The following is a 144,179-nucleotide window of genomic DNA, read 5'->3' on the forward strand; positions in this document are numbered from 1 at the left end:
TCCTGTTAAAGCAAAGTAAAAACAAAAACAAACAAAGAAACACCACAGGAGGCTGAGCCAGGAGAATCCCCTAAGTTCGCTGCTCTCCTGAGCCACAGAGTGAGTCCAAGGCCATCCTAGCTAATTTAGCAATGAGTGTGTCTCCAAATTAAAAGTTACAAAAGAACCTGGGATGCCCAACAACAGCCACACAGACACAGCTGGCTGAGTACTTCCTCAGAGCCGTGGGGAAGGGTCTGCAATGGGAACAGCCTGAAAGCTGGAGGAGGGGAAGGGTCTGCAGTGGGAACAGCCTGAAAGCTGGAGGAGGGGAAGGGTCTGCAGTGGGAACAGCCTGAAAGCTGGAGGAGGGGAAGGGTCTGCAGTGGGAACAGCCTGAAAGCTGGAGGAGGGGAAGGGTCTGCAGTGGGAACAGCCTGGCTTGGCTGTGGGGATGTGGGGCTGAGGTCACATCTCAGAATCTCAGGGCTGACAGGGCAGGCCCTCTGGTCCAGGCTGTTTGCCTTGCACTTTGCTCCTCAATGGGCCGTTTCTGTGGAATGCATCCTTCTAACCTTTGCCTGTGTTTACTTCTTTCGGAGGAAATGAGAATATCATTTCTGACAATTTTTAATTAGTGAGGAAACAGACCCCACTCTAGATAATGAAGAGTAACGACGGAGCCCCGTTGGCAGGGAGAGCTTCCAGCTTGTACAGGCCAGCTAAGGTGAGGGTTCACATCCAGGATCCCCTTTTATTGGAGGCAAACTTACTTTGTTAATGCTGCTTTCTAAGTGCATTCGGGTGCTTGCTGGCAACTGTAAGGTGAGCCCTGAACAGGAAATGCAGGCACATTTTTTTTCCTTCTCTCCCTGATGAGGTCACTTACCAGGACTGTCCTAGGTCCCCTGTCCAGCTAGGCCAGTATGTTCTTCTTTACATGCATGGTTCCGATGACTAAGCACTGACTCCTTGATCTCAAGATGGCAACCGTTTAGCAAAGAATGAGTAAGCCACAGACTCTGCCTCAGGTAAAGACAGACTGAGAGTGCTTTGAAGGCTCTTAGATAACTTCTTCATTTGCCTTCTTGCTCATAAAAGAACCTCTTCACACATAGCTCAGGGTGTGCAAGCAGGGACCCACGGTGGGGGAGGGGACCTCAAAGTGCTTTCTGCAGATAAACTGTGACCTACTTTGTCTTCATTTCATAAAGCAAACCCATCAGGAATTAAGTGGAAGCAAAGGTGACACTCTACCAGAAAAAAGCAGAGAAGAACTTACCAGCAGGCCAGCTGCACCATGTAACCCCCCTGCCAACACACACACACACACACACACACACACACACACACACATATCTCCATGAGGGCAGATATGCAACCACGTACAAGCACACATGCATGAGCATAAGCACATGTGTGTGCACCCACACACCCACACACACACACACACAAAAACACACACAAACACACACTTCACATTTGCTCTGTTTGTGTCTTATTACTTTCACCATCTCAACTGCTTGCATCTTATATATTTTTAAGCCTGAGTACATATATAACTTACTTTCTACAAATAGACCTAAATACAAAAAAAGACATTAAATCCCTAGTAAGTGCCAGTTGTGCTTGGTACATAGTGATGTGCAGATACAAAAAAAAAAAAAAAAAAAAAAAAGATGTTCTGTGTTAAAATTTTAAAAAGAGCCAGACAACAAATAAACAAAAACAAACAAGCAAAAAAATCAGACACAGCAGGCTGAGTATTTCCTCAGAGCCAGGGAGAAAAGGACTACAATGGGAGCAGCCTGGCTTTGCCTTCGGATATGGGGCTGAGGACATATCTCGGAATCTCAGAGCTGAGCCAGGACAGGCATAGCATTTGAAGATATCTAATGTCTTAAATATATCTAAGACAGAAGGGTTAGGGCTGCAGAGATCACTATCGGGTCATAAAGATCTTAAGAACCAGTCGGAAGGTGGCCATGTATTTGAAGCAGGTGCATTCAGGTCTTGAGTTAGAGGCCAGCCTAGTCTACAGAGTTACAAGACAGCCAGAGAAACCCCATCCTGATAAAAACCAAAACCAAAATCAAAACACAACAAAGCAGAAAAGATCTTAAGAACCACGGGATGCTCTGAGAAACCAGTTCACAGAGCTTTTATCAGTGGGCGCGCAGCAAGGGCATGGCATACAGAAACTGCTCAAGGGTTCTGAAAGTAGAAATCAGGCCACCACTATGTAAACGGTGGCATTCTAGTAGGAGAAACAGCTTGTGTGGGTTTCCAGAGAAAGGCTAGAAACAGACACTGGAACCACTCTGCCTGTAATCTTAGACACTCTGAGTCCCCCACTTGCTTTAACCTGAGCCCCTGCTTTCAGAAACGGGAACTGAGTAAGTAAAATGTATTTAATCACCAGCCTTACAGGGTGTAGCCTAGGACTGGACTTAAAGACCAAGGGTTTCACTTCATTTTTTTGTCCATTACAGTTGTGGTGGGTGGTTATGGTTCTGACTCCTGGCCTGAACTTCTAGAAGGAAGAACCAGGGGGCTTCTGGCAAACAATGGGAATAGTTCACAGTAGATGATTCAGAAATGAAACCTGAGAGGGCATATACGAAGGAGGTTTAGCAAGAGAGAGACAAAAAGAGAAAATCATAAAGCGGGGGAAAAGAGCTCAGAAACCATGAAAATCACAGAAAGGGAGCCATAGAAGTCGCTCAGGCCACAGTGGGCTCCAACCCTGCCAAAGAGACAGAGGGCGGAGCAGTTCATCCAGGAGCGGCTTGATTGTTACAAGGCAAGGAAGGGCTGAGCCTTTGGGGGAGTGTTTGGGCTGTGACACTTCCACTAGTGAACTCTGATCCAGTAAGAAGGCAAATGTCAGGCATCTGGGAACTCCATTTGCTCTCTGGGTGGTGACTTCCTGCTGACTACAATCCCTTCTCTCTGGGTGAAATGTGCATTTCTGCCTTTGTCGCATGGCTTGCCAAGAATCCGCATGGCTCTGTGCGATTCTCCAGCTACCTGATTCCTGCTGGGAATTCTGTTCTCTAAAGACACCAATACACTAGAAGTGCCATTGCATTCACATTTACAGTCAGTGGGTGATAAGATGCCTGTGACATATTTTGTTAATTGTATTATAAATCACATCACAGGCTAGAAAGATCCTCAAACCCTGGGGTTAGACGCGCTGAAATTCTTTCCCCTGCTCACGAGCTTGCAAACCTTAGCTGGCTGATTGATATCGACAACACTCCCCTTCCTCAGCTGTAGAACTGGAATGCCGCATTTGATGGCTACCATTTAAATTAGCCTCCTGAATGGTCAAGTTCGTTAGCAGGTTGCTAGCTCAACTCCAGTTCACATGGGGCAAGCGGCACGGTATAGTAGGCACATCGACCCAGAAGAAATATCACACCCTTGGGAAGCCTGCGCTGGGAAGAATTGGAAATTTTTCCTGACCCAAAATACCCATGCTTGAACAATCTCTGTGGTCTTAGACTTTCAGAGGACTGGGTTCTCTGCACTGGTGACTGCGGCGTGAGAGGACATTCTTCACATCTTGAGAACAACTTCAAGAAATTAATGAAATACACAACAAATTGTCAGGATGGGCATGAATCAGAATAAGAGTTATTTTCCCCCAAGGTTGGGGACGTTACTCAGAACTTGTCCATTTGCTGTGCCGTGTTCAAGACTAAGTCAGTCTTCACCTTGTAATAAGGAGAAACAATATTTGTCCCAGGAGATAGCACTATGTTAACCATAGCCTCGTCCTGAGTGATGGGAAAGATACAGACATAGATATCCTGACACCTCGGCAAGGTACATCATCTGTAATGACTGAGCTAGGACCCTGTACAGGCTGAGAAAATACTTCAGCATTTAGTTACATCTCCAGGCCCCAAATGGGGATGTTTGAAATGCTTTCAAAAATAGCAGTGTCTCTGGCTATCCCAGCAGATGTGTAAGCCCCTTAAGGTATGACTGGCCAGGCCCCACCCGTAGACGACCCTAACTGATATAGCAGTGGTTTCCATACCCTCAAGTCAGGTGGCCAAGCTGAAGCCACAAAATCCTACCAATTCCTGAGCTTGCTCCAAGATCGGGCCAAAAAATCCACCAATCCCAGGCCACCTTTATGACACCCCCTTCCTATGCTGTACACACCAAGAAGCCTAAGACCAGCAGTGTGTGAAGCAATGTGCGATGAACCAAGAAGAATGTGTTTGCCTTTCCAGAGGTTTCAGGCATTCTCCACAGACCTATCAAGAAACATAATCACTATCAAACGTCTTTGGTAATATCTATTAAAAACTGCTCTCATAGGCTGGGGTTCTCTATTCTCACATTTCAACATCTAAAATATTACCATTGCAAAGTTTTCTCAGTGCCAGTGTGACTCCACAGGTGGAAATCACATAACCACCACCTCATGTAGCAGCTCACACAGCCTGCATGGGCCTGGCACCTTCAAAACTGTCCTACAAAGTTCCCTTCGGGTTCTGTGTGGGAGATATACATGCATTGGGAACACACTTTCTCCTTAGACTTCCATCCCACTCTCCTGAGAGCTCATTGTTTACTATGAAGCAAACATTGACTCCACTCCCAAAATCCAATCTCTGAAGTACTTCTGATTCCAGAAATTTTATTTATTCATTTATTTTGCGTGTCTCACTATAAAGCTCTGGCTATTCTAAAACTATGTAGATCAGGCTGGCCTTGAATTTACCTAGAACAGCCTGCTTCTGCTTCCTGAGTGATGGCTGGGATCAGACACCTGCACCATCACACCCACACATTTTAGATAAGAGTTAGATAAGAGGTAGTCAATGTCTAACATATTGCTAACAGAAATCACCATGGAGTCACATCTAAGGCGAAATCAGCCCACCTCTTTATAACATCCGAATCAACCGTTCATTGTCAAATGTGTGCTAAGAGCTAGGCATCATTTGCTATAAGTTGATTAGGAATTTTGTTTGTCCCACCTTTTTTTCTGGAAAAAAAAATCATTTAAAGCATTTGGTTAAAAAAAAATACCATTTGCAAACTCATTTGTATATTGAAGTCAGTGTTTTTCAAATACTCATTGATATTTAACTATAATTTTGACACTTATACTGTTTTAAACTATTCTTTAGAATACATTTACATTGGACTGGGAGAGGGGGCCAGCAGTCCCACTGTATTGCCTTACTGTGTAGCATTTCTTTCGTTCTCAGAGGAAAGAGTAGCAGCCCAAGGAAACGTCCTCTGTGCAGGCCTGTTTCTTACCCTTTGCTACAACGGGAACATGTTTTTATAAAATGTGGGTTTTTTCCTCTCTTGGGTGAGTCAAGGGAAGCGCCAGCATCCTTTCCCAGCGCTGACAGACTGATCTATGAGCACAAGCTTGGTCGGATGCTGAAGCAATCTCCACACAGCCACCCCCACCCCCACCCCCACCCCCACCCCCACCCCCACCCCCACCCCCACCCCCCATGGCTGGTTTCCTTAGAGCGTGGAAGCTGAAGCTGCTGTCCCAGCTCCTGCTCTTTTCCCTACTTGCCTTGCCAAGCTATACAAATAGCATTCCTGCTTTCTCACAAATCATTCCCAGGGACACCGTCCTCGCGAGATGATACATGTCTTTCTTTCCTTCTTTTTTTTTCTTCCTGTGTCCTTTGACATACTTCTGAGAACAGGGACTATTTTAAGTCAAGTCAGTGAGACACCCCTCAGTTCCCATCTCCATTTTTTGTATTCAAGTTCACAGATTGTCTTCTTTTAAAAAGGTGTTTATAACAAAGTATAGTACGGCATTGGTGTTTGGTTGCGGCAAATATACCAGAAACATCAAACCATAGTGTGTAGACATTCTTTTTCAAATGTACATTATTTTGATTAGTGAATAGCTGCCTTGAGCTATGATTTTAAAATGGGAGATTAAAATTTTTTAATTAGAAGGCATATGAAGCTGTATGGGTGTATTAGTCAGGGTTTTCTAGAGTCACAATGTTTCTTGGGATCTCCTGGGATCAATGTCAACTCAGAACCAGTATCCAGCAGACCCCTGAAGTCTGATTATTTCCTTTTCCCCAGTGTACAGTTACCCTTGTAAAAGACCGTAGGTCCCTCTGGGGAAGAACTGGAGAAAGGGTAACAGCAAAACCTTTGGGTGTCTTATCAAGATCCTTTCTCAGCGGAACCTGGCCACCCCTTCATTCAAGGGGTTCCAGATCTGCAAACTGGCTCAAATCTGGAAATTGATTCACTGGCCGAGATTGCTGTTTACCACAATCTAATGTAGCCTTTCTTTCATTTGTTTGAGAATTTTTCTGCTTATACAGATCAAACAAATATGCAGTAGGCTTCCTATGTATTTCATTCCTAGAAACACCATGATTGATTAGCCAGTACCAAAGGTCCAAGCGAGTCATGCCATTATAAATTTCACCTCTCCTGTGCTGACCATTACTGGGCATGTTATTATAAACATTCTTTTGTCTATGCTGTCCATTATAATAACTTGGATCACCTTGTCTCCGGCGATTCAATGCTGCCACCTGGCCCTTGTTACCTAGGAATCCAACTAAACCTAGTGAATTTAATTCATCTAATTGAGCAGAAGCATCTCCAATGCTAAGATCTGGTGCCATATCCAGGGATCCACCCCATAATCAGCATCCAAACACTGACACCATTGCATACACAAGCAAGATTTTATCGAAAGGACCCAGATGTAGCTGTCTCTTGTGAGACTATGCCGGGGCCTAGCAAACACAGAAGTGGATGCTCACAGTCAGCTAATGGGTGGATCACAGGGCTCCCAATGGAGGAGCTAGAGAAAGTACCCAAGGAGCTAAAGGGATCTGCAACCCTATAGGTGGAACAATATTATGAACTAACCAGTACCCCGGAGCTCTTGACTCTAGCTGCATATGTATCAAAAGATGGCCTAGTCGGCCATCACTGGAAAGAGAGGCCCATTGGACACGCAAACTTTATATGCCCCAGTACAGGGGAACGCCAGGGCCAAAAAGGGGAAGTGGGTGGGTAGGGGAGTGGGGGTGGGTGGGTATGGGGGACTTTTGGTATAGCATTGGAAATGTAAATGAGCTAAATACCTAATAAAAAATGGAAAAAAAATAAAATAAATAACTGAAATTAAAAAAAAAAAAGATCTGGCACAAGGAAAAGGGAAAGAACAAAACCCTACAAATGTGCTGGTGCCCCTCTCACCAATTTGCGTCTTATAGAGCTGGTGAAGGGCATATCTTCTGGACCTTCCCATTGTGGACAATTATGCTTTACACAATATATCCACTCTAGCATTGCAATTTCCCTAAGTCTTAAAATCCCTTCATCAACACTAAGCCACGAAATATCAGGCATCTCCAAGTCATTTCCAGTAGGCCATCTTTTGATAAACACCTCAGCCAACCATTCAAACAAACTTTTGACACCTTTTTTAACTATGCGAGCTTCCGTATTAAACCTAGAATCTCCACTCAGAGGGCCCATGTCAATAAACTCAGCCTGCTCTAGTTTTATGTTCCTTCCACCCTTATCTCACACCCTTAAAGTCCATTCTCACACATATTCACCAGGTTTCTGCTTGAATGAATTAGCAAACTCATTAAGCTCCTTAGTAGTGTAGCGAATTTCCTCATGGACTACACTTTCTACCTCCCCTCGAGGAACCTATTTTGCTTTGAGTCTGGTTACAGGTCTAGAAGCAACTATTGGTGGGCCTTGAGAAACATCAGTAGTGAAAGTCATTGCTGGTTTATCAGACTCTGCAAAATTAATTTCCTCATGTGGGGAAGGCATTATTTCAAGGGGTGGGGCTGAGGGTACTACTTCCTCAGGTGGGGCAAACCCTTGAAAATCTGAAGATTCAAAATTCTCAGCTTCAGCCGGGCGTGGTAGCGCACACCTTTAATCCCAGCACTCAGGAGGCAGAGGCAGGCAGATTTCTGAGTTCGAGGCCAGCCTGGTCTACAAAGTGAGCTCCAGAACAGCCAGGGCTACACAGAGAAACCCTGTCTCGAAAAGCCAAAAAAAAAAAAAAAAAAAATTCTCAGCTTCAACATGGTCTTCCCACACATCCCCATCCCATGTTATAGGATTTTTGCCAATTAGTGCCCTTACTTTAACTGTCGACACACTCTGAGGCTGAGACTTGAATTTTCGCTGTAGTTCAGCCAACCTTACAATGAGGGTTTTAGTTTAATTTTCTGCAACTTGAGCTCTATTGCTGCAAGAGAGAAGATTCTCTTCAAGGACACATTTAGCAACTTTTAGATCATTTACTTGTGTCTGGAGCCTTTTGATTTTATCACACAACTCCTTCCTTTCATTCATCATTTTTTCCCCAGATACTAAGAGCAGCCAGCCAGTAAAATCATTTTCTGACTTTTTCCCCATCTTGTAGAAAGCTCTGTGCACTGAATCACCTAATTCATTAAGAAAATCAAGGGCATTAGCTTCTTTAAGTTTGAAATATAGTTTCAACCATGGGTCTTCAAAATTCTCTGAGCTCCCAGGAGGGAGAGAATCTGGAGAGGTTTCAATAGGAAAGTGCTGGTGGATCAACAAGCCAATTCCAGTATTTTAAAAGATTCATCCTTGTACTTCTGTTACTCTAGAACCACTCCTGGTACCAACTCCTGTATTAGTCAGGGTTCTCTAGAGTCACAGAACTGATGGACAGTCTCTAGATAGTAAAGGAATTTATTGATGATTTACAGTCGGCAGCCCAATTCCCAACAATTGTTCAGTCACAGCTGTGAATGGAAGTCCAAGGATCTAGCAGTTACTCAGTCTCACACAGTAAGCAGGCGAAGGAGCAAGAGCAAGAGCTAGACTCCCTTCTTCCAATGTCCTTATATTGTCTCCATCAGAAGGTGTAGCCCAGATTAAAGGTGTGTTCCACCACACCTTTAATCCCAGATGAAAGGTGTAGCCCAGATTAAAGGTGTGTTCCTTAAACTCGGAGAGTTAATCTTCTGGAACCCATAGCCACTATGGCTCAAGATCTCCATACCAAGATCCAGATCAGAAACTTCTATATCCAAGCCTCCAGATAAGGGTCACTGGTGAACCTTCCATTTCTGGATTGTACTTCATTCAAAATATAGTCAAGTTGACAACCAGGAATAGCCACTACAATGGGTAACATATAAACTCTACTTTATGTTACTTTTTTCAAAAAAAAAATGTCATTATTCCTCTTGGAATATAAAGTATATTGTTGCTAATAAATTTATTACTCTACGGGGCTGGTGAGATGGCTCAGAGGGTAAGAGCACCCGACTGCTCTTCTGAAGGTCCAGAGTTCAAATCCCAGCAACCACATGGTGGCTCACAACCATCTGTAACGAGATCTCACGCCCTCTTCTGGTGTTTCTGAAGACAGCTACAGTGTACTTAGATGTAATAAATAAATCTTTAAAAAAAAAAAAAAAACAAAAGAGTGTTGACTCTTAGAGTATTTAAAAAAAAAAAAATTTATTACTCTATTTTTCTCTGTTATACTCCTTCAATTACTTCAATTTTACAGTGACACTTAGAAAATAATTGGAAAAGACATAGGTTATATTGAGCTTATAAAATCAGCATATTAGCTCAATAATATATACATGTGTATATTATTTTAATATCTTTTGCTGTGTTTTCTATTGAGGCTTGCAGTGGGAGAGCTACCTCTCAAATAAATAGTCAGTTCAAATCCCCCCCCCCCGCCACCACCTGCCTCTACAGTTGAAAATACTGCCCAGAGTCCCTGAAGACAACTTTATGAGTCACAACAGTTAAAATTATTTAATTTTCTCAAAGATACATCATTATGTATTACCATTCATTCATTTTTAACAGCTATTTAGGAAGGCCTCTGTTCTTGCATGCGCTCAACTGGCCAGGAAGAATGACGCTGCAACAGGATCCTTCTGCACACATTTATTGGGAGAGCATTGATTGCATAGGCAAAAGAAGAACCCCGAACAAGGAAAATGATGCTGCTTATATACCCCTCCATGTAACCTGTCAGCTCCTGATTAGCTGCTCACTCATCACCCCACTACTACGCCCCGGGATGGGCAGTGACTTGGCACTAATTTACTCTTGCACCTGCGCACATTACTTGTTTACCAGTTAGGCACAGCGGAGGCTCATGATGGCAATTGCTCACGGCTCTCCACATCTCCCCCATTTTATTTTATTAAAACGCAAGCCACTCTTTAATGGATGAAGATAGAGGTCGAATCCCTAGTGTGCAGAAATAGGGGCCATGTACAGGATTAGCTCTTAGGCTCACAGGCTTTTACCCAGAGCAACCCTGACCTGCTCCTGTGCCGTTTTTTCCTAGGGGAGGGACACTTGGACACTCAACCCTCATGCAAATCGACTTGTCTTCTAGAAGTGCCCAAACCTCTGAGCGACTCCTATGTGGTGCTTAGCCCAACAATCCATAAGAGTCAATGACCTACTCACTCGTCCCTGTGCAATGAGTCTAGCCTCTAGGGGTGCAAGAGCTGAGTATGGCCTAAGGCGAGCTTTAATTGTTGAGTCTCTCTCATTTTCCACAGAACCGAGGAGCGCAAGAGCAGAGAACTCAGATGTCAATTAATTCTTAAGCATGGATAGCCAAATTTCAGGGGAGGCCCCTTGTTCAATGGCTGCAAGTGCTTGAGTGATAACGACCTTGTCACAGTTTTGTTTTGTTTTGGGTTCTGAGCTTGCAGACCAACCAGAGCATGGACACAAGCCCACAGCAGATGGCAGCAGCAAACAAAATTACCCCCACCCATTCCTTAAAGTAAGAAAAAGCAGAGGTAAAATTGCCAACAATGTGGATGTTATTCGAGTTCCATTAAGGCTTAAAATCTGGCGTTAGATGTAAAGAATTGAGGAAACACCCAAATTCGTCAACGGCATAGGTTTCAGGAACAAAGAGCTCTTCAGTTTTCACTAGCGGGAGCACCTCCAGCCACAGGAACATCCTCACAGCTCCACCTGCCCTGAATTGCTCTGGTCAGCCTCTCCAGGACCTGCAGCTGTTGTCGATGATCCTGAGGAAACACAAACAGACCCTCTCTCCCAAACCAATCGAGAGTGCTCCTCTCTCACCTGATTCAGTGCCTCATTGTCTCTCTGGAGTTCTACAACACTGTCAACACCGGTGGGCAATGATTTCCACACCCTTATGGCAATCTGATTCACCTGCTCAAATACCTGCACTGGATATCCTGTCTGTTGTTGTGCAAATCAACCTTGATCAAGCAGCATATCTCTATCCCATGCAAATTCAGCTTGATCAGTGAAAATAGGACATCCCAGCAAGGAGAATCTAATCTCTCTCCAAATCCTCGAACAGAAGGTCCGTCTATATGCGGCTGCCTGCCCCTTTAAGAGCTCCATTTGCAGGGCTTTTTCAGCTGTACCTGACTCCCAGCCACAGTGCTTTTATCACTTTCTACTGTGCAAATTGAGGCTGCTTTTCAAACAAGTTAAAGGATGGACAGCCAGCAGATAAAGTTTTAACCAATTATATTTTTCAACATAAAACACAAAACAATAATCATACACCAAAACCAGACAATAGACAGACAGGGAATAAAACTTAGGGTCTCAAAGGAACACAAATATCCAAAGCTAAAAATATCTCCATAGGAAGCAGAGCAGGACGTCTCCCGTTTTTATTCTGTCCCTAGGAGAGCTCTAAAATAACTTTTTTTTTTCTACGCGTGCCTTCTTTTTCATTTCTCTCTGTTTCTGATATGCTTCCCTGGTGCTCTTGCAAAAGTCATTGCCCTTCCTTAACAGCTAGCTCACATTTCTTGTCCTGGATAAAGTGTACTTGAGGTACTCACTTATCTACATGAGGTTCTTAGCCCCAAGGTCGATCCACAAGTTTATCTACACTTGCTTTATGATCTTATGTGTCTGCCGAGCTACCCCCAGCAGATACACTCATGTCCAGGGTGATGAAAAATTCAAGGCTAAGAAAGAAAGCAAGCAACACAACCCCAACGACAATTACCGGACCTACTGCATAAGAAAGCATACCTCTCAGAGACTCACATTAATTTCCTTTTACTTACGGGTACCCCTGTTCCCCAGCTGAAGAGTTCTGAATCCACGCCAGATCCTTCTCAACAGTCTGTTTTACGGGAACCTTTATCAACCACTCCTTCCCCGCGATGCAGTTCTGAATCCTCCCTGTAGCAGGGGGTCTTCACTCGTGCCTGAAGATGTTTCTTGTCCCGGGTTTCGGCACCATTTCTTGCATGCGCTCAACTGGCCAGGAAGAACGACGCTGCAACAGCATCCTTCTGCACACGTTTATTGGGAGAGCATTAATTGCATAGGCAAAAGAAGAACCCCGAACAAGGAAAATGATGCTGCTTATATACCCCTTCATGTGACGTGTCAGCTCCTGATTAGCTGCTCACTCATCACCCCATTACTACGCCCCGGGATGGGCAGTGACTTGGCACTAATTTACTCTTGCACCTGCGCACATTACTTGTTTACCAGTTAGGCACAGCGGAGGCTCGTGATGGCAATTGCTCATGGCTCTCCACACTCTGTCTTGTATAAAGCACCTATATCAGATGGGACTCTTCAGTCTTCTCACATCTGACAACTGTTTTTCATAAGTACTGATGCATTGAAGCAACAGAAACCAATGCTACTTGACAACATCAGAACCCAGTTCTCCCACCAAACCAAGCCTTGGATTCTCTAACAAACCTGAAAAGCAAGATTCAGATCTAAAATCCCATCTCATGAATATGAGAGAGGAATTTAAGAAGGACAAAATTAACTCACTTAAAGAAATACAGGAGAACACAGGTAAAAAAAGTGGAAGCCCTTGAAGAGGAAAAAAATAAATCTCTTGATGAAATACAGGAAATCAAACAAGTAAAGGAATTGAACAAAACCATCCAGGATCTAAAAATGGAAATAGAAACCTTAAAACACAAAGGGAGACAACCCTGGAGATAGAAAACCTAGGTAATGAGATCAGAAGTCAGCAGCAGAATACAAGAGATAGAAGAGAGAATCTCAGGTGCAGAAGATACCCTAAAAGACATTGACACAACAGTCAAAGAAAATAGAAAAAGCAAAAAGCTCCTAACTCAAAACATTCAAGAAATCCAGGGCACAATGAAAAGGTCGAGCCTGAGAATAATAGGTAGAGAAGAGAGGGAAGATTCCCAACTCAAAGGGCCAGCTAACATCTTCAACAAAATTATAGAGGAAAACTTCTCTAACCTAAAGATAGAGATGCCCATAATCATACAAGAAGCCTACAGAACACCAAACAGATGGGGCCAGAAAAGAAATTTCTCCTATCACAAAATAATTATAACACAAAATGCACAGAACAAAGAAAGAATACTGAAAGTGGTAAGGGAAAAAGGTCAAGTAACATATAAAGGGAGATCCTTCAGAATTACACCAGACTTCTCAGCAGAGTCTAAAAGCCAGACGATCTTGGGCAGATGTCATACAGACCCTAAGAAAACAAAAACGCCAGCCCAGGCAATACAAAAATACCTAGCAAAACTCTCAATTACCATAGAGGGAGAAAAAAAAAGATATTCCATGACAAAACCAAACTTAAACAATATCCTTCCACCAATCCAGACTGACAGAGAATGGAAGGAAAACTCCAACACAAGGAGGGAAACTACACACAAGAAAAAGCAAGAAACTAATCTTCCACAACAAACCCAAAAGAAAAGAACCACATAAGCATAATTGCACCTCTAACAACAAAAATAACACGAAGCAACAATCATTGATCCTTAATATCTCTCAACATCACTGGACTCAATTCCCCCAATAAAAAGACACAGAATAGCAGGCTGGGTACTTAAACAGAGCCCCACATTTTTCTGCATACAGGAAACACACCTCAATGACAAAGACAAACACTACTTCAAAGTAAAAGGCTGGAAAATTTTTTCCAGGCAATGGTGCCAAGAAACAAGCTGGAGTAGCAATTCTAGTATCCAATAAAATAGACTTTCAACCTAAAGTTATCAAAAAAGATGGAGAAGGACTCTACATAGTCCTCAAAGGAAAAATCGACAAAGATGAACTCTCAGTTCTGAATATCAATGCCCCAAAATCAAGGGCACCTACATATGTAAAAGAAACATTACTGAAGATCAAAGCACACATTGAATCACAAACAATAATAGTAGGAGACTTTAACACCCTACTCTCACCAATGGACAGATCATGGAAACAGAAACTACACGGAGACAAAGTGAAACTAATAGAAGTTATGAACCAAATGGACTTAAGAGATATCTACAGAATATTCCATCCTAAAACAAAATAATACAGCTCCTTCTCAGCACCTCATAGTATCTTCTCCAAAGTTGACTATATAATTGAACATAAAACAAGCCTCAACAAATACAAGAAGATTGAAATAATCTCATGCATCCTATCAGATCACCATGGATTAAGGCTGTTGTCTTCAACAACACTAAAAGCAACAGGAAGCCTACATACACATAATAGCTGATACCTCAATAATAACTTGGTCAGGGAATAAAGAAATAAAGAAATTAAAGACATTTTAAAATTTAATGATAACGAAGGTACAACATACCAAAACTTATGAGACACAATGAAAGCAGTACTAAGCTCTGAGTACTTCCATATAGAAATTGGAGAGAGCATACAATAGCAGCTTAGCAGCACATCTGAAAGCTCTAGAACAAAAGAAGCAAATACACCCAAGAGGAGTAGACAACAGGATATAATCAAACTCAGGGCTAAAATCAACCAAATAGAAACAAAAAGAACTATACAAATAATCAACCAAACCAGGAGCTGGTTCTTTGAGAAAATCAAAAAAAAAAAAAAAATAGATAAACCCTTAGCCACATGAACCAGAGGGCACAGAGACAGTATTCACATTGACAAGACCAGAAATGAAAAGAGAGACATAACAACAGAAACTGAAGAAATTTTAAAAATTATCAGATCCTACTACAAAAGCCTATACTCAACAAAAGTGGAAAGTCTAGATAAAATGGATGATTTTCTAGATAGATACCAGGTCCCAAAGTTAAATCAGGATAAGATAAACCATGTAAACAGTCCCATAACCCCTAAAGGAATTGAAGCAGTCATTAAAAGTTTCCCAACCAAGAAAAGCCCAGGACCAGATGTGTTTAGTGCAGAATTCTATCAGACCTTCAAAAAAGACCTAATACCAATACTTCTCAAAGTATTTCATAAAATAGAAAGAGAAGGACCATTACCTAATAAATTCTTGAAGCCATAGTTACACTAATGCCTAAACCACACAAAGACCCAACAAAGAAAGAGAACTTCAGACCAATTTCCCTCATGAATATGGATACAAAAATGCTCAAATTCTTGCAAACTGAATCCAAGAACACATCAGAATGATCATTCACCGTGATCAAGTGGGCTTCATTCCAGGGATGCAGGGATGGTTCAATATACAGAAATCCACTAACTTACTCCACTATATAAACAAACTCAATGAAAAAAACCACATAATCATTTCGTTAGATGCTGAAAAAGCCTTTGACAAAATACAACGCTCCTTCATGCTAAAAGTATTGGAGAGAATAGGAATTCAAGGACTATACCTAAATACAATAAAAACAATATATAGCAAGTCAGTAGCCAACATCAAACTAAAGGGAGAGAAACTTGAAGCCATCCCACTAAAATCAGGAACAAGAAAAGGCTACCCATTCTCCCCCTACTTAAAGTTCTAGCCAGAGTAATTAGGCAACAAAAGGGTTTCAAAGGGATACAAATTGGAAAGGAGGGAGTCAAGATATCACTACTTGCAAGTGGTATGATAGTATATATAAATGACCCAAAAAAAACCCCACAAGGGAACTCCTATAGCTGATAAACAACTTCAGCAAAGTGGCTGGATAAAAAATGAATCCAAACAAATTAGTAGCTTTCCTCTACTCAAAGGATAAATGGGCTGAGAAAGAAATTAGGGAAACAACACCCTTTACAATAGTCACAAATAATATGAAATATCTTGGTGTGATGTTAACCAAACAAGTGAAATATCTGTATGACAAGAACTTCAAGTCTCTGAAGAAAGAAGTCAAAGAAGACCTCAGAAGATGGAAAGATCTCCCATGCTCACAGATTGGCAGGATTACCATAGTAAAATTGGCCATCTTACCTAAAGCAATCTACAGATTCACTGCAATCCCCATCAAAATTGCAACTCAACTCTTCAAAGAGATAAAAAGAGCAATTCTCAAATTTATCTGGAATAACAAAAAACTCAAGATAGCAAAAACCATTCTCAACAATAAGAGAACTTCTGGAGAATCACCACCCCTGACCTCAGGCTGACTACAGAGCAATACTGATGAAAACCACATGGTATTGGTACAGAGACAGACAGGTAGATCAATGGAATAGAATTGAAGACCCAGAAATGAACCCACACACCTATGGTCACTTGATCTTTGACAAAGGAACCAAAACCATCCAGTGGGAAAAAGACAGCATTTTTAACAAATGGTGCTAGTTCAACTGGTGGTTGGCATGTAGAAGAATACAAATTGACCTATTCTTATCTTTTTGTACAAAGCTCAAGTCCAAGTGGATCAAGGACCTCCACTTAAAATCAGATACACTGAATCTAATAGAAGAGAAAGTGGGAAAGAACCTTGAACACATTGGCACAGGGGAAATTTTCCTGAACCGAATACCAATGGCTATGCTCTAAGATCAAGAATTGATCAATAAAATTGCAAAGCTTCTGTAAGGCGAAGGACACTGTCAATAGGACGAAATGGCAATCAAAGACTGGGAAAAGATCTTTACCAATCCTACATTCAATAGAGAGCTAATATACAAAATATACAAAGAAGTCAAGAAGTTAGAATCCAGAGAACCAAATAACCCTATTAAAAATGGGGTACTAAGCTAAACAGAGAATTCTCAACTGGAGAATCTCAAATGGCTGAGAAGCACTTAAAGAAATGTTCAACATCCTTAGTCATCAGGGAAATGCAAATCAAAACAACCCTGAGATTCTACCTCACACCAGTCAAAATGGCTAAGATCAAAAACAGATGACAACAGATGCTGGTGAGGATGTGGAGAAAGAGGAATTAGAGAAAGGACTGAAGGAGCTGAAGGGATTTGCAACCTCATAGGAAGAACAAAAATATCAACCAACCAGACCCCCCAAAGCTCCCAGGGACTAAACCACCAACCAAAGAGTACACAAAGGTACCAATGGGTCCAGCTGGATATGTAGCAGAGGACTGCCTTCAATGGGAGGGGAGTCCCTTGGTCCTGTGGAGGCTTGATGACCCAGAATAGCAGAATGCTATGCCCCTGAGGCAGGAGTGGTTGGGTGGGTATGAGAGCACACTCATAGAGGCAGAGGAGGGAGGAGGGGATAAGGGTCTTGTGGAAACTAGGAAGGGCAATAACATTTATTAGTGAAATGTAAATAAATAAAATAACCGATAAAAAGTAAAAATTAAAAAAGTACAGATGTGTTGGTTCACATTCAGTGAATTAATGCATATATACTATAAAGCAGAGCTCCTCGTGACATAGAATGGCTACCACTGTGACTTTTACTCTTGATGCTATTAGGGACAATAACAAAACTTGGTGCCCCTTCGTTGTGGAGGATAAAGTTTAAATAAACAAATCTACTATAGAGCAATACTCTCAGTACCCAAGGGTTACGGGACTGACACTCCTACTGGAGAGGGCAGGTGATCCTGCACAGGATGCCGCACCCTAGGGTAAGGTTGGGAGTTGAAGAGTGCAGTGGTCACTGAGAGGATGCTGCAGGCAGAGGCGTTTCCTCATGCTGCCCTCTGATCATCCGTGAGTCAGCACAGAAGGAGCGGCTTCAATGATAAGGTCTTCACATCCTAGGTTCCTGTCTGCAAGCACAACATGGCATCAGCAATAGTGTCAGGGATCGGTGCCTGCAAGTGGGATGGATCCCTAGGTGGGGCAGTCTCTGGATGGTCTTTCCTTCCGTTTCTGCTCCACTCTTTTCCCCTGCAATTTCTTTAGACAGAAGCAATTCTGGGTCAAAAATTCTGAAGATGGGTGGGTGGCCCCATCCCTATGGAAGAGTTAGGGGAAGGATTGAAGAAGTTGAAAGTGATTGCAACCCCATAGGAAGAACAACAGTATCAACCCCTCAGAGCTCCAAGTAACTAAGCCACCAATCAAAGAGCATACACGGGCTGGTCCATGGTCCCTGGCACATATGTACCTGTCTTGTCTGGCCTCAGTAGGAGAGGATGCACCTAATCCTATAGAGATTTGATGTCCCAAGGAAGAGGGGTGCTGTGCATGGGTGAGGTGGGTGGGGTGAGGGGGGTGAGGGGAGTGAGTGGGTGGGTATGTGAGAAGCACCCTCTCAGAGGCAGAGAAGAGGGGAGATGTGGTGAAGAACTCTTGGAGGGGGGACCAGGAAGGGAGTCAATATTTTCAATTTAATAATTTAATAATAAAAAAACAAAACTTTCACATCTTTTGCACAGTAATCTTGTGCTGGGGACAGCATACCATGACAGGGGCTGCCTGAAACAGGCCAGGATGGAGACATCTCAGAAGCCTGAGGCAGCTCCTTAAAAAAAAAAAAAAAAAAAAAAAAAAAAAAAGTTGCTCCCACTTCTCCTAACTTTAGCCCTGGACAATGGCTGTATATATTTCATTTGTACATGGCTGCTTTTCGTTGGCCTCGGTGTGCATAGTTATTCTATTCTATTTGACTTTCCTACTCCATTCTCCTTCTGCTCTGGTGAATTCTGTGAAACTAGATGTTCATTGATGTAATGATTCTTAAACAATTAAAAATTGAGGCATGGGGGACACCACAGTCCTTATGGTCCAGTGCATGCTGTGTGCTCTCATCTTGGAAACAATGTAATAACTGCACAATGGTAGTTCCAGATTAATGTTTAACTTGGAAAGAAAGTTTGAAGAAATCATGTTTAGAAATATTAGAAAATGAAACAGAGCCACATACTGCTAGAGTCATACAGGGTCCATTACTAGAAAGTGAAGGAATTTGCTGGAATTATGAAAAAGCATTAGTGTGAGAGACACAATCATGGAATAAGGAAACACAAACATGGGAGACTTTAATTTAGAAAAGAAAAAAATGACTGAAGTTATGAAATGAGTTTTGCACATTTGAAGTAGTTCCTGGTCTCCTTAGGATATGTATGGATAGGAAAGTACAGAAAGCATAAAATTATTTATTAGTAAAACTAAGTCAAAACACTGGGACTCTTAGCAGAGTCATTGTGTGCAATGTGCCGAAGCAGAAGCTACAGAGCTGCTGAGTTAAGGGTTGACTTGATTCTTTCTGGCCACTGCCTGGCAGCTTTGCCTATGTCATTCACCATTAGAGCTTCACAAGAAAATGCAAGTAGCTGGCCTCGGAGCTCTGAGCTCTGAAGTATAATAATTCAAAGGTTAAAGTTTAAATAATGATAAGTTTGCAATTATTGTTATTTTGGCCATAGGGCAGGGAATAGGGGAAGCCTGAAACTTTGGGGAACAATTGTAATTCTTGATTCTTTGTGGGATGTGGATATTCTTTTGAATTTGATTTGGCAATGAAGGAGGGAAGGAGGGAGGGAGAGTGGGAGGGAGGGAGGGAGAGAGGGAGGGAGACAGAGGGAGGGAGAGAGAGGAAGAGAGAGAGGGAGAGAGGAAGGGAGAAAGGGAGGGAGAGAGAGAGGGAGGAAGGGAGAGAGAGGGAGGGAGAGAGGGTAGAAGGGAGGGAAGGAGGGAGAGAGAGAGTAAATTAAGGCCTTGAGAAAATTGCCTGTCCACTTGTACCAGAGAAGCTGTCTGTGCGTGTTTATTATGTGCCTTCCAGATGTCCCTGATTCCAGCTGAGTGCCCAGATCCTGTGCTGAGCTGGACCCCAACAATCTTGGTTTGACATGGGAAAATTACAGTGCATTCTTGAAAACAGTGCATAGTTGAAAAGCAAAAACTCATGAAAATTAATCCCAGCAAAAATATAAACGTTGGCGCTAACACCAAAAGTCAGAACTAAACCGGGAGCAGAGAAGGCACAGGGTCATGAAAGGTCATGTTGTCACCGGGATGTCTGCCATTGTCACGGGGATGTCTGCTAGGAAAGCACAGAAGCTTGAAGGTGGGACATCAGGTGACTGCTGAACCCATAAATGGCCCATGTTTCTCTCCCTTTCCTCTCCTTTGGGCCACACAAAGCAGTGTGCTACTCTGGCCATCTGCCCGAGCAGCACCTCCTAGCTTGTTAGGAATGTCCACTCTTGGAGCTTAGCCAGCAATTAGAATCCCTTGGAGATGGACATAAAAACTCACTTTTTCAACCCTCCCTCACAATAGGAGATTTTGGGGCCCCCGTAAGAGACCACTAACTGGTTATTACTAAGAACTCATCTTTTAACTAGCTTTGGAACTTTTTAAGAATTGTCTTGGAGGCTCCATCCCTCTGCAGATGTTGACAGCCCACAGTTGGGCAAAGGCCTGACACAGCAAGGGCACCCTCAGGGGCTGGAGGCTTACTTAGATTTAGAAACCATTGCCTAAGATTGTCTTCCTGGTGAATTATGCTTCTGCTGCTTGAATAAATGAAATAATTAGTCCTCTGACCTTTCCTAGTGTAATTACACAGGGATGGTGAGGTTGTAATTTCATGCCATGAACCACAGAAAGATCTTGGAAAACAAAAAAGCTAAGATGAAAGATGGTCCCTCTCATATTTTGCTGCCAGTAACTGATGGCCTTGGGACAGAACAGTCAAGATGACCACAACACTTAATAACTTGGTGTCTAACAAGGTAGACATTATGCAGAGAACCTCCTGACACAAGACAAAGAATTACCTTTGATCTAATCAATTGCATCAGACTCTTTTTCTCCCTCCTCCCTCACTGGCCCCAGAAATTTAGGGAACTCCCTTTGCCCAGGTAATGTCTGCATTTCCAGTTTGAAAATAGGTCATCACTTCCTCCTGCTCACCTGCCAGGGTGCTAAAGGTTGATCAATCTGAAAAGAATCTCTTCTTTGTACAGAGATTGGTGGAGTTGGGGGATGAGAGGGCAGAAGAGAGGGCACCCCCTGACCAGCAGAGCCTCATCTTTGCAGGCAAGCAGCTGCAAGATGGCCGCACCCTCTCTGATTACAACATCCAGAAAGAGTCAACCCTGCACCTGGCCCTCCGTCTGAGGGGTGGCTATTAATTATTCAGTCTGCATTCCCAGTGGGCAGTGATGGCATTACTCTGCACTCTAGCCATTTGCCCCAATTTACGTTTAGAAATTACAAGTTTCAATAATAGCTGAACCTCTGTTAAAAATGTTAATAAAGGTTTTGTTGCATGGTTAAAAAAAGAAGAGGAAAAAAAGAAAAGAAGAAAAAGAAAGAAATATTCCCAATGAAGCCGAGTAAGCAGGTGCAGCTCTCATTCTCTGGCGCTCTTCACTCTATCAACAATATTTTCACAAATTAAACATGAACAAAGTCAGGGTGGGGAGTATAGCTCAACTGTAGAGTGCTTTCCCATTGAATGTGTAGGATTCTGGGTTTGATCCCCAACATATGTGCAGGTACACACACACACACACACATGCACACGCATACATGAAACCAGCAACAAAAGAGACTTGTCCACAGTATTAGGATCTAGTGAGTCTTGTAGCTCATGTGCAAGACACTGGTCCTTCGAGATACAGTGAGTGCAAGGTCATAGTTTACAGGGTTTGCTATGAAACGAAGCAAGGAAGTGGAAAACAAACCAGAATGGACGTCATTCCACTAGGTATCACCCTGTGAAGCAGCTCTGACCCCTCCTTCTTTGGCATAGCTGTGCCTTTCAGATCATTTTTCTATTAGATATATCAGGTGGAGGGAGCCCTAGAGCTGGATGGCCAGGCTGCCTAGGGCACTTGGTGAGTTTCAGGCCAGTGAGAGACCCTGCCTCAGTAAACATAGTGTACGGTGCCTGGGGAGCAATGACAATCACAAACCACACACACACACACACACACACACACACACACACACACACACAGGCAAGTTCCCTTGGTGTAAGATTGTGATAGGTAGTCCCTATTCTTAACTCATTTAGATCAGAATGTACTAAATGCCGCCTACTTATCAGCTTTAACTGGCACAGTTGTTTGAAATGTCTCTGCCTTCTGATTCGGAATTCATACTTCTAAAACGTGTGGCCCTCTGGCTTGGAACAGGAAAAAAAGAATATTAATCTCCTTAATGAGCAATTGCATAGAGACTGGAAGTCAAGGGTGTACACAGTGAAACCCCAGCATCTCTCTGGAAGTCCAGTGTGCTGTGTGCACTGCAAGAAACAAATGTAACAGGCAGAAGGAACCCCTTGCCTATCAAAGACCGCCCCTCCCCCATCCTGTCAGTGGTCTCCCATGATCTTAACTTCATCATTCTCCATAATTGTTCAAAAGACTGAATACTAAGAAAATTTACAAGCACGGAGCTGTTTCTATCCCATAACGAGGTTTCTTGACCACCTATTTGACATTGTTGGTGTGTTCCAGAAAGTGCTGTGTGAGAAAGGGAAGCAGGAAAGGGTGGGGACTGAGGAGAAGGAGCTAAGAAAGCCAGGGACGTGAAAATAAATATTCTACTAGCCGTGACCGAGCAAGTAACTAGCAAACAAGGCAAGGTTATATCCTGCAGCTTGTTTTTCTAAAGCGTTTGCTAGGACATAACATCTTAAAATATTAGAACCAAAGGTTTAGTAATAAGTGAATCAAATAGCGAATATATTGGCAGTCTCTAGGTCAATAAAGCATTATAATTGTAATGGGTCTTAGCAATTTTTGCCTTTATAGGTCCCCTCTACCATGATAATATTCATATTAAAAACTGCTTTTGATATAACTTAAAATGTTCATATTTTTCAGTTATGGACAAAATTTAACAGACTTTTTAGAAGCCTCAAAATTTTACATTTTCCTGGGAGAATATTATGGGAAAATACATATTCTGAGAGAGAATAGTAGAAACATACTTCACACAGGTTTCAAATGTACTATGAGCTGTACACACTGTTACTGTACCTGGTATAGACATTAGCCCTGCATCACTGACATGGGGACAGCCTCCAGTTCATGGACTAATGGTAGAGATGTCTGTCTGAGCCCTTGTCAGCTTCACCTGGTAACAGAACCGGAAGTCAAACCAGAGGTCAGAGTAAACCTCCTCTTCAACATTCCTTCTCTTACAGGGTAGACCTTCTAAGTACTGGAGAGTCTGGAATCCATTTACTAACTAAATAATGGCCAGATGTGGGAAGCTGTGTGTATAGCAATGCTGTGACTTCCCAGTGTTCTCTGGTTCAGCTAGCATCTGAGTTCTCATCGTATGTGACCAGCACTTTGCTCGCGCCTCAGAGGAACCTAATGAAACTGTCAGGGACTAAGATGAATGAATACACTGAGTGACTATGTAAGAATTGATGACGTTGGCGATCGCAATGGCCATTATGCAAGTATACGAATTTTCAGTCATCCCCCTGATCAATATACTTAACATTCCATATGAGTTTTTAATAATGTTATTTCTATTCTCAAAAGAAAATAATAATTATAAATGTTTTATAATTTCATGAAATTCTGTAAATTAGTTTTAAAATAACGAAATTAAACTCAGAATTAAATTAAAATAAAATGGAAACATGGCACAATGGTCAATGGTAACCTGGGGTTTTTAATCTCCTGCTGATGATACTGTAACAAATCGACAAGGCCTCTTCTAATGCTGCTGTTAGGCAAACGTAGTGCCAAGCTTATCATCTCTAATCATAAAATATTTATTTCAACACTATGCTTTGGCATATCTGTCTAAATGACAGATTCTTCTGAAAATTATGGGTCTTAAGACCCAATTGTTGCCCTAAGTCTCTCCTACTTCAGTAGTTCTAATGTTAGCAGGCATCCCAGAATTGGAAACATGAATTAAGTAATAGAAATGAAACATTGTGTTTCCATGTTATGAAAGCTCTAAACTATGCCCCAACTAGCAAAGATCATATTGAAAGAATTAATTAAATCGGGTCTGGTATTGTGCCTCAGTGTTTGCCTAACATGCATGAAGTCGTGGGCTCAATTCCCACCATTCTGTTCACCAGGCATGGTGACCACACCTGCAATCTTAACACTCCGGAGATAGAGAAGGAAAGACTGGGACTTCAAGTCATCCTTGATTACATAGTGAGTTTGAAACCAGCCTGGAGTGTGTGAGAACCGATGAGAAGAGAAAGGAAGGCGAGGGAGGAGGGAAGAAAGAAGGAAAAGGTGGGGAGAGCACATAACCATAGAGTCCTGAAAAGGGCCAAAGGCATGAGCGAACTGAAGCAAAGTCCCAGGAAAGATGCAGAAGAACGCTCATAAAAGTAGCGTAGAGGGGCAGGGAAAATAGCTCAGTTGGTAAAGAGATTGCCTTGGAAGTGTGAAGATGCAAGTTCAATGCCTCAGAACCCACATAAGCATGGGTATTGCTGGACAGTGGTGGCACACTCCTTTAATTCCAGCACATAGGAGGCAGAGGCAGGTGGATCTCTGAGTTCAAGGCCAGGTTGGTCTACAGAGCAGGTTCCAAGACAGCTAGGACTACACAAAGAAACCCTGTCCCAATCTCTTGCCCCCTTGGAAAAAAAAAAAGACCAAAGGAAAGAAAGGAAAAGAATGAATGAAAGACAGAAAGCACACACTAACGACAGTGGTAGAGCTACAGAGTTAGAAATATGAACGAGGGGTAGAGGAGGGAACGATTCACAGCTCACAGTTAGGTGGATCAGGTCATTTAAGGACGGGTGACTTTAACTTCATCACTTTGAGTCTGGAATATTCTCTCATTCACTCATCATGTTTCTGTGTTTCCATTAGAGGTGAGATGTAATAAGTCATAGCTGCTGTCTGGTGGAGATAGTATGTCCTAAGTACCAGGACACATTCTACGTGTGTTAATGTCTTAGTCTTCTCAAGAACACTATGACACCATAACTGTCATTGCATTTTTACTCAGGCATAAAAATGTTTGAGGATTTGATTCAGGTGACGCAGGCAGATAGCAACAGAGTTTCTGTGCTACCACAAGTGTCAGTGGCAAATATCCCTCTAGTTTGCAAGTGGACTGACTACCTGGTGTTTTGGACCTTCAGAGGCTACACGAAATACCCTGAGGCCAAGAAAGGTCATTGTCAATGACCCTTGACACTGTCTGAGCTGAGTCTGAGCTCCACACGTCCACGCTAAGTTGCAGCTCAATGCATTGCTCTCTTTGAGAGCCCCATCAACAGCCCTGCTGTCCTTTCTTTATGCTTGCTGTCATTCCTCCAATACGCCTCTGACACCATAAGACCACTCTGATTCATAAGGCAATGGATGTCTCTTAGTAGCATTTCATTTGTTCATAGCCCAAATTTTTTCTAAGTGCTTCCTGAATCTGGATCCATGTTATCTCCTAAATTTGAGTACTAGGTGAAAAAGAAAGAAAACAGCCGTTCTCAGCCTGTGGGTCACAACCCACATAGCAGGTATCCCGCATATTAGATATTTACATTATGGCTCATAATAGTGGCAAAATTAGTTTTTATTAGATTTATTTATTTATTTATTTATTTATTTATTTATTTATTGTATATGAGTACACACTGTAGTTGTACAGATAGCCGTGAGCCTTCATATGGTTGTTGGGAATTGAATTTAGGACCTCTGCTTGCTCAGGTCAACCCTGCTCACTCAGTCCCTGCTTGCTCCAGCCCAAAGATTTATTTATTACTATAAATAAGTACACTGTAGCTGTCTTCAGACGCACCAGAGGAGGGTGTCAGATTTCATTACGGGTGGTTGTGAGTCACCATGTGATTGCTGAGATTTGAACTCAGGACCTTCAAAAGAGCAGTCAGTGCTCTTACCCGCTGAGCCATGTCTCCGGCCCTGAAAAATTGTAGTTATGAAGCAGCAACAAAAACAATTTTGGGAGTCACCAAAATATGAGGAACTGTATTAAAGGGTCATTTAGGAATATATTAAACTGTACTAAAGGAATGTATAACTTTATTAAAGGGTCACAGCATTAGGAAGGTTGAGAACTTCCAAAATAGAATAAATTATTTATGACCTTGGAACAGGCAATGGTATCTAAGGAATCAGTTGAATATATTTTTTTCTTTAAAAAAAAAAAGATATTTATGGACATCTGGAATCTGCTACACACAGTGGCATAGGTGGGGTGTAGACACACAAAGGCTCGCCCACAGCCACACCACAATGCTCAGATAGGAGGACACTGTGAGACCTGCCTGTTGCCATACCATGAGGTGGGGACATCCAGAGGCCCACCAATCATGTGTCCTGCCCACAGCAGGAACCGCTACAATGCGGTGGGAGGAAAGAAGTGGAGCAGCCAGCGCACTGTGAAGAGAGGCAGAACTGGAGACACGAGGGTCGGGAGGAGTGGCCTGTTGTGAGTAGCCTGAACTGCCACCCGAGGTCATGGTGAAGTCCCAGTCCATGGCTGGACCCATGACCATTCAGCAGCAGAGGTCTGTGTCAATGTCTGTGGCTCATATTACCACTAAAGACCCTGTGGACATCCCTGGTCTGGGCTGCTATGTCCAAAGGCTGTGCAGAGCTGGCCCTGTCCCTTACTTGCTGTGACACTCTGGCGAACTGGCCCCTACCTCTCACTCAGGGCAGTGGGCCCTATACCTCGTCTGGGCAGCTCAATAGAGCTGGTCATGGTGTTGGGGTTGGGGTTAAGCAGGCTCCGAGGACATGAGGGAGGGAGAGCCTTCTGTGAGGTGGCACGGGCACAGGAGAGATGCCCCCCCCCAACAGCACCTGAGGCAGTTGGGAGAGCTGGCTTTGCCCTCACTGGGCAACACAGTAGAGCTAGTCTTAATGGCAAAGACTCTGGTAAGCCAGCCCCAAAGACATGAGAGCAAAAGAGATTGGCCAGCTGCAGCGTTGGGTGAGCTAGCCTGGGCAGTGTGGAGAGCTCACCCTGGTGATGCTGGTGTGGGAGAGCTGGCAGGCTGACCAACTCAGCTACCACACAAACCCGGATCCAGTACTGTGTGAGGCCACTCCAAAATCTCACCTCATCTAAGAACTGCTGGAGCACATGAAGGGGCGGGTCCTGCAGATCCAGAGCTGCAGGACCTCCATGACACAGGGCAACAGCAGGATATCTGAGAGGAGTCCCCTTGAGCATCCACAATTGATAGCGAAGCAGAAGACAGAGGACTTGAGCCAGACCAACAGCTCACTGCAATGCACATCTGCAAGCAAAGATGTATGAACACCTTGTCGGGCATCAATGGGAGGAGAGGACCTTGATTCCAGGAAGGCCTGATGGCCCAGAGTAGGGGAATGAGAGGGCAGAGAAGCAGGAGTGGGTGGATGGAGACATACCCTCATAGAAGCAGAGGGAGGGGGGATAGGGTAGGAGTGGGGGGGGGGGGGCAGAAATCAGGAAAGGGGATAACATTTGAAATGTAAATAAATAAAATATCCAATAAAAAATGACTAAGCATAAGAAAAAGATGTATGGATAAAAGGATTCTACGGGACACGGTGTGACACACTACAGTTTCTACAATGAGAAGTTTTCTATGCTTTTTTGTTTGTTTGTTTGTTTGTTTTTTAAAGTTCCTTTGGTGGGTGGAAGTTGCAAGGGCAGAGGGCAAATAGGAAAGAAAAGGGAGATGAGTGAGATTGGAGTGCATGATGTGAAAGTCACAAAGAATCAATAAAAAGTTAAAAGATATTTACTCGGTGAGCACAGAGTTGACAAATACTGTCTTAGTCTGTCATAGTCAATACACTTATTTTATATTTGTGTTAATTTCCTCTTGACTTGACAATTGTGTGGACTCAGGAGTTTGAAAATGCAGAGGCCTTTGCCGGCAGTTTTTTCCAAAGCAGAGCAGTACCATTCCTGGCAAATGTTTGAATTTAAGAAAAACCTAAAATCTGTACAGTTTTATAAGTGGGAGAGAAAATCCTCCCAGAATAACAGCTGCATTGATAGCCCCACCCCACCCTCCCCCCACCCTACTCCACCCCACCCCACCCTCCCCCCACCCTACTCCACCCCAACCCCACCCCACCCCATCCTGTTACAGCTGCCTACATCTCATCCCCCAGGACCGGCGGAGCCTGAGCTCAGCCAGGATTTGGAAACTACTGAGATTAACCTAGACCTTTACCCTGCAATGCCTTGCTTTGAAAGAGATACCAAGACAGAGAGCCTTCGGAGGAGCCAGAACAAACTGTCATTTGAGGACTCCCGATAGGATCCGTCAGGGAGGTGAAAGAACAAGGAAAGGCTTACGCTAAAAACATGAACCTTACATTGGGAGTAAACGTTTTGGAAAACACGTAATTATTATTTTACTCCATTCATTCCATAGAAAACCTATTTTTTTTTCTTCACTGACATGTTGTTGCCTTTATATACAAACCTCCTAAGTTTTTGGGGAATTTGTAAGAAACTGAAAAAACATATCAAACCTAAGAAATTGATGTTTAGAAAAGACTGGCATGACTGGACACCTATTAGAACAGATCAAAGACAAGGCTATTCCATCTGTTGGCAAGGAGGCGATAAAATTGACATTTCACACAGTGCTGGCAGGAGTGTCTGAGAGCACGTTCGTTAACTCAAGTGTGTGTTCATGACCTAGTCATTCCAGTTTCAAGTACTTACCCAAGGAAAATGAGATGCAGAATGCATCTAGCATAGCCAATAATCAAGGTTCAATTCTAGCATGGGGTGAAAGCAAGAACATGACAGATTCAAAAGTAAAAAGATGGGAAAGTTCTTTAAAGATTAAAGGATACAAGAGAAACGGTTCAGATATCAAGGCTGTGTTATGAATAATACAGGTGACCCTGACTACCGTACATAGCGCCACCTTGAGGAAATTCGTGGGAAATGCTACTTCATGGTTAAGGAAGCCTGAGAGAAATTCCTTGATCCACATATCCAGTATTTGTATAGCACTTCACCGGAGGCAAAGCCTTGTTCTGCCTCCTGAGAGCTCAGTGAACCCAAAACAAAACCAAACGACCTTCTTCTCCTCCTTGGAATTTATTGATGTTTTAAAATAACATAAGGTCATATGCAAATTAATTTGTAAACTATCTATAAACGTAGAGAAACATTAAAGAAATCTTTTCTGTGTCACAGATAGTAAAACCAAGCAGTCACATATTTATTTTTCCTTTCTAATGACTTTTATAAATTTGGATTATTCCAAGAATTTTTGCTGGCTGGTGTGGCACACTATCTGATACACCACCACTTTCAGGGGTTTCTAAGGACTTACAGCTGCAATCCCACCCTGGAAGGAGGGCACCTTCATATCAAATTGTCATAGACTGTGGCTTCCTGGGAAATGCTTACACCTGAATGAGCGGCTCTCTTTAGCCCAAAGCACTGCCCAGTCTTTACTTCCGTCTGTGCCAGGCTCTGTAGATTCTTTTACTGTGTCTTCAGACCCACAAACTTCTTTCTTAGGGGTCTAACCATTTTTAACCTATGTTGCAAGTGTTTCTTTCTAATATTCTATTGGCTTTAGCTCTAGATGGCTTGTCACCTTCCACTAATCTCATTATGCCTAGGTTCACTAAATCCTCCAGTGTTTGAGCATATTTATAACTTAAAGTCCGTGTCCGTTAATTCCATCATTGCTGTCATATCTGGATCTGTTTCAAAGTAAGATGGTTTTCCATTTATAGACTCTGTTTGCTGTTTCTTGTCTTGTGTAACAGTTTTGGATTGGTGATGGGTACAAGTGTAGTCTTATTGACTGCCTGCATGCTTATGGTCTTCATTTAAGAAGTGTTGCTCATTGTTCTTTTTCTTTATTCTTTTTAAAGTTATTTTATTGTAACCTTTTTAGTTATGTAGACTTTCATAAAAAGCATGCACTGTATTTAGATCATATTTAACTCTTCCAGCACAACTCACCTTACTTAAGCTGGCTCTGGCATAGCTTTTACTCTTAGCTCTACTGCCAGGACAAGTCACTTCTGGCTCTTCCTGAGTGCTCGCGCTGTCTGCTCTACCCAGCCTCAGCTTTATTCCCTGCCCTCTCTGAGGTCTGTTGAGGGTTCATTCCGCAGCAGTTTGGCCATTTGTTCCCTGGCTTCGCTGAAGTTGACACTGTGTTTATACACATGGAACCCTAGGCACTGACTGTGGCTTTCCCCTTTCTGTAGCCACACTCCTTCCCAGAACCCTTCCCACCTCTCCTGGGTGCCTTAAAATTCTATTCAAACTGCCATGGGTCTCAATACTACCATTAAGGCTGTGGCTAAGCAAAAAGCTGTGTCTACGGTGGGGCCCATTTCAAATGTTTTCCTCTCCTAAGACATCATAGTCTTGGATTTCCTACTACCTAATCTTCAAAAACATCTGCTTCAAATATTTTTGCCCGTGTTCTAGCTGTTTATGACACAAGGAAAACCCTGACCCTTGTGACCACAACGGCACTGAAAACAAGTCCCCAACCCCTAAAGCTCTTATCTTCACATCCTGCACATTACTGACTGGTACAGCCCCTGGAGCCCTCATCTGTGTGTGGGGCACGTCACTGGTACACGCTCATGTCAGGAATGCGAGGCTCTCTCTTTATGACATCCTCAGGATGCTATGTTTACTTGGTGCTAGGGGTCAAATCCAAGGCCTTGAACTGCTAGGCAAGTGTTGTTCCACTGAGCTGTTTCCAGCCTAAGTCTTGTTCATTACGATGTGTTTGAGAGCTAATACCAGATGGGCGTGAGGAGCATACCTTTTAACCTGCTAGGAAGAAACAGACAGCGCAAGACAATGTTGCAGCGGTAGGGGGCGCTACAAGGAGTTCTGGCTGGGCCGTTCTGAATTAACAGTGTTTGCAGTTCCGAACAGTTCAGAACCTCGTCGTTTTGAAACATCTTCAGTCTCTCCATAAAGGAGTCAACAAAGCAAGGACTCTCAAGCACAGGACAGTCTTTCACAGAGCTCCACCCTGGACAACTGGGTGCTCAGTGTTCAAGAACCACAAAATCTATTACTCTAAATCAAGAAAAGCAATACACGTCGATTCATAGTAATACAGGTTTCTGCAGGCAGAGAAGGCGTGATCATGACGTCTTACAATTAGATTATGATTGACAGTTTTATAAATATGCTAAGTATACCATCTCACTGTGTACTTTAACAAGTGAGCTTTATTGGGTATGAACTGTATCTTGGTAATGGCTTTTTTCTCTCTTTCTTTCTTTTCTTTCTTTCTTTCTTTCTTTCTTTCTTTTCTCTCTCTCTCTCTCTCTCTCTCTCTCTCTCTCTCTCTCTCTCTCTCTCTCCCTCCCTCCCTCCCTCTTTCTTTCCTTCTTTCTTTCTTTCTTTCTTTCTTTCTTTCTTTCTTTCTTTCTTTCTTCTTACCTGTATTTGAAGTAGTTGGTGTGATTTTTATTTCCTTACTTCACCACAACTTTACACAATAATTGTGTCTTCTTCCGTGTCTGCATCACTGTTAGAGCAATGGGATGCAAAAATATCTAATTCCTAGCAATGAGTGTGGCAGGTAAATTGTAGTCTGAAAAGACTGGGTGGAGAGCCATCAGAAAATCAGGACTATTGGACAAGAAGTGAGAGAAAGGTAATTTTCAAGGTGTTCTCTGGAGCCTGCATTGGCAATGGAGCAGCAGAATGGAGTTCTACTTGGTTTTTGTTGTTTGATTTGGTTTGGTTTTTTGTTTCGTTTGTTTGTTTGTTTGTTGGCATCTGACCTTATACACTGGATGAGAGGTCCATTGCTAGAAAGGTGATAACTGTTAGTAATTAAAATTAAGCGACAAGTTTTAGGGAAAGAAGCGCCATCCCCTGAGTGAGGAAGGCCCAGCTCTTTTGCCATAAATCTTGCAAGACCCCTGTTTGTACCTGACTTTAGACTGGCTTTAGACTATTATTTATATAACTGTATCATCAACGATTCTGGTCAAGGCCATGTGTACCAGCTTGTCAGGAGACTGAGACAGGAGAATAGATTGATCCAGAAATTCAGGGCCAGCAGGAACAACATACTGAGATTCCATCTCCAAATGCCCCCAAATCTAGCCAGCTGTGGTGATACACATCTGTAGTCCTCACATACAAGAAGCTTGGGAGATGAGAGTTCTGAGAGTCTGAGGCCTCATAGAAAGACCCTGTCAATAATAGTAATAATAATAATAATAATAATAATAATAATAATAATAATAATAATAATAAACCAATTCTGCTTAAAGTGGTCTGGAGCTGTGGTTCTATCTTTCTTTGCTTTTGTCCATAAGGATGTGAAATGGCTGATAGCGTTTGCTAAGAGAAGATCTCACAATACAAAAGGAAACCTGGCACCTCTCTCTGGGACACCTCAGTTCTCTACTCTGTTGATTAAAGAATTCTACTCTGAGATCCCCAGAGTCCTGCCCAGTGTTAAGAGTCATGCCACACTCTGTCAATGTAATCGCTTTCTAAATATATAATACCCGCAACACCCAACAGTCTTTAACAGACAAAGCCCTAAGCTGCTGTAACTGCTAATCTGACGCCTAGGAGCGCTCTCTCTCTCTCTCTCTCTCTCTCTCTCTCTCTCTCTCTCTCTCTCTCTCTATTTCGCTGCACCCAATTTCATGCCTCACGCCCTTCGATCGGGTGGTTTCTGTGAGGTGGACTGAACAACAGTTCCTGGAAACTGTCTCACGTGGGTGACTGATGAGTCAAAGTTCGCTATCTCTACTCTTGCATGTGCAGCTGAGGCAGGTTGTTTTCCTGATCCCTCCAGGACATGAGAGTTTAGGTTACGCTGGATTTCTCAGGCATTACAAGTCCAAGTTAATACTTTCAGGTTTTAAAATGTTTAGCTACAATTATTTATTCTATACATGTGGCTGTGTGTGCACCCACATACAACGCATATAACAAGCATGTGTGTGGAGGTCAGAGGGAGACTTTCAGGGATCCTAAGGCTTGGTAGCAAGTGTCTTTATCTGCTGAACTGCCTTGCCAGCACTCACAGTTTGAACTGTATGACTGCTATTACACACAAAGACACCAAAAGAACTCTAATAATTATGAGTTTTATTTTGGGGGAAGCATCTCGAATCACTACTGAAGAACATGAATGTTCAGGTTGCAAGCTTAGTTTGTAGCTGCCCTGGTACTGATCAGCTGAGGGTGTTTACAGTAAGTATTTAAGCTCTCTGACTTTTAGTCTATGTCTTTATACATGTCTCACCAAGATGAACCTACTCAGAAAAAATGTCTAATACAGTAACTATTGCTGAAGCACAGCTCAAAAACCAATCCGTGCTAAGGTGTGGATTGTGAATTAGGCCCAAATTCGCATGTGATTATGGTGGATCAGTCTCCAGGCTGCAGAGCTGATAGGAAGGGTGGGACTAGAATCCATCTGGAGGGCATAAGGTCACTGGGGGCTTGTTTTTCAAGGGATTTGAGCCCCTCGAATCCCCATTTCTCTCTTTGCTCCTTTGCCCCTGAGTGTAATAGCTTTGCTTAGTGCACACGCCCTTCCTCAATGTCCTACCTTGCCACAGGCCTAAAATAAAAAGAACCATTCAGTCATGGGCTGATGCCTCTGAGACTGTGAGCCAGACTAATTGATAAGTACAGTCTATCATCTGTCTTGACATTTATTGTTCATTTCAGGCTATTACCAGCCCAATTATTCAAGTAGGACATTACTTTCTCAAGGATCCACTAGATAGAAAATATTCAACATTAATAAAATTATTTACATAAATTTGTATCCATTGATTTGTTTCTTTATTTATTCTTGGTTTAATGAGATGAGGTATTGCTATGTAGCCTAGACTTATATTCTCAATAATTCTGCTTCCGGCGTGAAGGTATCACAGGTCTGCGTGACGTGACCGTATCTATCCTGTCTTTTCTATTAATATGTTGAGAGCATCTAACGTGCAGAATATGATCTAAAAGGAGAAATAAAACCATCTGGATTATAAAGAGCTGGTATAATTTCTTTAGATAATTCCATGTCACTTAAGTATTCTAAATAATGATTATTGACATAAGCGAGGTCCTACACATTGTATCAAGGCTGTGGTGTGGGAAGATGACTTCATTGAGTGTTGAAAAGAGAAGGCAGAATTGTACCTTTGCTTCTCTTCCCAGATAAAAGTCTCTGTCACTGATTTTAATGCAACCCTTGTCGCTAATTACAAAATTAATTCACTAAAGTGACATCAGAGCATTCTGTCCAGGTGTTATAAACACTTTTTTACACTTTTTTTGTGTGCAAACTTTAGCTTATGAATTTCCCAAGATTAGAGTGGACAATGAACTGATTGGGACCTTTGTAGTTCGTCTACAAAGTGAGGTGTCAGATCCACAAGGTGACGAACATAACCCCAGGCCTAATGTGAGGTCCGCTGTGGATAGAGCAGCAAGCACTCCATCATGGCTGATTTCCACAATGGGCCTGCACTTGCAAAGTTCTATGTAACAGAGTTGAACATTTAATTGGAGTGTCCCTTAGTTTTAAATGTGTCTCTCGTGTTCAACCCCAGCATAACACTTTGCCCTAAGCAGTCAAGATTACATTTAATTAGGATAGATTGACTATGCTTATTGAGCGGATGCAACTGAGCGTTGGTGCTCTCTGAGGATCTGATGTTAGCTATGCATTGTGCCGATGAGTCTATCCCCTCTCACAGGATCAATGCTAGACTCTATCACACAGCCATAACTCAATAAGCCAATAACATGGTGATATTGTGCAAGCATTCATAGATCTTACTTGGGAGTTTTATTCGAACAACATCATTAGTTTGGATGACAATTTGAGAGCATGGAGACCTTGAGATGGAGTTCTTAAACTCTCTGGTATGTTCGGGTACAGGTGACATTATTCACTGCACTTTCCTAGGGGATAAAAGATGGAAATATTTCAGTAAAGTTGAGCACTAACACCTAGAAAATATTAACTAAGTGCTGTCCACATATGACAATTCTGGCAAGTTTGGAAAGAGATCTTTATTAGATATACTGCATATATATATAAATGTGTGTGTGTGTGTATTATGCATATTGGGTCTATATATATATATGGAGTTTGCAATTATATATTCAGAGATATGAAAAGAGAAGGAAATACAGTTTGGAATCTGAAGCTTTTATTTAAATATTTTAAGGTTCTACATTGAAACATTTTTGCAACCTTACATACTGCCTGGTTTTTAAATAAGTACACTAACTTACACAAATGTAACATTGCATGGTTTTCAAAGAACAAACTCACATGGTGTCCAGTTCTCCCGGGAAGCCTTCTGAGAAGTACTGTCTGCCATTTAAGGAATTTGGAGTCATGGGGAGGTGAAATGACTTGCCCAAAGTTCTGATTTTCAGAGATAAAACCTTGGTGTCTGGCATTCTTCTCAGTGAACTAACTACCCATTAGTTGCTACCATTGAACCATGTTGGCCTATTGGCTAATGTCCTTATAAGAAGCTATAGACTCATTCTTAATCCTGCCATTTCAGGAAAAGAATTAGATATATTTCCAAAAAAAAAAAAAAAAAAAAAAAAAACTCAACCTTCCTTAGAGAAAGAAAACTGTTGTGTCTTGAGAGTGCAGAAATCCCTCTTTGCTTTCCTCAGTACAGAGTTTGCTTCTTGAATTACTTGGTCTATGTTACATCACATCAGAGGTCACCAGAGCTAGCTAGCTTGCTGGCTTGCTTTTTTTCTTTCTTTCTTTTTTTTTTTTTTTTCCTTTTTCTTTTCTTCCTTTTGGTGCTGGTAGAGTTTGGGATAAGAATCAGTGCCTGGCTTTCTCCCCTCTTTAGAAGTGGGAAGGGTGACCTGGAGAGCCTTCCTGAGGGCAAAAGGAAGGATGAAAAAGGCAGGGGGTGGGGAGAGGAGGGGTAGGGCCGTAATACCAACACTCCACACTTTCTAGCTTTCTCTGTGTAAGTAAGGAAGTGTATGAACCTGTCTCCTGGACTCTTAGGTGGGACAGTGCGCCTTACCTCACGGAATTAGCATGAGGTAACAACGTGGGATTGTGTAGAAACACATCCTTGCTTTTACTTGCTTGTACTTATTCGGACACTGAGAACCACCTCAACACTTCAGTTTCACGCCTCTCTAACTTAGAGCTTTCTTTTCTCCCGCACAATGACAGATCCAGAGGAGCACCGCCTTCTGTCAGTGTTGAAACCCTGATTGCACAACCCTGCGCTTGCTTCACGTGTGAGTGGGAGATCAGGGAACACGCTATTTTAAAAATTCTTTTTAGAGCTTCAACTTCTCAACCCATAGGAGTTTCAAATTCTTACAAAGATATGGTTATCTGTGAATGTTTCCCTTCAGCTCTTGTAAGAGAGGAGAAGCCAGGCTCAGTTTTTTTCTGGCTTTAGGGCAAGTAAGTGGGTGCTTTTCTGATAGACAGTTCAAGTGACAAGGACACACCAGAGCACTTACCACCACCATTTTCCCATCTACCAGTCTCCTGCAGATGGTGGCTTCCTTGCCATCCCAGTCCTGGACTTGAACCAAGGAGTCATTATCTAAGATCACTGTACTCTGTAAAACAGAACCAAGGTTAGGTCGGCGCATACAAACCCTGATGTCCTAGACGTGCTAAATTCAAGGCGGCTCTACAGACTTAAGATGGTATTTACAAGATTTTGTTGTTGTTGTTTCAAAACCTTCCTAGCAGTGCTTTTGTGGGATGATTCTTCTGGGGAGAGGAAGATTTATAAGAATAAAATGAACAACTTAAGAAGTTCAATTTTATCTTTTATAGTCTAGAGGAGGTCTTACTCTTATGCACAGCGAGTTAAGTGTCTGTTTCAACAACAGGAGACTTAGTTCAGGTCCCAGTGAGGCTGAAGGGAGGAAAGCTCCCCTCTCTTGCTCTTCCCAGACAGCATTCCCCAGTTGCTTTGTCTGTACTAATTGCTCTTGCTTCTTTAGTTTCTCTTGACAATTTTATCACAGATATCTAAGATGCCTTTATTAATTGTTTCAGTCAAAATTCCTTCGATTTATATGTACTGGCATTTCAAGTCCCATGTTTATTAAACCTCTGTCAAAGGGGTATAATAATTCCTTTTATCAGAATATTACCCTTAGCAGAGGTACAACTGAGGGCATCAACTCAAACAAACAAACAAACTAAAAGCAAAACCAAAGAATTATTGATAGACTATTATAGCAACCACTGGGTGCTGGGAAACAAATAGCAAGTTCCATTGTTGAGATGATCAGTCTACTATGGGTAAACTGGTAACACAAATAATAAAATACAGGGAAAGTATATATTATAAATAAATGCTGCATTTCAACTGGAGGTATGAGATACAAGGAAAACCTATGTGTATAACATACCAACTATGAATGCATGAATGCAGACTCTGGAGTCTCTTTCATTACCTTGTTCACCAAGGAGACCATGCTTGCAATGGTGCAGTTGCAAGAACAAGGCGTTCAAATCTCCTCTGGCCTGGGTCCTTGGAGATTAAAAGCCACAAACATCCCTCTCCTCTGTGTGTGCATGTTCCTTCTGTCTCTGTCTCTGTCTCTGTCTCTGTTTCTCTCTCTCTCTCTCTCTCTCTCTCTCTCTCTCTCTCTCTCACACCCTCCTCATCTTCACCCCCACACTTCATATGTATTCTGAGTTACAATTAATTCTCCATTGTCTTTAGCCATTAAGAAACCTAGGCTCATCTGTTTCAGGGTCATAACCTCATATCCGCTAATACCAATCGTGTTCATTGTAAAATTCCATGTGAGAAGCCCACAGAATGACAGGGAGCACCGTTGCTTCTGAGAGAGCTGAGTCCCAGCTTAGGTAGACTGCTCTCCAAACGTGGTCCACTGAGCATCACCACTGGATCCAGTGTCTTGTGTGCATTTTCAAGTGCCCACCAAAGAATTTTATTCTCCCAGGGGCACATGTACTGGCCAACTTAACAGGACCTAGAGCCACATGGGAGGAATCTTAAGGAGGAATTATCTTGATCAGGTAGGCCCGTTGGTATGTCTGAGGGGTTGCCCTGATGGTTAACTGATGTAGGAAGCCCCAGCCTCCCCATCCCCCCTTTATGGTACCATTGTCTATGCTGAGAAATACCTGGGTGGGTATCCCGAGCTTATCCCCGTCCCGCGGGAAATAAACACAGGACACACCAGATTCTTCCACGGTTAACTTTTACTTCTATATCATATTGAGGTAGACAAAGAAAGCTCAGAAAGTGTGTGGCTTAAATACTTTTGGTGACGTGTCTAAACTAGGACTGGTAGCAACACCCATGATCCTCATGCACCCTGGGGATAGGTTAAAGCCCCCAGGGGTTGGGCAAAAGCCTCGGAGACGGACTGGTGACTTTGGCTGGCTGTGCTCTCGCAGCTGCGCACAATGAGGTTTAGCACCATCTAGTGGCGGCACGTAGATTGCAGCCCTTTACAGGTGGGGGAGGCTGAACAGTCTGAGAAGAACCTACTATGGAAGGAAGCAGGTGAGGATGTGTTTGTTTCTCTCTGCTCCTGACTGTGGCTATGATGTGGCAGCTGCTTGACCTCCCTGAAATGATGGACCTCAACATGGAACTGTGCTCAAATAAACCCGTCTTCTCTAAGTTTCTTCTTGTCTGGGTGTTTATTTAGCTCATTGGCAGAAATAAAACTAGAGCAAGTAATAAAATACATCTCACACTTCTGAGGGATAAAATGCAAGAATCCAAATGGAACGTGATGCATATTTGCTTTCAAGATCTTCAAGCTTAGTGTTTAGTCAAAAGTTTCTCTAGGAGATTCTTGAAATGTAAGTTGGCTGTTGCATCCTAATACAGCATCTCTAATTAACATTCATAAGTAGGATCGCTGAAGGTGTGCTGTCGGCCTCACCTTGCTTTTGCGGCCACTTGGTGTGGTTTCCTCAAACTCCTCTCCCAGCTTGAAGGAAATCTCCTTGTTTTTAAAGATGCTTTTGGTTTTAATGGTGATCAGATCTCCGTCTGTGCTGATGGTCACAGTGGGCTTTGCCAGACAGCCCAGTTTCCTGCTGGCTCTTCCTACTCCTGGGAGGACAGTAATGGACAAATAGTCATATCTGTTGTTGATTTCAAGGACTTCTTCTATTTGCACAATTCTTTCCCAAGGAGAAGGATTCTTCAGTTAGGCAGGCTTCAGGTTATATGAAATTAAATATCTATTTTTCTTGTATTTACTTATTTGTGTATGGTATGTGTGTATGTATGTTTGTGTTGTATTTACTTATTTGTGTGGTATAGTGTGTGTGTGTGTGTGTGTATGTGTGTGTGTGTGTGTGTAGTGTGTGTGTATGTGAGTTTGGGTTATTTGTTCTCTATTACACTTTTTAATGTTATATATTTTATTATTTAAAGATTGCAAATAAAAACATTATATACAAAAACTTACCAGACACAAAGTTTTATACAACTCAGTACTACATATTTTATTGCAGCAAAATATTCATAAGACAAATTTACCATTAAATGTGCAATAACTGGCATTATATGCATTATAATGTTGTACAGTCAACTCTCTATAGATAGGGTCTTAAAGATATAATTAAATTGAATATATTGGCATTCACCTTTCCTTTCTTCTTATATTTGTGTCTTGAAGATTTTCATGTCAGTACATAAAGATATTTTTTTCTGCATGCACATCATCTTCTATGAGATGCATATACCAAAGTTCATTTTTTTCTATCCCCATTGAAGACTAATACATTTCTATTTTTGTTGCTACATATTATGGTTCAGTGAACTGCCTTGTGCATATAGTTTTTGTAGTCCATGTAGGAATGTTTCAATTCCATGGGTGGGAAACAATGTAGAGTCTAGCAAGTGACTTGGGGAAATATTGTAATGTGGTTTTTTTATAGTATAGAATAGAGTTTATTTGGGGCAAGGGAAGGGGAGTTAAGAGGGTAGTAGTGGCAGAGAGAGAGAGAGAGAGAGAGAGAGAGAGAGAGAGAGAGAGAGAGAGAGGAGAGGAGAGGAGAAGAGAAGAGAAGAGAAGAGAAGAGAAGAGAAGAGAAGAGAAGAGAAGAGAAGAGAAGAGAAGAGAAGAGACAAGAAGAGACGAGAAGAGAAGAGAAGAGAAGAGAAGAAGAGGCAGGCCATGAACATGTGGAGGGAGGGAGAGGGGAATAGGGGAAGAGTGAATAGCCCAAGAGGGCAAGAGAGAAACAAGAGAGCTGTAATGTGTTTCCCCTGGTTCCTGATGGTATATAAACATGGCATATCATGTTGGGTAACAACTTCCAAATTATTCATGTCCTAACTCCCAGACCCTGTGGATATTACCTCACCTGCTGAGGGGACTCAGAAGGTGTGCAGCACAGATATTTTAAGGAGATTATCCTGGATGGTAAAAAGAACCCTCTGTAGTCATGGTACGCCCATAAGAGAATGAAGGCATTGGAGAGATGGCTTAGAGGGGGAAAGAAAAGCCTTGTGACCTAAATTCAACACCAGAACACACACAATGTGGAAGGAAAATACCTCACAGATATGTCCTCTGACCCCGACACCATACCATGACACATATGCACACACACACACGTGCACACACACATCATGTTCACATACAATAATAAATAATAGTAAAAGTAATTTTTAAAGGAAAGAGATAGACTATAGAAGGAAAAAAGGCAAAGGGAACATGGCGGCAAGGGTAGTGCTAGGGACACATTCCAAGGAAAGCCAGCAGCCAGCAGAGGTGAGAAAGCAAAGGTCCCTAAACATTAGAGCCAGTGTCTATAAAAACAGTTACGATTTTAAAGTATGTCTTTATTATAAGTTATTTACTAAAGTAGTTTTCTGTTTAATAAATGGTGTATATGAATTTATCTTCTATGGGTCCATGGAGATTATACCAATCTCAATCTGGTTTATACAGAACTGTATTTTGGTGGTGAATCAACATTTTATCTCTATGTGAAATTAGAGGGACCAGATGACTCTTATTTCACACACACGTCATATGTCACCAAAGTATCATTCATGCTGGATATAATGTATGCATAAACACGGCTCCTGCTGGGCATAATACACATGTAAACATGGCTTACCCAATTCCTTCATGTAGTTTTCAAAATTGTCACAAGAAACAGACTTCCATGTTCCTTGAAGCTGGTCCACCATTGCATCTCAGAGAAAACCGCTTCATATGGGCGTGTGCACTGCTGTTCCCTGAAATGGGAACATGTTTTTAAAACAACTCTGAATACGGAAAACAGTAAAAAGACTAGGAGGAAAATTATCTTATTCCACAAGCCTCCTGTGCCCAGGTCTTCATCTCCCCAGAGGTGATTTGGAAAAAGCCACCAGGATGACTGACTGGTGGTTTTATAATCCTTTATATTCTTCTTGACACTTTAAACTAAAAGACAGAGAGTATGCATACATAGCACCTACATTTGAAATGTTTGTAGTCAGGAGCCAGGCAGTGGTAGCAAACATCTTTAGTCCCAGCACTTGGGAAGCTCGGACAGGAGGATCTCTGAGGGTAGTCCTGGTCAGAACCGCCATTATATGCTGCTGCGCAAAGGACTAACAAACGTGAGAGGAGGACTTTTCCAGTGTGTGGCCCAGCTCTCCTCAGCTGGCCTTGCTCCCACAGCTCCAGACACTGTCAGTAAGCTCCTTAGAGTGGCTTCTCTTCTTTTCAACCTTGACTGTAACACTCTACTATCTACAAGTACTTACACTGGCTCAAAATTTGTGACCAGAGTGGGACGGGAAACACAGCAACTAGAGAGCAGGACTCCAAACAGCATCCTTCTGTGCCACCATCCTCCGTGGACTTCTACCCCATCCCAATGGGTTCTAAGCAGTGCTTGTTGTCTAATGTTGGTGTACGGACATTAAGAAAGGTGGGTGTTACAAAATCCCTTAAGACAGGAAAGGAAGCACAGCTTCTATTATTCCCATTAAAATGTTCAGTTTCCAAAACCCTCATCAACTGTGAAGATAATTAACCAGGTCAACTATTTTTATAACAATTATTCAACAAACCTAAATGGAGCAACGAGTGTTATATGGCTAAGAAGACCAAGATACTTTATGTATACTACTGACTAAAGATCCCAGCTATCATGGTAAAGAGAAAATATTTTGGTTAGTTCTTCTTTCTGAAGCTAGGCAACCTGATATCATGGTTTATTTATGCTAATGTATAAATACTGTAAGTTTATGACCACTCCATACAGTAGCCATGAGTAAGAAATGACCTGGTGGTTCTCAAGTAGAAGGCATTAAAATTCCCATGAAGAACATGCCCGCGTTAGGTTCATATAGTCCCTCCACCATAAGGACATAGCCCCTGGTGTGATGAAATCTCCCTAATAAGACACCACAGGGGAATGACGTTGCTCTGTGGCTGGCAACTTAGGCTTTTGGAAGACTTAAGCATGACAGAGAGTTCAGGCTAACTTCTGTCTCTAGTCCTGACTCCTCTATTCATGAGGCAGCAGCTGAAGTTCAAGCAGGAGCTAACCCTCACAGGCAAGGTTGGTCAAGTGATGGATGCTTTCTGGTGTTCGTTAATAAGAGTCAAACATCTCTGCTCCATTCTGCACCAGCCATGCCTGTTTGCAAATCTCCAGTCCACCCTAGTAGATTCCCAAACAGCCTAAGTTGTTATTATTAGTCTACCTGCTACTGCATCCGTATTCCTGTCCCAAGCCACTGTTCCCTCCACATGAAGTAGGTGGCAGATACACCACTTTGTCCATGGAAACAATGTCCCTCCCTACTTCTTAAGTCCCTTTCCACTATGAAAGTGATAAACTAATGGCCTTTATAACTTACCGCAACACTGAGCAGCCTACACACAAAGCATGTTCACACACACACACCCTTTAGTTGGCTTATAACTGTCTCCATGTTTTCCTAGGTACCGTCTGAGGGCGGGAGCTTCTGGTATTGATAGGTGACAAAGGAGTCAGGGATACTTGTTTATAGGTTACCTTGTGACTTTTGAAGTTACTAAGCTTGGGCTCGGGTGCACAGTTAACTTATGGGGGACTGCTGCACAGGTAATTCTTATGTTGGACTATAGCTGAGCCTGTGGAGGTGAGAACTCTGTGTATCTAAAGAAACCCAGATCATAATGGATAGTTCCATCCCTGTTGTCTCCTCTACTTCAGAATTCCATTGCTACTAACTCCATAACAGGAATTTTTTTATTAAAATGCACATATGTCTGTTGCTAATGACCTTGCCTTAAAACATCAGAAGTCTATCTTGTCCCATACACATAGAGGATAATACTGTTTGTTTGTTTTTTTCTGTCACTATAACCCAGCATCAGAGGGATTGTTAATTGTGGCTCAAGTTGTTACTGTATCCCCAACTTTTGCAGATTGTCTTCATGAATGCTGCTCTACTCAAAGCAAGAAGACTTTCATCTGCAACACAGTCTGGGGAACATTACTTGATTATATTAATACCTTGAATTAAAGGTTTCTATAGATATGTTAGTAGTAGAGACAAAATACAGTAATTTGTATTTTGGAGAGATGATCTTAAGTGGTCTTGACTAAGCTGGACACCTCAGTCTACGAAAGGAGAAGAACCCTCAATAATGACCAATTTTGGGATTTATTTTTTTAACTCTCTGTGTGTGTCCATATGTGGTTAGGTGCACATGAGTGCAGGTGCCCTCTGCAGCAGAGTTGCTGGGTCTATCTGGAGGGTGAGCAATTGTGAGCATAGGTGCTAGGAACCAAACCCAGGTCCTTTAAAAGAGAAGTATATCTTTTGAACCCCTGAGTCATCTCTTCAGCCTCAGAATTATGTTTTGCTGTTTGTTTTTCTTTGATGAGGGTTTGCTTTTGTTTATGTTTGATACAAGGTCTCACTATATAACCCTGATGTCTGAAAATACCAACATAGACCAGACTGGCCTTGAATGCACAGAAATCCCACTGGAATTCAAGGATACGACACCATACCTAGCTCATCACCAGTGTTAACCCCCATACTCTGAATTGCGCGTGTCTCTCTGTGCTCATTCCTTCTGATGGATAAGGTGTGTGTGTGTGTGTGTGTGTGTGTGTGTGTGTGTGTGTGTGTGTGATATTGATATATATAGTGTGTGTATGATATATATTTTTTCCAGGGGTCTACATACTTCCATCTCACCTGGCTATATCACAACAGCAGAGGTTAACACAGCCCCGGAACGAAGGCACAGACACATACTGTCTGCTCCATTAAAATGTAGATTGTGATTATCTTTTCCAGTCTTTCTTGGTTGGGATACCGAATGACTAACCACTGTCTGCAACTCTGCAGTAAGGATGTGTTCATTTGTGCTAGAGAAATAAATGCCCATCAAGCACATCCAGCCATAGTTTTGGTGTAATCTGATTTTGCAGAAGCCTATGGTCACCCTCCAGTACGTATGTGGCTTATGTGGCAAGCTAGCACAGGGATTAAATAAGGTATGTGCTGTATACTGCTTTCTACGTTTTAGGCCAGTTACAGAGTAGCATGAATGTCTGTCACTTGTCTCCATCACCATTACTAAATGCAGTTTTATTTTTGGTTCTGCTAGGAATGAAGCAAGGGGTCTTAAATGCAATAGGCAGACATGCCACCATTGAGTCACACTCCAAATCCCCCAAACACAACATTATTTGATATAATATTATTGCCAGATCAGGAAGACGGGTGAGGTTGGGGAGATGCTGGAATACGGCCCCTGGTGAGGGAATTATATTCTTGGCTTTGGGCACTAAAGGGCTGCCGTAATGGGCCAAACTCAATGCAACCTTGGAAGAGCAACTGAAACTTAGTGGCTCTGTGGCCTCTTCCATTGGTGCATTTCTTATCACCTCATAAATGATGTCGCATCTGGACTCAGGGAACATACTTAACATACTTACATTTGATTTTACACACACACTCTCTCTCTCTCTCTCTCTCTCTCTCTCTCTCTGTCTCTCTCTCTCTCTCTCTTTCTATAGAAAGATACAGACACTATACAGATGTACATTAGAACTTAAAATTACGGCAAAGAAGATGATTAATTACCATGCAAGAGTTTCCAGCTTTTTGTCATTCTGAATTTCATCTAATCCTGGTGAAGTGCTGTAGAGCAGGGGAAAGCCCTGTGTGCACTTAGTGCTTGCAGAATGAAAGGCCCCCACTCTACTCTTCCTTTCACAGGGGGAGTTGAAGGAGACACGCAAAATTCTTATGGAAGAATTTAAAATTGTGCTAAAAGGACCCACGCTTTCATATGGATGCCTAACAACGAAGCATGAACCTGTAGAATAGGTATTTTTATTGCCCAATTTATATTGAATTATTGGTTTGTAACATTCATAATATCAAACAATATTATCATTATGAAACATTTTTATTTTTAACTTTTAAACTATATTTGAAACATGAATTCATCCAACAAAAAGTCATATTTGGATTCTTTCTTTTAAACATTTATGAGAGGGAATTAAGAGCAGAGCATCAGTTTATTATATCCCAGAGGATGTAAGGCTCCCAAACCATATACATTTTCAGATATAGTAAATAACATCAAACTGTAGAGGGGCAGAGAGGAGAAAGAATTAGAGAAAAATACCACTTTCTCCCTCTTGCTGGGAATAGATGTCTATTTACTAAGACAGGGATCCTATAACACCTGTAAGGTCTATCAGCAGTGAGTGGTATTTGGAAGATTATTATTTTACATCAAATTTCTACATTTTCATTGCCATTTCTATAAAAATGTATGTCTGTTCTTTAAATAACTGGGGGGGGGGGGTGTATAATTACTTCATTTCCTTCTTCCTTTTCCTCTTTCCAAACCTTTTCGCCTACATATCCTTCCTCTTTATTCATTCATCATTGTTACAAATGCAGGTGTGCGTGTTCCTAGATACATAAGCTCAACCCGCACAGTCTGTGTGATGCTGTGTGTAAGTGATCTCAAGGCTGGCCTGTTGGCATAGGATAACCACCTTGTGTGCTCCTCCCTAGGGAGGACTACTTCTCCTCCCTTCAGGATTCCTTGCATGTCTATGTTTTTGTGAAGGGTTAAGGTCTCATGAGCTTTCCCCATCCATGTCAGCAAGTTTCTTCATGTTGTGCTTGTTCACCCTGTTTAAACAGCCACGTCGGTGAGACTATATGGGTGTAACTTCTGACATTTTTCTTCTCTTCTCTTCTCTTCTCTTCTCTTCTCTTCTCTTCTCTTCTCTTCTCTTCTCTTTTCTCTCTCTTCCCTTCCCTTCCCTTCCCTTCCCTTCCCTTCTTTCCTTTCCTTTCCTTTTCTTTTCTTTTTTTCTTCTGACATTTCTTAGAGACATGGTCTCACAGAAAATCCTCTGGCCCTCCTTGTAGCTCTTACAGTCTTTCTTCCTACCCCTCCTCCACAATGATCCCTCAGCCTTAGGAGCAAGAGCCGTGTGGTTTATCAGTTGGAACTGGACTCCACTACTCTGCATTTTGGTTGGTTATGGGTTTCTACCATGATCTGCATCTGTTTGTTGCAAGGTGAAGTTTCCTTGATGAGGGGTGAGGACTACATTTAATCTGTGGTTATAGGAACAAATACTTAGAATGTAGTTGGGAATTGTGCTGGTTACATGGAAAGTGGTGACTGTAAGTTCTCCAAGAGTCATGACTTTACAACCCTGGGTGGTTGGCTAGGCTTCCAGTACTGGGCATGATTTTTCTCTGTCTGAGTAAATCTAACTGGAGAGTTGTTGGTTACTGCCAAAGTGTGCATGCCACTACTACACCTTAGGAGTACTACACCTTAGGACTGTCATGCTGTGCTGCTTGCTGCATGTGGTTTGTAGGCATCCTAACTAGGTAGGATTCTTGGTTACTTCCCTCAAGCTTGCATGGCACCCTCTGTTACCATGAGAGGTAGTCCTTGGGGAGGAGGCTTTCCATTTAGTTCCAGCTCAGGGGCCTACTTCTGATGCATATGGTATCTTCAGAAAACCTTCCACATTTGGAGGAAGCCAAGGGAAATAGCAACAACTTGTAATGCTTGGGGCAACTTTGTACAACCGTAGCAAACGACTCAAAGGGGGCTTCTCAAGCCTGGTACTGGGTTTTTGTTAAATGATCTATGGTTCTTGTGTTAGCCCAGATTAAGTAGGTATTTTTAAGAAGGTGTTGGCAAACTGAACTATGTGAAATCCACAAAGTAAAATAAGCCTGCGGATGCTGGTAAACAGTATTGGGCGGCTGTGGTTTCCTTCTGTCACAGGCTCTCAGCTAATTCAGGCTGATTCTGGAACTGGCTGCGCGGTGCTATGTATGAGCCTCTAGGAAATCACATGGTTCCGACAACGCTGGGAATGTGGAGGCTTCCTGCTGGGGTGAAGAAAGGACTAGTCAGCCCTCTGAGCCTGAGGCTTGTGATTCAGACCTGCTGGGTTCCCACACTTTGCTGGCCTGGTTCCTGGAGCAGAAGCTAGCTAAGCACTCTCCATAGGTTGTCACCAAGTGACTCTGCATTCAACTGTCCTCGGACAGCAGTGGCTCCAGGGTTCCCCAGCACGGCTTGCATTAATGAATATGCCGACTCTCTAAGCTGCCCTGTCTTCTTAATCACAATTTAGTGTTAGGCTTGGAAATGTACATTGTATTTCTAGAGTTTCTCCCAGATATGCCTCTAGTGTCTCTCTTGAGATGACTCAGGTCTAAGGTCCAGCAATTAAACAGCTGCTCTAGACTATGGATTATCAGGGTGTGAACATGTGTAATGGTTTTAAGGGTGTGGCCCTGGTGTTAATTGTTGCTTGACAATTAAGATCACCTGAGAGACCCATCTCTGGGCATACCTGTGGGGGGTTAACTTAATGTGGTCACTGGTGTGGGAATCTCTGTCCTACTTACCTGGGCAAGAGATCCTGGGCTGCATGAAATGAGAGGGGCAGCTGTGCCACTGCAAGCAGGCATCTGTAGCTCTCTGTGCCATTGTGCCTTGCTCTCACGATGGACTGAAATTAGAACTGTGAGCTAAATGGAACCTCTCTTTCTCAAGTGGTATCAAGTAAGATACTTTTGTCAGATATTTTATCCCACAGTAGGACAAATATTCAGGCACTGGTCTATAGGTCCACAACAGCGGCATCTACAAAGACAAAGACCCTACTATGGCCTGCTAAATCAGAAACTCTGGGGAAAGGGCCCCAAAACTGGTATTCTTAGTTCTCTGTGTAATGCTGATGCATGCTGAAGTTTGAGATCCCATTCCCCATACTTAGTCTCATTTACAAAGAGAAAACTAGTAGCTTTAGAAACTGAGCAGACATCCATCACCTTACCATCTGATCCATACCTGCTACCAATTGACCTGATACACAGAGGTGACATGAGAAGCACTTGGCCTCTGTGTCTTTCTACTGATTACCCAGAACCCAAACTGAGTCATAATGTAATAGCTGACGCATAAAGAAAATAGAGGGAATTTCCACATGAGCTTCTGAAAAGTGCCAACGTTGTAACAAAGAAAATCTGAGAAATTGTTACAAAATGGAGGAAACCAAAAAAGATGTTACCAAATGGGGTCTATATGTAGCTGGGAACTGTAAGTCTCAAACCTACCTCTCAAGTTGACTCTGTGGGGTTTTGGTGGGGTAAAGATGCGGAGTGATGTGAGATTTGGAAAGTGTTGGAGGTAAAGGGTGTTAGGAACTTGCGCCATTTTCTTTCTTGGATGAATGTTCAGAAGATAGCAATATTAACATTCCCCGAGGATGGAGGTTTGGGCCTCTTACTTTGAAAGGTCATCTATCAGACACTTGCTCAAGTGAAGGATCAGTGGCTTTTCCCTAGTTGAGCGCCTTCCAACTTCCTCAAAAACAGAGAAAACAAACACACATGCACCCACTCACATTATGACCAGAACCTCAGCAAAGTTAGTGTAAGGCTTAACTCCATGGTCTCTATACCATGACAAGGCGGAAGCTAGAGGTATATTTGGTTTTTTGGTTTCAATGCCTCTGTTCAAAGCAAGGTCCTGATTTGGGATCTAGGATAGGAAACTATGTGAATTGAAAAACAACAGCAGCAGCAGCAACGGAGGAGTTCGGAAAGCCTGTACTTGTGTAAGTGCTGTGTGGCCTCCTTCGTGTTGACAAATCCACACTCAAACATGAAATGTTAGCAAAATGAGCAACTGCAGGAAGGCTATATTGTTTTTGCAAGTTCTCTTGTAAATCTAAACTCATTTCAATATTTAAAAATTCGAAAAGCAACATGACAAAAATTAAAAATAAAATAGAAGTGTGATTGATAGACAGCAATCCTGGTGTCCCCCAGAAGCTGTTGGCACAGCAGGTGATCAGAACTAACCCCCACTTTTCTAAGAATGTGCTGCCCATATGAGTCACGTGTGATAGAAATTAAGTCTGCTCTTTACTATAAACCCGGAATTTAGCACAGTTCAGCCTGTCAGCACTTGAAACGAGCATCTGTTCTGGTTACTGAACATTGCAAACTCCCTCAGTTCACCAAACTTCCGTACCTCCCTCCGGCTCCCACCCTTGCACAGTATCTCCTCTGACGCAGCTCAAATTGTATCTTGTGTTTACAAAACATTTTCTTTTCTAAAATCCTAGAATTTGGGCATCACACATCTGAAATCCGAGCAAGGCAAAGGCAGAAGGACCCAGGGTTCAAGACCTTCCTAAATTACACTGTCAACCCTTATCAAAAATGGTAGAATGCTTGCCCAGAAAAAAAAGAGCCCAAGAGTGAATTCCCTACATCACATGTCATGATTTCTACTCCGTGACCACATAACTACAAGATGCAATCAAAGGGAAGGAAGGGGTTATTAGCTCACAACTTAAAGACAGATACAATCCATCACAGTGAGGAAGACATGGCTGCAGGAGCCTGAGACAGCAGTCAGGAGACAGCAGAGTAGACAAGAAGCAGGACCAAGCTGATAAACCAGAGCCCTGCCTCCAACAGCCCACTTCCTACCACAGGCTCCAGCCCCTAAGGGTTACACCGCCTGCAAACATCACCACCATTTACACCATACCACCATGCAAACCAGAACAACAGAAAATGACAGAATCTTGCCTTGCCTCTGATCTTTAAGATGATATCTGTGTTTGAGACCATGCTACTGCTCTGTGCCCCAGACTTTCCTGTAACTTTCCCTTTTTTCAAATCCTATCTTCAATGATGGTTCTTAAACACTTTAACTTTCCTTGTAGCCCACCACCCACTGGAGGTAGTGGAAAAGATGGTTGAAGTGGACCTGTTTAGAAAGGTTCCTTGGAGCAACTCCCACCTATGCTGTCTGGAAATCGGCAGTTCAGGTCACAGAATAGTAGTGGCAGCTCGATCCACTCACAAACACCTCACGAGTACACCAGCAGTCCAGTTCAGTAGAGTCAGGTTAGCAACAGTGGAGACAGGAACTAGCAGAGACGTCCCAGCCTCAGCCCTGGCTGGAGTCAGCAGGATGGACCTGGAGGAACACCAGAAGTTTTCAGCTGTGCCTCTCTCGGGGAAGCAAAGTGAAGATTCGAGACTCACAAGTGTTGCTCAGCTAGCTGTCCCAGATAGCCAAGCTCTGTCTTCGTCACTCCATGGAGTCCTGTTTATATCCTCCAAACAACAAGTGTCCTCTATGTGCGTTGCCTCAGCCAAAGTCCATGGGCTCTGGACAAATGGAGATCAACTACGCAATGTCAGGCAGAGCAATACATTCATGTTATTAGCAGAGAACCCTTCATCATGTGTCCTTTCACGGGTTTGCTTTAGCAGAACATCCTATCTCCTGTGTCTGCTTCAGTGAAATGTTCCTTCATGAGTCTGCCTTAGCCTTTCACCTGTGTCCACTTCAGGACAACAATCCTTCCTGCACAATACTCCTGTGCCCCAGCACAACTGACTCCAAGAACCCTTGCACTTACTTTTCACTCCACCTTATGCATAACTAGCTGTAATGTCTGGACTGAGAATGGCCCCAGACATTCACGGCTTGGATGCTTGACCCACAGCTGGTGGAACTGTGTGGAACACTTTAGCAATTGTGGCCTGCTTAGAAGAGGTTTTTCACTGGCAGGGGGCTTTGAGGTTTTGAAAGCCCACACCATTCTCAACTAGCTCCCTGCCTCTTGTCTGTGTATCACGATGTAAATGTCCAGCTTCTGCTCAAGAGCCATGCCTGCTTGCCTGCTGCCATGCTCCCTGTCGTGATGGTCAAGGACTCTAACACTCTGACACCCTTGCTTCAATCCTGGGGTCTTATCACAACAACAGAAAAGTAAATAAGACACCAGCCTACCTGTTAGATACTACTGCCTAGAAGTCTTTGACATGCAGAGTTGCTCAGGTTGCGGTGGATTCTACATCTGAGCCAGCAAGCTATGAATCACAAGTGTACCCTACTATTATGTAGCCAGTTTGTACTTTCAATTAATCTTCTCTTAATAAAACTCCAATCTTGTTGTTGATAAGCTGAGAAAGGATTTTTCTCACATTATGAACAGTGTATATAGAAAATTAACAGCTTTTATGACATTACTCAAAATATAGAAAACAAAAGTACAAAAAATTAATTAAGCAACAACAAAACACCAAGCTGTATGTGGTGAGAAGAGCCTTTAATCCTTGCATCTGAGAGGCTGGAGCAGGAGGATTCGGAGTTTAATACCAGCCTGGTTACATAAACCAAAGAAGGAAGGGAGGGAGGGAGAGAGGGAGGGAGGGAGGGAGGGAGGGAGGGAGGGAGGGAGGGAGGGGAGGGAGAAAGAAAGTAAAAAAGGAAGAGAGAAAAGAGAGAGCAGGAGGGAAGAAAAGAGAAGAGAAGAGAAGAGAAGAGAAGAGAAGAGAAGAGAAGAGAAGAGAAGAGAAGAGAAGAGAAGAGAAGAGAAGAGAAGAGAAGAGAAGAGAAGATGGGCTGACGGGATGCTTCAGCAATTCAGAGTACTTGGTGCTCTTCCAGAGGACCCAGGTTCAGTTCCCAGCACCCATGTGATGGCTCACACCTATCTGTACCTCCAGTTCCCGGGTATCTGACTTCCTCTTCTGACCTTCTCAGGCACCAGCACACATGAGATACACAGACATACTTGCAGGCATCACACTTACAACATACTATAAATAAATCTAAAATTTTTTAAAATTTAAAAAGGAAAATAAAAGGTGCCAAACTTGGGAAAGAGTAAGAACTCAACCCTGGCTGCTAAAGGATGACAGTGACCAGCACCGACTTTGTTACACACTCTAGGGAAAAACCCTTCAACTGGAGTCACAGGTTTATAGATACTTTAATATTGCCTCTCACTTAAGAAAATAAGTTAATAGTTTCACCATCTTACTGAGAGAAACTGTAAAGAGGAATCCAGCATTAGAAGAAGCTAGCATAGGAAAGAGAGCATTTCTGCCCAGCTTTGGGACTATCAATGAGTTTATGAGCTGGAAAATCTTCAGGCGTGGCATTGTATGAGCCATGCGTCCTTCCCATATCACCATCAACTAAGAGATCAGAAAGGAATGCTGATGTCAGGGGCGATTGTCTGGGATTCTCCTTCAGCAGGTCCAGGCAATACATGGTCAGAATAAACTGTCTCACACTCCATTCATGGTGACAAGTCACTAGGCAGAAAACCAGTCAGTCCTGGCTGCAGTTCAAATCAGATTGAAGGTGATCAAGTACTATTTTGAAATGAACTTAGGATGTTGCAAGTGGTTGATCAAGAACTGTCTTTAGAGGATACCTAAATCCAAACATTAACAATCAAATATTCACAACAGAAAAGGAGCTAGTTCATTCATCTTTGGCTTTTATGTGAGCTGATAGCTGTTAAATCCAGGGCCTCACGCCTTTCAAAGAACTCTTCTACCACTTAACCTTATGTCCAGCCCTCATTGTTTATTTATGACCATGCAAAATACTCTGATCATAACCACATATATGTAATGATTGTGGAGAAACTACACTAAATTGTTGGTGGAAATTGTGTTAGAAAAGTGGTTTGGGGTAAGTTTGCCTTTCCTTTTTTCTCTTTCTTCCTTCTTTCCTTTCTTTCTTTCTTTCTTTCTTTCTTTCTTTCTTTCTTTCTTCCTTCCTTCCTTCCTTCCTTTCTTTCTTTCTTTCTTTCTTTCTTTCTTTCTTTCTTTCTTTCTTTCTTTCTTTCTTTCTTTCTTTCTCCCTTTCTACTTTTTAATCATTTCACTGTGTCTGAAAGTGTATTGGATTATAAAAATTAATTCTATCTTTGAAAGAAATTATATTCAATAAGGTTCAGGAAGAACTGATAGAAAGTGAGAGCTTGTAAAAGAGGCTGTTTTAAAGTGCTCTTCCAAGAAAACAAACATGAAAACAAAACCAAAACAATTTAAAGTTGAGTTTATGGTAGAGTGCTTATCAGGCATGCATAAGGCCTTGGATTCAACCCTTAGCACCAGAGAGTGGGGAAGGATTGTAAAATAAAAGGAAATAGAAGTACAGTTTGAATAGACAGATGGACAGTTAACTAATATATATAGTAGAAGCAAACCGTGGTGACATGTTTGCCATCCCAGGAAGGCAGAGCAAAGGGATCATGAGTACAAGGCCAACCTGAGTTACATAGTACGATTCTGCTCCCAAAACAAGAAGTATCTGGTAGAAAGCTAGAAAAATAAATCTGGAGCATAGGAAACAAAAAAGATTTTAAAAAGGAAAAGTAAGATCTAGTGGTCTAAAGTAAATGACAGTAGTCTATGGGTACAGTGTGAAGCAGGAAGAGTGTGCTGGTCCCAAAGCCATGTACATATGGGCAACACTATTTGGACTCGTGTGTGTGTGTGTGTGTGTGTGTGTGTGTGTGTGTGTGCACACGCATGTGTGTAGGCATAGCATGTATATGTGCATATGTGTGAGTGTATTACTGTGATATACATCATTGAAGAAGGAAACATGAATCTGAGAAGTGGCAGGGGAAGAGGATCATGGGAGGATTGAAAGGGGGTAAAAAGGGTTGAAAATACTATAATACAGTCTATTATGTATGTAACTCTTAAAAATTGTTCACAAATAAAAAGAGACAAAGAAAGAAACACCATTGTAAAAAAAAAAAAAAAAGAAAAAAGAAAAAAAGAAGAAGCAGGCACTAACTCTGGGAAACCTGTCAGCACACAGAGAGGCAGAAGAACTTAGAAAGCAGGCTGAGATGCAAACTCAGTTAGCTTCTTGGGCCTGCTGTGACAAGTCTACCCAGCATGGTGGCTTCTTACATCAGATAGCTTTCACAGTTTGGGACTCTAGAAATTCCAAATGTGTGTAATCAGGGACGTTTTTGAGGCTTTAAGGGAGAATCTTCTGTGGTAGTCTCAATAAGAGTGGCCCCCATAAGGCTCTTCTGTTTGAATGGTGAGTCATTGGGGAGTGGTACTACTGTGGAGGGATTAGAACTCGTTGCCTTGTTAGAGGAAGTCACTGGGGTTGGACTTTGAGGTTTCAAAAGCTCAAGCCAGGCCCAGTGTGACTTTCTCTTCCTGCTGCCTTCAGATTCAGATGTAGAACTCACAGCCCCATGTCTGCCTGCACACTGTTATGATTTCCATCATGATGACTGCCACATACTCTGGTCGAGTCAGCTTGACAGGCTGTGAAGCCTAAAAGCCACTCACGAGGCAGAGAGTTTCAAGGAAGCTCACCTCCTGGAGTTTAGCCATATACTCATACTCTATTCCCACGTTAGTCTGATGTATGGATCTATGAGCTCTCTTTTAATATTTTATTATAAATGCCCTTTGAGATTAAATTCTGTTATAGTTAGTTTCCCCAGTGTTCCAAGATCCCAGAAGCCTCCGAGCTTAGAATCCTGTGAGAAGGCAGTAAGGAAGTTAACCTATTCAGTAACTAATTAAGCTTTACAATAGACAGAGCCAGTGGCTCAACTGGTCTGCAAAAAGAGCCAGGGAATCTCACTGAGATAGAAATCTTCAGTACAGGCTACATTGCATATTAGAAGCAAGTTAGTTGGTAAATTCTTCTGACAAATAGAGATTCTTCAGTTACTTAATAGTTACACTCATATAAGAATTTAGCAAGGCCTAGGAATTGAGGATGGGGGTTGTGATATTGCATTATTCATGAGGCCTGCCAAGAGCAGAACCCCCTGGTGCTAGCCTTCACAAGGTTCAAAGGTATAGCACTAGAGTGTAAAATCCTTGCCTGTCACTAAGCTGACCCTAGGCAGGACTGCTTTATCTTTACTGTAAACATTTACCTGGTTCCTGTAAATCCTTTTGAAGTCATTTCTTTGTTTTGTACCTGGTAACTTCAATGTACCTTGCCTGCTGTGACTTCTGACCCTTGAATTTTCTGTACTATAAAAAGTTTGATGCTCCACCTAACAAATGCATTCAGATTCTACACAACCTCTCCTGTGTGCATCTGTCTGTCATCTCATCCAATGCTTTGCCCACCTGTGACTAGAGACCCGTTCCACGCAGACATAGGGACCCAGAGGGTCTGCGGCAGATGACAACGTACTAAACCTCTGAACTGCAAGCCAGCCCCAATTACACACTTTCCTTTGTAAGAGTTGCCATGGTCATGGTGTGTGTTCATAGGAATAGAACACTTAGTAACATTCCTTCCTTTTTCAGATTTTAGTTTGCCTTGATGGGTGACTATTTCCCTCCCAGATCTGCCCACATTCACATGAACTTCTCTTGGTGTGTGTTTTATTATAAGAAACTTTGTTAGGAAGGTGGCAACATGGCTCAATGGCTAAAAGAACCTGCAGTTAAGCCTGATAGGCTGAGTCCTTACCACATATCCACACAACAGGAGAGGACTGACTTTCACAAATGTCCTCTGACAATCACAGACACACACACACACACACACACAATTTCAACAAACTGTTTTGAAAGAACACATGTAATTGGATTTGGGGCCCATCTGGAAAATCCAAGTGTATATCACATTGAGATTCTTACCTCTATCTGCAAAGAACCTTTTTTCCAAATACCAGTACATGTGCATGTTTCAGAGTGAGATATGGACACATATTCAATGTGGGGTGTGTCCATTCAACTCATCCTGGGGACAAGGTGGTCAGGAACTGGTGAGGACTGTTAGGAGCAGACAGGGCCTCATTGTCTGCATCAGGCATGAGAAGAGCATTCTGAAGGCTAACTAGAGAAAGAAGGGCTATTGGACTCTGGGTGATGCGCCTTTATCTGGGTACTCTTGATTCAATCTTCTCCAATATAAGTAGAGAGATGGGTAGGTTGTAACCCCAGGGCTGCCGGAGTCCAGAGGGAAAGGTATATGTAAGCAGATGATCTTTTCATTTATTTATTCACTTGACATCTTGATCACAGTTCCCCCTTCCCTGCTCTCCTTTTAATCCCACCCTCAAAAATCCCTCCCCACCTCCATTACCCTCTTCCCTTCTCCTCAGAGATGGGGAAATCCCCCCTGGGTACCATCCTGCCCTGGGACATCAAGTCACAGCAGGACTAAGCACACCCTCTCCTATTGAGGCCTGACCAAGCAGTCCAGCTAGGAGAAGGGAATCCAATGGCAGACAACAGAGGCAGAGACAGTCCCTGCTCCAATTATTAGGGGACCCACATGGAGACCAAGCTGTAGATCATAAGCAGATGAATTTCACAACACTATCAAAGTGCTAAAGTATAAAATGACCAAAGTATTATGAAATTCCAAAGAGAAGTAAACACACACACACACACATAGGTGGTAATCAAATAGATATAGTACAAAATGAAATGCATCTTCTTGCGTCTGATATGGGTTTTCCTCAGTGGTGACTGTCAATCTCTTCATGCAGCATCTCAAAGACCAGATGAATCCATTTGAGATATGGCAGCAGCTGGCACTGGCCTTCTGTCTGACTGATTTTTCTCTAGCATCAAACAAGAATGTAATAAGTGTTCTCTAACTTAGAGAAGAGGAAGACTGGGAGAATCCTTCCAGGAAGTGGCTTTGTGACCAGTGGCTGAGCGTCCAGAGAGTGCTCCGTGGTGTGTAGGAAGAGCTAGAGAGGCTGGAAGCCATGTAGGATCCTGGCAGAACAAACAAGAGTTTGCCAGGGTGGCTGGGACTATTCTCAGGGGACAGTGGATATGGATCCTGCCCTCTGGGGCTGTAACAAAAGGCAGGCCCTGGGGCTGAGGAAGGGATTTTTCTAAGGAAGGGATATGATTGAATTCCCATTTTAGAAAAAATACTTTGTGGGAAGGATTGATAAAAATGAAAACTTGAGTCTGACAGAAGGCCAGTGTTGGCTGATGCCATGTTGCAAGTGAATCCATCTGATCAGTGAAATACTGAGCAGAGAGATCTTCAGTCACGGGTATGTGCAACCCCGTACTTGCTGTTTCAGGAAGTTCTGAACTTAATTATTGTATTGTATTGTATTGTATTGTATTGTATTGTATTGTATTTGCTTGTTTGATTCCTCCCCCCGCCCCGTGTGTGTGTGTGTGTGTGTGTGTGTGTATGTGTGTGTGTGTGAGAGAGAGAGAGAGAGAGAGAGAGAGAGAGAGAGATGTGGTGTGCACGTGGAGGTCAGAGGACAGTACAGGAGTTAGTTCTCTCTTTCAGCCTTAAGTGTCCCAGAATTAAACTTTGACCCCAGGCTTGAAAGTGTGGTCTTCATCTGCTGAGCCATTGCTGGCTCAGTCTGCATTTTTTCAAATTAATACAAAAGGCTGCCAAATTTTATATACCATGCCTTTCCACAGATTAGTTTGATTATATCTTACTGTTACCAAAACAAAACAAAACAAACAAACAAAAAAAAACAACAACAACAACAAAGAAACCACACCCTCAATTATTTTTCTTGTCTCTTTAAGTGTTAGAGATGTGATTATAATTACTTTGGAAAGTGATCTATTTCCTAAAATTTAAAATCATGTTGAAAAGTGTTTTTGAACATAAAGGTAGACTACTTATATTAGGGATTTTATGACTCAATATCTTCATTCATCCTCAAACTTCTTGGTCAGAGGTGAAGTTTGTTGAAATCTCCTCTAGAAAGAAAACCGAATCCATGCTCACCTGCAGGCAGCCTCATGCCCCTGCAGTTTCCCTTTAGTTTCGTCACTGTTAGTGAAGCACCCAGACCTCATAATCTGCCATGAGCATCCGAGGACTCCAGGCCACAGCCCAGTGGCTTGATGTCCTTACTCACTCAAGACAAGTTATGGTAGGTGGCAGCCATACATGTTACAGATCAGTACAGCTGAAGTCACACCCAGGCATGGCTTTTACCAATTAAAAAAAATACATAAGATAAATTAATTAATTAATTAATTTTTAAAAACCAGAGAAAACCTAAACATTTTTGTTGTTGTTTTGCTTTGTTTTGTTTTTTGGTATGGTGTTTCATATAGCCCAGTGTGACCTTGAGCGCACCGGGTGTGACCTTGAGTGCACCATGTGGCTGGACATGACCTTGAGGCCCTGATCTTTCTGCCTCAGTGTTTGGAATGCTACAGTATCAGGTATACACAACAACCTGATTGTGGAGTTTGTTGTTGTTTTGTTGTTTTCCTATTTTATCAAGTTTGGTTTGAGACAAGGTTATGCCATGTAGACCAGGCTGGCCACCAACTCCCAATCCTGGTGCTTCAACTCTGAGTAATGAGATTATGGACTGTGTCATCAAGGCTGGCCTTTTAAAAGCATCCCTACTGGCTGCCTTCATAGTGATAAAAGATGCTGTGCAAACTCCTGGAGGGAACCAACAATGATAAATCTCATTCAGCTGTGAAACTCACACGTTTTAATAACAGCCTGCTAGTAAAATATGCCCACAGATACAAGAGTGGCATGGATGTTATAAGAGTAACCAACCTACCTTTTTGTAACTTAAGGTCCACTCCCTAAGATTAAGCCCATACCTGATACTGCTGATGCACACAAGAACCTGAGACTAGATAGGTAATGGGCCCTAGGGAAAAAACTACTACTATTATTCTGCTAAATTAACATGGCAATAAAATGAGTCCTAATGATTTATTACATTTCCATAGAGTAGCGCATCACTCACCCCTCATCGGAGAAGCAATTAACACAAATCCAGAACTGGACAATGTGCAGATAGTGAGAGATTGGAGTGTTGAGCCCTGAATGGGATGAATGTCTTTATCAAACCCCTCCTCTCAAGGCTCAGGGGTCTATGTAGAAGAAGAGATGGAGAGATGGTGAGAACCAGAAGTGGTGAAAGACTTTAATGAAATATCACTTTCCAGAGATAACAGGACAGACGCATATAAGAAGACTGTATGCATCAAGTTATCCAGACAAAAACCTCATGACAGGGGAAAGGAGATGGGACAAAGCCCCATCCTGCCTTAGTTATGATTACTACTGCTGTGATAAAACACCATGACCAAAGGCAACTTGGGAAGGAAAGACTTATTTGGCTTCCATATCACTGTTTATCACCGAAGAAAATCAAGACATGAACTCTAGCAGGGCAGGAACACGGAGGCAGGAGCTGATACAGAAGCCATGGAGGAGTGCTACTTACTGTCTTATTCAGCCTACATTCTGATAGAACTCAGGACCACCTGCCCAGGCGCTGCCCCACCCACAATGGTCTGGTCCCTCCTACATTGTCACTAATTAAGGAAATGCCCTACAGGCTTGCAGACACCTCATTTTATAGAGGCATCTTCTCAACTAAGGCTCCTTCCTCTACGATGACTTTAGTTTGTGTAAAGTTGACATGACTCTTGTCAGCACAATTGACCAATTGTCAACTTGACACACAAACATCACTATTGAGCCCTTTCTTGTTCATCTCCAAGATTTTACAGATATTATAAAATCGCAAAATCATTTTTTAAAAAATCGACATCACAATATAAAACATATTATGAACTTAAAAGGTCCCAGTCTTTATATATTCAAACACATTAAAAATTCAGTCTCTTTAAAATATCTAGTGTCTTTTAAAATCAAAGTCTTCTAAAACTCTAAAATCTCCTTAAAAGTTCAAAGTCTTACCACTGTGGGTTCCTGTAAAATAAAATAACAAAATAAAATAAAGCCAAATACTTTCTTACTTCAAGAAGGAAAACTAGTGTACAGTCACAATCTGAACAAAGCAAAACCAAATTTTCAATGTGTGAATAATTCTGTCCACCATCTGGGATCCACTAACAATCCAGAAGGGGTCCTGAAAAGAGCTTAGATAACCACCCATAGCACATGACGGCTTATCTCCCAGGTTCAAGCTGGCTCCACTCCACAGCTGCTGCTGTCCTTGGTGGTCATCCCACAGCATTGGCTTCTCTAAAATGTCAGAGTCTCTGCTGTAACTGACAGCACTTTCACCGATAAGCTCTCCTGGGCTGGGCTTTCTTCATGGTGTCAAGCCTCAACTTCTCTGCATGGCCCCTTCAGTCCTGGGCCTTCAATGCTACTGAGGTTATACCTGCCTCTCCTGGCTTCTTACAGTGCCAAACCTCAGCTGTTCACCATGACCCTTTCATGCCTTCAAATCAGTGCACCAAGTCTGCTGCCATCATAAAGCTAACTAGCACACACCTCTAGAGAAGGAACTCATCACAAATGATATCTAATGAGGGAGGAAACTAAGTTTTCTTTAATACAATGATCAGTGATACTGTATTGATACTGATCACTGTATTGATCAACTCCACTCTAGGGTGGGCCTAAAGAAAAGTAGACCCCATAACTTTTGGGTTGTTTGTTCGTTCGTTCCTTTGTTTGTTTGATTGTTTGTTTGTTTTTGAGACAGTTTCTCTGTATAACAGCCCTGGTTGTCCTGCAACTCATCCCATAGACCAGGCTGGCCTTGAACTCAAAGATCCACCAGTCTCTGCCTCTCAAATGCAGGATTAAAGGCATGCACCACCATGCCTGGCTGACTTTATGATTTTTAATGGCATTTTTCTTTTTAAAGAGAGAAAGCATGAACTTAGATGAACCGGAGTTAATGGTAAATAAATAAATGCCCATTAAGAATAGAATTACTCTATGACCCAGCTCCTACCACAGAGATATCTATGCATCCAGATTCTAGTTATACTAGTGAGGGGCTTGAATCTGTATAGATGTCTATCAGCTAATGAATGGATAATGAAAAAGTGGTTCAAATGCAAGACAGAGATACTTTCATCTATAAAAAATAAAATTATGAAATTTGCAGGGAAGTAGATGAAACTGAAAACTGCTCTATTGAGTGACGTAACCCCCGCACAGAAACACGAGAACCACAGTCTCTCTCACAGGTGGATCCTAATTTCAAGTTTTTAAGTTTTTGTGTTTAATTTGACATGTCTTATAGAGACTAGGAAGCTAAAACAAAGACCCCTAAAGGGGGAAGGAGAAGAAGCCTTAAGAAGCGTAGAGAGTATATTAGAACACATGTAACGGAGGGAGGGATACAGGGAATGGAAAGGTCTAAGTGGGATGAGGGCCTTAGGGGAGATGGAGGCTCTCGATGGGGATACCGGGTAGTTAGGCAAAACTGAGAATGGACAAACTAGCATATGCGAACTCAGTATTTGGCAAGTTAGTTTGGTTTTTCATTTTGTTTTTTTTTTAAACAAACAAACAAACAAAAAGGAGATTGAGGGCTGGAGAGATGGCTCAGTGGTTAAGAGCACTGACTGCTCTTCCAGAAATCGTGAGTTCAGTTCCTAGCAACGCACATGGTGGCTCACAACCATCTGTAATGGAATCCGATGCTGTCTTCTGGTGTGTCTGAAAGACAGCTAGCTACAGTGTACTCACTTACATTAAATAAATAAATAAATAAATAAATAAATAAATAAATAAATAAATAAATCTGAGAGAGAGAGAGAGAGAGGGAGGGAGAGAGAGAGAGAGAGAGAGAGAGAGAGAGAGAGAGAGATTGAACTGAGGTACCCTGCATTGGTTTATGATGGTGCTCACAGAAATCATAGGTTATAAAGCCAAAATCCCTGGTCCTGATGTGGGATATTTCTTCATGAATAGGAGGCCCCCGAATGCTGCTAAACAGCACAAGCTATGGTGATCATTTTAGGTAAGACCGTATTACTAAAACGACCATGCAGTTTTATTACAGAACATAAAGCAAAGTGGAGCACACTGGAAGCTTCCTCCTTGCTGGCTAGCTGGCTAGGCCACCAGATGAGAAACGTCATCAGTGAACTGCGTGCTACAGCACAGACCAGGCAAGCACGACTCGCTCATCGGCAAGACTGTTGTGAGGGTGACGCTGCACTTCTGACAACACTGCACTTTCTGACAGGTCGTGAGGCCCGGCACACAGCACACCCATGCCTGGTGCTGTAAAACAGGTCAAAAAAAAGCTCAGGGCTCAGGAGGTCAGAGGCTCTAGGGGAGGAGCTTTCACTGCTGTTCTGCTGAGCAACTATGTTGTCAAACTGCGTTTTAAATACTGATGCTTGTATCCGTACATTACTGCTGCTCTCAGCCCTGGTCAGACAAGCTTCTTTGTACAGTCACTTCAGTCAATGCATAGTCAGCCAAAGGGTGAAGACTATGACAGCCTACCGCTCACTCCTAAAGAGAACGTCTACATTGCACACAAAGCTCAGAAAAGATCACAGAAGAGAAGAAGAAAGATGTAGGAGCTGGGAGACGGGAGGAATGGAGGCAAGTGCTGCATTCTGACACAATATGGCTGTTACACCCAGGGACCCCCAGTACCTGGGCTCAGCTGAAGAAGTCTTGCACAAGGTTTCCAAAGAGATGTGGGGCGGGACTCATGAGGCCTCGCCTCTAGTTGAGGAGCTATTAATGGTTACTGTTGGCAAGGAGCGGGTAGATTTCAGTAATGAGGCCCACTCAACTGATAATTTGCCCAGTTTTCAGTAAATAACCCCACACTCAAGGAAGCAACCCTAATTAAATTCAGAGGGTAATTTTTGTTTTAAAAAAGTCATGAAAGGAGGAGAAGGATTTGTTAAGAGTGGAAAGAGGGTAGTAAGAGAAGGTCATGGGGCAAATGAGCAAAATGCTTTAAATATAGCTATGAAACTGTCAAATAATAAGTAGAAAAGATGGATAATAAATAAAAGTGGTGCTTCTAAAACTGGTTTGTTTACTTGTAAAATTACAATTACAGTAAACACAGCATTAGTTTAACTTCTACCCCGCTGTAGGAATGTTGACCATTGTGTTTGCAAGTTTAGAATGTGTTATCTAACCTTGCAAATATATTCATCTAATATTGCAGAGCGCTCAAAACATCTTGAGAAAGGCCTTTGGAAGTCTCATAGCCTTGCCACGCAGGTTTGCACAGACTCCTGTCCCCTGCTCTTACTACACTCATCCTGTCTGAAGCTTCACAGACCTTGGAAGGGCCAGCCAGCCTGCCTAGGATGCTTTCCCCATCAGGAAGCTCAGGAATTACACATAAGTAGTCCATACCCCACCCATAGTCACTTTCAAAACCATCAGATGATTTTATGTTCTTGGCACACAATACTAAGGTTTGCTGACTGACTAATAGGCACCTCCCTATTCCACACAAGAGCATAGACTCTATGAAATGACGTGTCACAGAAATCGTGATTCACATCTGGCAGGCTGCAGGTACTCACAGAATATTTGTTAGCCAGGCATAGTGACATATACCTGTAATCACACCATTCAGAAGACTAAAGCAGGAAAATCGTAAGTTCCAGACTAGCCTGGGCTATACAAGGATTTCCAGGCCAGACTAGCCTGGGCTATACAAAGATTTCCAGGCCAGCTAGAACTACATAAGGAATCCTAAGCCATCCTGAGCTGCATAAGGAATTCTAGAACATCTTGCACTACATAAGGAGACCTCACCTAACAAGGAAAATATTGTACAAATTTCATATGTGACTAAACTCTAGATTTGACTTCTCACTTTCCACAGCTGTAATGTACTCTGGTCAAGTGATAATGACTAAATGAAAATCTGTATTTATTTATCTTCCTGAACACTAGCCTCTTTAGTTTTTGTCTACAGTACTATAAAATGTAAAAATTAAAGGTCTAATTAATTGTTTCACTTGATGTTCCTTTTATTTATTTGGGGGCCCAGGGGTAGAGTTTCACCAGGTGGTCACGGCCTTAGTCATGTAACCCAGCATGTGGACTTCTTCCCCAAGTAAATAGAGCAGCACCAGCATCTTAGCCTCAGCCAATAGAATGCATTCACCCCCAAGTTCCATCTCACTCCCTGGTCTCATAGAGTCCCTGGTCACGTGGAATAAAGAGCACAAGCTGTGTCACCAAGGATCATCTGAGACGGTCTGTGTTCTGAGCTGCAACACTTGGGGAAAGTCTCTCCCCCAAAGCACTCATCATTGGATATTTGGACCCACGTGCCTGACCAGACCCCCATAGCTCACAAAGGCTTGTCCAGGGACCCCAGCACGGGAACCTCTTTAGTCCTTTTCTAAGAGCCATAATACTATTTCGGCATTCCCAGCTGGACCTGAGTCCTTTGTCGAGGACTCCACTGCACGCACGCATGCACGCACGCACGCACTCGCCACCTGTGCGGCAGCAACTGACTTTCCCCAGGGAGAATCAGAATCTGGACCATGGACCTCACACATTCTAGTCCCCTCTGAGCTAGTGTAATGGTGGCATTCAGACACCCCAGGGGAGAGGTGGAATCCAGAACCATAAATTATGAGTCCAACTGTCATAAGGCATAACAATATTGTTTCATATTTAAAATGAAATCAGTCAAATTCATTGAAGTTTGATCATATACTGTATTGGAATTTAGAAACAAAAAGGAAAAGAAATGGATCGTTTCTCCAAGGAACCACAGAATAGTCAATGCTAAGCTATATGGCACTCCTCATAGTTGCTTTGGGGGATGGAAATAGAAGATTGCTGTGTCGGCTTCTGCAGTAGGTGGGAGCTGCTCACTGGAAGGGCGAGCTTTGTTTTTTCAGGTGATTGTGGTGAGGAGATACTAGTTCAGCCGCCAGAAACCATGCAAGGGAGAGCTCAAATGTTCACATACTCACAGCTAGAAAATAGAGATCTGTTGGAAAATACTGTTGTTCAGTGCTGTCAGACTGAAGAACTCACTTAAGCCTCTAGGAATTGAGGCTGGGTCACCATGAATGGAGGACTGGGCTGCTATGCAGTTGTTCTAGCATCCACACCTGTGCTGGGTCACAGTGAACGGAGGACTGGGCTGCTATGCAGATGTTCTAGTGCCCACACCTGTGCTGGGTCACCATGAACGGAGGACTGGGGCTGCTATGCAGATGTTCTAGTGCCCACACCTGTGCTGGGTCACCGTGAACGGAGGACTGGGACTGCTATGCAGATGTTCTAGTGCCCACACCTGTGCTGGGTCACCATGGACGGAGGATTGGGCTGCTATGCAGATGTTCTAGCGCCCACACCTGTGCTCTGTGCATACCCAGCTCCTTTTCATTCTGACCACCTCCAAAGCAACTTTCAAACTGAATTTGCTGTAGGGGAGGCAGAAGCAGGGGTCCATTTAAAACAGGGACCGGACACAGGGAGAGCTGTCAGAATGGAGGTTGGTAGAGCAGGGGAGGGTTTGTGTATGAACAATATGTGAGACAAGGGAACAAGTTCTAGAAGAAGAAGGAAGCAAAGATGTCCCCTCCCTGTGAACTTGGGAGAATGAACCGGGAGTGGTACAGAGATGATGTTCAAAAGGAACAGGCCATCTTCCCACTCCCCAGCCTGTGACTTCAGCTCTGAACACCTCTGAACACATAACACTCTACAGATAAATCCAAGCCTCACATTTCTTTGAGGAAATAGGTTGACTACAAGATGTCCCAACAGGTTGTGGTGATTTGTGCCTGTCATTTCAGTCCTCAGAAAGCAGAGGCAAAGGGGAACAAGAGGCACAGACCAGAACATATTATGTAAAGACCCTGTGTCTATAAGGCAAGACCCTGCCTCTAAAATAAAATGAAATTTAAAATACCAAAAGCAGAAACCCAGATGCTACCACAACACATGGCATATGCCCTAGATTATCCTTCTCAGGCATGGGGAAAAAATGTGTAAAATCAGGTTTTTCTGCATTCCCCGTCTCACACTTTGGAAGAAGTCATTTGGGTCTGTAATGACCTCAGTTTGAAAACTGCATTGGGGTGGGAATGAGCTGGGACTGTCTGCGGACACGGATCCCAGGAGTGGGAAAAACTCTTCCAATGAATGCAAAGAATGTATGTAGTACACAGGTTGTAAGACGATGTCAAAATAATCCAGACACCAATTCTCACAGCACCCAGCTCACCTGGCAGGTCTAGGCCATGTCTACAGTAAGGCCTACGATCCAGCATGTTATCAGCTGTGCCTCCAGAGTTCCTGACATCACTTTTCATTCAGCTGACACCTCTGAGAAATGGCAAGCCCAGAGCCTCCCGTCCCCTGCTCTCTGTGATGGATGTCCCCACCTCCTCCATGTTGACTGAACTCCTCTGGATTGGACAGCTGCCTGCCTCCACTTGCCCTCCTTGAGTCACAGAACACCAAGGCTTCCTTTGAAGCAAGACCACAGAGTACAGCATTTTCCCTCTGGGGGATTGCTTGTTCAAACAGATGTATGAGTGCTCGTTGGAGAAACTCACTTGTTCCTTTGTGTTTGTTTTCTGCATACAATGAGGAAGAATAAAAAGAGGGTAATCAGGGACTTCCAGGTTTCTTATCAAGGCAGAAGAAAACTAAAATTGAATATTAGCAATAATGTAGCATTAGAAGTAACGTTTCACTTGCTAAGGGTCCTGTCATGTGGATCAGGTTTTCTTTAACATCACAAGTGTGACAGAGCATGTTACCAAAGTGTGTGTGTAACACATGCACTCCATAGACAAATATAGATATCACACTCCATAGTTAAACGAAAGGACTATTTGTATGTCTCTTTCTCCCTCCTCCCATTTAGCTCCTGCCTTACACACTGAATTCAGTGTCCCTGATGTCAGTGAAAAATCAAGCATGCTCTTGCAAGCAAGGCTTCAACCAAGCTAGTTCATCTGACTCATTCCAGCGTCTTAATTACTATGTGTTCTCTTTAACAAGAGAGGCCACTGTTCTTGTTTAATTCAGCAGGTTCTGGCAGAAACATTTTAAGAAACCTGATTGCAACACTTCCTGCAATTTACAGTTACTGTTTTACCTGTGCCCCAGAGTGCAATAGTAGACCCCAAAAGCTGTGGTTAAGACAGAAACTGTCAGGCTTTACCCCTTGTGCTCACTCACTCCTGTGTCCATTGGTTAATTGTCCATAAATCCTGGATTCACTGGAGACATGTTTCAGACATGCTTTGAGTCTTGTGCAACTGACTGAAGCCAAAGTTTGGAATGAGAAGGTTTTTACTTTTATGAGCATCTAGTGTGTGTTTTCCCCCATTTCTTATATCATTCAAAACTACCTCCATTAATAGGTTTAGTATTATCCCCATTTTATAAGTCTGGAAGAGTGAGATTAGTGAAGGAAGTGAGCCTTCCAAGAATCCATAGTGCACAAAGTAGAGAAATGGTGGATGTACTCAGATACGTGTGGGTTGTCTGCAGGTCCAGTGTCGCTCAATATCTGGGATACACCACGGCACAAAAAGAAGAAAAGAGCTTTCCTTTCCTTTCTTTCTCTGTGAACACAATCTGCAGGCCTGGCAGAGAACATGCTAGAATCGCCTGAAAGCCTTTTCAAACATGAGTGACCATTATTCACCATGGCAACAAAATCAGACTGAGAGCAAAGCCTGAGCACGGGAATTTCTCTTAGAAGATTCACAGTCAGGTCATCCCCATGGAGCACACAGGTCATCCCATGGAGCACACAGGTCATCCCATGGAGCACACAGGTCACCCCATGGAGCACACAGGAATAGTTCCTCTCACGAAATTACACTCTACCCAAGAGCTTTCCTTCACTGTGTGAGCGAGCGTTAGAAAGAATAAAAGTTCTCTTTGGTGACATCAACAATGAAATGAACAGACTTTGCATAAATCAGATTACTTTTACTGACCTCATCTAATCACTTGATGGAGCAAAGGACTAACACTGATTTCCTCCACCAAGCAAGGAGGAATTCTGGCCATCAGTCAGCCTTCTGATCTCAGAGGCAGGTTCCATTGTTGTTGTTATTGTTGCTGCTGCTGGTATTTTTTGTTTGGTTGTTTGTTTGGTTTGGTTTGATCTTATTTGGTTTTTGTTTTGGTTTTATTTGTTTGTTTGTTTTTCAGTTTGTTTTGTGTTTCCAGCTTGCTGATATAATGCTACAAATTTTAGTCTTATACATTCATAATTGTGTAAATGAACTCTTCTCCCTAATATAGAAAAGTCTAAAATCTAAAATACACAGAAAGAAATGCTAGGAAGATGGCCAAATACACTGAAGGAAGACCTGATGGGATGGCTAAAGAACTTAGTCTTTACCTACCGGAAACTGTAGATGTTTTCAGATAAACCGAAAAGCTTACCCTTGGACACTCTCCACAAAAAGGAGGGGGAGGGGAGGAGGAGGAAGAAGAAGAGGGAGAGGAAGAGGAAGCAGCAGCAGTAGTGTATGCTGGGAGCTCTCCTATGGTCCTTTTCCCTTTAAGCTGATATCCCCTACCCTGAGAAGCAGCTATTGAGGAACATGTAACTAGTTGGAATTGGAAGTGTGCCTAAGCGTGGTTACCTCATTGTTACAACAAGATCCAACAAATTATCCAAGTTTGAAGACAAAGAAAAGGTGGAATATAGTGCTGAGTAATGGGGCTCTGGGTCCTCGTGAAGGCACCTGCATGTTCTGAGATCATGTTAGACTCTGGATCTGTCTTCTGATGAAATAACCATAAAAAATTGTCCAGGATTTTAGACTTAAGGATTAAAACAGCAGGGCGGGGCTGGACGGAAGCTTCAGTGGCTGAGAGCTCTCAATGCTCTCTCAGAGGACCAAGGCTTGGTTCCCAGCATCTACAGCATAGCAGGGGCTCACAACTGCTTGTAATCCCACTTCTCCCTCCATGGACTCCTGAAACGCACACGGTTTCATAGCCTCCCAGGCACATACTTATACAGATGAAAACACTAAATAAGTAATTCTGTAAAGCAGAAGGGAAGCAGAGAAAGGGTAATAGAAGAGCTATGATAGGAAAGCAGAGGGAAAATGTCTGGGGGACTGAAGGGGACCCTGGGAGAAGCCAGTGAGAAAGAGGGAAGAAATAAAAATAAACTGTGATGAGTTTGTAGTGCGTGTGTGAGTGTGCAAGTGTGCAAGTGTATGTGAAAATACCACAATGAAACTCATTACTTTGTATGTTAATCCAAAGCTTAATAAGATGAAGTTATATAAATAAAATAATAACAAATAGTAGTGGTATTTAATAATAATAATAATAACAATAAATAATGGTTAAAACAAAAACAGCAAGAAGCTGAGCATAACGATAGATTCCTGCAATCCCAACACAGGAGCCTAAGGCAGTAAGAGTGTATACTAGAGATTCTATTTATAAAAAAGACTTAGAAGAGGGGAGGAGGAATAGGGACTACAGTTACAACGTACAGCCTTAAGTTGGTTTTCAAAGACTGCTCATAGCTGAGACTGGATAAGCAATTGCTCAGATGTTACCAGTAGAAGGAGAAACTGCTAGCCACAGATTTGTTTCAAAAGTGGTTTTGCAGGGATGTATGTTTATTGCTCTGCTTTGTGGCCCTCCTGCTGGTAGCAAATTGTGCCTGTCTTCAAAGTGTCCAGCTTGCCTTTTTAACTTGCCTGCATCTGTCGGTTTTCTTCCACACGCTCTTCCTCCTGTGAGATCCACTTCAGTCATCCAGTCATTCAGTCAGTGCGGATTCCCTACCCTCCTAAGTCCCACACTCTGGGGGATGCTTGGAATGCAATGGTGAGCATAGGATAGACCCTTGTTCTCATAATTTGTGAAATACTCCAACAGTGAAAGGGGGCTAAAGGGGGAGATGGTCCAGAAATTACTGAGCCAACTTCTGATGGTCAGCATTGGCCTGACTGGCACACTGCAAGTCCTCTGCATTATTGCAAATTTCTAGAAACTTTATAGGAGTCGAATCCGCATGAGTATAGATTTCATCTAATATTTGTATTAATTTTTCAAGAATTTCATATGATCTATTTTAATCATACTCGCCCCCTGTCTTCTCCTTAACTCCACCCCCTCATACCTTCCCTAACTTTGTGTCTTTTTGTTTTAATGGATAACCTATCACCACCCATTTGTGCTGCCCATATACTCTGGGTGCAGGGCCATCTACCTGAGCATGGTCAACTGAGTAGGAGCCACATTCTCAAAGAAAACAGACTCCCTGTCTCTCAGAAACCACAAAGTGTTCATAGCTCTTCACTTTGGCATGAGGGCTCTTGAATTCCTTCCTACTCCATGCTAGAATGTTGACTGGGTTGATCTCGTGCAGGTCTTATGCAAGAGCACCAGCTGCTATGGGTTTATGAATAGAGTGGTCTTGCCATGTCTAGAAGACCAGTCCAGCCCTCCTTCAACTCTGGCTTCTACAATCTTTCCACCCCTTCTTCTGAGATGGTCTCCTCAGCACTGGAGAGACAGGATGATATAGATATACCATTTGTGGCTGAGCAATAAGTGGAGAATCTTACAGATAGGAGATATTCAATGTGAAATGAATGTTTCAGAGCCCTCTTTCCCTCCAACCTCCTCCCTACCTCTTCTTTTCTACTTAACAGCACATTTGAATTTCAGATGTGCTTAAGGGCAAGATATAAGTGATATCAGACTGTGTACACTCCTATAGGAGACTTATAGCAAAGAGACAAGAACCACACAAATCCACACCATATCTAACTTCAGCCTGGACAGTGAAGGAAAGAGACACACAGAAAGGACAGGGAAAGCTCACACAATCTTAGACTCCAGGCAGGCACCAAACACAGGTACCTTTACTCCACTTTCAGAAAATCATGCAATTACTCCATCAGTCTCAGCCAACATTAGGAATATTGTGATTCTCTCCCCGAGCTGCTTCACAAACTGTCTCCCATTTCCATCCCCCAAGAGGGGCTGATTTTCGATTGTGTGGTCTCACTGCTTAGTGATTGTGAACGGACTATAATCCCTTTCTGTGGGATCTGCCACAGAGTCGCTGTGGTGTCTGGCTACGCCATGAGTTTGCCTTAATGGCTACAGTGGAGGCTCCCATCGGCATCAGCAGAGAGCATAAACACTGATGCTACGTCCCATTCCAAAAGAGTCTGGTTCACTTGAGGTTTGAAACACCCTGGTGATTTTCATGGGCATCGATGACTAAGGACATCAGGCAGGTGTGATTTGGGAAAGACTACTCTGGTTTCACATCTGCCCCTTACCCATAGCTTTGATGTGTGGAATTCCATTGCCTGCTTTTGTGAAGGATGTACACTTTGCAAGTTGGATTCTGCCAAGAGTGGTCTCAGCTTTCTCTGGATCTGAGACCCTCTACACCATGCACGCGTTATTTACTGTGACTGGTTAGGCATATTTCAAGGATTATAACTTTTTGAAATGTATGGAGGGGGAGATTTTGGGATGTATAATTAAATCTTGGGGCTGGGGTGGGGAGGACCTGAATCTTCCAGCTCAGTCTGGGGTTGCAGCGGGAGCATGTTTACCCCAACAAGCAAAGAACAAAAGTGAGTATGAATTTGGGACTGTAATGCTGAAAGCTTAAGATTTTCTCTAAATTCAAGCTTAATAAGCTTCAGTTGTGACCCATCAAGGTGCATAATCTTCAATGAGATGGCCAAAAAAATCCCAAAGTCAGCATCATCTCATGAAATACAAAGGAAAAGGCCACAACCTTAGGAACACATATGCACATGCACAAAGGTCCTTCACTGAAAAAATGAGCACTTCTAATTATATAAGCCACAGAGCTGATCTGAGAGACAGGAGCGTGGGGGCCTGAAAAGCTGACTGGGGACAAAGGTCAGGCTGGGCTGTGGCAAGCATCCAGGCTTCAGTGCCTTAGAGAGAAAGTGAAGAAGGGAGGGGCTGTCCAGAGGAATGGGGATGGAGAAAGAGTATGAGGAAACTGGTGTGGAGTTGGCAGTGAGCAGAAGGTTTAAGAAACAGGGAGGAAGCTGGCCAGATGGAATTTAGAAGACGTAGTGTAAGTCCTGGGGAAACATTCTGGATTGATACAGAGAGAGCCATTCATTATCTTAATCAGCTCTGGTGTCATCTACCCACTCACACAGGACAATCTGCTGTCCTCCCGGGTCTAGGAAATGTTGCAGGTGAAGAGTGTTTTAATTTCTAAATGCGGGAAAGCACCAGGCTCCTCAGCAAGGAGCTGAAAGGAGTGCTTTGTGAAGCACTGCTTCTTGGAAGACGCTGGAAGGGGAAGACAGAAGCACACACACAGGTGCAGAGGACTGGGGAGTTTCGAAATGGCTGACCTGAAGCTTAGAAGCCCAAAACAGATGACCCTGCAAAAGAAACAAGGGACGCATGGGTGAAAGAGGCATGTTGAAATAAGGACCTACAGGAACTTGTCATTCTCTATTAATTATGTAGGTGGTAAAGAAGAAAAGGATGAGTCACAATTATTCCTGGGCTGTAAGCCTGGGGGATTTACACACTGGAAACCTGAAAAACCTTGTGAGTTGCTAAGATCCTGGGACCCATGTGGCAACACAGAGATGATCAATAACTAAGTCTACGTGTCGTCCCTGTGGAAGGCTCAGGATGCATCTGTGCATTCACCTGAGTCTAAGTACAGTTTTCTAACACATACTCAGAACCAGCAGGGCAAGTACTCCCTAACACCCGCCACAGGGAAGGACACCCATGGCAAAATGCACCAGTACCCCATCCCATAGTTCAGTTTGGAGAATTACAAGCTATAAACTGACCTATTTTGATTTTAGATATTAGTTTGCTAAAGTTATGTAACAAATCTCCGTACATTGGCTAGCTTAAAGAACAAAATGACATTTCTTTCTCACAGTTCTGGAGGCCAAACGTTCTGAGACAAATTTGCATGGTCTTGGCTTGCATGGCCAGGCGGTATATCCCCGGCATCCTCCTCCTCCTCTTATAGGGATACTGTCATTGAGGTGCACAGAACGGCCTCGTTGAGCATCCTTTACCTATTCTGGCCTTGCCTCTGAATGCCATCACGCTTTGCGGCCTGGGCATAGGAATTCAACCTGTGAGTGCTGAGGAAGATAATCCACTTCATAACACTCAGTGTGTTTTCTAGCTGTTCTCTTGGGAATAACCAATATTTGGGAATCGGAAACTTAAGATAAAACATTGCTAAGAAGCCTAGCAAGATAGGTCAGTAGATAAAGGCACTTGCCACCAAGCCTGACTGACCAGAGTTCAATTCTAGGAACCTTTATGTGAAAGGAGAAAAGTTACTCCTACAAGTTGTCCTCTGACCTCTATGTGCATGGGTGTGCACCTGCATGTATACATAAATACCTTCATGAACACACCAAAAAAAAAAAAAGTAATTTAAACATTTAAAGGCTACTGAAAGGTTGGTTTCTCCTTCCAAAATGAAAAGGAAATTAATTTATCATGCACGTCCTAGGAAATGCATAGGTAAAAACACAATATGCAACTAAATTTTTATTCTTTAGTTCCATAATTATTTTTAATTTGTTAAGAAAGAGGGAAAAGGGCATTTCCTCTCACTATCTTTGTAGCTCCTATTTCCACAGTGGCATGTGGATAGTGTCCCTCCAAGCATTCATTTTTCCCATGTATGCATGTTCCTGTACCTTCCTTTATAGAGCATGATACAGCAGAAAACAAGGCCATCAGGTCCCCCTCACAGCACTTTTGTAATTCCATTTAAAGCTCAGATAGGCAAATGCACCATCAGAGTAATGTGTGTCAAAGGCTAGATGAAGTCTGGCTCATGATGCCAGAGATGGTCAACACAGTGGCCCTTGCCCAATCTCTGGGATTTATAAAAGGCTTCCACAAGAACATGACATTTCAATAGCTACTCAGAGAATGAGGCAAGCATATTCCAATCAGAAAGTGACTATCACAGTTCCAGGTGAGAGAGTGAGCCAGCTCCCTCAGGGCAGTTGGAAGAATTTCAGTACGCTGGGAAGTGTTATAAGAGGTCGTCAGGAGGATGAGAAGGCCAGCGCACAGGCGTGCCTTAGAGAGTTCATGCACTCCTCTGGCACAGGGGGGCTGTGGGAGAGACTTAAACTGCAGACTTGTACCTCAACGCACTTACTGGGACGACTGGACAGAGCAGACGAGTCAGAGGAGAAGGAAGACACTTGTTAGCTTGCTGGAAGAGTTAAAAGTAAATGATATTGGAAGTAGGGTCTTGACAATAAAGAAAAGTGAACCAGGTGGCTTCTAGTGCTACAGTCAGACCCCACAAAGCACAGTCGAGTTTTCTACTCTATTTTGTTCCCTGGTGTCATAAATGCCTCAAGTACTGCCTGGCACAGAGTAGATTAATTAGATAGCCACTTCTTTTAGGTATCTTATGGAATAGTTAGATAAATAAAGGAGAGAGAGAGAGAGAGAGAGAGAGAGAGAGAGAGAGAGAGAGAGAGGGAGGGAGGGAGGGGGAGAGGGAGAGGCGGAGGGAGAGGGAGAGGGAGAGAGAGAGAGAGAGAGAGCACTCCTGCCTCCACCACCATGCCTGCGTTAGGATCACATTTTTCCCTAAATATTTGTAACTCATGCGGATGTGGGACATAATATGAATTGAAAACACTGGGCAGACTTGGGTTCAGGAGGCTCGTGGTGCTGTTTCTGGGATAGGAAACGAGAGAAAAGCACCAGCTCCTACACCCTTCTCAAATGTCTCAATGGAAATGCAAGGGAGCTGGGGGGCTCATAAGCCATTCCTGCTTTAGGAATATATGAATATTTAGTTTAATTTTCACAAAACCCATGTTCAGTGTGATCATGGCTGGGAGCCTGTAAAGCCAACAGAGGATCAATAGAAGGGGTCTGGAATGTGCCCAGTAAACTTGATTGATTCATTCATTTCTCTCTCTCTCTCTCTCTCTCTCTCTCTCTCTCTCTCTCTCTCTCTCATCACCATGTCACTCAGTCTGACCTCACATTCATGACCCTTGTCCCTTGTGCTCTGCTCTCCAAAGTGCTTGGGTCACACACATGTGTTATCACACTTGATACTGCCAATTAGTACCAACTAGAGCAACATCATATTCTATAGTTAAAATGTGGCTCTTCTATTACTCTTTACCTTAAAAGAATTTTTTTCTGTATTTTGTGTCTTAGTTAGACATCTGTCTATGTGTCTTAGTTAGGGTTTCTATTGCTGCGATGAGACACTATGGCCAATAAGGAAGCTGGAGAGAAGTTTTATTAGTCTTGCACTTCATCAAAGGAAATCAGGGCAGGAACTTAACAGGAACCTGGCCTGGAGGCAGGAGCTGATGCAGAGGCCATGGAAAGGTGCTGCTTACTAGCGTGCTCAGTGCTCTTTCTTATAGAACCCAAAACCAGGGCACTGGTTGTAAAACTTTATCTTAATTTACCTCCTCAAATGACATGGGAATTTTCATGTGCAGATGCTGAGGGTCCGTGTCCCCAACTGATTTTTGATTAATCAATAAAGAGCAATGTCCAGTGGCTGGGCAGAGTGAAAGAGGCAGAACTTTTAGAATTTCCAGGCAAGAAACTTGGGGTGGGGGTTGGGGTGGGAAGAAGGAATTCTGTCACGAGAGGGGGGTAGAACTGACCATGCTGTGAAGGAACAGGCTAAGTGGCTGAAATGCAGGTAGAAAGAAAACGTGGCCCCACCCCACGGGAAGGCTGCCCAGAAAGCAGCAGGGCAGCAAAGATAAAAATGCAGATTTAGAAAGTGTTAACTCAGGAATACTGGAGGGGAGTGTGTGCTAGCCGCAGGGAGGTGTGGAAATGCCCAGCCGTTGAGCTAGTAAGGCATATTAAAAATATCACTGTGCGTGTGCATATGCGTGTGTGTTTCATTCATGAAGCCAGAGCTCCTGGGCGAGTGCAGAACTTCGAGACCTGCCCGGAGCTCAATGTGGATGAAATACCCACCACTACAACCACCAGCCCGGGACTGCACCACCACAATGGGTTGGGCCCTCCCCCGTCAATCACTAATTCAGAAAATGTCCTTGGAAATTATGGAGGCATTTTTTCAGTTACAATTTCCTCTTTTCAGAATACTCTAGTTTGTATCAAGTTGACACAGGACTAGCCATAACAGTGTATTTAGTATACATGTGGAGACCAAACAATTATGCGTGCCATTTTTCAAGCATGGTCTACTTTGGTTTTGCAGACAAGCTCTTTCTTTGGACTAGCTTGCCAAGTAGACTAGGATTTTTCTCCACCCTCCAAATGCCAGGATTACAACTATATGTCAGCACACCCAACTTTTTAATGTGAGTTCTAAGGATTGAATCAGGTCCTCATGACTACCCACAAGCACTTTTACAACTGAGCTATCTCCTTCATCTTTGAGTCACATTTTAATAGAATTTAAAAAAATAAAACAATGAGAAAAATTAAAAATAGAGCAATGAGCCAGATGATGGTCTTAGGTTTGTTTGTTTGCTTATTTGTTTTTTTGTTTGTTTGTTTTTAAATAACGTAAGATGGGGCATTGGGCTAGGCAAAGACAATCTGGTCTCCAGTCCAGCTGAGGTGGAACCCCTGGACCCTGTGGTGATAATTCACCTACGTGGGACAGAAGGAGTTCTCTCATGTCTCCTGGAATTCTGGCTCCTGTCAAAGTTACAGACCCCACAGCCCCCACAGCCCCCACAGCCCCCACAGCTCCCACAGGAGAAGCATGGCTAACAGTCACATAAGCAATGTCCCAAGCTTCTGATCTTCAAGCTAAACTCCTCCCCAGTTACCTAGCAACAGTAAGATAAAGCAGCCCACTATAAGAGGGGCTGTTTGGCCCCTCCTCACTCTCTCACTCCTCTTGCTCTCTTGCTCTTACTCCCCTTACTTTCTCCTTGCTCTCTCCTCTCCTCTCCTCTCCTCTCCTCTCCTCTCCTCTCCTCTCCTCTCCTCTCCTCTCCTCTCCTCCCCTCCCCTCCCCTCCCCTCCCCTCTCCTCCCCTCCCCTCTCCTCTCCTCTCCTCTCCCTCTCCCTCTTACTTTCTAGCCTTTCTTCTCTCTCTGTGCTTTTTTCCCCCTTCTCTCCTCTTGGCCATGGCTAGTCTCTCTCTCTCTCTCTCTCTCTCTCTCTCTCTCTCTCTCTCTTTCTCTCTCTTACCTTTTCTCTTCCCCCTGACTTTCTACAATAAAGCTCTAAAACTATAGACTATCTCTGGATTCAAGTCCCGCTGTGCAGACTCTCTCCTGTGTGGGAACCTCTGTCTCATAACCCCAGAGCTTCAGGGTGTTGTCCCAGGGCCCTGGTAGGGGGCTGCCATTTGTCCACCCCCTGTTGAGTGGGGTCAGTGACTTAGATGCCCACCCGGGGCTGAGTGGAAAGTGTCTGGCAGCTCTCCTGCATCTGCCTGCCCAGAGCATAGGAGGAACTCTGGCTGGATGTGGGCTATCCTCCCTCCCCCCTCTTTCCCCTTCCCCTTTTAGTTCCCACTAACGTAAGTTTTGAGTTGTGGAAATAGTTGCAATAAGAGGGGAGCACTGGCACATGCTCATTTGAATGTATATTTAGCACTGCAGTTAACAATTCTCCTTCCTCTTTCATGAGAACTGACTCGTGTTGAATGGAAAGCAGCAGAAATGCTTTGTGGCTTTCTTGTTCTCTATGCCCTCTCTGCCAGTGAGCTGAACGAAGGTATGAGAAACATGTAATTAAATGCATGGTTATGCAGTAGACTGTCATGCCTGACTGTCAGGTGGCTAGTCACACCTGTCATCTCATCTGGGAAGCTGAGGTAGGAAGGGTGCTGTGAGTGAGAAGTTAGCCGGAGCCACATAACCAGTGCCAGGTCATCCTAGGCTACAGAGAAAGAGCCAGCCTCAAAAGAAGTAATAAATAAATAACCAAACAACCTAGTGTTTAATTAAAATAGGTTAGTGAACAGATATGCAGAAAGTGAAGCAAAAGCTCAGATGTTTGAAAAGGAAATTTAGCTTTAAAGTATCTGATTAAAGCTAGGTGTGACTGAGACCCTCCTGTAGCCCCAATACTTGGAGGACTAAGGCAGGAGGATCTTGTACTCAAAGCCACCTTGGGCTACACAGTGACACCTTCTCTCATAAAGCCAAGAGGAAATAAATAGTCTTAATTTTCCAGAAGAGTTATAATTAATAAAAAACATAAATTCTTAGAATTAAAAAAAAATCCAAGGGAAAAAATAGAACTTTCCTCTTCAGAGCCAAAGATTCCGGAAAACATCTCAGCCACTGGCTATTGAGCCTTTTCTCAACTTCACTTGAATATCTCTATACTAAAAATACTGCCTCTAATTTATATATGCAATCAGTCTTTATTGATTATAGGACTTCGAGCATAGGGAACTCACTCCTCTCTTAATCGCCTCTTCTGTTTAGGAGATTCTGTGTTCTGATATCTTTTTTTAAACTCTCCCTTTATTGGACATTGTTGTGCCTTCTGAGGTGGACAAGATACCACTAGCTGTCTTGCAAATGTTTCAAGACAGCTAATGTTTATACTTCAAGTATTTGGGCTCTTGTTTGGTTTCCCAGATGGAAGGAAATTAAGACTCAAACCTCCTTCTCATCACTGGGCTTCCTCTTCTCTTGGTTATTCTCACAAGTCTCCTCCTCTTGATTTGAACTAAACAGCTCCGCAGACAGAAGTCAAGGCACGGAGTACAGTGCTGCTGTAAGGACGGGTTACCGCTCTGCTCTCAGGAGGAAGCTTTAAACCACCGGTTTCTGTCTCTTCTTGGTTGGATATGCTAATTAAAAGATAAGATCATAGCTTTTCATTTTGTTTTCTATAGGAAGTCTTTTTCTTAATCAGCAGGAAGATAGAAAATGAAGCACTTATTATAAGTAAAAAGTTATGTCCTAGAATTATTTAACTTGGTCTTTAAATCCTGAGTAGGCTCGAGCAGATGAATACCCTGGGCACCCCGTGGCCTTGGGCCTCCATGGGCAGGAGGAGCACATTGGTAAGGGGAGTCTGAGAAGCCAGTTAGGTCAGGAGCTATGGGAGCACAGAAGGATGAGGTTGCACAAGTTTCCCTCTGGGCCAAATGGACACAAGAATTGCACAGGCATTTTTATTCTTGGCTAATGGAGAATTGGTTTCCATGGCAGGCTCCTTTCTATGGTGTCTTGGGTTCTGAAACGAGGGGAAATGCTAGAGTCTTCCCAGAAGAGAGTGTGGGGGTTGGGTTAAAACAAAACCCAAGCCATAAAGTACAGGAGGACACAACCCTCTCACACACTGGAGAAATATAAGTCAGAGGGAGTCTTGTACACACCTTAGAGAGAAATTAGGGTCAGAGTTCTGCCAGTTCCCGCTATGATAACTTGGGAGTCTGTGCTGTTTGCCACTCTGGGAAGTGCCATTGGTGTGTGTGTGTGTGTGTGTGTGTGTGTGTGTGTGTGTGTGTGTTCCACTCTAAGCTGGGCCTGCCTTCTCTCTCTCCCCTCTAGCTGCCCTGTGCCATGTACCTGCTCTGAGTCAAGTTAGCCACAGCCTCAGCGATCACAAGGCTGAGGTAGCTGGGGCGTGTGAGCTAGAAAAGCGCTTCCAAATGGAAGAACCTGGATAGTACAAGGATGATTCTGTTGTCCTGGTGATTTCATTGGCTGGAAACTTGTACCATCCACTCAACAAAACCCCTACTATGTAAGAAGCTTCCTCCACCTTAGCAGACAAGCCAGCAAATATAGCTTGTGCCTTTAACATTCTCTTTTGTGTTCTTACCTCAAATTCCATCCTCCTCTGGCCCCAAATATTTTTAATTAATTTTTAAAACCATGCTTTATTTTTACATATTGTAATACGATTTACATAAGAAATAATACTGTAATAGAGTAATTTGGTATTGTTTTATATGGAAGCAAGTGGGGGGCATTTTTTCAAGTTTCAAAGTCCCTCTGCCAATAACAAATTTTAAAAACACTTTTTCTAAGTGGGTTGATATAATACATATATTCAGTAACTAGTCATGTTTTATTTCTACTGAAATAAATGGAATTAAAAGGCAAGCCCAAACGTTTTGCCTCTGGAAGAGCGCACTTTGGATTCTTTAGGAATGCAAAGTTTTTACTACTTCAGTACACAGAGTTGAATTTACATGCCCACCATGTAAAAAAATACTACAAATTGAAACTAAACAAAGTTAGTTTTATTAGATATCTCTTGGGACACTTAGCAATTCTTCCCTGGGAAGCAAGTTTATGGGTTCATTTGCTGGTTTGTGCCCAGGTTTCCTGACATGGCCAAACTCAGTTTTCTTATAGATCTAGGCCCTGCCTCTGTCCTTCAGCCAAGATGCTAGGAGGATGGGTTGGATGGAGGCTAGGGGAACATGACAGGACAGACTCTGTCACATGATCCCATGAGGCTCCTCTCCTTTTGCCAGGAACCTTGATTTCTGCGTACAGTGGCTGTGGGTGGCGGGGCCTTAACCAGCCCTACTTGAGCTGACCCAGAGAAGTCCTTCCTGCTCTCAGAGTTCATCCTCTTAGACAGCGCCGGCTGCGGGGTTCCTGAGAGTCCCCGATGCCCCGTGAGACCACCGTTCCTGCTCCCTGGACGGGAAAAGGAGAAGGGTTCTCCTAAACGCCACAGCAGGAGGAAGAATTTCATTGCTATATGGCCCAACAATAACTGAGGAGCACAGTGGAGTCCTGCAGAGTTCCGACGGTTGTTGGAATGCAAGGCTCAGACACTAGTGTATGGGAAATAGTGTGCTCGTTCATCTCTTCATCCCGCCACTCTCATCCTAGCCAAACCGCAGTCGATTTTTTTTCTCCATTTGAGTGACTCAATTTCTCATTTTGAGAAAAAAAAAAAATCAAGTCCAAATTGTCCCTGCCTCCCACTCCTATCTGTTCCTTGCACCCCTGGAGCTGCACAGGAGGCCCTGTCCTGGGCTTCAAGGTCATTGTCTGGGTTAGCCTCAACAATGTAACAAAGAACCATTCTCTCCATCTTACAGAAACTCAGATTTCAACTAGGTCAGTTTCCACAGGAGCCCCAGCTGGGAAGGGCATGGGGGCTCCAAGAGCAGGACACTGTGACATCCCAGTCCATGTTAAACCCCAACAAGTCCCCTGCAACAGTAACTCCCCAGGCCATCTACATGGCCTGGTGAAGCCAAACTCCTTTGCAGTGACACTGGGTCACAATGGCAAAGGGGATGGTCACACACGTCATCACAGGGGGCTGTTCACCTCAACCTCTGTCTTTTCTGAGAACACTGTTATCTTTCAGCAGACATTGCAAGCCACAAAGTTTAGTAGAGTTTGACAGATTTTCTTTTTTCCTCCCAAGTTCCGATCTATTTTCATTATTTGTCTTTGGCAAATCATAATTGTTCTGAATTCCCAAGCTCTAAAGCAGAGTGATTATTTCTCTTTCTGAACTTTCTCTGAAAGTGGATCAGAGCTCCGCACTAGCCTAGGCTTGAGTTTTGGCAGAGCTACTGACAAAAAGGGAAGCGAATCTTTCCCTCTCCTGGCACTCACTGTAGATTAGATTCTAAAGTGTACTGGTATTTAAAATGCTGATTTATTAAAAAGAGGCTTTGCGTAGCTTTGAGATGGTTGTCAAGCAGGTTTTTCACCCTGTGGTTTATGGTGAGGCTCTGTAGTGCAGCCAGATTCAAAAGTGGTGAGGTTAATTCGGCTTTAAGCCTGGAGGCACAGGAGCTGGCACCCACAGTAGGAGCCATGTGACTCTGCCATGTTCTGGAGAGAGCAGGTGACTGGGCAGTTCGGGCCTTCATTTCTTCTTGGTTGTGAAGGAAACTAAAATGGTGCTGCCATCTATCTGTGTATGGGCAGAGCAAGGCGGGAGGAACCAGGCAGGCTTTTTCCTGACCAGCTCACTCCGAAGGCTGAGTTCCCTTGGGATTTTCTTGATTTGGGAGATCTGGTCTTTACCGGCAGGCAGTTGTGTGTGTCCCAGGAGGGTCAAGAACTCTCTGACCTCTCAGAGATAAGCTTGAACTCCTGCTCCCCCTGTCGCCACCTTCCAGCTACTGGGCTTACGGGAGTGGACCACCAATGCTTACTGCAAAGACTTCTGGAAACTAGATGGGTTCTTTTAGCCCTTGATTAAAAAAAAAAAAAATCACAGCCCATTGTTCCTCTCAGAACTATCCAGATTCTCTCTGGGCAGTTCTAGTCTTTGAATTTACCATTACAAACTGTCTTCAAAGAGCCTACCCTATTTTTGGAGCAACTTAGTTTCAAAGAGGAAAAGTCACACAGCTGGAAATGTACAGATGCTAAGCTTGGTGCCAAAGCTCTGCTCTTCTAAATGCTGCTCTGCTCCCTGCAAATACCAGCAAAACCTCAAGGTCACTTCAAGTATTGCTTTGTATTCTATGAAACTCCTAACAAACCCAAGGCAGTGTGCGTAACTTGTACTAGGCTTTATAGAAGGACCCTGACTTAAAGTTTACTCCCTGCTCTCTCCCAACAATTCCCAAGACTATTGACAATAGTATTGATAACTTCCTGTTATCGCCTAACAATTCCCAAGTCTGACATAATGGATTTTCAAAAATCTGCTCACTGTTTTGATTTTGGGAGAAAAAAATCTCTACGTGATGCTAAATATTTGCCCAATTTTGCTTTGTGTTGATTGAGTCAAGGTCTCTGTATGTAGCCCAGGCTGGCCATCAACTCGTGATTCCCGTATGTCTGTCTCCCAAGTACTGGGATTGTTGAGGTCACTTAATCTGGTGCTGTTTGGTTTGATTTTGCTTCTTTGAGACATGATCGCATATAGTAACGTGTAATTTTGATTTGACTGCATGGATTCTGCATGTGTTCTTGTCCGTTAGCCACTTCAGTATCTTTGCTGTTCACACACATTCTTTCAGAAGTCTTTGGAAGATAAAGTTGATATTTCCTCTGAGATGGAGAAGGGACTGGGAGTGGTCACCACATTTTGGGTTTAGTTCTTAGTCTAATTATTTTTAAATTTTGTCAAATCATAATCGCAGTCCGGGATGTTGCAACTAAGGGCTCATATCAGAGATGCCTTTCGCTCTCATTATTTATTTTTACTAAATTCATCAATAGTCCAATGGGAAATTTATTCATGTTATACCCAAATATGATTCAGTGATTATGATTTCTAATTAGATTTGGAGCCATCAGACTAAGCAAAGCTCACTCTTTTTGCTTTGGGTTCTGGAGACATGCTAAGGGAGTGTTCTGCCTCTAAGCTGTATCACTGGCACAAAGGGTAATCTTGTAACAACAAGCATTTTGCAGCGGTTTGGTTTCAGGGTCATGTCCTCACAGGCTCATGTGTGTGGGAAGGAACCTTTGTACATGGGACTGTGCTGGCAGGCATTCTGCCATAGAGCCAGGGCTTGCTCCAAGCCCTCTGCTCACTGTCTGTCAATCCAAAGTAACCAGTCATTCCACATCCCCTCTGCTGGGGCTAGGCACAGGCAACTCACACAGGCCTGTGTAACATAATGCTCGTGTGCACTGCATGATGATTCAAATGCTGGTTCCTCTCTCCCCTGTATCTGGTTGCAATCCTTATTCAGAGAATCTTTTCTCTCAATCTTGTGTGAACACCAGATCCCGATTTGGTCCCTGATGTGTCAGTAAAGAGAGCTTAACAGCCAATGTCTGAGCAGAGGAGAGAATAGTGATGGACTTCCTGCCAGCCAGGGGAGTGGGTGGGAGAGAGAGAAAGTAGGGGATTCCGCCCCAGAGAGAAGCCAGGAGATACCTTGAGAAAACTGCTCCAGAAAGACATAAAATGCAAATATCTCAGGAATTTTGACTGGGAAGTGGCCAGATTGGTTTAGAAGACTAGGATAGAGAAGTAACTGCTCAGCATTGTGCTTTAAACTTGTTAAGTAAATAACACAGTCCAGTCTCAATTATTTGGAAGCTACTTAGGTAAGAGGAAAGCTGTAATACACTTGTTAAAAAGTCACTACCAGGCAATCCTTCTCCTCCATGCTGGGCTGTATCCTCTAAGCCACGAGACAAAAATCAGTCTTTCTTCCCTTAAGTTGTTTCAGTCAGCTGTTCTGTCACAGTGATGAAAATAGTAACTAGTCCTGTGCTGGATAGTTTTATGTCAGCTTGACACAAGCTAAAGTCATCTGAGAAGAGAAAACCTCAATAAAAAGAAATGCCTCCACAATCCCTCAGGATCCTCCTGCTTGCTGCAACAGAACATCAGCCGCAGCCTCCCTTCCCCATTGCCCATGTGTCCTGTGGATCCCTTCTGGCTGGCCTCACCCACTCATGGCTGCATCCCTGCCTCCAACATCAGCAGGAATTGCTTGTGATCACACCAGCTAAGCAGTCAGTAAAACAGGCAACACGCAGCCATCATGCCCTCTGAAAATCCAGAGAGGAAACAGGAACCAAGGAACAAAAAGCCACCCAACAAAGACAAACCCAGCCATTAGCCCCTAGACACATAATCACCCCTAAGCCAAATGGCTAGACACCAGCTTAAGAGCACAAGTTAATAACAAAGCAATATGTCACCGGAGCCCAGATAGTCTACCTGAAGCAGGACCTTCAACATAGCTGAAGCCCAAGAAAGAAGACCTTAAACCCAGCTATACGAAGGTGATAGAGGTCCTTAAAGAGGAAACTGACAAACCCCTTAAATCAACAGTTCTCAACCTGCTGGGCGTGATGCCTTTTGGGGTCACATACCAGATATCCTGCATATCATATATTTGCTTTACAATTCATAACAATACCCAAACTAAAGTTATGGAGTGTCAATGAAAGTGTGTGTGTGAGTGTGTGTGCGCGCGCGTGCATGCACTCTCGGGGGAGCAACTCTGAGCGCAGAAGAAAAACCCCTACAGATCCTTCTTAAGTATCTACCACGTGCAACGCTAGACCCAGGGGAACCGTGGCAATTGCCTTGAGGAGCTCCGAACTTAATGGGAGTCGAGGGTGGTGAAACAAACATCCCAGCACTTGGGAGGCACAACAGAAAGGCTACATGAAGATACTGTCTCAATTCTTTTTTGATTAATTAATTAAATGAAAAGGACAATTCATCTAACACAAAGAAAACTGTCATAAACTAAAAGAAAGTGTTATTAAGAATTACTAAGCGCCTCTGTGACTCAAATTTGCACTTTAACTTTGTACGATCTTTACTGTTCTAGTGTATGTTGTATACGAAGACACTGAAGTCCAGGGAAGTTTTAAATAACACCTTTCCAAGGTCCTATAAGCTCAGGCTGCCATGGACATAGTGATTCTCCTGCCTCTGCCTCCTACATACTAGGATTACAGGTCACTACCACCACACCTGGAATCCAACAAAGACCTCATGATTTTTTTGTTTTCCTCTTGATCTTTTTACTTACTGGAAAGGCAGAAATAGAGCAAGTATCAATTTCAAAAGCAAACTCATTTTTCTCTCTCTCTCTTTTTTTTTTTTTTTTTTGGTTTTTCGAGACAGGGTTTCTCTGTATAGCCCTGGCTGTCCTGGAACTCACTCTGTAGACCAGGCTGGCCTTGAACTCAGAAATCCGCCTGCCTCTGCCTCACGAGTGCTGGGACTAAAGGCGTGCGCCACCACGCCCGGCTCCATTTTTCTCTTTTATGTTCCAAAGATAAACAAATGGTTGGACTTAGGAAGAAAACTTTACAAAAATTTAAATATGTGATTTTAGTGACTAGAAGATGTGTAAAGTTTCCATGTTTTCTCCCTTAAGCATTCCTTGTGTTTACAATGAGTTTGTAATACTATTCTCAGTGTGTTTTATTTAGACTATATACAGAATTTCTTAGACAACTTTTATGCATGCAGCTGGTAGGTTACCTGTGCAGAATAATAGCAATACTTGAAATAGCTATTTGCTACTAACCTGTGTACCTGATGCAATGTCGTCTCCCTAAACTTGACTCATCTAGCCTTCACCAGCCCTGTAGAAGGTGACAGAGAGGACTTCTAATCCCAGAGGTTTTCTGCCTTAATGTGAACACTTGTGATGAGCCACCTGCATATTCATCCACACACACACAGTCCTTGCTTCCTGTCCTGTGCATATGGAGTTTGTGTTACCTTCTCCATGAAGGGACATGCCACACAGGTCATTTAAATCCATGTTTACAGGCTGTGGTCAGTCATGCTTGGCTCACAATGAACTTTCACTTCCTGAAAGCAGAGTATCTTATGCCTATCCATACCCATGATTTCTGCCCTTTACAAACAATACTGCTCTTAACTGACTTTAACACATATAACGATCTCAGAGTTCAAGCCTAGCCTGGTTTACAGAGCCAGTTCCAAGACTACACAGATAATTTTATCTTGGAAAAAAATGGAAACAAGACAAACAAAAAATTGTAGACATTTTGGAACCGGGGAAGAAAGGAAGCGTCCGTGTCCCGAGGAGCTTGGAATGAAGGCCATGACTTTCCTGCTGCTTTCCTGCTGAAGCTGCCATTTTCCTGCTGTAGCTGCCATTCCTCTCCAAGCAGCAAAGTAGACAATGTCAGGTGTGAGTTGGTGGAGCAACTAGAAATCATGTAAGCCTCATGAGAACAGAAACGCACTCCTTAAGGTAGTTGCTTGGATCTGCCTGTGTCCTGGGCCCTGAGCCCCATCGCACCTTCTCTCAGCCCTCAGGCACTTAGTGGTATAGTATATCTTGCTCATATTTACCTTACCTGGGACTTTAGAAGTAGGTGTGTGTGGGCTCACCACAGACACGAGTTATGTGCAGGTCAGGCCACTTATAACCCGAACTTTAGGCTGAACTGTGTTTGTTTTGGCACTCATTGCACAGTGGCCTTCGGTGAAGGTTGGATCTTTTATCGTCACCATATGCCCGAAGCCATGCTGCAGAGTTCTTGGCTACTGGTTCTTTTACAGACTTTTGAAACAAGGTTTCACTTTGTGGGCCAGTGTGGACTCCAAGTCATGATTGTCTTGCCTCAGTTTCCCAGTGCCAGGATTATAGACATGCCCCAGCACAGTGGCTCTACTTCTGCAATTGTAATACACTTCAGTCCTTGTCACCTGGCTTGGCACATGAGCAGCTTGTGAATGCGGTTACTGAAATCCTGTTTGACAGTCCCTGTAAGGTAAGGAAGGATCTCTCTGCACTCGGAAATTTCACAACAAAAATTAATTTTTGTTTGGTTTTCCGATTTGAGAGTAAGCAGCTGTTACAAGCTTGATCAAAAACCTCTCCACAGGCTCATGTTTTAAACTCTGTTCCTTATCTGGTGTCACTATTTTTGGAGGCAATGGAGGCAGACCTTGGCTGGAGAATTAGGTCACTTTGTGTGGGTCACTGAGGGTAACTTCCTGGGCCCTGGTTCCTCCACCGTGTTCTCCCCCTCACTAAGCCCACCACGTCTTCTTCAACTTGGTGGATGAAAACTGAAATTCAACTAAACCTCTCCCCCCTTAGGTTGTTTCTGTCAAGTATTTGGGCAAACACTGCAATGTTAATTAGTCCAACAACGAAACACGTGGTGAAATCGGGGTCACAGAGGGGACAGCAACTCAGGGGAAGAGACCTGAGGGGCATGTCAACAGGCTTATGGTGGGGGACAGAGCACACAGGGTTTAGCAGCCACTGTACTGTATAAACACATCAAGACTTAATCAACAGGACATTCACTACAGGCACAGACACAGACACACACCACACACACACACACCACAAAACAAACAGAGACACAGACAGACAGGCACACACACATACACTCCACAGGGTTCAGGAGAATAAGCTGTTATTAAATGAGGTAATCACTCTTGGGTTTTCTGAGCTGCATTAAAGGTTATCACAGGCTCCCTTTAAGAGAGAGATGGAGCTAGACGTGGTGGTGGCACATGCCTTTAATCCCAGCACTTGGGAGGCAGAGGCAGGTGGATTTCTGAGTTCGAGGCCAGCCTGATCTACAAAGTGAGTTTCAGGACAGCCAGGGCTACAGAGAAACCCTGTCTTGAAAAAACAAAAACAAAAACAAAACAAAACAAAACAAAAAACAAACAAAAAAAGAGAGACAGATGGAAAGTTTCACAGAACCAAGAAGGCCATGTGAAAACAGAGGCTGGGCTACTGAACCCAAAGCCAAAGAATACAGACAGAGGCCATTGGAAGTGGGAGGAGGCAAGAGACCAGCTTCCCATGGAGGCCCCACTGAGAACACAGCCACCAGACTGGTATTTTAAATTATAGTGATAATAATGCACTTGAGTTTTCTGGTCTTCAGAATTACATGATTGAACTTTTGGCTGTTTGACTCAAACAGTTTAATAGAATTTGCTACAGGAACCACAAGTGACTAAAACAGATTATCTAATTTTTTTTTTTTTTTTTTTTTTTTTTTTTTGGTTTTTCGAGACAGGGTTTCTCTGTATAGCTCAGGCTGGCCTCGAACTCACTTTGTAGACCAGGCTGGCCTCGAACTCAGAAATCCTCCTGCCTCTGCCTCCGGAGTGCTGGGATTAAAGGCGTGTGCCACCACGCCCGGCATATCTAATGTTTATTAAAACTTGTACACACACACACACACACACACCACATAGACACACTCAGACACAAACCCCACACATAGACACACAGAGAGACATATACACAGACAGACTCACAGACACACTCAGAGACACTCCCTCCACACACACAGACACACACCACACACACACAGATATACACACAGAGACACACACACAGAGATACATCACACACACACAGAGACACCCACACAGACACAACCCCCACACATAGACACAAAGACAAACACAGAGACACAGAGAGAGAGACACATATACAGACAGACACACAGACACACTCAGAGACACCCCCTCCACACATAGAAACACACACAGGGACATATACCACACACACAGACACACACCACACACACAGACACACACCATACAGACAGACACATACACACACACACTTCAGTGGAATGTAAGAGAAGAAAGCTTACAAAGGGGCTTGGTGGAAAGAGAAGCCTTTGGAGAACTAAGTAGCTAAAAGAATCCAAAAGATAAGTGGTATATACAGCAAATCCTTGGTCTGATAAACCTCAGAGTGGCTGTCTCCTGAACAGAGCAGAACTTGAAACACATGTGTTCCTTGTGTTAACTAGGGGATTACAAACCATTCTATTAGAGGGGCCAAGCAACCAGAGTGAAAGCCCAGAGAGAGCTCAGAGGTCAGGGTGAAGGGCAACTCTCAGAAAATTTGGTCCATATGTTCAAGGAAAAGGATGTCAAAACAGATGTGGTAAGTTGGCCAAACTTAGATTCCTGTCCATGTGACAAACTCAAGCTAATCTTAAGCATAGTACACATGATAACAATGAATTATGGGAAAATAGACGCTCATGTACAAACTGAAATGTTATACTAAGGAGGAGCATCTATTTGTTTCAAAGTTATTGTCTAGATCTGATGTGATCCGGGTACTTGGGAAGTGAGTGCCTTCAATCTAAACCATAGAGTGAATTCTGTAGATTGCTGAGTTTCAAACAAGCTGGAAAACTGGACTCCATACGTCTTCCTTATTTCCTGCCCCTCATCGTTTCTTCCTCCTGCTGCCTTTATTCTCCTTTATCTCTTACTCTTCTCTCTCTCCCTTTCTTTTTTCCTTCCCTATTTTTTATTTTTTATTTTGAGATAGAATATCATTCTGTGGCCCCGGCTGGTCTAGAGCTAGCTATGGCGTTCTGTGGCCCCGGCTGGCCTAGAGCTAGCTTTGGCGTTCTGTGGCCCCGACTGGCTTCAAGCTCCAGTTCCTGGTGCTCCAGCCTTCGGAGTGTTGGATACAGGCTTCTGCTACCACACCCACTTTGCCGTTTCTATATAATCAACTTAACAGGCATTTCCACAATTACTCTCATGATGACAAAGTAATCTGCATTTAGGCACAAGTGTCTCCTACCTGAGAGTCTGAGGAAGGACCCTGGGTCCCAGTGTCTCCTGCTTCAGAGGCAGTCCCGGGGCTCCGGGGTTAGAGGATTTCCGTGCTCTGTGAGAGGATTACTGCCCTGCTTCTGCGTCACCTCATCATCTCAGCAGGTGCCTCACAGATTTCACTATGAACAAGTGTGCTTACAAAGTACAAAGAAAAGTACGCGACGGAGAGAAGTAAGCCAGAGTGAACAGCAAACATTGCTCCTCACGCAGGGCCGCCACGCACAGTGCCCTTCACCCAATGTCACCAAGCAAAGTGACCGCTGGCTACTGAAGTCTAAGACAGGAAAGTGTCAACACTTCTATGTGATTTCCAGGATCTCATAATCTGAGAGCAGAGGGATTAAAATCCACAGATGCTTGCGACATATGTTATTCTTTTTGAATAAAATCCAAACAAATTCATTGCTCAGATTTTTAAAAAAGACTTATTTATTTACTATATGTAAGTACACTGTAGCTGTCCTCAGATACTCCAGAAAAGGGCATCAGATTTCGTTAGGGATGGTTGTGTGCCACCATGTGGTTGCTGGGATTTGAACTCGGGACCTTCGGAAGAGCAGTCGGCGCTCTTAACCACTGAGCCATCTCACCAGCCCCATTGCTCGGATTTTGATTCTTGTGTTACAAAGTTTGGTAACGATAGGACTCACATGTGGATCATTTCTTTTGGCTATTGCTTCCAATGATGTAAACTGTCTAAGGAAAACTATGAAGGGACGGTAATGTTCTTTGGTCATTCTGTTTGGTTTTCAGAGCCAGACTGGCCTGGAACTCAGGACTTCTCCTTCAGTTTCCCCCTTGCTGGCATTTCCAAAGTCAGCCACCACACCCAGCTCTCATCCTTCAAAGGAGCTCAGAAACACTTGAGAAAAGCTGACATGTGAATACCATGCTCCCTCTCGTGGAGAAAGGAGGAGCCGGCGGCATTCGATTCCTCCTCTGAGGATAGAATTATAACTTCAGAGCATTGACTGTTTCGTGGATTAGATTCCCTTAAAAATTTACTTTTAATTTTTGAGGTCCTATCAGCTTGTGAATTTTCTGTGACTTGATTTTACTTGCATTATTGTCCTTTTTCTAAGATGGTTCTTTGTCATTAAAGTACTTACTTCTGTCTCTAATGAAGTTGTGTCTTTCTAATGAAGTTCAGAGATGCAGGTGAAGAAAAACAATTTCAAATTCTGTTCTCGGGAGCCTGAAACATCAGAGGACCTCATCCTGGCTTGATACTGGCCACACTGTGACGTCATTGGTTACTGTTGAAGCAAGCCACCAACACTAGGTGGAAAACAGCCAGGAATGTGAGGAAGATGACCATGCAGGGCAGAGAAAGACAAAAAGTCCATCAGGAGTTTCCCCACAGTCACTGGGTCAAGGAGACTGCCCAGTGCTCTGAGCTGGGGGCCTGCTTGGAGCATCACCATGGCCTTTTCTACAACTGTGTCCCTCCAAGTGTAATGAGAAGGGGAAGCAAGCTTGTCATCCCCACAGCACCAGCAGCCAAAGCCCACACTGTCATCTCTCCACCCCCTGTCCCCCCAAATGACCTTAGAGAATAAAGTAAATCAATGCCGAGCTAAATGCTGGTGTATTTGACTTCAAAGTCCGCTGTGTACTGGAAAGCAGGGGGGGGGGGGGCGGGGGGAAGGAGCAGGCTTTGAAATGTCAGCTGTTGAAAGACATCACTTTAGAGATGCGAGACTCCTGTTTGCAGAATGTGAAGGATGAGTGTAAAGGAAACAACCTGATTCCTTAGGAAAATCAAATTCTTTCAGCATGTATTCATTTGCCATCGTTCCTGAATTCCTTGGGTTTCCCTCATAGTGCATTGGTACTGTGGGGTGACAGTGGGAAGCACAGAGTTCAGTTGCCTGACATTTGGCCCCCAGAAACCTATTCCAGGGCCGTGAAGGCAGTGTCCACAAGATTGTCCTTGCTGGATGGATGCTAGTTTCTCCCCATCATGGTATTCCTATCCCTTGCTACCAGTCAGGTGACCCAAGAGGATGGCAGGTGTCCCTCACAATTTTCTGTATTTGAAACATTCTAGCCCCGTTTGCCAGTGGTGGGGTAGTCCTTACTGAAGGAGTCATCTCGCCATTTGTAGTGCTTCTGGCTGGAACAAATGTTTGCCCAGGTTATAGCTCTGCCCTAAAATGACCAGGAAGGTATGGCAGAGTCACCAGCACAGGAGCTCTGGAAAGCGACTAGGCTCAAGAATGGGTTTTACAGCAGAGCTCTCACAATCCACTCTGTACATGTGTGTAAACAGATGATACCTAATGTGTCTAGCTTATATACATGTGTGCCTGAGGCAGGGCTTCACTATGTAGCCCAGGTTGACCTTGGAATCTAGATACTTCACCTTCAGTCTCTTGAGAGAATTAGCCTCCAAGCTCCTACATCATTCACTGTACTTCCAGCTTGCTTTCCCTGTTTTCTTCTTCTTAGTAGTTGAGTAATTGATATCTGTGTCTTTTACACACACACACACACACACACACACACACACACACACACACACACACACCAGATCCAGACACTGTCTGGAACTGTCCTGAGCTCATTTGGGTCCATTTACTGGAATTCTCAAAGGCTGGATGATTGCAGCACCATGGAAGGGAGAGTACATTTTCCCTCATAGAAGTGTATTAAAACCTGAGGGCTACACAATGAAGCACCCACAATTAGTGCCTTTCGTGGAACTAGTGGCCAGGGGATGAACAATAATACCGGATTAAGGTGAAAAGGTCTGTGGCCTAAGAAAGGGCACAAAACAGGGCACATCTCTTCCCAAACATTTAAACCTCTATTTCTGAAAGCATTCTAGGTGCTTCATGTACAATTAGCACAGTGAAGAGAAATAGGGAAATACAATCCCCCTACCACTGCTATAGGTCTTGGGGGTTAGTGTTTTGAGACAGAATCTTGACCTATGACTCAGACCAGCCTAGAATTTTCTATGTAACCCAGGCTGCCTGTGAACTCAAGCTATTCCTACCTCAGACTCCTGAAGGCTAGAATTACAGGGGTTTGACACCATGTCCAGTCAGTAACGTTGTCCTTCTATGGGAAATTTAAAAATAATTAATAAATAAGTAGTCTATTCATCCACATGTCCAATCGCCTTCTCCCTGCAAGGCAGCAAGAGCTGCAAGCACACCACACACACACACACACACACACACACACACACACACACACACACACGCACACACACATCAGGTCAGGCTTTCAGACGGTTAAGTGCTTTGTTGAGATTGGGTGAAAGTGAAGCAAAACCATAATAATAGTCTCCAGATCTTGCTTTCAGTTTGGCCTGAGCTAGGACAGGAAGGACCTAGCTGCCTTTATATCAAACAGAAAGTGAGGAGGTTCTCGGTAAATAGGTCAACAAAGCAGCCAGGCTTCAGAGCCTGTCAGCACGGAGGGAGGATTAGCTGGGCACCCTCAGGACTGTTTTGGAGGCACATAATCCAGTTTAATCTTATCTTCAAAGTGTGTTCTTCCTCCCTCCTTGAGCTGCATCTGAGGGAGGAATCAGGGTCAGGAGGGGATGGGGCTTATGCAAACCGCTCCCTGGGAGGATCAAAGACTGGGTTTTAGGGTCCTGATCACCCAAAGTTCTGGTGTAGAGAAATTCTCAGTATCCATGAATGTTACACAGTCACATAGTGTGCTTCAGTTTTGTAGCAGAAGAGAGAGATTGTTATCATCTTTACATCTCCTGCCTCTCACTTTGAAGCTGAAGTGATCTGCAAGGCTCTGGAGGTTCCCATAAGGCTTTGTTGGCTTTGGAGTTTTTACATATAGAGCACTAAATGGCATCATGGTCTTAGTGTTTCTGGGAGAGGGACAATTTGGAATTCTAAGCAAACAAGTTTGCTGGCATGCTTAAAATTTCTGATCTCAAGTCTTAGAAGGCATAAGAGATACCATTAAAGGCTGAAGCCCTTCCTAGTCAACAAACACTGAGAGTTTTGGTGTTTTCCAAGAACTGTGTTTAGATAACGAGAATGCAAATAAGCAACTGTGGCAATGTGTAAACAGTCACAAATCAGAGACAATCAGAATTGCAGTGCCAGAAGCGCTATACATGGGCTTCTGTACTTCTTTCTCCCTTCCTTCCTTCCTTTTTTTGTTTTTTGGTTTTTTTTCCGAGACAGGGTTTCTCTGTGTACCCTTGGATGTCCTGGAACTCACTCTGGCCTCAAACTCAGAAATCCACCTGCCTCTGCCTCCCACCACACCCAGCTCTTTCTTTTTCTAAGACAGGGTTTCCTATATCCCAGGTGACCCCACACTTGCTACATACACATACGATAAAGAATAACCCTGACTCCCTGCTCCTCCTGCCTCGACCTCTGCCACCGACCGGGCCCAGTAGGCCCCCCTCAATTCGTGGGAATCAGGGGTTCAGACAGACGGGCATAGAGTCGGCGGGAATTGACAGACAGACACAGAACGAGAGAGTGTGCTGGATCTGAATGTAATTTGTCAAATCCAGCATCAAACTTTTTATACAGAAGAAAATAGGGAAGTTAGGTGACACACCAACAAGGTACAAAGAGGTTACTGGATTCTTACACAAAACAGAGGAATGCAAACAGGGAAGGACTGGCAGGAACCAACTGGGATAAAATTCAATGTCAACAACTGGGAATCAAAGGCAGCCCCACCTAAGGTCAGCTTAATCTTAGAAGCCAGGGGCAAGGGCTTCGTGCCCTTGCCATAGTTCCTACTCTAGTCTATTGTATAGTCCACCTTCCCCCTAGGCCATTGTAAATACCTGTGTATGGGTGTAACTCAGCTATCTATAGTTCTAAGTATCTACTCTGGTTCCTCTTTAGGTCACAAACTTCCATCTTCCTAGATAATGGTAAATTTCTGTGTAGGGCAGTGACTTAGCTATTCATGCCCAAGGTCGGATCAAGGACTGCCTAGAATCTAACTTAGCTATATGTCAAAATATCAATCCTTAGGAGCACTTGTAATTAAGCAATATTAAGGGAAAGCACACAGATCCATTTACCAACTAAAGCAAGGACATTGGAGCATTCGTTATACAGGATGCCACGGTTCCAGGAGACTAAGTTTCTGTGAACTTTTCGCCTCGGGACAGCACCCAGGCTTGTCACTATTGGAGTGGATGTAGCATACCTCCTCACAGCTGGAATTACACACATACCTCACCATGTTTGAGTGTTCTTCTGGCTTCCGGGGATTGAACCCAGGGCCTTGTGAGGGCTCAGCACATAGTCTACAACTGACAGAGAAAGGCAGACCTCTCAGAGGAAGAAGTGATGCTTCCTGGAAGAAGTAACAGGTAAACTAAGATAAAATGTGTAAGCAGAAGTTAGACACGGGAATGTCAGTAGAATATGAGTTCAGGTGGGGCTCACAATGAAAAGTGAAGGTTAGAATTAACAAAATAAAAATAAGTCCAAACACAGCTTACAAGAGAAAATAAGGTATATTGCTGAGGTTAAAAGCATCCAGCCCACCTCTGTCTGGTGCAGGTACCATCTTCAATGGCCGTGCAGTCCACATTAGTAAGTTTAGACTGTATTTTAGGAGAACGGGGGACCTTGCCCTTCCTCATGAGAGATCATTTTGATGTATGATGTGAAAACAGAAGACAGTAAAGAAACACGGAAGGAGAGCTCTTCCCCTGCTTGTAGAAGAGCCACAGGCACCACCCCCACTGCTGCTACCCCACCCCCACCCCCACTCTACCCGATGCACTGCACAGCCTGCCTGCCCTGACGACAGCTAGGGTGGCTCTGCAAGCTGCAGCCATCTGGCGGTGTGGGACCTGGGGTGCCTGGATGTTATGAGACCAGAGAAGTGATGATGATGTTACTCCAGTATTCTTTAGTATAATTCTTTGTGTTCACCACCTCATTCTTCCATGAAGTGGTGGAGCATGGTGCACTAGCGCCCTCTGCTGTATACTGCTGGGGCTGCCACAAACGGCCCAAGAAAAGAAAGCTAGCCCTGTAAATCTTTCCAAAGTGGGTCGATTACTTTGGAGGGATATTAAAATATATTAATGGGGAAACTATTCTCAATACGATAACAAAGGACAGCTATTGTATTTTGCATATGTTCATGAAAAATTAACTACCTTAAAAAATGAATCACATATATGGGTACCCCAGCTCTGGTTAAGGGAATGTGAGCACAATTCAGAAAGATTTCCCTTGTGTTATTTATTTTTTAAAATTTAATTTAGGGGCTGGTGAGATGGCTCAGTGGGTAAGAGCACCCGACTGTTCTTCCGAAGGTCCAGAGTTCAAATCCCAGCAACCACATGGTGGCTCACAACCATCTGTAACAAGATCTGACCCCCTCTTCTGGAGTGTCTGAAGACAGATACAGTGTACTTACTTACATATAATAAATAAATAAATCTTAAAAAAAAATTAATTTTACAGGGATGGAGGATCAAACTCAGGGCCTGACATTTGCTAGGCACCCATACCACCAGCACTATACCCACCAGCACTACTGGCTTGAATACTGTATTAATGTCAAAGGTTGGCTTGTTATTATTTGAATGAGATATAAAACAGAGCAGAAATAAGCATGCTGGAACAATACCACGATTCCCTGTGAGTTGTCTGCCATCTAGTGTTCATTTTTGGAACTTAAAAAAGTTAATTAAATCCCCACCACCACCAGCCACCCAAGCAAAGAGCTGACCCAGCAACATTTTTACAGGAAGGTTTCAAAGGGTACCACACAACTCTTGCTTTGTGGAGGGAGAGTCAGGGGGATACATAATCTAGACTTGTAAGAAATCAAAGCTAGGCGGTGGTGGCGCACACCTTTAATCTCAGCACTTGGGAGGCAGAGGCAGGCGATTTCTGAGTTCAAGGCCAGCCTGGTCTACAAAGTGAGTTCCAGGACAGCCAGGGATATCCAGAGAAACCCTGTCTAGAAAAAGAAAGGAAGAAAGGAAGGAAGGAAGGAAGGGAGGGAGGGAGGGAGGGAGGGAGGGGGAGAGAGAGAGAGAGAGAGAGAGAGAGAGAGAGAGAGAGAGAGAGAAAGAGAAAGAAAGAAAGAAAGAAAGAAAGAAAGAAAGAAAGAAAGAAAGAAAGAAAGAAAGAAAGAAAGAAAGAAAGAAAGAAAGAAATCAGTTATTTCTGGGAGACAAATGTTGATCTTAGCTACCGGACAGTATTACTTGGGAAAAAGAAAATACAGATAGTCTACAACACTCCGGCCTGGAACATGCTGGCTCACTGGCTTGGACCTCAGCAGTGACACAAGTTCAAAGCTCTCAGATGATTCCCAGATGTGCAGCCAGGGTTTTCCTCAGGAGTTCATGGCTTAGCTAGGTCATCTGCACAGGGAACGTCTGCTGATGGAAAAGCATCTGTTTCCATGGAGATCACAGCCTCTCTTAGAATTACTGTTTGTTGTTACTGTTGTCGTTTATTGAGATGGATCCTGCTCTGGAGGCCTTGGCTGGGTGGGTATTCATTATGTATCCTAGGCTGGCCTCGAACTCATGGCAATTCTCGTACCTCGGCTTCTCAAATGCTGGGATTACAAGTGTACACTATCACTAGTCCTGGCAGTTTATGAGTAATCAATAGGCTGACTATGCAGCATTCCCCATAATGCATGGTACAATGTGCTCTATAAATGCAAACCTTTAGAGACAATGTTTCTCTAGGAAGCCCAAGGTAACCTAGATTACTCTAGCCTAGAATATAAGCAAAGAGCGGGCTTGAACATAGGAATCTCTTGTTTCAATAAATGTTAAAAACATTTATTATCAACTAAAATACCTTGAAAGTTAAAGGCTTCTGACCTTGAAACTCCCTGGGCCCTGGCTGGTTTTCCTTCTACACCCACCATCTGCAGTGAAACCACAGCCAAGATGCAGATTTCATTCAGAAAGACCCTCACTGCAAAGAGCATCACACTCAATGTTGAGCATCCAGGCACTATAAAAGATGTAAAGGCAAGATCCAAGATAAGGAAGGGCTTCCTCCTCATCACAAGAATTGATAAGCTGCTAGGAGAAATGGTACTTTGTCTGACTACAGCATCCCAGAGTCCACTCTATGGGGGTGGAGACTTCATGATGGCCCTGCGGAGGAAGAACATACCACGCTTCCCTAAAATACTCCAAGGAGCAAGAAAATGGCCAAATTAGCTCCCTTCCAACGGACAAGACACTAGAGTTTCCATGGCCAACCACTTTGACAGACATTATCAGCAAATATATAATCTGCAAATATATTATTTGACTTACTGCTTCAACAAATTGGAATACAAATAATTGTGTATGAATTAATAAAAGGGATCTGAGAAGATTTGAAAGGATAACGTACGTACGACAAGTGGACATATATGTAACCGTGGAGGCAGAGCATCCTTAATTTTCTGTTTGTGATGGTGTGTATGTGCTCGGCCCAGGGAGTGTCAGGATTAGAAGTTGTGGCCCTGTTTGAGTAGGCATGTCACTGTGGGTGTGGGTTCTGAGTCTCTCATCCTAGCTGCCTGAAAGCTAGTATTCTGCTAGCAGCCTTTGGATGAAGATGTAGAACTCTTAGTTCATCCTGCACCATGCCTGCCTGGATGCTGCCATGTTCCCACCGTGATGATAATGGACCGAATGTCTGAACCTGTAAGCCAGCCCCAATTAAATGTTGTCCTCTATAAGAGTTACCTTGGTTATGGTGTCTCTTCACAGCAGTACAACCCTAACACAACGGTGTTCCCCCTAAACCAGTAGCTCTCAACCCGTGGTACGCAGCCGCTTTGGAGAGGTTGGATGGCCCTTTCGCAGGGGTCACCTAAGAGCACTAGAAAACACAGATATTTATATTATGATTCATAACAAGAGCAGAATTACAATTTTATGAAGTAGCAACTAAAATAATTTTTAAATTTTTGTTTTGAAGATAGGGTTTCTCTATGTAGCCCTGGCTGTCCTAGAACTCTGTAAACTAGGCTGATCTTGAACTCAAGATACACCTGGTCCTCCCTCCCCAAGCTGGGTTTAAACGTGTGTGCCAACAAAAATAATGTTATGGTTGGGATCACCAGAAAATGAGGGACTGTACCGAAGGCTGCAGCGTTAAGAAGGTTGGGAACCACTGTTAAACAGACCGACCTGTGAGACTGAACATTCTGACCCAACCCATGATGACAGCTTGTCACTCCTGAGAAGTAGCAATTTCTTCTGCTTTGTTGATAGTGTGAACTAAGTCTTCCGATGTTGCCCTTACTGGCCCAGAAATTGAAATGCCCCTGCCTGGGTGTCCTACATTCTGGACCACATCCAAGTATGTGACCCAGTGACTTTGTGATTTAACTGCACTCAGTCATTCCTAACCTTTCAATTCCCATGCAAATTATAATTATCTTACCTGGGTCCGCTGTTTTTATGACTTCTTACAGACAGATGCACTACCTACGAGTGGGAAATGTAGGCACAGCCTGCGTGCTAGGGGTAGGGCTCAGAAGAAAAAGAGCCACTGTGGTGTATAGGTGTCTTTATAATCATGAAAGACTTATGGAGAGTTGACTGGTTTGAGCGGGTGGAGTGATGGCCGAAGTGTCCAGGAAGTGCTGTTATGTGTGGCTGTGGAGTGTGAAGGGAATTTCCATGGACGTGTGCCAATGACAGCTGGAAAGTAGACTTTGGGAAACGTAACGATGGAATAAACTGGTTCTAGTCTGAAAGTGGGGAGGGAGAACATACAGCCTGGCACGAAGCTGAGAAAACCCAGTACACAAAGAACGACTAAACAAGAGGAACTTCTGGAGGGGAGCCCCAGAGGGTGAACTTCCAGGAGGTAAACATGGCGACTTAAGAGTCCATGGTAAGGGTGTGATGGTCAAATCCACAGACACGTATGACTCCCTTGGCTGGAAACAAGAGGATCGAGGGTGCACCCTAGGGATGGTATCAGGCCATGGGAAGAAAGGGGACAAAGAAACAGAGAAGCAGACAGTAAATTTTCAAGGTGATTCTGAAAACAAGGGGGCAGAATGTAGATCACCTTAAAAGCAGCTGTAATTTCTCTTCTTTAAATTAGGTAATCACTGGCAATTTCAGAAAGGGTATGCCTTTGAGAAGGAGTGGCTGAGCCAGGCTGTGTAACTATCACCCCACACACACCTCCGCCCCTGCTTTTTCAGTGCTGTATAGTACTCACAATGGACTCTTCTACCCCCTTTAAAGCCATTGTTGGTAGACTCTCAAGACTGTCTTACATGTAAAGCAACTTTGGCCATGCAGGGTAGGTATTTGAGGTATGTGTCTGTGAGGCAGAGGGGCGGAGACTGGGACCTAGGACATGATCTGATTGGATACTTCCTGATGGATCCACCTGTGCTACCTTCCAGGTGACTTTTGGTGTATGCCTTTTCCGAGCTTCAGTTTTAGCCGTTCTGGTGTTGGGGTATTGTTTTCATGTCATTTCTTGAGTGAATGTCTGTACCAAGTAGGTTATGTTTGCTCGTTTTAAGAATATATTTGCTTACATTTGCAAATGCACTGTCCTGTGTGTGAGCTTTTATACAGACAATTTCTAATGTACAGGTATTTGTAGAGCAAACTTCACGAGCTTTTCTTTTTTTTTTGAGACTGGTGACCCTCCTCGCTGCATCTCCTGAGTGTCAGGGTTATGGGGCCATGGACGCCTCACCTTCTGAAATTGTGATGTGGTCATGAAGTTATGAACGTGGTTCACTTTATCCACTTTCTTTAGCTTGGCTGACTGTGCACTACTGACCAAGTTTTTTTGACCAAAGTGAGAAAAACATGCTATCTTTCAGAAACTTTTACTTTAAAAAAAAAAAAATTCCACAAACCATGGTACAAGTTTAGATCAGTGGATAGCTTCCAGCTGTCAGGTTTTCCCTTCTACCTTGTGAACCCCAGGGATCAACCTCAGGTTGTCAGACTTGAAGAAGAGCACCTTTACTCACTGACTCATCTGTGTGGCCTCCTCCTTTCTGTCCGATTCCAATTCTACAACTTGATCTGAGAACTTGACGGGATGGGGTCAGTATGTCTCCTGCCGTGGGGGGCAGCCAACTCGGCCACTCACAGCCAAGAGCAGCCTGGGACTCTTTACCTCACAGAGCTGCTTGCGTGGCCTTGGGCAAATGCCACTGCTTTAATTACGGCACTGGGCTCCTATCTGGTGAACAGTCAGATTCTAACTTTGCCTTCTGCTTTCTGATGGTTTTAGCTACTTAGGGCTCTCTGCCATTCTGTGTTAGTTGTTAATTTCTAGCTTTACTTCTTTTCATAGTTTGAAAATTGGCTAATGCCCAAAGGCCCATGTGGTAAAGGGCTGGCCCAGCCACTGCAGTAGTACATGCCTATACTGTAAGCAGTATGGAGGCAGATATAGGAAGACTGTGACTTCTAGGCCAGCCTGGACTACATAGCAAAAACATGACTCAAACAAACAAACAAACAAAAACCCCAAACCCTTAATAATCAAAAAGGCTTTAGGGTGATAGTTTGGGGGAGATAGAGAAAAAGGGGGACCCACGTGAGGTCATTGTAAACTATGACACCCATGATGTACAGTCTTGCCACAGGACAAAGCCACAGGGACAACCAATGACATTATAACTCCAAGCTGAACCAAAGCAATACTTTTCTTATTAATCCCCTCAGAGAAACTGTCAATGGGACAGAAAGCCGACATCTCCCTCCTCTAAATACCATCAGGATTTTGATCAGGAAGGCATTATATGTGACACCGCCAAGACTTCCAAAGCATGAGTAGACATGGCACTTAGAAGATCTTCGAGCTGGTGGAATGGCTTGGTAGGGAAGCCTGGTCCATGCCTGATGCCCCTCAGGTTCAATTGCCCTGACAGCCACAGGCACAGTGATGCACACATGCGCCTGACCCCATACATACACAACTATAACTTTTTCTCATTAACACTTTAGAGTTGCTCTGTGCATAGTTCTTCCACAGCCTCCTTAGCAGGATCTGATCTCCGACCCCTCCTTACGCTGAGCAGGTGCCGCACATGTGCAGAGCTATCCTGTGCACTGCTGCTTGCACACACAGGGGTATCCACCATACCTCCAGAGACATCAGAGTTCTTCTGCTGATTCTTATAGACTTAGTCCTACAGCCAGTGGCTTGCACATAAGGTTATAGATCTCCTTACACATAGCCTCAAGCTGCCAGGAAGAAGGCTCCGAAAATGAGAACACGAGATAAACGCTGGGCTAGGGCGAGGGTGAGAGGTTCTGCTACATAAGAAAGGAGTTTCCAGTGATTCGGGGTACCTGACTTTCTGGTCATCTTTTTTCCACACCGACGCAATGTTTAGCCAGATAATACTCAACTGCACTTAGCATACAAAGATACAAACAGATAGGGAAAGTATTAAGTGTTTATCTATAGTGGGAAAATCTATATGCAAAAAGTGAATATTCATAACCAATATTAGCTTCAAATATCTGTAACTAAACTCAAAACCCCTAAAAAGGGCTGAGGCTATTAACTTTGATAAGATATCATTAATTACTCCTTTAATTCCACGTGTGTTCATGGGCTGGAGCGCAGCTTGGGCAGCAGAGTGCTTACGCTAAGTACACGTGTGGCCCTGTGCAGTCTCCAGCACCACAGAAACTGTGTGTGGTGGCCTGTGGCCATCTTCTCTGCATCCCAGAACTTAAGAGAGAAAAGCAGAGCCGTCACAAGTTCAAGTTCATCCTCGGGTATGCAACAATTCTGAGGGCAGCCTGGGATACGCAAATGAATACAATGAAAGAAAATGGTATTCCTAAGTCTTAACTAAAATAAATTTAATTGCAAAGCAACCTGTCTTGTAATAGAATTTACATGGTACGTGACGTTTTAAATACATGTAATTAACAGCACAGATATAGTCATTACAGTGCCCAAATCTGAGTATTATATAGCTTTAATATATTAAATCCCCCCAAAATCAAGATAACTGCCTTGAAACTTACAAAAACACTTCATTGTATCAAATGCAAGGTTCAAACATACTAAGAGCAAAACATCTGTTCATATGCCAAGGGCCAAGGCTAGACAATGAATTAACCCTTTAACAAAGGAATAGGAGCCATTAAATTTTCTTGAGTTTGAGAGGCCCAAGACCTTATAGAGAGAGCATCTAGAGTTAGCAGTGATGAAATTCAGCAAGTCTGGAAAGAAATCAAAAAGTTCACCATTACACCACAGTACACAGGTCAGCACCAGGGTACGGATCTGAATGAGAAAGCTGCCTTTTGTAAAACATATCCCTGCCACTAACTAGACCAGGTACCTGGAAGATGTCTGTGAAAATCTCTTTAGCACGGCAGCTTTAAGCAGAACCTACAACATACAGCAGTGTACTAACTGCAGAAATGTCCACTAGAAGCAGTCGTCTCTGGCAGCACGATCCTGTGAAATGGCATAGCAATAAGAAATATAAAAAGGACAGTGAAGTAACTTCTACCTCGCAACAGGAGGGTGGTTATCTTACTGTGACGCATTAGAGGCAGCAGCTGCAGCTTCGAGCACGCATTGTCAGGTGTGGACTTCAGACTGCCTACTGTCTGACAGGCACTGGGCCAGGCACTATCTTACAGTGATTAATAAAACACAAAGGCCCTCTGCACAGGGAGAGCCAGCTTGTTACAGCCTTTAGACTTAATCAAATATGGCTTCTGGAACATAGAGAAAGCCACTTACAAAAAGAAACTTTGTAATTGAGAATTATGCATATAAACAGTACATTAAGTTGAAGGGGATCATAAGGACTAGGGACAATTTCAATGGCTAGTTCATTAAGTATACTTTTTGTATATTTTCCCCAAGAATATTACTACATGCAAATTTTCTTTCAATAATCAAATATTCCATCTAATTTTGAATATGTCATCTGTAAAAAAAAAGTTTCCATTTTAAAATCAGGACCTCAAAGTTCAGTCTAAATCAGTGACACCATCCATCTGAAACACCCCAGGGACAGCAAGGATGACACTGGAGCTGGACACTGTTCTCTGTGACTAGCTTTCGTCGTCTCTTTGCAAAGGTATTATCTCAATTTCTTTGGCTATTCTTTTGGCTAATGTTATACTATTTGCGGCAATTATTCTCCGAGACATCAGATCGAACGGTCCACCTGAAATCAAATCAAATATAGAAAAGTTATACCTGAACAAAAACAATCACCAGAAAAGATAGTACACAGTTATATCCTCTGGCAATGCTCAACTTTTCTTAACCCCCCCCACCCCTCCGGTCAGCTCTCAGCCTCCAGAACGGAAGCCGCTAGGCATCTTTTCTGAGTAAAGGCCAATGCTAGCGATCTCCAATTGGAATGCAGGATCCTCTGTTTCTTGTGGGCGCTCTTCTACTTCATCTCTCTAATGTCTGAGGACAGGCACACTCACACCCATACACTGTCACATGTGTGAGGACAGTCACACTCACCCCACACACTGTCACAGGTATGAGACAGTCACACTCACACCATGCACTGTCACATGTGTGAGACAGTTACACTTATCCCACGCACTGTCACACTGCTTTTTTTTCCACTTCCTGTTTCAGTGTGCTGTATCTCATGGTTTCTGAACTCTTTGAACCCCGGTTTATTCTCCTTAATTTCACCTTCTGCTCAGAGTTAATATTTAACTGACCCAGGCCAGAGCAAAATAGTTGGAGGACAGAGCCCATTTTTCACTATCACTGTGGTCCTGTCCAAAGTTCATGGTCCAAGCCTCAGAGGTGGTGCAGAGCTCTCCAGGCCTCTCAGGAGCTCTCGATATTCACAATGAAGGCATGAAGGAATTCTCAAGCAATGCTCACTATGTAGTAGCACTAGCCACACCACTGTCTCCATCTGCTAACGTCTGATTTTGCAGAGACTCACACACATCAAGGAGAGAGCCCTGCATGCTTTGTGGTGGCATGATCTCACCCGTGACATCCATGAGCACTCCGCCTGCCTCGGTGACAATGATGCCAGCTCCCGCCATGTCCCAGCAGTGGATTCCCATCTCATAATAGGCATCTGCTCCTCCCGTTGCCACAAGGCACATATTAACAGCAGCTGTTCCAACACTCCGGATTCTAGCATGGTAAACAAGATCGGCGGAATAAAATAACTCTCAAAAGAAGCATTTCTCCCTCTCTAAGGTCATTTCATTTCCAATACCGACCAAGCCTGTTTGCCTTCATCTTGAGAATAACTGAGAGTGAAAGCGGTCTCCAATTTTCAAATGAAGTATATAACATTTAATGTCAGGGCTGGTTAAGCACTTGCCGCTCTTGCAAGGATATGATGGTTCATATGATGGAGTCCCAGGGCTTCTCATGCCCTCTTCTATCTTCTGCAGTCCCCGTACTTATGTGGTACGCACATATGTGCAAGCACACACTCATACACATAAGATATGAATATTTTTTTTAAAAACTCTAATCACTATATCCTATGTAATTCATGAATTTTTCACAAAGCAATCATTTAAAATGATAAACATGACAATAAAAACTTTAAGAGAAAAAAACAAACAAAAACACCCCAATGCAAGCCAAATGTGGTTGCACACACCTGTAATCACAGTATTCAAGAGGCCGAAGCACAGGATGGTGGGTTCTAGGATAGCCTGGAGTACACTGTATCATTGTTGTTTCAAACAACAACTACAATAACTACAACAACAACAACTACAACCACCACCACCACCACCACCCCAGACAAAGAAGAAGGAGGATTCTTGTGTAGGCTCTTGTGCCTGGACCCCAGAACTCCAGTGTCTTTATTTCACATAGACAGTACTGTGTGAGTAGTCTCCAGGGTGTAGGAAACACCACGTTACTTACTGGGCAGTAGTTGGAAAGCCCCCTGCTTGACGCCACACGGGCTACCTGGGTTCTGCAGGAACATTTGCTCTTTAATTTTTAAAAATGTTATTGTTTTCTACAATTAATAGGAGCCTTAAAATGCTCAAAAGCGTCAAGCGCATAACAGAATAAAAGACTCTGAAGCCACCTTACAGGAAACAGATGAGCGACGACAATCAAGCCGTGTGTGGCAGTACAAATGTTAAACTCAGCACTCAGGAGGCCAAAGCAGGAAGCTCATGAGTTGAAGAAAAAATACGGAGAAACCATGGGCACTTGTGTTGGCTGTGGTTATGTCAATGAATACCGAGTATTGGCAGAATGGGGAGGCTAGGGGTGGTGTCTCACACCTGCAATCCCACATTTGAAAGGCTACCCAGGAGGGCCAAGAGCTCGAGGTCAGCTTGGGCAGAATTAGACCTTGTCTCAAAAATAATCACGCGGCAGCAACCTCAACAAAAAGGAGCCAAGGAGCAGGGGAACAGAATGTCTGCAAGTTACTTTCAAATGATGCACTCAAATTTCCTTTAAAGTTTCCATTTATTTGTTTACTTCTCTTGTTCCTTGTTGTTGTTGTTGTTGGGTTTCACTAAATGCTGTAGACTGGGCTGGAGCTTCCTGTTTTCCTACTTCAGCCCCTCTAATGTTGAAGCTACAGTGCGTACCACTGTATCTGCTTTAAACTCTTTCAGTGTCAAATATTTAAACCTCTGGAAATAAGGCAGAGATTCATTCCCTAAAATATATTTTTCAAAAGTACAGGAAAATTAATGAATTATATATATGTATTTTTCCCCTTATATAAAAAACAATGACTGCACACCATCTTTCACAAAGCCAACGTTAAAAAGGAAAGGAATGACAGGGCCCCAGCCAGCTTCAAAGGGTGTCCCACATCCCCCGAAAAGGGCAAACCCACTGACTCCACAACTGAGCGTAGGCCCAGCTCAACCTGGACTACAGGAAATCAGGTGGTTAGACAAAAACCAGAATTCCTCGGGAACTTGTAAAACCAGTTCCCATCTGCCAAAAGGCGTCATTTCCCTTACCTGTGCAGAAGAGACACATGGCACCATTGACACATACCTGTAGCTACGTATCAAAGCCAGTACCAGTTTCCAGGATCCTTCAGTCCCCACCCACGTGCTCGTTAGATATACATTTCAGAGCCTTCCCACCAGACTCCTGGCCTTCCCTCCCCGGCTACTCACTCTCCTCGCCAGGAATCTGGCTCTGTGCTCTTATCGCTGCCCCCACCCCCACCCCTTGCTATCTTCTTGTTCTCACTAAGCTCTGTTCTCCATGTCTCCTATCACTATTCACCCCGGCTTCCTTCCCAGCCCTGGCCACACTCATCTTCTTCTTTCTCTCTGTCCTGGACTCCCCCAGATGTCCTTGGCTGTTCTTTCTCTTGTACCAAGAACAGAAACCTTAACTATACAATGGAGAGGTCACATCAGCACTTTCTTTACTCCCCTCACCCCTGCCACCCTGCCCCAATAAAACATCCTTGGTTGAGATGTGTTTCACAACTTATATTTTTGCTTCATATCAAATGTAACGAAGAACTAGCAAGAACAGCCCATCTACTTAACTCCACACGACAAGTTTTAGCTTATGGAGAAAGGCACGGTGAGCAGGACGGTAATGCTGAAAATCCCAGAACTGTAAATTTGACACTATCCCAGGCTATACAGTAAGACCCTGCCTAGAAGGGAGCAAACTGAAACCAAACCCAAGAAAGTCTATCTCCCTACTTCTTATGTGAGATACGGGACATGGGGTGCTTGAGAGCTCAAGTTCTAGAAAGAATGACTGAGACTGCTCACAAGTAAGCTCTTGTGCTCTGCCACTCCGAACCCTTCAGATAGGCATCTCTACAGGGAGACTTCTACTGACCTCTGGGGAGCTCTACTCTGCTAGCAAGCAATGAAGGCAGGGATCCAGATTCCGAACTGGAATTTCACCTGCTCCTTCCAAAGTCCAAGTGTGCCTGAGAGTGAAGAGAGCTTGCGCTACACATCAAAAGATCTGGGTCTGTTCTCATGCTCAGCTGGTTCCGACTTTGCTTCAAACTTTCACACTGAAGAGAGGGAGGGGTGCCTTACTTTAGGGCGCAGTGCAATGCTTACAAAGATGATGAATTAGCGAAGAGCACCATGTTTATCTAAGTCTGTTCTTTACTAGGCCTGTCCAATTTGGACTTACACAAAACTGTAGACTTAAGGGAAACAATGAGACTACATGTGATTATTTTGTAACTTGGGTGTGCAGCTCTTAAGTATGAACCTTCTCGGGTCAATCTCAGAATGTTGGACACCTCTGCATTAAGTCCCCCAAATGATGCAACTGGTTCATTATTACTGACTTTGTCTCATGCCTGCGGTCTCATGGTGTTCTGTATGAGCAACTCTGAAATGTCAGTGACAACTCACTCGGCTGAGTACGAAAGCTCTTCTTCTTGGGAACACTGTCTTTCCTCTTTCAACCAAACCCAAAACACCATTTTTTCCTTCAGCTAGTAGCAAAATAAAAGGCTAGAGTAAAAAGCACGGGAAGCTATTCTGTAGCCATTTTACTGCCCGTGGTTAAAGTCCAAACTTTAAACAGCCAACCGCAGCAGCAGCTTTTAAGAAGTACCTTGTTCTTGCCTCAAGGACATTATTCCTTGGGCCTCAAGAGCTCCATGTTCTGGGAGGTTCAGTGGCTAGGTGACAGAGACTCTCATCCACCTTACTCATTACTGCATAGACCACAGATTCACAAATCAGTTTGTACCACGTCAAACTTTAACCACGGGCAGTAAAATGGCTACAGAATAGCTTCCCGTGCTTTATACTCTAGCCTTTTATGTTCTTGAACGTCTTAACTCCTAAAAGGGACGTTAACTATTAAAGAAAGAGAATGACCTGGAAGCCAGTGCTGTAGCTATATCTCCATCAGCACATCTCCTGTAGCTACTTCATGTGCCTGACCCTCTGAACGCATCCATAAAACAAGCCTACATTAGATGATCCTTGAAGTATTATCAAAGTCTATCCTTGATGATTATTTTCAGGAGAAAAAAGGTAGCGACAATTGGCAATAAGAGAAAATCATGAAATTCTCTTGTTATTCATGAGCTCTCACTGTGTAGCCCAGGCTGGCCAAAACACCCAGTCTCCCTAACTCGGCTTGCTCTGTACCCGGCATGACCGACCGACAAGTGCTACAGAGCCTGGCTTCCCCATGGCTTCTTGTTCATTTGGGACAGCTCTTCTTGTGTAGCCAGGCTGTCCTTGAACTATTCTCTACAATCTTCTTGTCCAGCCTCCCACGGCCAAGGTTACAGGCATGCTCTACCATCTTTGCGTCAGTGGCTTTTTAAGGATTATTTTTACTGAAACAACCATAATAAAGGTCAGAAAAATGCTACTTATGTAACCAATACCTGTATTAAATTTAAGAACATCAGATTGCTAGCTTTTCCTAAAACCTCTAAGATATATACTTGCTTCAAAGACAAACAAAACTTTTTCAGCTAGGGGCTCACTATGTTTTCTAGACCAAACCATAACTTCTGGAATCAAGCAATCGTCCTACCTCAGCTGCCTAAGGAGGCAGTAGTACCAACATATGCCTTCACTTCTGGCATATCCTCTCATACATCCTGTCATTACTGAAGGACTCTGAGGTTGGAGAGCAGTGTTACGGGTGTAAAACATGTAACACTAACACTTGATCAATAGGCTAAGGCAGGAGGCTCTCAAGTTCCAGGCCAGCCTGTGCCACAGATACACATACATATACTTATACATATGCATATATGAACATATACATATCATTATAGAAAGATTTTAAAAATCTGCTAAAAATGTAAGCATTTATAAACACAAAAATTCAAAAACAAAGAACTCATGAAATAAACACAGTAACTACAAATAATACAGACAGAAATCACAGCACAATGTAAAATTATTGTACTGGCCGGGCATGGTGGCGCACGGCTTTAATCCCAGCACTTGGGAGGCAGAGGCAGGCAGATTTCTGAGTTCGAGGCCAGCCTAGTCTACAAAGTGAGTTCCAGGACAGCCAAGGCTACACAGAGAAACCCTGTCTCAAAAAACAAAATTAGTGTACTGTACTACAAAACAGAAGTATTAATATATTAATAATTTTATCTATTAAGAAACATTTACAAATTGACTTATAAATGGATACTGTATTCTGTTTTATCTGAGAGAAACACTTAAAATAAAGCTAAGGATGTTAAAATAAAGCTAAGGATGTTAGGAACTGTTGCACAGACCTCTAAGTCCACCCGTGAGGAGGCCAAGGCAGAGGGACACTGAGGCACAGGGGAGACAAGGCAGTAGTACTGTGAACCTGAGGCCTGCCTCAGATACATAGCAAAACTCTGCTGAAAAAATCAAATCAAAACGGAATTCATCGCAAACGAAAATTCCCAAGGTCAACTCTAGCCTCCACAGGAGCACAAACATAAACACAAACACCCCAACCCACTCCCACACAGAGAAAAATAAAAATGAATCCCTTTAAAGTTAAATCCTCTTTAAGTCTGGGTGGGAAGGAGAAGGCCTTACCCATGGATGGGGATGGAACACAGCTTTTCCATGTTGGAGAGAACGATCCGTAAAGTCTCGGGCTTTCTGGACGAGCCCAACTCGGTCACCAAGAGTGACTTGGTAATGTCTGGAAAAAAAAGCTATTTCAAATAAACCTCTAGCCCTCACTAACCAAAACTCTAGCACAGCAAATCTGACATAGTTCAGGATAAAATGGGACATTTAAATCCTCTTTCCTACTTTATCTATTTTTCTTCCAATCTTCAAATGTTAAAACACTTATGAAAATAGGTGTGGTGTTTGACAAGACTGCAATTAAAACATAATAATAAATCATTTTAAAAAATAAACAACAACAAAGGAAATGAACAAACAATATGCCCTCAAATGAAGCCTTCAAGAGAAAGGCTAGGGCTGGACATAGTGCTGTGCATCTTTAATCTAATGACTCAGAAGACAGAGGCTGGGCAGCTCAGTTCAAGGCCAAGCTGGTCTACATGGCTAGTTCCAGGCAAGAGCTACAGTGAGACCTTGATTAAAAGGAAATCAAAGCCAGAGGGAAAGGAAGGAAGGGAGGAAGGGAGGAAGGGAGGGAGGGTAGAAGGAGGGAGGGAGGAAGGGAGGAAGGTAGGTAGATTTGCTGACTAGTTTATGGAAGTCTGTGAAGATCCCAAAATCAAGACTGTTTGCAAGTTTAAAGGCCAGAGAGTAGACAATTTATAAAGCATTGACACTGTAGCCATAACTAACCTAGAGACAGAGAAAGCAAGGGTATGTGGACAGGTTATATGCAAATACATCATTTTATAGGAGGGGTTTGACCCTCATATAGAGACTGAGAAACCATGTGGATCCTTGTTAAGGATTCTCAGGTGGTTTTGTTTGTTGGGAGCATAGACTGCCCTAGAACTTGCTTTACCCAGGCTGGCCTCAAACTCCTGATCCCTCTGCCTCCACCTTCTGAGTGTTGGGATTCCAGGAAGATGGCACCATGTCCAACTGATCTCAGCGTTGACATGCATTATTTATGGTTTACTGGCCAATAATGGGATCGAGAAATGCTAAGAAGTCTGAGGTGGTGTAACTGAAGCACTAAGACGTGAGCTGTTGGAACTGAGGCCCGGGTGCCCACAGCCACGCCCACTCCTGCTGAAATTCTGGGGTGCACTTGCTCAACCGTATCTGCTTTTCTGCCCTAACCACCATGCGAAAAACTGGGGTCAGAGTGGGCAAGGAGGAAATCAGACAATCTGGAGTCAGCCGATACTTGCTAACCCAAAGGTGGTGTCAGCACTGGAAGACAAACTCACCTTCCTGCTGGGACACCTGAAGCTTCTGACCGTTACAAAAGGCACCTTTCCCTTTCCTGCCGGTGTACATCTTATCTTCCACACAGCTGTACACAATTCCAAACTCCATCTGCAGAGGAAAGCAAGTCTCTTAGCAAACCTGGGTATTTTTCCATTAACTGGTATCATTTTATGAATAAAGCAGCAAGAAAATCTATTATATTTATAAAATAGATTCCAACAGCTGAACTGTGGGGAAGTACTGCCCAAACACAGTAGGTCATCAGGGCTCCATCCTTGGCTCCCACTCAAGTCTAGGCGGAGAGAATGTGTCCCTCTCCTAGCTCAGACACAGAGGGCTTTTTGAGTTTTCTACGATGGACACTGTGTCCTCCTGGGTTCCTGCCATCCACTCACCCATGGATCCTTCTTTTCCTTCCAGTACTTTTTTGCAACCTGAGAATTTGAAACTAAGGATTCAAAAGCAGAGAGCACTCGACTGCTCAGGCTGACTATGTTGAAGGCTGATTTAGGACCAGGTGGTATACCAAGTGACCAGTACAGCCTGTGACCTGTGTTTTATACGTGTTTGTGTTGCTAGGGATTCAACTGGGTTGCTAGGGTTTACATACGCTAGGTGAACATGCTACCACTTCGCCTTGGGCTTTTATTTCAGAAATGTCTAAGTGTTGTGTTCCTACTGACAAAATGCAGCACTCAAGCTCCTCGAATACAGCAGCCAAATAGCCAAACAGCAGGGAACCAACAAAAGGGACCCCAGTGATTACAGATCTTATTCTACTGGGTTTCGCATGTATTCATTCACTTATGTCTATGTTCCTAAGTACATGCCACATTTCCAGCCATCCTTCGGCCCCTGACACATGCTTAGAAATGTCCCACTTCATCTGAGGAACTGTAAAGTCACACTAATTCATGACATGGCTGTGTATGACAGGAGGATGACGGGGACCTGTCTTCTCCGTGTTCACTTTTCTTTTCCAACGCTGGCTTCTCAGGAAACAAGCCTTATCCACTGGGAATGTGCGTAAACATGTCCCCAGCCTTGAAGCAAACGTTTACAGGTGGCACAAACCAAATACAAAAGATTAACTCTTTCTCAGAGAAGAAAAGCAAAGTATCTTATAAACCATATATTTAAGACATACCTCTTTATTCACAAGGAAGCCAATTGAAACAGCTACAAAGGGAAACCTTAAAAAAAAAGAGACAAAATCCACAAACTAACCAAGACAGAATTTAATTTCAACAAGTATGTATACAATTGTTTTCAAACCAATTCTTATAAGATGGAATATGGAGGGGAGGAAGAAGCTCCATCAACACACGTGCGCGCGCGTGCGCACACACACACACACACATACACACAAACACACACACATGCACACACACACGCACATACACACACAAACACACACACATGCATGCACATGCACACACACACAAACACACACGCATACACACAAACACACACACATGCACACACGCACACACACATGTACACACACACATGCACACACACGCACATGCACACACACACAAACACACACAGAAACACACACACACACATGCACACACAAACACACACACATACACACACACATGCACACACAAACACACACACACATAGCTACAAGATCACTGATCCTTACCATGTCAGGTACTATACTAAGTTCTTATAAAAGTGAACAATTCCATGAAGCCCACCAAAAAATAATTCTATGAAACAGGTACCATTAGAGCTGGAGAGATGGCTCAGCAGTTAAGAGCACCAAATGCTCTTCCAAAGGTCCTGAGTTCAAATCCCAGCAGCCACATGGTGGCTCACAGACATCTGTAATGAGATCTGTTGCCTTCTTCTGGTGTGTCTGAAGACAGCTACAGTGTACTTTCATATAATAAATAAATAAATAAATCTTAAAAAAATATATGGCCATTTTATATGTCTTTTTTCTTTCTTTAAGATATTACTAGTAGTTTAAGCTTCCCTGGAGAGCTCAATATGGCGTAGCCCAAGCTGGCCTCAAATCCATGATCCCCCTGCCTCTACCTCCCAAGTGCTAAGATTATACTCTTATACCTGGTGCCATAGTTTTTGTGAACTTGAAACAACCTAGACCTATCTGAGAAGAGGAAATCTCAGGTGAGGATTTGGCTTGTGGGAATGTCTGTGAGGCACTGTCTTAATTACCAACTGAGGTAAGAAATCCAGCCACTGTGAGCAAGCAGGTCTGGGCTATAGAAGAACTGGAGCAGAGCGAGCCAGGGGAAGCATGCCAGTGAGCAGTGCTCCATGTCCAGTGAGCAGTGCTCCATGTCCAGTGAGCAGTGCTCCATGTCCAGTGAGCAGTGCTCCATGTCCAGTGAGCAGTGCTCCATGGGTAGTGCATGGAGCTCCTGCCCTGAGTTCCTGCCTTGGCTGCCCTCAATGTCATGCTGTAGACTGAAATGAAATCAGCCCTGTCCTTCCCAGGCTGCTTGTGGTCATCATTTATCACAGCAACAGAAAGAAAATGAGAACACTATAAAACTAGAATCTTACACTTTCTTTTAACCTTTATTTTCCCTTCATGTGTATGCAGCATGTTCATGCAGAGACTGTGGATATCAGAAGAGGGCACTGGATCTCCCAGATCTGGAGTTACAAACGGCTGTGAGAGGCCATGTGTGAACTGGGAATTGAACCTGGACCCTATGGAAGAGCAGCCAGTGCTCTTAACCCCGAGCCAGCTCTCCAGTCATGACTGGCCTTAAGTATTTTTAAAACCAAGGTTTTCAAAAGAGTAGCTTGTCTAATGTCACAAAGGCAATAAACAAGCTGCAGGATTCAAATCTCAGATTTGTGTGTGCAGATCCTAATGCCACACCCTTTAGCACCCCTGTTTCTCTCTGAGTGAGCTCACTGCACACAGAGAGCATCTCACCAGTGAACTTAGCAACTTCTTTACTGGTCCAAAGGGCCCATGTTACTCTGTCATTTTTGTATAGTCTTCACAGACAGAAAAACAATGGTGAGCAGGCACATCACGTCCCAAGTCCATACTATACCATTTGGTCCCTTGCTCCACAGCTTAGAAAAGATCTGCACAATACACTTAACTCCACCACACATCTCATACACAGCTTCTTCAAAGAAGGAAGCCTTGAACAGAGACTCACCCAGTGAACACACAACAGGAATCATACTAAAATTCAATGCATACCGATGCACGAAGTTAGTCGTTCCATCAATGGGGTCAATGACCCACGTGGGCTGCTCTGTGAAGACCGTCTTCTCCCCAGCTGCCACAGACTCTTCACCAATGAAGCTGAAAGCAGGAAACACAAACTCCTAACATCTAACATCTAAATCAGATTCAGGGCTTTAAGCTTCAGGGGCTACCAAGCCAAGTCTAGACTATTGTTCTGTTAGGTTGTTGCTCTGCTAGAGAGAGAGAGAGGATGATAATAATAAACACGATGAAGCTCTGTTTTCCTCAGAGCAAAGGTGGGTAAAACAGTACTGAGTCCTATATTCTAAATGCAACACTGGCATAAACGCAGGGGAAACATACACATCTGCAAAGGTCATTCTTAAAATGAGAAAGTAAGAAAACACATCGATGTTAAAACTAAGCGCGGGGAGGGTGAGGCTGCACAGGCCATAATCCCAGCACTCGGGAGGGACAGGAGGCAAGAAACAGGCTGGCCTAGCCCAGAGTGAGACTGCCTTAAAGTCAAGCAAACTTAAATACTGAAAGACCACACATTCTTTAGATCCTAGCAAGAGGCAGAGCGCATACAGCACTTCGTTGAGTGTGAACTGACTTCTAGTCCAAAGAACACAGCAGGACCGAGTTGTGCAGCCTTGTTACCGGTCTGGTAGTTTCAAATGTTCACACTGTTCCTCCCTCCCGATCCTAGAATAGGCCAGCTTCCAAGCAGCTCTGAGAATGACGCAGAAGTGAGGAACGGGGACACTGCCAGCAGACGGCCCACAGGGAGCTGGAGTTGCCAGCAGCTACAGAGGTAAAGGGTCCCTCAGTCCTACTGGGGCCTTGGAGACCCACTGACGAGAACTCCCAGACACCTCAGCCAGGCCCACACAGCCAAGCTACTCCTACCCTGGCCAAACTGTGAAACACTAGTCTGTCATGTAGAATGACTTCAGAGGGGCAGTACATAACAGGAGAGTTGGTAAGTTACCGAGAATATAAAGTACCCGCTGAAATGCCTGTGTACAACTGTCAAGTCAATTTTATAAATGGTGTCTGAGTTCACTGGTTTTCTTCTCGCCTGCTCTCTTTTTTCTATTTTTTCTTGTTTGACATTGAACTCTTTTAATACATATTTGTCCTCTTTTTCCTTTCTCTCTTATTTCTAAGCCTTTTTATTGGAAGGAACTATGTTCAGTCACAACTTTAAATATTTTTCCATCTCATTGACTAAAAGACTGACAGTGGCCAATGTCACAAGGAGGAAAACATTAACAGCACTGCAGCATAAACCTTTCAAAGGATGGCTTTTAATTTCTTGAGTTCTGGGGACTTGCACCCGCAAAGAGTGCTCTACCGCTGACCTCATTTCAAGCCTGCAGTTTCCTGAGACTGAGTGTCACTGTGCAGCCTGGCTGACTACATATCCCCGTGCCTCCTAGCTCCTTCTCCTGAGTGCTACAATTAGGGCATCTGACATCTTGCCTGGCTGACAACAATGTTTTTGCTAAATGTGGGTCTGATTTAGGATTTTCTACAGAACCTCCTAATGCTAGCACTTCTCTCCCACACACGGAACTCTGCAATGCAGGGAGTTTAACCGAGCTTTCCAGCTGTGCTGATGGCAGCAGAAGCTACTTCCGCTATCCACACTATCTTGTCAAAGACCCCCTCTTTCCTGACCCTAGAACCACAGGATAGGCAATCACCCTAAGTCAGCACAGGGTAAAAATATATAAAAGATTAGTCGGAAACAGCCAAGCCATCAGTCAGGACCAAGACCACACACACACTATCCAAAGCGGCCCAGATGTTACCCACAGGGGTCTTCCTTCCGTCATCCTGGCCTGAGCAGCCCCACACCCTCAAACTCAGCTCCTTTGCAAGTCAGAGTCACCTATTACAGCTCTGGATCTACAGATCTTTGCCTCACGAGTAGGCTATCCCACCCTGGACCTGGCTTTATCACTATAGTGTAGGCTATCCCACCCTGGACCTAGCTTTATCACTGTAGTATAGGCTATCCCACCCTGGACCTAGCTTTATCACTGTAGTGTGCAGAAGACTCATGCATAGGCTATCCCACCCTGGACCTGGCTTTATCACTGTAGTGTAGGCTATCCCACCCTGGACCTGGCTTTATCACTGTAGTGTAGGCTATCCCACCCTGGACCTGGCTTTATCACTGTAGCGTAGGCTATCCCACCCTGGACCTGGCTTTATCACTGTAGCGTGCAGAAGAGGTACCTGTGACATGGATACTTTTCCTTTATAGAAGACATGAGCATTTTTTCAACTTTTTGGTCAGTAACTGTTACCAAGTCGGCTGGAGAACTTTTAATCATGACATCCATCTCATTTTTTAAAGCTTCACGAATCATCTAAAAAGAAGTTTTGGGTAAGCAAGTAAAGAAAGATGTAAGTAATTTAAACCAAACAAGAAAGTCAATCACAAAATAACTTCAAGCATTCAACGACTCTTAACATGGTCTTAAATATGTTCTTTCCAAAATGTCTGCAAAACAAAACACTTTAGGGAAATAGTATGTAATTTCATATCTTATTTTAGATTCATGACCGCCGTGGTCAGGTTAACATTACAAACTGAAACATCCAGCTAGAAGCGCCATGCCCATGGTTCCTCAGATTAGCCCAGGCCTAGGCTCCACCCCCAGCCTCACACGCGCACACATGCACACAGGAAATCAGCCATTTTCACTGTATTTACAGTTTAATTAAACTGCACATGTAGATTACTCAAAGCATGCTTTGTTGACCAAAACTGCTCTGTAATATCTACACCACACACTACGGCCCCCTTCAGCACCCAGACTGTAGTTCATACCTCTCCAGCTTGCCTCGCGAGGATTACTGCATAGTCCATGCACTCCTGCCAAGGGTCTGCCATTATCTAAACACAGCCAACAGAGATCAGCACAAAACAGTTACGAATCATGCAGACACTCACTTACACAAGCATCTCAATTAGCAACGGTTTGATTTTGATCCACCCTTTCCCTGGTTGATAGTTCAATTTTTCCCCACATATAGTCCCAGTAAAAAATCATTTTGAAATATTATATATTTCACCTCGTAGTAAGACTTTTTTGTTACTAGTGTTGCTTTGAGTCAGTGTCTCATAGCCCAGGCTAGACTCATAGCCCAGGCTAGTCTCATAGCCCAGGCTAGTCTCAAAGCGAAGGATGACCTTGAACTCCTGACCCCGTCTGTACTTTCCAAGTACTGCGATTACCAACGAGTTATTATCATAGCAAACAATGTTCTATGAAGCTGTCTCCCAAGTGACCACACAATATCACATTTTGGGTTGTAGCTATACCATATCATAGTGTGGGGGTGGGGGTAGCGTGGGGATGCCCCTGAAGCTTAGGTCAAGCTCAGATGAGGTCAAGACATGGTCTAACGGGTAGGTGTAGGAGTGGGTGGGGAGCAAGGTAAAGAACATGGGAAGGCTGGAATCAAAGCACTTTTAAAGACCAAGGAACAAAGGCTGCCTGTATTAACTCAACTCCAGGGAGTTCAGTGCTTTGCACATGGAATTAAATAAGGTAAAGGTGAAGTTTTAAGGTTCACAGATTACAAGTACTTTGCCCCGTATTATATGAGCAGATTTTACAGAACGTATGCTCAATTCTGATGGGAAAGTTCCCTGCTTTCCCTTACCACGTTTGAGAGAAGAAAACTCTATGTCTAAAAGCAAAGGTGCCATTTGCCTCCTAGACTTCAGGCAGGGGAAATGTGAGCAAGTGACTTGACAGCTTTCTGCTGACCTCTCCAGACTCACCCCAGGCTTGACCGCACTAACACTAACGTGGGCCCCTAGCCCAGGGAAGCATGGAAGTGCTCATGCCCAGGAAAGGTGGCCGCTCTGCCTGCTTCCCAGGACAAGTCACACCCTGTGCTTCCCCTGTAAGAGCGTCAGGTACACGGAGAAGCGCAGGGACACAGAGCAGACAGACACAACCAGATGCTGCTGGCTACGGCTTCACCTTCCTTCTTATTGATATAAGGTGGGCTTCAAGCTTTGAGCATCCTCGCTTAGTCTTCAGAATGCTGGTGGGATTACAGACATTTGCCCTCACGCCTAAGCGCCTTTTCCTGTGATCCAAGCGTCCAAGCAAGCATATAAAAGGCGCTTTGAGTTATAGAATAAACTCCTTACAGCTCTTCAAGAATGCTTTCCAAACTTGGTCACACTTGTTCTTACTGCTCTCTTCTATTCTGTCACAACTGGACATTCTTGGGCTGGGCTTGCCTCCTCACCACTTGCTTCCTCAAGCCACTCACACTTTACCTTGTGACAACATGAACAGAACACCTCCTGACTCCCCAGGACTGTTTCAAAAGCCATCCATCGAATCTTCAACCCAACAGATATCAAGCAATAGACAGTTGCAGAAAAACTGCTGTTGCTATGCAACATTTGGTCATTTATAATGCATGCTACATCTTCTTAATCAGTTCTAATATTCCTTGAGGAAAGGAGGCTGATAAATAAAAATTTCTGAGGTGCCCTAAAATGTAGAGGTCCAGAAGAGGGAAGACACAAGGGAAGTTAATTAGGTAACAGTTCTCTGGGGTTTGTTCTGGCTTTGTGGAGCATGGTGGGGGGCAAGAATAGAGACTTTAAAAGCCTGTGCCTTGAAATTCAATTATAGCGTTAGCTCATCAGAGGCACTTTTTTAGCTTTGTTGCTGGTAGTTTACAAAATGTGCCCCAAGTCTTGGTCCATTTCCTAGCTGATATATATTAATGGCTCAATAAACCCTTTTATTTCAAAGACCTTTGCTTCAAGACTTGTTTTCACGGGGGTCATATTCTATCACCCTCACTTTGGGAACAAAATCATACAGACTTAAAATTGTTTCTATCCTATACAGGCCCCGCTCCCGACGCAGGACATCACCGGACCTGGTCTTGTTCACCCCTAATCCTGTAAATTCGTGAGCCAGGGAACTTGCCGTGTAGAGCCCTGAGGGCTTGGGCAGAGCCGGGCTCATTCTGCGACACAGAACCTCAGAGATCGAGGACCGCCTGGCGAACCCGCTCGGCTGTTTCCGGAGCGCTACGGAGAGCACCGCCGGGAGGAGGGCCCGGCAGGCGCCCCGGCCCAGCATGGGGAGAGCTTGTCTGCAGCCCGCACAACCCCCCGCCTCGGCCACCGAATAACGCTGCACGGAAGCCAGGGACAGAACCGACTCACCTCGCGCGAGCGCACCGCGATCGATGCTCAACCGCCGGCGTCCGAGGGCTCGGTTCTTCGGCTCTTCCGGAGGTAACGGGGATTGCTCCGACAGGAAGTCCCGCCCCATTAAAACCCCGCCTTCACGTCTTCGCTCAGACTGGAGGTGTAAGCCGGGCCGAATTTGCCTTTGTAAGGGCTGGTCCGGTTGAAGTTACCGTGTTCTGGCATTCTCCTGCATACCCTTTCTTCTCTAAGAATCCCGTTTTCAAATCTCCACTTTTGTCTTTATTAGTTTATTTTTTTATTAGTTTATATCATATATGTTATATATTAGTGAAATTAAATATATATAATATATTATATATTATATATTAAATTATATATAAATTATATTAGTTAAATTTCTTTATTAGTTTATATTTTCCCATTTCCCATTCTGCTCTTCGGCTACAGCTAAATTGGAGTTGTGACTGTCATTGGGCACTCTCATTTGTTAAACCTGTAAGCCTAAAGGAGATTTTTATTTTTATTTTTTGCACCAACTCTCTTCTCCATAATTCACTTAGATACAGGTTGTTTGTTGTGGACTTGACGGCGGCAGGCAGTTGCTCTCCGCACCTGCAGCCCTCAATACTAAGGACCATAGGCTTTGTAAATACTATACAAGCACCCTGTCTTTGAGCCGCTTTCAAAGGCGTCGATTTTTAGCAGTGTTCCATTATGTAGCATAGGTTGGCTTCTGAAGTCTTTGAGCATCCTGCCTCCACTTTCGGGCTACAGGCACCTGCCACCACACCAGACAGCACTTGTGCTCTTACGTGCTTAAACATAAGTGTTAGAACGGTTTCATGAAGAGTCCCTGCACAATACAGATGAGGAAAACAAAGCTTGGAGAAGTCAGGGGATTTGTCCCAAACTCACACAACAAGAGCATAGCACCCTGACTCCAAAATCCGCAGAGAATCTTCATGGCTCAACCACTTGCTCTGGATGACCAACAAAGGCTAGTTTATGGTTCTTAAAATGTTTCCTCACGTGGAACAGTACCATGGTAAGTATGTTACTTTTAAGTGGAACTCTATCCAGATGACCTACCCACAAGATGACCACAATGCCCTGGCATAATTACTTGTGAAGTGATTGGTTCTCAGGAATCAAAACAAGAAATTATCAACAACATGTAACATGTCTCAGAGATGAGTGGCAGGGACAGCAAATCGGATTGATAAACCCACAAAGACAAAATGAGTCTACTCTTCTGAAGCCTGCTGCCTTAAGACACTGATGTGGGTGTCTATCACATACTCATGGTTTTTTGCTCTTCCACAAAAGACCTTCAAGAGCTTGGTTTTGGGGTCCTCTATTATCAGTTGTTTGAAAATAAAAATCTTATCAAATGCATGCTGTATGAGTGAAAGAGCCTCCCCTGACATTGCAAAGCAGGACAGATGAGGGACCAGGTATCAGATGTCTTTACATTAAATGATCGCTAGCTTCCTCCATCAGATGAGCAGGACTCCATGGGGCTCATTGCAGCCTCTGCTGCTTCTTCCTTGCTACAGTCAGGTAACTCAGCACAATCCATTCTCCTGCCAAGTGCCTGCTGAAAGCCAAGCGCACAAAGGAGTCTGATGTTCTGATTCCGTTATAGCAGCACTGACTGCAGGCTGGTGTCACACAATACAGAACCCTGTTGCTGAGTGTGTGGAGGTGGCTCTGATGTCTATAGAGACCTCCATACATGACAAGAAGAAAACTCTAAGCACACACAAACATGTACACTCACATGACTGCACACACACACACACACACACACACATACACTGGGGTGGGAGGGGTTCTGTTCTAGTCACTTAAGCAAATGCTAAAACTTATGTGGTGTCCCAAAGTTCACTGGAGAATTATTGACTGAGATTAAAATGGTGGAGTCTCCATAAGCCAGGTGAGCTACTCAGGAGTAGAGTCTATCTCCATGTTATTCAATATGGTTTCATGATTGATGGAACATAGGTAGGAGCTGCAAACACTGATCAAAATAAGCTAACATTCTCTGTAGTGTTAACAGGTTCCAGATCATTAGAATATATATTATTATCATCATAGAATTGTTATTCTATGCATAGTGGAGTGGACTTATCATTCCTCAGAGCTACAAACTTAAAACTAAAATCAAAATTTAAAACCTGGCCCATCAATACTTTCTGCGTTTGTTTACTGTTTGATTAATCGAGGTAGGCTCTCCTGGAACTCACTCACTAGACTAAGCTAGGTTCAAACTCATGGCAGTCCCACTGCCTGGCATCCCTCTTGCTCTTAAGAGCAAGGTATTTGGGTAACTTAATCCTTATTTGATTTAATACATTTAATGATGCATAAAGCTATCCCACAAAGCACATGTCGGGTTAACCTGTATCTTAAACCTATGTGGACGTCTGTGTTTTACAGATTTGAAAGCTGACGTGACACATTCTCAGTGCCATCAAGCACAGCTAGAAAGAGAGCTGCCTGGCCTTTGATGGGCAAATGGTGGCACCTCCATAGGTTGGTATTACGCAAATGCATTTATAGTTTGAGCCTCTGAACGGGCATTTCTGTTGAAAAGCCAAATGCTCCAGGGAGGTAGCCACTGCTTTTCTGATCAGGATAGACATCCACCACCACACCATCAGGTCTTTTGTAAATCATGCTTTTTGTACACTGGACTTAGTGACATAAGAAAGAACAGATTTGGTTGTATCAGCCCAAAACACTATAGGCAAGAACACTGACAGGAAAATGTTAAACCATTTGGATTAGGCTAGGTTAGGGTAATGTATAATACACATGCAAACACATACACGTGCACACATGTAACATGTTATACGCACCTGTATGTCACACACACATATATAAGACATACACATACAGGTACTAGAAGAAATGATCTCCTCACCTCCCATGTCAAGCTTTTAACCAGCTTGAAGGTGACTATAGTGCATCTGCTGTACATTTTAAACTAGAGGAGTTTTTTCATATTCTGTGCTAAGGGATGGCCTTCTCTTAGCCTTGTAGACCAGAAGGAGCAGTAACATTTCACAGCTGGAACACATGGCTACTGTAAAGGGGGCTACGGAGGCTTCGTGTGCCTTGGGCTGGGAAAAGGAAAGCTGAATGATGGCCAGAGCTAAGAAACTATTCAACATCCCAGTTTCGAGAGCAACCGTCTTGCAAACAGGAAGAGGCAGCAAGTAGACTTTAGCCAAGGAATAGCCAAACAAAAGGCCCAGTGCAGGAACCAGAAGCCCCAATAGAAACACCTCTAGGTTAGCCATTCTCAGAAACACTAGTCCCATCCGGAAAGCCAAGTAGATGCCCACGAACATTAAAGTCAAGCTCAGAGGCCGCACTACTCTCTCTAAACAGATTGCTTTCGCAGGCATCTTGTGTTTAATGATGACACCAGTCGACATTGGCATAAGTATGAAAAGAAGAGTAGACACAATCTTTAACACAGGGACGTGAAATGCACCTGCTAAGCCCAGTAGCCGACTGTAAAAGTATGAGTTGACAGGCATCATGATGAGGGCCAGGGACGTTGATGTGCAAGTCATCAAAATGGCCAAAGTGACATCCCCTTCCAGAAGGAGAGCAAAGAGATAGCCCCCACCTCCTCCTGGGCATGTGCAGGTCATTACAAATCCAAAAGCCTGTGCCTTAGGCAAGCCCAAAATCTGAGACAAGAGAAAGCCACAGAATGGCATAAGAAAAAACTGTATAACCACCCCAAGAAGTATTGGCAAAGGTCTCTTCCACACTGTTTGAAGCACCTGGAATTCAATCTTGCAGCCAAAGGCACATTTATTTAAAAGGATCATCGATAAGACAAGCAGGAAGATGGAGCTATCGACATGGATTGGTGCCTGGAGGAGGCTGTCGTCCGTCTGTCTGAACACTCTCACTCTGACATTCTTTAGCTCGTCGATGAGTGTTGTTTGCCTACCTTCAGACTCCCAGAGCTGCAGGGTCACATTGGTCTCTCCTGGGAAAGTCTTCAGGTTGACGGTAAAGTCTGTGACAGCCAGGGAGGTCTTGGTCACATTCACCACCTGCAGCACTTTAGGATCCTCTAACTTCACGAGCAGGTAGCTGGAGTGAGGCTGTTTGTCTTTATAGCTGGACCTTACAACGATGTTTTCTTCCGTCCTTGTAAAGGACAGCATTTCTGTATTTTGTATATTCAGAAAACTGAGAAATGACTTCTTCGCTTCTCCTGGGGTCACCAACAAAAGTAGAAATATAAAAAAATTGCCAGACATTTTGAAAGTTTAAACAAACCATGTGTGCCTACCCAGTTTTAGTAAAAACCAAAAGACTATTTTTCTTACAGTTCTTCACTCACTAAAGACGTAAGTGTGAGTTAGGTAACAGCTGGGTTTGGTTGGTCAAAGTCCAGGAGGAGGAGGGACCGTTGTACTTCAAACCAGTATAAAACTATCTAGTGAGCAAGCGACACAACCAGTTTAACTTGTAGTTAAGAAAACATAAAAATAAACCCTTGTATTTAACAGGTGTCACTTACCACAAACAAAAACCTAATCTCTCTTCCTGACTTCCTTATTAACTAAGGATAAACACTTAGAGTTATTACTTTTTGGGTCTCTTTGGTCCTCAGGAAATTATAAAATAAAAGCAGCCGGGGGAACAAAACAAACAAACAAACCCCCTAAGTCAGATAGATACTATAACTTGGGGATCAGTATGATTATTCCATCAAGTCAGAGTCAAATTGCCTAACTACATGCTGGTGTGACAGGAGAGTGTGTGGTCGGAGAGAGGGGGACAGGGAGAGGGAGCAAGAAAGACAGAAGTAGTGAAATTGGTATATGAAAGAAGCCAGTCAGCTGAAAGACTGAAGTCCCTTCCTAACCAAGTCTGTCTTGTAACAAAGCATGCAACAATCAACAAATAAATGTGTCCCCCTCCCCACCACATTCTGCACTTTCTCTCCTGTCACATCAGCACGTGGTTAGGTCATTTTGACTCTGATCTGATGGACCAGTCTTACTGCTACAGTGACAAATGTGCCAATCTGTTCTCAACAGGCCCCACCACTGAACTTCTAACCTTTGTCTAGTTACTCTAAGCTCACTTGCACCTTGGGATTGATTTCTTTGTAAACTATCTTTTCCTGCCAGCATCTCTGTGTCCACTCCTGCTCCACTTCCTTGTTCAGGGGTACAACCAGAAATTGAAGCCGGTGCCCTTTGTACCCTAATTCATACCTACAACACTGGGCCCCTAAAGTAAGAGCCACATTGACCCAGGTTAGTCATGTGGCTGTCATCATTATCTATGTTGGCTGGCCTTGAGAGCACCCTGGATGCTAATAGTTCTAGAGTTCTAGAGCAATTCTACCAGGCAAAACAACACTTGCTGTCTGTAAGCAGGAAGGGTCACCAGGTAACTTAAGAACATAAAGTGCGGGAGGCAGAGGCAGGCGGATTTCTAAGTTCGAGGCCAGCCTGGTCTACAAAGTGAGTTCCAGGACAGCCAGGGCTACAGAGAAACCCTGTCTAGACAAACAAAAAACAAAACAAAACAAAAAAAACCAAAAACCAACAAAACAACAACAACAAAAAGAACATAAAGTAGTCAAAGGTATAGCCCAACTAAGTGGCTGCTGCTATTGGGCATTTGGAATTTGATGGTGGAAAGGTACTGGCCCAGTCTTTCTTTGTAACATGACTCACTGTGCACAACTGGGTGGGTCATGGGCAGCAGTCAATTGACTCGACTGTGCCTCAGCTTCCATGGATGAGGGAAAGCTAGCAATTTCCCACATGAGAGGATGCCACAAAATAAACCCTCTACTACCTACCACTACTAAAATGGCTATTCTAGTTCCCCCACCCCTATGTGTGTTTATGTGTCTGTGTCTGTGTGTGTTAGAATAAAAAGTAATGAGTTTCATCATGGCATTTTCACAATTGGACAGATTTTCTTTTTAATGGCTGTGTTTGTAGGTTAATTTTTCAAATATGGTAGACTTCAGTATCATAAATTTACTTCCACGTAGGGTAAGAGATTAGCACACATTTACCAATGGTGAGAACAGGGAATAAGACTACTCAGTGACACCAGTTAAATTCCCAAGGACCCTCACCCCCACTCCCCCCTCACCCCCACTCCCCCCTCACCCCCACTCCCCCCTCACCCCCACTCCCCCCTTACCCCCACTCCCCCCTCACCCCCACTCCCCCTCACCCCCACTCCCCCTCACCCCCACCCCCCCTCACCCCCACCCCCCCCTCACCCCCACTCCCCCTCACCCCCACCCCCCCCTCACCCCCACTCCCCCTCACCCCCACTCCCCCGTAGAACAGAGTCTGACTTAAGGCTCTGGCTGTCCTGGATCTCACTTGAGATCAGGATGGTCCTGAACTCAGAGCTCCACCTGCTTCTGCCCCTAGTGCAGCACCACAGCCTGCTTCCCAAGGAGCTTTAAAGAGACAAAGCCCCTAAGCCCGGGAAGGCTAAAGTGGGACCGCCACAGGGTTAAGGCCAGCCTGGGGTACAGAGTAAATGCTTGTCAAATGAATAAAGAGCCACCTGAAGATATCTCAGTGGGTAGGGGCACTTGCTGCCAAGGTAAACACTTGACTGTGAGCCCCAGAACACATAGTAAGAAAGAACCCACTCCCACAAGTTGTCCTCTGACTACACACACATGTTGTGGTGTGTGTCCCCACACACCAAAACTAAATCTAACTTAAAAAATAAAGTGTATGCTTTTCCCCCCAAGCACTTTATCTAGTGTTTTTGTTTTTTCTTTCAGTTTTTGTTTCCTAACCCATCTTCTGAAGACTTCAGAACAAAAAACCTGATGAATGTAGATAAGACGAATCCTATTATCCAGTTTTCTCATGCATTTTCTGTTCTTTAGACTGGTGATCGTTAGTATCAAAGCATTGTTTCAACGGTTCACCCACACTCCTCTCCTATGCTGCATGGCTTCCCTTGCAGCACGTGAACACCAAGTAAGATAGGGACACTGTAAGCCTACCATTTCATTAGGCAACTTAATGTGAACCTGAGATTTCTGCCCTTCAGAGTGTTTATTTGGACATAGGGAGGTAGGGGACTGAGATTCCACCCACACCTTGTTCTCTTTAGATTATTAACCTGCCAATGCTTAGTGCCAAGGATGCTCGCTCATCCTGACGTCCTCCAGCCCCGTGGGCTCCATCCCTAGGACGGGCCTAGCTTATGGACTGTGTACTCACTGTCGTAGGTTCCTCTCTGGATAGACTTGTCTCTCATCTGCTCACTGGGAAAAGACATTTTTCATCCTTTCTAGGTGTCAATTCCAGTCAGCCTCGGTTGTGAGTAGCCCTGGCGCTATTTGAAATCTGATGTTAATTTAACTAATCTAAGAGGGGCTGTCTGGAGGAGTGAATCACGTATCCAGGACTTCATGTGACCTTTCTAATCACTGGGTGAGTAGGCGGGACTTCTGGGTAAGAGGCAGAAGAGAGATAGGGGCTTTTGATCAGGGAGAGTGGGAGGCAAGATGCAGCTACAAGTGACCCCTGGAGGATTTAGAATTAATACGGCTAACAAGATTAGGATGCTAGTTGTTGCGCCCAGTGATTGAGTTAGCATTGATTCTGAACTAAGTTTGTGTGGTGTTTTCCTTCACAAGGTGGCTCAACTGGGTTCCAGAGAGAAAGATATGGCAGCAAAGTGTGGCTTTGCGAGAAGTGCACCCCAAAAAGGCTATGGGAATTTTCAAGTGTGGGGCTGGCGTGGTATTAACCCACCAGTGGGAACTTAGCAAGCTGGATGGAGAGATTTCGGAGCTCTGAGGCAGAGTCTCCACGAGATGAGAACAGGCCAGCCATGCCTGCCTGTGCCAGGCCTGCCAGCCCTCCAGGGCCTGCTGGTGTAGTGTGAATTGAATTTTTTAATACTTCCTGAAACAAGCCTCGCCTGCCATCTTCTCAGTAGGTATTATTTTTCTGGCATATTCAATTTTCATTCAATTAGAGGTGCTGGCCACCTACTAGGTCCAAAATGGAGATTAAAGTACTGCTTGGTATTAAAACTTCTGGTATCTCAAAAAAAAAAAAAAAGAAAAAAAGAAAGAAAGAAAGTAAGTTCCAGGACAGCCAGGGCTTTACAGAGAAATTGTGTCTCGAAAAATTAAAAAAAAAAAAAAAAAAAAAAGGTGATTTCTAACTCTAGTTTGATAGTTTCCAATAAAACAGCTCTTGTAACATGGCTATACTGCCTATTCACTTATCTGCAACTTGCCTTACAACTCTGTCTGCTAGTTCCAAGTTTATCTTCTGCCTAAGTGTGGCTTCTTGTGCCCACATTGGCAATCAGACACTTTTGTTTTAAGTAGGCACACAGGTAACTATAAAGGAATGAATTTAGAGTCTGATAAAAGCAAGAAATTATCACTGTTTATGGTCTGAACATGAAAAGATGGAGCTGACAAAGACCAAATGAGCATGCTCAGCTTACTCTTTAATTAACCTACTGCTCCCTCCCACAGTGTATGTAGGCCTTCATCTAGTGTGGACAGAAGACACTCATTCTCCTCAGGTGTAGACAGAAGGCATTCCCCAAGAGGACTTATTTCAACTTATAGATCAAATGCAATAATTGTCTCGCTTTGTTACAGGAAGCATAGACTGTAACAAAATCAGTTTATTCGAGTGAAGTTCTCATTTGTAATACATTCACACACACAAAAAGTTGAATCCTACTAGAGAAAACTCCTTACCAGAAACATATCCAGTGCAATTACATGATACCAAAAAAATTACGTTCCCTTCTTAGGTATGTGGTGTCTTATCACACACCTTATCCTGGAAGACTGAATGAGAGGATCTGCAAGAGTCTGCAATTCATGCGTCATGATTTAGGTATCCAGTAAGGCTATGTATTCTGGACATAATATGAGGTTTAATCATAGGACTTCCTTTAAATAATATTGGTAAGTACCACTTGTACGACCCCTCCAAAGAGTCTGCCATCTGCAGCTTCCTCTGCCGTAGAATGGCAAAATCACAAAAAGGTGGGTGTTGTGTGAGCGGGATCTCGGAGGGAAGGCAGTACAGGCTGTGACACAGCAGCCAGTCAATGGCTGCCATTAGTCTACCAGGAAAGACACTTTTGCTGATATTTCTACAGCCTAACCCAGAAACAGCTAATAAAATACTTCGCCAGTAATTGTCAACACATAATTAAACACCAACATGGAACCTAGTAGAAAACTACTGGTGTAAATTAGGACCTAATGGAAATAAATTCTAAGACAGCAACTTTGAGAGTTTTAAAAAAGTATCTGTAGTAAAACAAACAAAACAAACACAACAAAGCTGACTGTCTACTGATAGTGGTTTCTGCTTATAAGGATTCTGCTGGCTTGAATCCTTGAATGACTATTCCAAGTAAGAGTCAACATTTTTTAAAAACTGTTCTTCATCGTTAAGATATTCCAAGATAACATTTCCTCCATTATATAAAGGGCACTCCTCCTTCGTGATCCACCTTTCCAATGTGTGATCCAATGGCAGGGCTTCTCCTGAAGGGACATGACACAGCCTCAGCTTCTGGTGAGAGAGAGAGAAGGCGCACAGGGTGAGGCCCACTTGCAGACATATCCCAACACTTGAAGGAAAAGGGGTCACCGGACATTACCTTCGCTGTCAGCTTGTTGTTTTCATTCCTGAGATTAGCGAGAGAAGCTGCAAAGTCCACAACCTTCCCGATGCTCCACCGCAGGCAAAAGAACATGGCTTTGCTTTTTTCCTTGCTCCCCTTTGGCAAGTAGACCTGGAAGTATGTTCTTTCTGTCTGTGTAATTAAAAGTTACCATACAGATCAGACACACGCGAGAGGAGGCATTCCTTATTCAGCTAGCGGTTCCTTAACTCTTCTTTTGTCAACACAGAATAGCCTATGACGTCAGTTCTGGTCAGAAGAACCCATCATGTAGCCTACCTACCTAACTGCACGTCCCAAAGACTCAAAACCCTAGCCAGGTTATCTGCATAACCAAGTTGTACGGCCTTTTTATGTCCAGGGACTGGGTGCAGAGGAACTCTTTTTTTCTTTGTTGAGTTCCAGAGACTCAGACTTGGACCACAGGCTTCCCTCATATCTCCCCTGCATTCCCAAGTTAAGAATGAGTTCAACATGAACAGAGAGAAATCAAGAAGACTGACGGCTCATTCAACAACACCAGAATCCCTCAACATGTTCCCTCTGTTTCGTTCTGTGAGGAATTAAACTTGTTTCAACTGTACTCCTTGGAATCAAGGTCCTGTCACTTGAGAGACAAGGCTTCTTGATACAAAAACACTTATTTTATGTGAAAGACATAAAAGGTATGTCAGAGGTTTGAGATTTTTTGAGAACGAAAGTGAAAAACTAAAGTACAGAAAAGCCCCAGAAAGAGAGTTTAGTAACACAACAGGGTTTCAGAAACAGTGTCTCTAGCATAAGCTGTGTCTCACTTGTCTTCTCCAGCTGCATTCTGTTATTTAATTATCTTTATTAAAAAATAAGTGGGAGGGCTGGAGAGATGGCTCAGTAGATAAGAGCACTGACTGCTCTTCCAGAGGTTCTGAGTTCAATTCCCAGAAACCACATGGTGGCTCACAACCATCTGTAATGGGATCTGATGCCCTCTTCTGGTGTGTCTGAAGACAGCTACAGTGTACTCACATATATTAAATAAAATAAAAAATAAGTGGGAATAGAATATTCCCTGATTCCTAAACACTGCGTTAGGGAGGCATCTTCACAGGTCAAGTCCTGTACAATAAGAATCCCCTAAGTGAGGTGTTTCTAATGGAAATGTTGGGAAATAATCGAAGTTATCTTAAGGAATAATACAGTCAAAACAACTCCTGTCTAATCAGAAAGGAATTTAGATTTGCTGAGGGTCAGTGCAATGAATCATAGCTAAAAAGCATTCGGAGAAAAAGAAAATCAGTGTAAACCTAAGCTTTGGTCCTTGTCTGTAACCAGCAGTCCCTGTTCTAAAAGGAAAGCAGTAAGAACAGGCAGGAAGAGAAAACTAAAGCTACCAGACTCTAAAAGTATGTCTGGGATCAAAAACAGACTAACAGGCAGCTGGAGCAGGAGGTTCCTGGGTGCTGAGTGCTGCCCTAAGCACATCAGTACAGAGAAAGGCACAAAAGCACAGAGAACTCGTCCGACTCAACGGCTGCAACTGCAGCAGCCTCAGAACCACACAGGTGCCACTCAGCTCCCTCAGCTGATGCTCTCAGTGAGTGGCCAGAAGACAAGGCGGGGATGGGAAGTCAGGGCAGAGAAATACACAAGAAGCCCTGTAGGGGGTGGTTCTGATGTGCTTAGATCGATCCGGAATCTACCTGTGAACCATCAGCGTCCTGTTCCCCAATTGGTTCTTGATCTATCAATAAAGATGCTAGTGGCCAATGGCTGGGCGGAAGAGGCGGAACTTCCAGGTTCCAGCACGCAGGCTAGGAGATGCAGGAGGAAGAAAGATTTGCCATGCTTCTGAGGGAAAGAGAGCCACTAGCCATATGAGATCTCGGATGGAGTGGCCATTGGCCGCTTCCTCAACTGGGCCTGGGGTAGCAGGCGGGAGATTAGAAATGCAACTAAGCTGAGGGCAGATTTACGATGCTGAGCAACTGGGCAACTAAGCTGAGAGAAGATTTAGAGGTGTTGAGCTGAGAGTGGAAGGTAAGGACATGTTAGCCAAGGGGTGCCCGGCCATTGAGTTAAAAAGCATATTAAAAATAAGCTTGTGTGTGTTTCATCTGTGGAACTAAGGGAACCTGGGCGGTGGCTGGTAGCATGGTCTGCCCAGAGCTTAAGGCAAGGAAGTAGAAACTAAACTACAAACCCTTCAAAGTCAAGGTGAACTTGTAGAATCAATACACTTAAAATTCAAAATTAAGCAACTAACAGCAGAAATCTAAAGACAGAATGTCATTGGGATGTACAGTGAGATACATTACCCACAAAAAGGAACACACTATAAAACAAGTGGAAATAAAACGAGATGTAAATATCCAAGAAGAAATGCAAAAGCTAAAAACATGGCTTCTAAACTAAGAAACTCAAACCAGATAAATTTCTATCATCCTCGATTTTTAAAAAAGGCTTAATTAATGATGGTGAATTTGAGCATCATCTAGAGGGCAGCGTAAAGCAGAACTGAGAACTTCAGACTCCTTGAGCAGCCTGGACTACACAAGAACCTATCTCAAAAAAAGAAAACAATCAAACACCACAATGGCCATAAGAGGAGACAGAATCAACATTCATCGATGGGAAAATGGCAAAAAGTCACATACTCCATGGAATATGACGCACACTTTCAAGGAAACATCAGCAGTGTGGGCACACTGGAGGGTCTTTTCTACTAAGCAATGGGATATAAATCAGAGAGATGATATTATCCATCTGAAACCCATTTTCCTTCATTTATAGCCCTCACCACTAGACATGTATTAAGTATATGTACGCACACACACATATATAATATAGAGAGAGCATATAATATATTCTGCTGGTCAGTTTTTGTTGACTTTACACAAACTAGAGACACCTGGAAAAAAGCCACAACTGAGGAAGTGCTGGCTCCATCAGACTGGGCTGTTGGCATGTCTGTATGGCATTTTCTAGATTGCTAGCTGATGGAGAAGGACCCAGCCCCATCCCATATGGGTGTGTCATCCCTGAGCAGGATGTTGTTTTGAGCTATATAGGAAAGCAGGCTGAGCAAGGCTTGCAGACAGCCAGTGAGCAATGTTCCTCCATGGCTCCAGCCTGAGTTCATGCCCTGACTGCCCTCAATGACGGACTGTAATGTGGAAGCTGAAATAAACAGTTTCCTCCCCAAGTTGGTTTTAGTCTGTGTTTTATCACAGCGACAGAGAAGCAAACTGGGACACATACGTTGGCTAAAAGTTAATTAACAAATCTGTAGTAAGGCATGTAACTAGGTATGCTTGTATATTCTGAGATTTTTTTTCCCAGGCTGCCTGGCGCTCACTCTGTAGCTCGATTACCTTGAACTCCTGATCTCCTACGTCAGTGTCCTGAGTGTCAGATCCTAAAGATCCTATCGAGAGAAGGTCTCCTCCCTAAACACAAGCGCCTTCGCTGGAGAAACATTTGTTAAAAAGAATGCACCGAATAAGCTGGGATTATTTAGAAAAATAAAGTAGGCTACAGTCATACAACAGGAAAATGAATATTCTGAATGAACTATACCGTACAGAAAAATATTAAAATCATGATGCAGAGTGGGATAAATAGTGAAGACCGACATTCATGGTTCACCGCCATCTCTATAAAGTGGGAAAGATGTAGTACTTATACAGACTCGACAGCACATGATCTTCCGCAACGATGCAAACGAGGGTTAAGTTGTATTCAATTAGCGAGAGGAAGAGAGGAGACATCCAGACATCACTGTGTTTAACACAGTGCCCTTTTCACCTGCGGCAGGGACTTATCCCCATCAGCGTGCATCTTTAGCTTCATCAGCGCCACCTTCGCCGCTGTTCCGCTACTTTTTGCGCCTTTCCGTCCCTTACTTGCTGCCCCTCCTGTCTTGGCATCTGAGGAAGAAGTGGAAGCAAATGAGGCCTCCCCATCAGTTCCAGAGTTCCCTTCCACCCTTCCTTCTTTTTCTTTTTTTTTTCCTCTTGTTTTGAGACAAGGCCTCCCTAGGTAACATTGATGCTGAGATACACCTGTCTCTGATGGGATTAAAGAAGTATACCACCATGCCCAGCTTAACCACTATGGCCTTCAGCATACAGAAATTATACAGTAGAGCTCTACATTACTGATGGTCGATCCAAACAATATCTACCTGAGAGAGTGCACAGGCACATGCTATTTAACGTATTTAATCTAAAGCAACCACTGACCCTTTTATGTAACACTTTAGGTTTGAACAAGGGCACCACCTTTAACATGGAATAAAAAGGTCTACTAAAGTAATACATTGCCAAAGAAGCTAAGCTAAATCGAAACTGGGCTCTGTCCTGGAACTACCTTGTGTGGTTAGTAGCATTTACAAAACAGCTTAGTAGAACATATTGTGTAAACAAAGCAGTCCACCATGCCAGCCTCATCAACATACCTACCACAACTGTTAACACTCAATCAACACATCTCTGCTGCTCAACAAATGAGACTACCCCAGGAGAACCTTATTACTATTTCCTGATCTTCAGTGGTCAAAAGGCTTTGTACAAAATACTTTAACAAGGACTCATCAAAATGCAAGTTCTTGGGACTGCAGAGGTGGCTCAGCTGTTAAGAGGCCTTTCCAGAGGACCTGGGTTCAAAACTCCTAGCACTAACATGGCTCATAGCTGTATGTAACTGCTGTCCTAGGGCATCAGGCATGCAAGTGGTGCACAGACATACACGCAGGCATAAACACCATCCTCAGAATCTACAGGTAAATCAATAGTAACATTTTAAAACAGAATGCAAGTTCTTACACTGGGGCAGTGAGCAAAGCCTCCATAAACGGGAATGAGATGTAGGGGGCAGGAGTTGGCGAGTGGCAGATGTGCTCTAGGAATGAAAGCAGCCATGGAAGCCTGTGGGACTCACCGACAATGTCTCTGACAAGTTTCTGTGTGGCAGCCATTCGAGGCTTTGCGACTTCCAGCTTTTCACAGTCATGATCCGACTGATGACGGTGTCTGCAAGGATCAGAGAGCTGGCTCTGGCTCATGAATTATATACAGCTAAGCGGTACACAAAGCTTGCATGGTTCAGCGATTACCTCAGGCAAAAGTTCTTCTCACAGTAAGGACAGATCACTGCCACAAGCTCTACGTCAGTGCAGCCCTTGAAAGAGCATGAGTAAGATTTGTGTTCATCTGTCTTTGGTCTCTCCTTGACTACATTCACCTAAAACCACAAGACGGAGAAATGGCACTATGGTTCCCATTTAAAACAGCACAAAAGCCAGCAATAGAAGGCAGCAACCATATTGTTCTAGTTCAAATTGACTTTTCTAATGTGTTCTAATTATGTCTTAAGTTAAAGTAGAATGACCATACCCTCTCTTCCCTCCCGTCCCTTCCTCTCGCTCTCCGTGTCCTTACTTTGTAACACCCCAGGGGCTTTGAATTTGCAGGATTTCTATTCTGCCTCTTGAGAGCTGGGATGACAAGGGCGGACCACTGCACTGCGCCCAGTTTATTGCCTAGCATTTTACTCTCTGGTTTGTATCAGCGGTACACAGAGGTGCCCTAAAAGGAATATGTCCAGATACTTAACTCATCAACCCTCAAATGGGGAGCTGTACCTACTTTTTAGGCCAGTTTTTGGAAATAAAGAACTATTTAGGAGACGAAACCCTTAAAAATCACATGCATCATGAAGCAGTCTTCAAAATCATAAACTATTATATATATATATATATATATATATATATATATATATATATATATTATATGGAACATATAATATATTATATGGAATATTTTATTATCAAGTGGTGGTCCAAGGCTGAAGGGTCTGAACACTTCACTGCCACAGACTCCTATCCCCAGACCCCAGGGAAAACGAGCCCTGCCCGGATGGGACCTCAGCATGGAGGCCAAGCGGGATATGAACACTCAGCTCAGCGTGGAGAGGAGGGCTAGGACCGGAAGCTATGAGAATAAACACCTAAACACCAACGACAGCAAATTTTCTTCAAAAAACAAAATGAAGCAAAAGATTCTGAACGTCACATCTAGTGTACCAAGTAGCCGTGAATCTAATCAAATTCTAAAACAAAGTACATGAGTACAGATATATAAATTATGTAATAAGAGAAAATAAACGCACCTCAGAACAACCATGAGAGTCCTTGCTTCTGTGTTCAAGGCTTAAATAATTACAAAAAAAAAAAATCATTTAAATGCAATCAGCTAATACATTTAATGATAACTGAAGTAACTCGGGCTGTTTTAACTTCTCACATCCTTATGGTGCATTCTGCACACTACAGTAGTGACTTTCAGGTAAGAACAAGCAGAAGCCACAGAACGAAGGGGCGTGTACAGTCTCAAATGTTTTCACCGTAAGTGTTCACCTGCAATTGAATATAAACAATGCACCATTCTAGCTATGTTTAATTGGAGTGCTTTAACTGCATGCAAACAAGGGGTCTCACAGTTTCTTCTGAACTGAATCAGTAAATGAAGGGATGCAAAGTCAAGGCATGACTTTCCAAATCCTTGGGTGGAACCCAGGGCATATTTGCAAGGTCTGTGTTCCAATACCATGCACTATCCATTTTGAGAACATTATAGGTTGGACACTTTACGTATGTTCACAAAAATACACAGAATAATTATGGCTAGAGTTTTCAAAGCTACTTCTTTAAAGTATGGGTATTATTCTCTCACTGTAATTACGATACATAATCTTACAGTGCACATTCATGAATACATTTCTGGTAACTTAATGCTTAAGGACATACACGCGTAGCCAATTAGAAACTGTGACTAGTCAGTCAGTCTTTTCCACAAGTGACTACAACGCTGAATAGGAACTGTCAGTGGCTAAAGTTACAACACTCTTCTACATCATAATTCCAGCACTCTAGAGTCTGAAAAAGGGGGAATGAGGAGTTTAGAGGCCAGCCTTGGCCATATGAGACCTGTGTCAAACAGAAAATAAACACAAAAAAGTGATTGTTTTTAATAATTAGTTTCTATAACTGAGGATTGATACTTGTGTGAACTTTACAAAGTATATGTATATAGACAGCATTAGTATGAATTAACTAATAAGGAATTATAGATATAAGTGAGATTGATACATACACATATATCTATGTGTGAGAGAGAAACATATATACAGCATATACTACATGTATATCTGCGGCTTTATTATTAAGTAAACTACTTACTATTGCTAGATTGTTTATGAACTGAATCAGTAAATGAAGGGATGAAAGTCAAGGCATGACTTTCCAAATCCATTCCCCCTTTTTCAGACTCTAGAGTGCTGGAATTATGATGTAGAAGAGTGTTGTAACTTTAGCCACTGACAGTTCCTATTCAGCGTTGTAGTCACTTGTGGAAAAGACTGACTGAATTATGGTTTACATCATATTTGTCACAATTAACTCCATATTGACAACCACCAAAATTCTTTTCATATCCTACATACAAATGTAACTTACCAAAATATTCCTGAACAACCATCACACACAAATGGAAGAAAATCTAAAATTAGAGGAAAATATAGTAGGTCCTGGTTAGTGTCTGATTTTGATGTAGTTTTGTTTGTTTGTTTGTTTGTTGTTTTGGTTTTTCGAGACATAGTTTTTCTGAGTAATCCTGTCTGTCCTGGAACTTACTCTGTAGACCAGGCTGGCCTGGAACTCCGAGATCTGCCTGCCTCTGCCTCCCAAGTGCTGGGATCAAAGGCGTGCACCACCACTGCCTGGCTTGATTTAGTTTTCTTAAGCAAAAAAATCTGCTGCCAACTCTAAGAAAAAATTTCTTTCCAATGACCCAGTATATCATTACTATGTAATCATTATTAACCAAAAAGTACCAAATCTCCAACTCTAGGAAAGTGGCTCAATCAATGGGAGGTAGATGTTACTTAGTAACTTTGTTAAAACAAAACAAAACAAAAAAACAATGGTGGTATTTTTCTCCATTGTTTTGTTTCCAAGATTTACTAGGTATTTTTTTTTTTTTTTTAGAACAGTGTGCTGCAGAATGTATGCATTTGGTGTCAAAATTCTGGGTTTTAATTCTGACACCATTTAACATCAATCTAGCAATAGTAAGTAGTTTACTTAATAATAAAGCCGCAGATATACATGTAGTATATGCTGTATATATGTTTCTCTCTCTCACATAGATATATGTGTATGTATCAATCTCACTTATATCTATAATTCCTTATTAGTTAATTCATACTAATGCTGTCTATATACATATACTTTGTAAAGTTCACACAAGTATCAATCCTCAGTTATAGAAACTAATTATTAAAAACAATCACTTTTTTGTGTTTATTTTCTGTTTGACACAGGTCTCATATGGCCAAGGCTGGCCTCTAAACTCCTCATTCCCCCTTTTTCAGACTCTAGAGTGCTGGAAATACAGTATGAGCCCCCATACCTGGCTCAGTCACTTTCTAACTGACTTCAATCTATCTCATATATGAATCCCAGCAAGTGGCCACATAAGCTACACAAACCCAGTCACACTGCTTTCACAATGGCAACCAGACAGTACTGCTCAGTCCTTTACAGAGAACTTTAATAGTCCAGAAAAGATACCTTGTAGGGTATCTTAATCCAAAATGCCAAGAGGGTCCCCCTAGGTAATCATGCTTGCAGACTAAGGGCCCGAATGTTTTCCTAGAATGAGAAGCGCCTAGTGAGCTATCACTATTGTTATTAAACGAATCATAATACTGTGAGCTTCAATTTCATGCCAAGAAATTAGAGATATGTGTCAATATGTAAACTCAAACACATAATCTGCAGAATTTTTATACTTTTTTAGATTTATTTTTCTTATTATTGTGTGTGTGTGTTGTGTTTTCTTGTTTGACACAAATGGAGGGTGGAGGATAACTTTTCGGGAATCAGTTCTCTCTTCCCACTGTGATTTTGAGGCAGGGTCTGTCTTACTCCTGGCTAGTGCCTCTGAATGAGGGTCCTGCCTACAGCCATGCTCCTGTCTGAGACACACGCCGAGGTTTGGATTACAGACTTTGTCACTGGCCCATTATGTCACTTTCAATGGGAAAAATTGGTTGTGTTTGCTATTTTGAGACTTAGAGGGTTCAAGCAAGTATTATATGCCATTCAAGGTAGCCCAGGAGGAAGAGTTATGATTAAAATAATTTCTTAGCATCACATATCCCTACTTAACTGCACCCCCTTTCTGCTAGTCCAAGAGATAGGCCTCATCTTAATAACACTACAGATATGTGAAACTGGAAAGGATGAGCTATATCACAGATGGTAGATATATTTAGACATACTAGTAAATCAACCTGACAAGATGTATATAACTTAACAGTCAAATTCAAATAGCCAAGCTTCCCTAGGAAAGGACTACATGGGGAAAAAAAACCAAAAAACAAAAACAAAATTGATCTGCTGAGTGAATGGTAAAGGACATATACAACAACACGTCCTGTCTTGCCTTTGCTTAGTGCAGGCATCACCTACTGCAGGAATCCAGGCCAAACCCAAGAGCTGCATTCAAGACCTTGTTAGGAACTAACAGAAGCTGCAGCATGAGGAAACCCTCTGCTCACATTTGGAGTGCGATCTAACAGACTGTGAGCCTGACGCTTTAAGGACTTGCCGGCTATAGGAGTCTAAACACCCTGAACTTTGACGCATACCACCAGGGCCTATGTTTATGACAAGGTCTACCATTACCATAGTATTTATTAAACCTTCCTAAAATGTGGTTTACTGATCTGCAACTAATAGCTTAAGTTAATATTAGAAACACCAAGACGTCTAAAAACCTGCGAACACACTGCTGAAAACTGATGCTCTTCAACGCATTTGTCAGACAAAAAAATAAAAAATCAATCAAGAAAAAGCCTGGGAAAGTGGATGCTCCACGGTGGCAATGGTAAGGACCGAGGGGAACTGGAGTCCTGATCTAAGTCGCTTCGCCGACCAGGGCTTCTTGAGCAAGGCCATCTGGATACCCCGAGGAGTCTGCAAGGTGTGCATTCGGGATCTGCGTGCAAACCAAGGGAGCCACAAAGTTCGCCCCTACACCGAGGAACAGTAACAAAGACACCACCAGTATCACCCTGGAAGGTCGCTCACGCCCCGCGTCCTCCCTCACCCGCCGCCACCGCCCCGGCCGTCAGAACCCGGCCCAGGTCTCCCGCGGATGAAAATGGGGCTTCCAGCGTCACCTCGCTGCCGGCAGTGCTGCACCTGGCAGTGCTGCCCAATGTCCAACTCCGCCATCTTTCCACCGCCGCAAGGGCAGGGGGCGGGGCAGCGCTGGGAACGTCAGTCCGGAGCGGGCAGGACCGAGGGCGGGGCGTCCTGTGAGGTGGGTGGGGCCTGTAGTGGGGCAAGGCGGGGCTTTCGGGGGCGGGACCCCCGGTGGGGTGGGGCGGGACTCCGCGATGGGGCGAGGCGAGCATGCGGGGCGGGGCCCACAGGAGAGGCGGGGCCTTGAAGACACTTGCGCGCTTCCTGGAGGTTCCAGCACTCTCCAGAAAGAGAAGAGACTTAGTAGAACTCAATTCTTGTAGCTGAGGTTCTCGGGCTCAAATTTGAGAAAAACCTAGCTCCTCTTTTGGAAACTGCACTCGCTGTTCTCTACATTGAGTCTCCAAAATTGAGAACTCCCTCACGAAGATTTCTTGATTTCTTAAGTAACTGTATTCCCAGGAGCCAACAAAGACCTGGCAAGAAGGAGCTAAAGGAGTCTGCAACCCTATAGGTAGAACAACAATATGAACTAACCAGTACCCCCAGAGCTCATGTATATGTAGCAGAAGATGGCCTAGTCGGTCATCATTGGGAAGAGAGGCCCCTTGGTCTTGCAAACTTTATATGCCCCAGTACAGGGGAACGCCAGGGCCAAGAAGTGGGAGTGGGTGGGTAGGAGAGTGGGGGGAGGGCATGGGGGACTTTTGGGATAGCATTGGAAATGTAATTGAAGAAAATACCTAATTAAAAAAAAAAGAATGCTAGCAAAAAAAAAAAATGTTATAGCAATCAAGAGAGGTACCGGGACACTGATTACTATATTGTCTTGATGTTTTAGTTTGAAGTAAATGCCCTCACCATGAAAGCATTAGGCTTTTGTTTTTAATTTAAAGGCTTCTTTTAATTATTTGTTAAAATTCTAGTAAGGAAAAAAAAAAATACATGCAACTAAAGTGTACATCGCTCCTCGGTTAGGAGAGCACACTGCAGAGGCAAGCTCCTAGGTCATAGGATGAAGGGAGCTGTTTGATGTCTGACGAGCCTCTTCATTAGAACTAAGGGGAGGCCTTGCCTTGTAGGTGGGGTAGGAAGGGATGTCTTTCTACTGACAAGACACTGGACACAATCAGAGTGGATGAGTGACAATCAGCTGCAGACCTGAATAGTCTCCCATGTGACTTAAGGGTACTCAAATGCTCTCCTGAAGAGTAAAGTGAATACAATTGCCACACACCATACTTTTTCAGTGCATTCTGGATATTCGAACAGACACCACAGGCTTGGGCAGCAAACAGTTTTTTCAGAGAGCTAACTCCCAGCCCTTGCGATTTCTTGAATCTAAGGCTCAGCAACTTACGTTTTACTAATGTTGGTACAGTCAAGCAACAGTAGATTTTCTAGAATGTTACCGTGACTGAATGTTCTAAATAGATGGCAAATATATATCCCACCAATCCAATCAGAACATTTCTTTTTCAGCTCTTGGAGATCTCATAGCAGCCCAAGACTAAAGTTTAGCTACTCCTATCCCCGAGTCTCCTTTTCTGGTTTTTTCTTTAGATATTATTTACCAAAATCTATCTCTCCATCTATTTGTGTTCAACCCCTTTGTTAAATATATCCTCACTGATGAAATTCCAGTGATAAATGAATCAGAAACTCCTCTACCTCCATACTTAGTCATGACAACTTTTTTTAAAAACATGAGCTCTCGGGCTGGTGAGATGGCTCAGTGGGTAAGAGCACCCGACTGCTCTTCCGAAGGTCCGGAGTTCAAATCCCAGCAACCACATGGTGGCTCACAACCACTCACAATGAGATCTGACTCCTTCTTCTGGAGTGTCTGAAGACAGCTACAGTGTACTTACATATTAAAAAAAAAAAAAAGAACAATAAATAACAATAAATAAAGGGGTGGATGTAGTGCACACTTGTATGTAGTCAAATATTCATACATGTAAAATAAAAATCTTTTAAAAAAAAAAAAAAAAAACATGAGCTCTCCATTTCTAGCAGTCTGTTATGAGTACATGCTCTGTGTTATTTGACAATAAAACTTAAGTGCAAAATGAAGGCTTTTTTTTTTCCTGTACCATTCCATTTCTAACTAAAGCAGTCTACTGCACTAGGAAGCACAAATGCATGCCCAAACCTGCCCTTTCTTATGTGTGCCATGGAAATGCCCCCTAAACACCATGGAGTCTTCTTTAGAAACATTCTTCATTCTCTATTTATTCTCTGGATTATTTTTATGAGTAAAAAGTCATTTCCTTGCCCAAGATATCCCTTCATTTCTTCATTAGGCACAGCATTCTGTAGTTTGTTCAGTAAAGTTTTTCAGCTGCATCCTCGACTCTTCTACCCCATCTCCAGCTTCACAATGTCTCCCTCCTGTCCAATAGAATTTTGAGTGCTCTTTAATGGCAGGTGCCATTTTCTTTTCTCTAGAATGTTTCTATGTCAAGGGTTCCCAAATTTCCTTCAAACTATGAATCACCTGCATGCTTGCCACCCTCCTCCTGGGGTCCAATTAAAGGGTTGGGAATGGCTGTAAGAAACTGTAATTGCCTATACGTTGGTCCTTATCCGGTACATTTAGGAAACCCTTTGTCCCCTACTCTGCTTTCAGCATACACATCTTGCAAGGAAGGTGCAGGTATAGTTCTGTCCCTCGGGACATCAGACATCTCCTTTAGCAGCACTATGCACGTTTCTGATTAGCTCTACCCAGATCCTATTATAATTTACTTGACTCCAGCTCTCCATTCCCCCTTGCCCCACCCTAACCCCTGCTTTGGATTCTATTATTTACATAATAAAATCGTTCTTGGGTCCATTCAGCAAGCAGTCTGAACATCTCCTACATTTGAGGTACTTACTGTTCTATATTTGATACAGAATTAAATACAGCATAGTCCACAACTACACTGAACTCTTGATCTCTAAGGGATGTCTTTGTCATTTAACTTATTTTAAATGTTGTCCCAGCCTGCCTTTCCCTTGTTGTCTTCTGAAGCCTCAGTGCTCTGCAGCCGGCCACCCAGCCCTTGCGCAGCCATTGTCTTTACTTGCAAGCCATCAGGGAAATGCAAATCAAAATCACTCCTCCATTGCTGGTGGGAGAGCAAATTTGTACAACCTCTTTGGAAATCAATATGGTGGTTTGTCAGAAAATGAAATCAATCTACCTCAAGACCCAGATAGCACTCTTGGGCATATATCCAAAGGACACTCTATCCTACCACAAATATAAGCTCAACTATGTTCATCGTGGCTTTATTCATAGTAGCTAGAATCTAGAAACAGTATAGAAGTCCCTCAACTGAAGAATGGATAAAGAAAATGTGGTACATCTACACAATACTCAGCTGTTTAAAAAGATGACATCATGACATTTTCAGGCAAATGGATGGAACTAGAAAACCTTGGCCTGAGCAAATTAACTTGGGCCCCAAAGATAACATGGTATGTATTCACTTTTAAGTGGATATTAGCTGTTGAGAAGATGATAATCATGCTACAACTCACAGTCCTAGGAAAGCTAAGTAACAAGATGAGCTCTAAGGGGACACATGGATCTCCCTCGGAAGGGAAAATAGAATAGATTTTGCAGATGGACTGAAGGTGGGTGGGACATAGAACAGGAGGGTTGGAGGGGGAGGAAGAGAGTAGAAGAAGAGATGATTGGAACTGGGAAGCATTTGCAGGGCACAATGTGAAGCCTAGTGCAGTAGAAACTCCCAGGATTCTAGGCAGGTGTCTTAGTCAGGGTTTCTATGTTGTGACAAAACACCATGACTAAAAAGCACACTGGGGAGAAAAGAGTTAATTCAGCCACACTCCCAGAGTATAGTCCATCATTGGAGGAAGTCAGGGCAGGAACTCAAGCAGGACCAGCTGAAGGTACCAGGAGGGAGGGGCTGATGCAGAGGCCATGGTGGAGTGCTGCTTACTGGCTTGCTTCACATTGCTCATCCTGCTTTCT

General features: G+C 43.4%; 4 protein-coding genes and 1 long non-coding RNA gene across 22 annotated transcripts; 1 reads left to right on the plus strand and 4 right to left on the minus strand.

Moving 5' to 3' along the window:
- Positions 1-33,133: 33,133 nt before the first annotated feature.
- Positions 33,134-90,440, minus strand: Fabp12 (fatty acid binding protein 12). Of its 9 annotated transcripts, none has more exons than NM_029310.1 (6): positions 90,050-90,108; positions 50,335-50,547; positions 41,162-41,282; positions 38,965-39,137; positions 36,538-36,639; positions 33,134-34,977 (listed from the first exon to the last, which is right to left on the minus strand). In NM_029310.1, the coding sequence occupies exons 3-6, from the start codon at positions 41,232-41,234 to the stop codon at positions 34,927-34,929; spliced, it is 399 nt and encodes a 132-aa protein (NP_083586.1). In that variant the 5' UTR covers positions 41,235-41,282; positions 50,335-50,547; positions 90,050-90,108; the 3' UTR covers positions 33,134-34,926. The 9 variants fall into 9 exon arrangements, 8 of the variants coding, with proteins under 8 accessions (NP_083586.1, NP_001344088.1, NP_001344089.1 ...); XR_001783765.2 differs by lacking the exon at positions 50,335-50,547 and having other exon boundaries at positions 33,849-34,025; positions 34,853-34,977; positions 90,050-90,439; XM_006530099.4 differs by lacking the exon at positions 50,335-50,547 and adding an exon at positions 78,711-78,901 and having other exon boundaries at positions 34,823-34,977; positions 90,050-90,440.
- A930014E01Rik lies at positions 86,871-91,665 on the plus strand. Its single transcript, XR_387546.3, has 2 exons — positions 86,871-87,230; positions 90,838-91,665. It is a non-coding gene; the product is annotated as an RIKEN cDNA A930014E01 gene (long non-coding RNA).
- Positions 91,666-100,880: 9,215 nt separating this feature from the next.
- Positions 100,881-120,364, minus strand: Impa1 (inositol (myo)-1(or 4)-monophosphatase 1). 4 transcript variants are annotated; one of them, NM_018864.6, is made up of 9 exons: positions 120,247-120,364; positions 117,868-117,933; positions 117,270-117,403; positions 115,032-115,136; positions 112,977-113,022; positions 111,829-111,937; positions 110,537-110,645; positions 105,028-105,179; positions 100,881-104,226 (listed from the first exon to the last, which is right to left on the minus strand). In NM_018864.6, exons 2-9 carry the CDS (start codon positions 117,928-117,930, stop codon positions 104,111-104,113), a joined length of 834 nt encoding a protein of 277 aa, NP_061352.2. In that variant the 5' UTR covers positions 117,931-117,933; positions 120,247-120,364; the 3' UTR covers positions 100,881-104,110. The 4 variants fall into 4 exon arrangements, with proteins under 4 accessions (NP_061352.2, NP_001297362.1, XP_006530140.1 ...); XM_006530077.4 differs by lacking the exon at positions 120,247-120,364 and adding an exon at positions 120,005-120,243 and having other exon boundaries at positions 102,871-104,226; NM_001310433.1 differs by lacking the exon at positions 110,537-110,645.
- Positions 120,365-120,658: 294 nt separating this feature from the next.
- Positions 120,659-124,581, minus strand: Slc10a5 (solute carrier family 10 (sodium/bile acid cotransporter family), member 5). Its single transcript, NM_001010834.2, has one exon. The coding sequence runs from the start codon at positions 124,521-124,523 to the stop codon at positions 123,219-123,221; it is 1,305 nt and encodes a 434-aa protein (NP_001010834.1). The 5' UTR covers positions 124,524-124,581; the 3' UTR covers positions 120,659-123,218.
- A 4,299-nt stretch (positions 124,582-128,880) lies between these two features.
- On the minus strand, positions 128,881-140,259 carry Zfand1 (zinc finger, AN1-type domain 1). 7 transcript variants are annotated; one of them, NM_001331013.1, is made up of 8 exons: positions 140,167-140,242; positions 137,435-137,477; positions 136,090-136,129; positions 135,035-135,162; positions 134,860-134,951; positions 133,726-133,847; positions 129,919-130,070; positions 128,881-129,830 (listed from the first exon to the last, which is right to left on the minus strand). In NM_001331013.1, exons 1-7 carry the CDS (start codon positions 140,219-140,221, stop codon positions 129,927-129,929), a joined length of 624 nt encoding a protein of 207 aa, NP_001317942.1. In that variant the 5' UTR covers positions 140,222-140,242; the 3' UTR covers positions 128,881-129,830; positions 129,919-129,926. The 7 variants fall into 7 exon arrangements, with proteins under 7 accessions (NP_001317942.1, NP_079788.2, NP_001317943.1 ...); NM_025512.3 differs by having other exon boundaries at positions 129,919-130,074; NM_001331014.1 differs by having other exon boundaries at positions 129,919-130,074; positions 136,090-136,336.
- Between the last annotated feature and the right edge of the window lie 3,920 nt (positions 140,260-144,179).

Source organism: Mus musculus, chromosome 3 (genome assembly GCF_000001635.26).
Source record: "Mus musculus strain C57BL/6J chromosome 3, GRCm38.p6 C57BL/6J".
Classification (NCBI taxonomy): domain Eukaryota; kingdom Metazoa; phylum Chordata; class Mammalia; order Rodentia; family Muridae; genus Mus; species Mus musculus.

What these genes read in the sequence shown, in the direction of transcription:
- Zfand1 (XM_011248146.3), bottom strand. Translation starts at nt 140,221, where the DNA reads ATGGCGGAGTTGGACATTGGGCAGCACTGCCAGGTGCAGCACTGCCGG. An exon ending in GAGAAGAACTTTTGCCTGAG is followed by an intron (nt 134,952 to 135,034) that starts GTAATCGCTGAA and finishes TGATCCTTGCAG; the next exon opens with ACACCGTCATCAGTCGGATC. An exon ending in ACAACAAGCTGACAGCGAAG is followed by an intron (nt 129,831 to 129,918) that starts GTAATGTCCGGT and finishes CTCTCTCACCAG; the next exon opens with AAGCTGAGGCTGTGTCATGT.
- Fabp12 (NM_001357159.1), bottom strand. Translation starts at nt 41,234, where the DNA reads ATGGTGGACCAGCTTCAAGGAACATGGAAGTCTGTTTCTTGTGACAAT. An exon ending in AAACTACATGAAGGAATTGG is followed by an intron (nt 39,138 to 41,161) that starts GTAAGCCATGTT and finishes CTGTCCTCCCAG; the next exon opens with GAGTAGGAAGAGCCAGCAGG. An exon ending in CAAGTGGCCGCAAAAGCAAG is followed by an intron (nt 36,640 to 38,964) that starts GTGAGGCCGACA and finishes TCTGTTTTACAG; the next exon opens with AGTACAGTGATCTTAGATAA.
- Impa1 (XM_006530077.4), bottom strand. Translation starts at nt 120,160, where the DNA reads ATGCTGGGCCGGGGCGCCTGCCGGGCCCTCCTCCCGGCGGTGCTCTCC. An exon ending in ACGACTAACTTCGTGCATCG is followed by an intron (nt 113,023 to 115,031) that starts GTATGCATTGAA and finishes TTTTTTTTTAAG; the next exon opens with GTTTCCCTTTGTAGCTGTTT. An exon ending in TGTTCCATCCCCATCCATGG is followed by an intron (nt 105,180 to 110,536) that starts GTAAGGCCTTCT and finishes TTACCATGCTAG; the next exon opens with AATCCGGAGTGTTGGAACAG.
- Slc10a5 (NM_001010834.2), bottom strand. Translation starts at nt 124,523, where the DNA reads ATGTCTGGCAATTTTTTTATATTTCTACTTTTGTTGGTGACCCCAGGA.